Genomic DNA, 144,179 nt, shown 5'->3' with positions numbered 1-144,179 from the left:
TATAAGTGGGTGTCTTGAGGAACCTGGGTGTTCTTTCTTCTGGCAAGGCTGCCCAGTTCTCTGGTTCCCCAGGTTAGGTACAAACAGGGTGACAGAGATACACGTCTGGTGGGGAGGTGGGGACACTCTGGCTCTTGCCTGAGAAATCCTCCTGCTTGCTCTCTCTCTTGCTCTCTTTTTTTCCTGGATGACATTGCTGGGGCTTGAAGCAGGTTGATCCTGAAAAGCAACTTTTCTTGAGAAAAGTCTGAGGGTTTTCTCTTTTCCTAGGAAGCTAGGCCCTGGCCCCCTGGCCCCTTCACCTTATGGAGGGTACTCCCTCTGCCAGGTCCCTCCCAGCTGACAGAAGCGCTTACAAAGGTCAGAGAAAAGCATCCTTCCCTTTCACAAATAAACAAACCCAATCCATGTGCTGGAGGACTTAGGGTATATTAATAGCCAGATATTTTGTTTTCCTATTCTGGTGCTTATCCCCGTCCACTAGGATGAAAGATAAGAGAACACAAAATGTTCTCCATCAGCCACCCTTCTCCCCTCCCCCAGGGAGAGGCAAGCCGGGGGCGTGTGCTCTTCTGTTTAAAGCCATTCCTGATGGAGGAACCCTGAGAAAAGAGACTTAAAAGTTTATATTCAGTCTCTCTTGGCTACTGTTGCTGCTTAGCAAAGAAACTCTATATTGTTTAAACCCTCCAGGCAAACGGGTTGCAAGGCAACCTTCAAACAATAGAAAATACCCCAAACTAAAAATAAAGGCATTAAGAGATGGAAAGCATGGTGGCGCTTTGGTGAAGTGATCCCAGAATTGGGGCAAGGGAGAAGGTCGTCGATCAGGCTGCTAGTGTGTGACGTCAGCCCGTTTGCCTGCTCTCATCCTTATCAATTGAGTTTCTTATAATCCAGACATATGGGGTCCTGCTTCTTTTTATTTCTGGACTCTCAGTCCTCTCACTGGTCATCAACTGCTTTGCGGGGTTGGGTGTCAAGGGCCTGTAAGGTTGGAAACTTCCTAATCAATGCACTTATCCCACTGGCTCCCAGCTGACAAGGAACAGCACTCCCATTCCTGAGAAATCCTTAGAAACCCAAGGACAGACAGGGCTGGGGCCCAACTTAATCATAAGGTTCTTACAGGAAGAAGGCAGGAGGGTCAGAGTTGGGGAGGACACGTGAGAACAGAAACAGGCTGGAGCGAGGGCTTTGAAGATGAGGAAGAGGCCACAAGCTAAGGAATATGGGCAGCCCCTAGAAGCTGGGAAAGAAAAGGAAATGGCTTCTCCTCTAGAGCCTCCAGAAGGAACACAGCCAAGCCAGCACCTTCATTTTAGCCTTGTGAGACCCACTTTGCACTTCTGGCCTCCAGAAATGGAAGATCATGCATTCATGTTGTTTTAAGCTACTGGATTGGTGGTGATTTGTTACAACAGGAGATTAATACAATCATGAAAAGGAGAACCCGAGGAACTTTCATAAGGACAAGGAGTTGACAGTGAGTTCCTGGGCACTGCAGGCAGGTTACTGGGAAGCCTGGTGCTGCCCTGGCCCTGGCCCTCAGTGACTGCTGCTCTCTGGCTGTGTGCTCTTTGCCACAGAGGGAGGCCAGCAGGGGGCACTGAGCCAGCGGGGCTGCCTTTAAACAATCAAACACACATCAATACAAAGGCTGGGGCTTTGCCCATGGAGAGGGCAGGCTGATGGGTGTATTATCCAACAGGCAGACCTGAGCAGTGGGGACGTTTTCACTCATGACCCTTGGCCCACCCCAATCAGTGTCACTCAAAGAGAGATCAGACTGGAAAGGGAAACCGGAAGAAAGAAAAATACATCACCTCCACCCCCTACTCCAGGTTGCTGTCCAGAAATTACTGAAGATTCCCTTGGACTTCTCTGGAAGGAGACATGTAAGAGACTTCAAGGCAGGTTGTGAGCAAGTTTGCCTTCTCTCTGTCTATTCTCTGATTAAATGTCTTCTAAGGACATTTTCTTCTCTGGTATAACAGAGCCTAGGAAATCCTACCTCAAAAAAAAAAAAAAAGTTGAAGACCAATAATTTACTCTGTTCTCATGACATTTCTAGGAGACAAGAACCATCAGTCCCATTATATAATTTGGGACCCTGAGTTACAGAGAGGGCAAGCAACATGGACATGGCCACACAGCCAACCGGAGCGATTCACTCAAAGCAAAATGCAGCTTTCCCGGCGCCTGCACTGGTACTGCCCTCTGTGTGCTCATGCTTAGTCTCAGGCTCTGGCTAACCCGGTCAGTAGGACGTGGCCTCTGGGTAGGTGGTCCTAGTGGAATGCAGAGATAGAAAACCATTAAACCTGTCATCACAGGGCAAGCTACTGACGACTCAGTGGGAAGATTTTCCAGACCAGAGCTCTAAATTGCTCTGGGGTGTGTGTGTCAGTTTGGAAGGTAATCAGGGGAGGAGGGAAGGTCCTAAATAACAGCCAAGTCAAGGTATTTGCACTCTATTTTGCATAAATAAACCCACAAAGAGCTTTCATTTTTTTCTAGCATCAATACAAATCTTTTTCTAGCTTTTTTCTCATTCATCTGCCCTGTTTCTCCCTCCCTTTATCATTCTTCTGAGAGCGCCTGGAATCTACCTTTAGGAGCAAAGCTAAAAGATTCTCCAAACTCACTGCCAGGGGATTGAAGTGGCTTATGCCAAACAGCTGCTGAACCTTCAGGACCAGTTCTATGAGGGCCCACGGCTCGGCATGAACGCCAGCAGCTCCACACAGTGTGGGCGATCTCCACTGCCCTTTCACGCAGAGGGGCTTCTGCAGCGCCACCCTCATTTCTTTCTTTCTCTTTTTTTTTGAGACAGAGTTTCTCTCTGTTGACCAGGCCAGAGTGCAGAGGCATGATCGCGGCTCACTGCAACCTCTGCCTCCTGGGTTCCAGCGATGCTCATGCCTCAGCCTCCCAAGTAGCTGGGACTACAGGCATGTGCCACCATGCCTGGTTGATTTTGTATTTTTAGTAGAGATGGGGTTTCTTTTTTTTTTTTTTTGAAACGGAGTCTCACTCTGTTGCCCAGGCTGGAGTGCAGTGGTGCAATCTTGACTCACCACAACTTCTGCCTCCCGGTTTCAAGTGATTCTCCTGCCTCAGCCTCCCGAGTAGCTGGGATTACAGGTGTGCACCACCGCACCTGGCTAATTTTTGTATTTTTAGTAGAGACAGAGTTTCGCCATGTTGGCCAGGCTGGCTTCACACTCTTGATCTCAGGTGATCCACCCGCCTCGGCCTCCCAAAGTGCTGAGATTATAGGTGTGAGCCACTGCGCCTGGCCAGATGGGGTTTCACCATGTTGGCCAGGCTGGTCTTTAACTCCTGACCTCAAGTGATCCACCCTCCTCAGCCTCCCAAAGTGCTGGGATTAGAGGTGTGAGCCACCATGTCCAGCCAACCTTCATTTCTTGCCACCCAAATTTTGTGACTCTCAAAGACTATGAAAGGATGCCTCTGTTTTCCTTAAGATATAAAGAGAGAGAAATGGAGTGATTTGGTTTCAAATGATATTGTCAGGTCTTAAGTATTTTAAAAGTGTAACAAGCCTGGGTAACATAGTGGGGCCCCATCTCTACAAGAAATTTAAAAAATGAGCTGGGCATGGTGGCATGTGCCTGTAGTCCCAGCTACTCAGGAGGCTGTGGTGGAAGGATCACTTGAACACAGGAGTTTGAGGCTGCAGGGAGCCATGATAACGCCACTGAACTCCAGCCTGGGTGACAGAGCGAGACCCTGTTTCAAAAAAGGAAAGTGTGTAGCTGAGGCAACTGTGAGCTTTCAACCACTGGGGACCTTCTGCCCATCCTACATGATAACTGCTGCTCTTGCATCACCACAGCCAGTGCACCTCCTCCACCGTGGGCAATCTGAGAAAACCGCACAACACTCAACTGTCCTCTAATTAGACTAAAGAATGAGTATCAACAAATGGAGAAATGGTCTGCAAGATACTGACACAAGGAGAAACCCCCCCGCCCAAGAATTTGGCAGTACTTATGTAGCATTACACAGACAAGAACAGAGACACAGTCTCCTGGCCAGTTAGCTGGCCACACAGAACTGTACTTACACAGGTAGAAGTCAAGATACCCTTAGAGTCTGCAGCTGCTTTCCAGGCTCCCATAAGAGCTCCTGACTAGCATCTGGGTCTCCTGGATCCCTTGATAACAGAAAAACAGGTAGTTTGGGGGCCAGAGAAATATTCTAAGTCCTAGGATCCAGTTTCCAGATCTTCAAATTTTTTTTATTGTAAAAATATGCATAATAGGCCAGGCGTGGTGTCTCATGCCTGTAATCCCAGCACTTTGGGAGGCCAAGGCAGGCAGATCACATGAGGTCGGGAGTTCGAGACCAGCCTGACCAACATGGAGACACCCCGTCTCTACTAAAAATACAAAACTAGCCGGGAGTGGTGGTGCATGCCTGTAATCCCAGCTACTCGGGAGGCTGAGGCAGGAGAATCGCTTGAACCTAGGAGGTGGAGGTTGCGGTGAGCCAAGATCGCGCCACTGCATTCCAGCCTGGGCAACAAGAGCGAAACTCTGTCTCAAAAAAAAAAAAAAAAAAAAAGCATAATACAAAATTACCATTTAAAATGTAAGTTCAGTGGCATTAAGTACATTCACACTGTTGTGCTACCATAACCACCATCCTAGATAGTACAAAACTTTTTTTTTTTTTGAGATGGAGTCTCACTGTGTTGCCCAAGTTGGACTGCAGTGGCATGATCTCGGCTCACTGCAACCTCCACCTCCTGGGTTCAAGTGATTCTCCTGCCTCAGCCTCCTGAGCAGTTGGGATTATAGACACCTGCCACCACTCCTGGCTAACTTTTTGTATTTTTAGTAGAGACAGGGTTTCAGCATGTTGGCCAGGCTGGCCTCGAATTCCTGGCCTCAAGTAATCCACCCACCTTGGCCTCCCAAAGTGCTGGGATTACAGGCGAGAGCCAGTGTGCCCGGCCCTAGAGAGTATAAAACTTTTTTAGTGTGTGTGTGAGACATGGCCTCTTTCTGTCACCCAGGCTGGAGTGCAGTGGCACCATCATGGCTCACTGACCTCCCAGGCTCAAGCGATCCTCCCACCATAGCTTCCCAAGTAGCTGGGACTACAGGGGTGTGCCACCATGCTTATTTATTTCTTTAAATTGTTGTTTTCTATAGAGACAAGAACTCACCATATTGCCAGGGCTGGTCTCGAACTCCTGGGCTCAAGTGATCCTCCCGCCTCAGCCTCCCAAAGTGCTGGGATTACAGGAGTGAGCCATCACACCCAGCCAGTGCAAACCTTCTATTAACTAGACTCTGTGAAGACCACAGCAAGGTGATTTCCTTGAAAAGGCTCTGCCTGAACATCTTTCATGGTATCTCAAACTATGATATCCCTAAGAAAGGTACCAAAAAATCCTTTTGGCCTCAAAGAGCGTAGTAACAAACCCACTCGTGTGCTAACTCCCCATTCCATTTTCTTTTCAGGCTCCACCGTCCCCACCACTTAGCAGTGACTTCAGAGCCAATCCAAATCTGAAGAGGAGCTTCATCAGCTCCTCTTAGTATCCAAATCTGCCCCCACCCCTGCTCATTCCTTTTAGTTTATCTGGGTAATTGCACGTTTTCATACATAAATGAAAGGCAACAATTGCAAGGCTGAGGAGTAAAGGTGGTATGAGCAGGTTCCATAACAGAGAGGTTTCCAAGAGAATAACAAAATGGGGGAAGACTCCCTGGTCTGGAAGAAATGTGAAGCTGTAAGAAAATAGCTTGAGAGGCTGGGCGCGGTGGCTCACGCTTGTAATCCCAGCACTTTGGGAGGCCGAGGCGGGCGGATCACGAGGTCAGGAGATCGAGACCACGGTGAAACCCCGTCTCTACTAAAAATACAAAAAAATTAGCCAGGCGTGGTGGCGGGCGCCTGTAGTCCCAGCTACTCGGAGAGGCTGAGGCAGGAGAATGGCGTGAACCTGGGAGGCGGAGCTTGCAGTGAGCCGAGATTGCGCCACTGCACTCCAGCCTGGGCAACAGGGCGAGACTCCGTCTCAAAAAAAAAAAAAAAAAAAAGCTTGAGAAAGGACTGTTGGGGGAAACGCAAGAGAGCACAGAGGGAGGGAGGTGTGAGTGGAGAGGGGTGGTGAGACCTATACGTTATTGATTCCAAAATCTTTATTTATCTTTATCTCTAGCCCTGACCTCTCTCTGGAATGCCAGACTCATAAATGTAGCTCCTACCTGACAATTCCTCTTGGATGTCCAATGGGTAATTAACATGGACAAAGCAGAACTCTTCATTTGACCTGCCCTACCTAAGTCTGCTTCTCCCTTAATCTTTTCTTTTTTTTTTTTTTTTGAGACGGAGTCTCGCTCTGTTGCCCAGGCTGGAGTGCAGTGGCGCGATCTCGGCTCACTGCAAGCTCCGTCTCCCGGGTTCACGCCATTCTCCTGCCTCAGCCTCTCGGAGTAGCTGGGACTACAGGCGCCTGCCACCACGCCCGGCTAATTTTTTGTATTTTTAGTAGAGACGGGGTTTCACCGTGGTCTCGATCTCCTGACCTCGTGATCCGCCCGCCTCGGCCTCCCAAAGTGCTGGGATTACAAGCGTGAGCCACTGCGCCCGGCCCCCTTAATCTTTTCTAACTCAATTCATGAAAAAATCTGAAAGTCATTGCTGATAGCCCTTTCTGTGACTCCCCCCAACCCTGCAGAAAGTCTTACTGACTCTATTTCCACAAAAAACACCATGTAGCTGTCCACTTTTCTCTATTTCTATTTCAATTGTCCTAGTCTAAGCCATCATCATCTAACATCTCTCTACAATGACCTCCTCAACTGACCTGCCTACTTCCATTCTACGACCCCTACACCATCCATTTTCTACTTGAAGTTAGTGATCTTTTAAAATTCAGATCAGCTCATGTCACCTTCCTTGCTTAATAGCTTTCAAGGTCTTCTCAGTACTTTAAGAATAAAATACAGGCCAGGCACGGTGGCTCATGCCTGTAATTCCAGCACTTTGGGAGGCCCAGGCAGGTGGATCATGTGAGGTCAGGAGTTCAAGATCAGCCTGGCCAACATGGTGAAACTCTGTCTCTACTAAAAATACAAAAATTAGCTGTCGTGGTGGGGCATGCCTGTAATCCCATCTATGCGGGAGGCTGAGGCAGGAGAATCACTTGAACCTGGGAGGCAGAGGTTGCAATGAGCTGAGATCATGCCACTGCACTCCAGCCTGGGCGACAGAGTGAGACTTCGTCTCAAAAAAATAAAAAAATAAAAAAATAAAAATAAAATCCAATTTCCTTATCCTAGCTACAAAGCCCTCCATAAGCTGGACTCTGCACATTTTTCCTACCTCACTTTTTTTTTTTTTTTTTTGAGACAGAGTTTTGCTCTTGTTCTCCAGGCTGGAGTGCAATGGCATGATCCCAGCTCACTGCAACTTCTACCTCCTGGGTTCAAGCGATTCTCCTGCTCCAGCCTCCCAAGTAGCTGCGATTACAGGTGCCCACCAGCACGTCCAGCTAGTTTTTTGTGTTTTTAGTAGAGACAGGGTTTTACCATGTTGGCCAGACTGGTCTCAACTTCTGACATCAGGTGATCCACCTGCCTCGGCCTCCCAAAGTGCTAGGATTACAGGCGTGAGCCACTGAGCCTGGCTTCCTACCTCACTTTATATCATTTTTCCCTGACTCTGCCATGGCCACACTGGCCATCCTGCTGGTTCTCAAACACAAAGAACTTCTTCCTACCTTGTGGACTCTGTATGAGTTAATAGCATGTTATGTCTGGAATGCTTCTCTCACATATCTGTCTATGGATGGCTCCTTCTTATCATACCTCAGCTTAAAGGACACATCTTCAGAGAAACTTGCCCTGTGCATCTCATCTAAAGTGGGCAAGATGTTAATTTACTACTATGTGATATTTTCTGGCTCATTTCATTTTTTGTGTCCTACCCCATAGAATATAGACTCCATAAGAGAAGGACTTTGTCTTTTCTATAAGGGATCCCCAGTGCCTAAAATAGTGTTTGGCATAGAACAGTTGTTCCATAAAGAAAGTTGGATGAATAAGTAAAAAAAATACGATCATTCTATGCAATAAATGATCAAAAGGAACAAAACAAAGATCAAAAGTAAGGTAGGAAACCAGACAAAGACATAAGAAAACTACAGACCAATGTATCTTATACATATGGAAGTAAAACACCCTCAAGAAAATATTAGCAAACTGAGGCCTGGTGTGGTGGCTCACACCTGTAGTCTCAGCACTTTGGGAGGCCAAGGTGGATGAATCACTTGAGGTCAGGAGTTAGAGACCAGTCTGGGCAATATGGCAAAACCCCATCTTGTCCTAAAAATACAAAAATTAGCCGGGTGTGGTGGTGTGCATCTGTAATCCCAGCTACTCAGGAGGCTGAGGAAGGAGATCGCTTCAATCTGGGAGGCGGAGGTTGCAGTAAGCTGAGATTGCGCCACTGTACTCCAGCCTGGGTGACAGAGTGAGACTCTATCTCAAACAAAACAAAACAAAATAAAAATAAAACAAAAAAACAAAAAAAAAATCTAGCGAACTGAACCCAGCACATCTAAAAGTGATAATATACCATAACCAAGTGGGATTTATCCTAGGATGAAAGGTTGACTTAACACTTGAAAGCTAATTAATATATACAACATACTAATAGAATAAAAGACAAGACCCATCTATGATCTTCTCAATAGATGCAGAAAAAACACCAAACAAAACCCAACACCCTTTTATGATAAAGACACTCAACAAACTAGGAATAGAAGGGAACTTCCTCAATCTGATAAAAGGCATCCACTTAAAACCCACAGCTGGCCGGGCGTGGTGGCTCACGCTTGTAATCCCAGCACTTTGGGAGGCCGAGGCGGGCAGATCACGAGGTCAGGAGATCGAGACCATGGTGAAACCCCGTCTCTACTAAAAATACAAAAAAATTAGCCAGGCATAGTGGCGGGCACCTGTAGTCCCAGCTACTTGGAGAGGCTGAGGCAGCAGAATGGCGTGAACCTGGGAGGCGGAGCTTGCAGTGAGCCAAGATTGTGCCACTGCACTCCAGCCTGGGCGACAGAGTGAGACTCCATCTCAAAAAAAAAAACAACAACAAAAAAACCCACAGCTAAAATAATACTTAATGGTGAAAGACTGAATACTGTCTCCTGAAGATCAGGAACAAGACAAAGATGTCCACTGTCATCACTTCTATTCAACATTGTAGTCGAAGTTCTAGCTAACGCAATTAGGCAAGAAAAAGAAATGGCATCTAGATTGGAAAGGAAAAAGTAAAACTCTATTTGCAGATGGTGTAATCTTGTATATAGAAATAGTATTGTATATAGAAATAGTATTTTCTATATTAAAAAACTGTTAGAATGAATAAATGAGTTCAGCAAGATTGCAAGATACAAGATCAATATACGAAATCCATTTTTTGTTCATTAGCAATGGTAATCTGAAAATGAAATTAAGGGAATAATTATATTTACAGTAGCATCAAAGGGAATAAAATACTTAGAAATAAATATAACAAAATAAATATAAGACTTGAAAACTAAAAACTATAAAAATTGTCAAAAATAAATGAAAGGGCTGGGCGCAGTGGCTCAGGCCTGTAATCCCAGCACTTTGGGAGGCCGAGGTTGGCGGATCACAAGGTCAGGAGATTGAGACCATCCTTGCTAACACAGTGAAACCCCGTCTCTACTAAAAATACAAAAAATTAGCCGGGCGTGGTGGTTGGCACCTGTAATCCCAGCTACTTGGGAGGCTGAGGCAGGAGAATGGCATGAACCTGGGAGGCAGAGCTTGCAGTGAGCCAAGATCGTGCCGCTGCACTCCAGCCTGGGCAACAGAGCGAGACTCCGTCTCAAAAAAAAAAAAAAATAAATAAATAAATGAAAGAAGACCTAAAGTTGGGCGTGCTGGCTCACGCCTGTAATCCCAGCACTTTGGGAGGCTGAGGTGGGTGGATCACCTGAGGTCAAGAGTTCGAGACCAGCCTGACCAACATGGAGAAACCCCATCTCTACTTTAAATACAAAATTAGCCAGGCGTGGTGGTGAATGCCTGTAATCCCAGCTACTTGGGAGGCTGAGGCAGGAGAATTGCTTGAACCTGGGAGGTGGAGGTTGTGGTGAGCCGAGATTGCGCCATTGCACTCTAGCCTGGGCAACAAGAGTAGAACTCCATATCAAAAAAAAAAAGATCTAAATAAATGGAAAGACATCCTATGTTAATGGATTGGAAGACTTAGTACTGTTAAGATGACAACATTCCCCAAACTGACCTATAGATTCAATTAATCCCTAACATTTTGCAGAAACTGACCAACTGCTCTTAAAATTCATGTGGAAATTCACAGGACCCAGAATAGAAAAAGAAAAAAAAATCCTGAGAAAGAAGAACAAAGTTGGAAGACTGAAACTTTCCCAATTTCAAAACTTACTCCAAAGCAAAGGTAATCAAGACAGTGTGGTACTGCCATAAGGATAGAGATATATACATCAATGGAAAAGAATGGGAAGTTCAGAAATAAACTCTCACAATTTTTCCTTTTTTTTCAGATGAAGTCTCCTGCCTCAGCCTCCCAAGTAGCTGGGATTACAGGTGCGTGCCACTGTGCCTGGCTAATTTTTGTATTTTTAGTAGAGACAGGGTTTTGCCATGTTGGCTAGGCTGGTCTCAAACTCCTGACCTTGGGTGATCCGCCTGCCTCAGCCTCCCAAAGTGTTGGGATTACAGGCATGAGCCACTGCACCCGGCCAAAAATTTATTTTTTTAAATAAAATTAAATATATATTTGTAAAAGTAGGCAAAGGAGGCCAGGCATGGTGGCTTACACCTGTAATCCTAGCACTTTGGGAGCCTGAGGCGGGTGAATAACCTGAGGCCAGAAGTTCGAGACCAGCCTGGCCAACATGGTGAACTCCATCTCTACTAAAAATATAAAATTAGCCACATGTGGTGGTGCGCACCTGTAGTCCCAGCTGCTTGGGAGGCTGAAGCACGAGAATTGCTTGAACCCAGGAGGCAGAGTTTGCAGTGAGCTGAGACTGTGCCAGTGCACTCCAGCCTGGGCGACAGAGCAAGACTCTGTCTCCAAAAAAAAAAAAAAGTATGCAAAGGACTTGAATAGACATTTTGCCAAAGAAGATATTTAAATGACCAATAAACACATGAAAATCAGCCATTAGGGAAATGCAAATCAAAACCACAGTGAAATACTACTTCACATCTATTAGGTTGGCTGTAATAGAAAAAATGGAGGCGGGTGTGATGGCTTATGCCTGTAATCCCAGCACTTTGGGAGGCTGATGCAGAAGGACTGCTTGAGCCCAGGAGTTCAAGACCAGCCTGGGCAACATAGCAAAACTCTGTCTCTACAAAAGATTAAAAAATTAGCTGAGCAGGGTGGCACGTACCTGTGGTCTCAGCTACATGGGATGCTAAGGCAGGAGGACTGCTTGAGTCCAGGAGGTCGAGGCTGCCATAAGCCCTGTTTGTGCCATTACACTCAAGCCTGGGTGACAGAGCGAGACTTTGTCTCAAAAACAAACAGTCCAGGCACGGTGGCTCATGCCTGTAATCCCAGCACTTTGGGAGGCCAAGGCAGGCGGATCACCTGGGGTCAGGAGTTAGAGACCAGCCTGGCCAACATGGTAAAACCCTATCTCTACTAAAAATACAAAAATTAGCCAGGCGTGGTGGCGTGTGTCTGTAGTCCCAGCTACTAAGGAGGCTGAGACAGAAGAATTGCTTGAACCTGGGAGGCAGAGGTTGCAGTGACCCAAGATCATGCTACTGCACTCTAGCCTGAGGAGTAAGAGCGAAACTCCGTCTCAAAAAATAAAAAAAAAAAAAATAAAATAAAATAAAAACAAAAAACAAAACAAACAAAAAAACCCCCCCAGCTACTCAGGAGGCTGAGGCAGGAGAATCGCTTAAACCCAGGAGGCTGGCTGGGCGTGGTGGCTCATGCCTTAATCCCAGCACTTTGGGAGGCCGAGGCAGGTGGATCATCTGAGGTCAGGCGTTCAAGACCAGCCTGACCAACATGGAGAAACCCCGTCTCTACTAAAAATACAAAATTAGCCAGGCGTAGTGGTGCATGCCTGTAATCCCAGCTATTCGAGAGGCTGAGGCAGGAGAATTGCTTGAACCCGAGAGGCAGAGGTTGCGGTGAGCCGAGATCATGCCACTGCACTCCATCCTGGGCAACAAGAGTGAAACTCCATCTCAAAAAAAAAAAAAAAAAAAAAAAAAAAAAACCAGAAAGCAAACAAACAAAAACCCAGGAAGCAGAGGTTGCAGTGAGACAAGATGGCACCATTGCACTTCAGCCTGGGCGACAGAGTGAGACTCTATTTCAAAAACAAACAAACAAAAAACAAATAAACAAATAAATAGACAGATAGATGGACAATAACAAGTATTGGTGATGGATGTGGAGAAATTGGAAACTTCATACTTTGCTGTTGGGAATGTAAAATTATATAATCGCTTTGAAAAAGTTTTTACAGTTCCTTAAAAAGTTGCTATATGGAGTTACCATATGACCCATTAAGTCCACTCTGTCATGTGGAATTAATCCAAGAACTGGAAACATGTCCACACAAAAACTTGTACATGAATGCTCACAGCAGCATTATACATAAGAGCCAAAAAGTGGAAACCACCCAAATGACAACAGATGAATGAATAAACAAAATGCAGTATATCTCTACAATGGAATATTATCCAATCATAAAAAGGAATAAAGTAAGAAGGAAATTCTGACACATCCTACACATGGATGACATGGATAGCAATGTTCTTGAGGACATCATGCCAAGTGAAATAAGCCAGTCACAAAAAGACAAATACTGCATAATTCCACTTATAGGAAATACCTAGAGTAGTCAAATTCATAGAGATAGAAAGTAGAATGGCAGATGCCAGAGGGTGGAAGGAGAGAAAAATGGGGAATTGTTATTTCATGGGTATAGAGTTTCAGTTTTGCAAGATGAAAAGCGTTCTGGAGATCTGTTGTACAGCAATGTGCATAGTTTACTGTATATCACACATAAAAATGGTTAAATGGTAAATTTTATGTTCTATTTTTTTAACCACAATTTAAAATTTAAAATTTTTTTATAAGCACAGTGTTGAGTAAAAAACCTTAATAAAAATTCATTTTTATCATGCTATTAAAGTATAACTGACATGGAAATAATTTTCAAATTTGATAAAGAAACTTGCTGGCTGTGTTTGCCTTTATTTTTTACTCTTATTAGAGTAATGAAAACAGACCACTTGGTTTGACTTTGATTATTTTTACTTCCTGGTTCCTGCCTGATTATGCAATTCTTTTGGTTACAAATAGAGGGGGAAAGTTTATGTGCCAGTCTATTACATTTATGTCATTACATGAAAGAAGACTGATAAATGTTTCTATTTATATCAAGTTTTAATAAAAACTTAAATCTTCTCTAAGGTCTATGAGCCAATGCTATTTTATATTCTAAATTCATTTTTTTTTTAATTTTTTTTTTGAGATGGAGTCTCACTCTGTCACCCAGGCTGGAGTGCAGTGGCCTGATAACAGCTCACGGCAACCTCCGTCTCTCGGGTTCAAGTGATTCTCCTGCCTCAGCCTCCCGAGTAGCTGGGATTACAGGCATGTGCTACCATGTCCAGCTAATTTTTGTATTTTTAGTAGAGACAGGGTTTCACCATGTTGGCCAGGCTGGTCTCGAATGCCTGACCTCAAGTGATCCATCTGCCTCAGCCTCCCAAAGTGCTGGGATTACAGGCGTGAGCCACCGCGCCTGGCCATTCTAAATTCATTCTTATTTTAACTGATTTTATAATACACTTGCTTCCTCTTTCAACAAACTTAAAAGGTTATAGAATCTATCTTGAGTAATACAGAAAATGTTGCATAGCTTTTGAAAATTTCATCACAACTTCAAAATGTAACTACTGCTTGTCTTTGACAATTTGATGGAAGATACGCTAAAAAGGACAGATGTTCATCACAATCACATGCAAAAGGCCAGCTCCCAGAATAGCTACTATTCCATACGTGCATCATGTGATTTCCCAAGTTAGCATCTCCGCCTTTAAACAATAATCACACAGATGCATTTCTAAGTGTCTTAAAGTTACAATAGCATCCATTTGCTATGAACTTTATCCTAAGCCTTGTGGGTGCTCTATTATTAAATTTATGTACCTAGAACTACTGAGAAAGCAGCCGTGACTCAGATGTCAAAGTCCCCAGGACATACTGTATCAAGTTTTCTCATTATAATCAGGATCCCTTAAATTGTTCTGTAGTAAATTTTGTGACAATATCACTGGCTGCTTCTTTCTGTATAAGAGGACACAAGTGTGTTTCCATGTAGGGTATACTGGAGACACTGGGGATGGTTATTTGTAATTATAAAGTGATATTACATTTACTTTATTCTCTATTTGTTTAGTCAAAACAATTGAATGCTTGGGCAGTTGCTATATACTAGGACCTGCTTGACTGGGACCTGAATGGGAACAATATTGAGCTCTGTGAAAAGAATGAGGAGACAATCTCCTTGGAGAGGGTTCCCAGTCTCATCTACCATTTTCATACATTACCTGATTTGATCCTTTCAATAATTCTTGGAAGTTGTAGGGAAAGAAATCAAGGTTCAGAGCAATTAAGTGATTTGCTCCAGGCATATTCTTTCCCTTTCATTCATTCTTCATTTAACTAATATTTATTCATCAACCCTGCCTATCTGCCTAAGGAAGAGCAGGGAATACAACTGTCAACAGAAACCAATCCTGCATTCCACGCTCTTACAGTCCAAAAGGAGAAACAGACACGGAAGCATCCAGGGCGTGTGTCTTTGAATGGCTGACCCTATATGCTAATCATTTACTGTCCCCCAGGGTTCACCACACTTTCTTTATGTTCTTGTCCTGGCTCACTGACCTCGTCTCCTGTTTACATATTATGTATGTGTAATTATAACATATATACACACAATCATAAACATATATGTGTTATGTAAACGCACACACACATATATTTAAGGAAATGTGTATGCTCCTTTTTAAAGGTATAGATTTTAAAGGTAAAGATTCCTCTATCTTCCCTGCCATTAAGGGATCATAGAGCTGCATCTCTGCCACTAACAGACCTATTGGCTCCGAGGAAATCTCATTCAGTTTGAGACCTGGTAGTGACAGGACAGTGTCAAGGAAAGAATGTTAATGATTTTTCCACTAGCTGATCCCAAAAGCTTGGCAGAGGGGAGCTCAGTCCACTGAATATTTATATAGCACCTTGATTAAAAGAGCTCAAAGTAGTACTCTAAGTAGCTAAATTATAACTTCATTTGATAAATTGCATATTTTTTAAAAAGCTCCTTTACCAACCTTCATTTTTTGTTAAAAATAATCACAAGATGAATTTCATAGAAAGAAGCCTAAAGGAAAATTGTAAATGGTAATAATCTCTGGGTGATCTTAATTATCTCCTGTATCATTCAAAATTTCTACAATAATTATATGGACTTCTTTTTCAATTACAGAAAAATGTTACATAAGAAATTAAAACTGGGCCATAAAAAACTCAACCACACTCATAATTTTAAAAATATAAATCAAAATGATTCTTTATACCTATCATATTGGCAAGACTATTATAAAGCCAGTATACCTAGTATAGGCAAGGGGACAGCAAACTAGGCATGCTCATATCCAGCTGATGGGTGTGCAAATTGGCACCAGATTTTTGGAGGGCAATTTGGCAGTATTTATTAAAATTTTAAATGCACATACTTCTGAACCCAACAATTCTAATATTTTTCTTAGAGATATACTTGTATAAGGGTGCAAAGATATATGTAGAAGGACATTCAATAAGGAACTTATTAATTGTGCTATATCCATATAGAAGAATATTTGCAACTATTAAGACAACTCTATACCTATGATTAGAATTTATGGTTTAATTCAAAAATCCATTTGTAGAACAGTGAATATAACATTTGTTTTTTTTGAGACAGTCTCGCTTTGTGGCCCAGACTGGAGTGCAGTGGCGCAATCTCGGCTTACTGCAACCTCCGCCTCCTGGGTTCAAGAGAACCCTCAGCCTCCCGAGTAAAATAGCTGGGATTACAGGCACACACCACCACACCCAGGTAATTTTTGTATTTTTAGTAGAGATGGGGTTTCATCATTTTGGCCAGGCTGGTCTTGAACTCTTGACCTCAAGTGCTCTGCCTGCCTTGGCCTCCCAAAGTGCTGGGATTACAAGCATGAGCTACCACGCCCCGGCCCTGGTATAAAATTTTAAAAGGATGTAAATGCATTTATGTGCTTGTGCATATAATTACAGCATCTGGAAGGGTATTTAAAAACCGAATTGTGGAAATCTCTCTGAGGAGTGAGAAGACTGGGGCAGGTGAGGGCTTTTTATTTTTTAATCTAATATTCTTTGATATTATTTGAATTTTGTTACATTGAGCATGCATTTTAATTTTTTTTTTTTTTTTTTTTTTTGAGATGGAGTCTCGCTCTGTCGCCCAGGCTGGAGTGCAGTGGCGCGATCTTGGCTCACTGCAAGCTCCGCCTCCCGGGTTCACGCCATTCTCCTGCCTCAGCCTCTCCAAGTAGCTGGGACTACAGGCGCCCGCCACCACGCCCGGCTAATTTTTTTTTTTGTATTTTTTTAGTAGAGACGGGGTTTCACCGTGGTCTTGATCTCCTGACCTTGTGATCCGCCCGCCTCGGCCTCCCAAAGTGCTGGGATTACAAGCGTGAGCCACCGCGCCCGGCGCATTTTAATTTTTAACAGTTTTATTGGGACATAATTCATACATCATACAATTCACCAATTTAAAGAAGACTTTTGTGTATTTACACATTCAGTGGTTTTTAGTATCTTCAGAGTTATGCAATCATACCTACGGCATATATTTTTTAAAATGAAAATATATTTTTGAAAGATGCTTCAAAAGTGAACCTACTACTGACAAGAAAATTTGTGTGAGAGAGAATCAGAAAAAATTTGAATAGTATAACACTCATAAACAGGGAGGAAAAATATATACGAACAAAAAAAGATGGAGAAGATCAGAGACAGAAAACAAAGAAAGATTTTTTTTTTCTTCTTTTAGAGTCAGGGTCTCGCTCTGTTGCCCAGGCTGGAGGGCAGTGGCGCAATCATAGCTCACTGCAGCCTTGAACAACTCCCCGGCTCAAGAGATCCTCCTGCTTTCACCCTCCTGGGTAGCTGGGACAACAGGCATGCGCCACCATGCCTGGCTAAAGAAAGATTTTTAAATGAGTTTTACCTAAAAGCATGTTAGATCTGCATCCTTAAATAAATACATCTGGATTTTGTAACTAAAAGATCAAGGTAAGATATCTGGGCACGATAAGAAAAAGAAAGCTTTGATTTGATGGGACTGCGAATACAGTATTTGGATAAATCAGATTCCATATAAATGTGCAGACAGCTGGATATGAATTCCATCTATGGAAGACACATAAAAAGAGTTTAAAAAACCATGTTATTCTGTAATTTCCAGAAATCTCTCCTGTCTTAGGAAGGCTGACAGAGAGGTTCTTACTCTCAAGCAATGAATACTCACTGAACATCAATAATGCTGATTTGGTTAAGTGTATCTGAAAATATAAGGAGAGATGGATAGAGAGAAAAAGACTCCTGAAACATACTGACAAACTTAATAACCACAAACCATGCAGGAATATTCTGACCTTTTGGTTCAAACTTTTGTCTATGTTTTTAGAAGAAGGATGAGAAAACTTACTCTTGAAAACATTCAGCTAAACTCAGATTTAATCTATTACTTAAAATTACCTTTTTCTCTGAGACATTTTCCTCATTAAAATCGTCCTTGAGCACTACAGAGCTTAGGAACATTCTGTAGATCATCTTATCTTGTTTTTTCAAGCCTTTAAAAAGCACAGTTCACAAGTTGTGTAGCTGGAGGCATCTCTGACACCAGGAAAAGCAAACTTTACTTTTCCTGTGTATTCCGTAAAATCAATTAGCTTGAGTAGTACATGATCTTATTTACTTAATTAGGGCAGTGTGGTGACTTTAGCAGTTGCTCTAGTTCAACTTCACTGCAATAATGGAAATGTACATAGGATAGTCACTCCCACGCAAAACCTGTTTTTATAAAGGAGTAAATGTTAGATTAAAACTAAAAGTCACTAGTTTTTGGGTTAGGAGACTGCAAAGTAATGCTGGTGCAATAATGTATAACAAAAATTTAAGATCAGTCTGTCATCTGATGAGATGGGTCATCTTTAATAGTATCTTAAGTGGTAATAGTTTTTTTTAAAATTTATTTATTTATTTATTTATTTTTTGAGACACAGTCTTCCTCTGTCACCAGGCTGGAGTGCAGTGGCATGATCTTGGCTTACTGTAAACTCCACCTCCTAGGTTCAAGCCATTTTCCTGGCTCAGCCTTCCGAGTAGCTGGGATTACAGGCACCCACCATCACACCCAGCTAATTTTTGTATTTTTAATAGAGATGGGGTTATCACCATGTTGGTCAGGATGGTCTCGATCTCCTGACCTCGTGATCCGCCCGTCTCGGCCTCCCAAAGTGCTGGGATTACAGGCGTGAGCCACCACGCCCGACGGTAATAGTTTATTTTTTATTTTTTATTTACTTTGTGGTAATAGTTTAAAAATCTCTCAACTATGTTTTCAAAATCACTCACCTTGTGGCTAACACGATTAATACTTGATTCCAAATCAAGCAAGAAGGAATCCTTGAGAACAAGCTCTCCTTTAATAAAGTGTTATAATATGGTGTATCTATTTCCACATGTGCGTGTTTGCATGTGCCTATGTGTAATGCAGGATTTTTTTTTTTTTTTTTTGAGACGGAGTCTCGCTCTGTAGCCCAGGCTGGAGTGCAGTGGTGCGATCTCGGCTCACTGCAAGCTCCTCCTCCCAGGTTCATGCCATACTTCTGCCTCAGCCTCCCAAGTAGCTGGGACTACAGGTGCCTGCCACCACGCCTGGCTAATTTTTTGTATTTTTATTTTTAGTAGAGATGGGGTTTCACCGTGTTAGCCAGGATGGTCTTGATCTCCTGACCTCATGATCCGCCCGCCTCAGCCTCCTAAAGTGCTGGGATTACAGGCGTGAGCCACTGCGCCCGGCCTGTAATGCAGCATTTTATTGGGAATTAATGTATTGCACATGCTGGAGACTGTAGCTAACAACATATTAATCTCTATAAATGCTCTAATTGCCTATAACGTATTAGGAAACCATATGAAAATAGAAAATGTGGCTATCCCTGGTAATACGCCATGTAGGACAATGATCAGACTAAAATTCTTATTTAATTGCTTAAAAGTAAAACCACCTTATCAGAAAGGTTACCTACGTCTTATCCTGTGACCATGAGAACAAATTAAAAATGGAACTGCTAAAACCTCCAAAATATGCAAAATGGTAACTGAAAGGATGTCACTTTAATGATAGTTAAAACATCCATCTCCATGGGCTAAATGTAGACACAATTGGAAGCTAACCTTGGCATTCAGGCTTGAAGTTAGACCAGCAGGACTTCTATTGTCATCTGGACAGGTGGCCATAGCCTTAGAAGGGGATGTCAGGGCCTCCAAAGTCTTCTTTTAGATCTTACATCAAGCTACAATGAACCCTGGCTTCAAATGAAAATATGAATGCCAGAAAGCAAAGGCGAAGAGTTAACTGCGGGTTGTTTTTTTATTTCTTAGATGCTAAAATATTTTAAAAAGCAAGGATAGCTCAATTTAGATTACAAAAAGGCACTCTGATGAAAAGCAAATGTGTTCCTAAATGTATGTTGAAGTAGATGGTTAGAAAGCTAATATAGAGTTTGTGGGCTAAATATATCATTTCTTTTAGAAGCAGAACATATTGCTGGGAGAAAAAGTCCTCCATCATAGGACTTATGGCATATAGTAACTAAAATGTTTTTCCATTTGTTGAATTTTCAATGTTGGGGAATATTATTATTCAGTAGACCTAGAGAGAAGTCCTAAATTGGAAAAGCAGCTGAGTCCAAGGTCATCTCTTTGTTTCCAAATATATCTTGAAACAAATGCAAGAAGGGCACTTTGCTGAGTGTTATCTGGACATATATAGTTTCAATCAAATTCTTCAAGAAGTGTCAGAATAAAAGTTGAACATTTGTTTGACACTGCCAAGTCACTAGCAAGTGGGTCTCTTCAAGGGCTGAGGCTCTCCTTGCCGACTTGGCAATTATTCTGTAAAAAGTTCTTTTTCCTCCTCTTAAGAAAAAAAAAATCAAGCACAGTGAAAAACCAGCTTTGAATTTTTCTCACATTTTTTAAAATATGGGAAATCACATAAACTTATAAAAATGTCTCCCAATAAAAATATAACTTCTAAATATTCTGTTTCTCAGCTTAATTCCTTGGAATTACCAAATCTTTTTCACAAATCTGAAAATGTTAAATGTAACAAAGAAGTGATGGCATAGATGATATAGAGTTGTAAACTGAATCAAATAATAAAATGAGCCCGGGTGTGGCGGCTCATGCCTATAATCCCAGCACTTTGGGAGGTTGAAGTGGAAGGATCACTTGAGGCCAGGAGTTCAAGACCAACCTGGCCAACATAGTGACACCCCATCTCTCTCTCTAAAAAAAAAAAAAAAAAAAAAAAAAAAGAATAAAATGCCGAATCTTTCTTTCAATTAGTGTAAAAAATAACCCCCAAAACACAATGAAACAAATTAACTGGCTTACCACCTGTATTGCTCTTCTCTGTCACAAAAAATAAACCAAACTTAGTCCATGATGGCAGTCTTCCATGGAAGATGATAATTTGTCATTCCCTACAACACAGTGAATCTCATTTCATCAACAGTCCAAGAGGATATTAAGAAGAATTCCTATTGTTATTACCAACAGACCATGGCTGATAATCCCACCAACTAGAAACCTTCAGCTTCAATCTCTCACTCCCTTTCCAGCTTCATCTTCTCTGTTCCCTCCAGCCGGGTCTGGCTCATACCTCAGGGCATTCCCTTTTGGGGCTTCCTCTTCTCCACGGAGCTCTAGCTCCCTCTCAGAGCCAATTTCTACTCAAGCTTCCATAAGAGGTTTAACTTGAATGTTTTCTCCTCTAGCCTGACCAGATTGCTCCAGCCTGTATTTTCTCCCACTTTGAGTTCTGTGGGGATTATTAACTCTACTATCTATGTGGTTTTTATCCCATTCCAGGAAGCTGAACTAAAATTTTTAGAGACTCTAACTTCCAAAAAATTATAGTTCCCCTCCCCACTATATGCAGTGAGAAGAAACAAAGACTAAACCATAATACGAACATAAGGAAATCTAACAGAGTTCTGCTCTCTTTCTCTCTTTCCCTCTCTTCCTTCCTTCCTTCCTTCCTTCCCTCCTTCCTTTTTCTCTCTCTCTCTCTTTCTTTTTTCCTTTTTTTTTGAGACAGAGTCTCACTCCATCACCCAAGCTGGAGTGTAGTGGTGCGATCTCGGCTCACTGCAACCTCTGCCTCTGGGTTCAAGCAATTCTCGTGTCTCAGCCTCCCGGGTAGCTAGAATTACAGGTGCGTGTCACTACTCTGGGTAATTTTTGTATTTTTAGTAGAGACAGGGGTTTTGCCAGGTTGGCCGGTTTGGTCTCAAACCCCTGACCTCAAGTGATCTGCCCGGCCTTGGCCTCCCAAAGTGCTGAGATTGCAGGCGTGAGCCACCGTGCCTGGCCGAGTTTTGCTTTTTCTAATGGAAACTTCTTTGATTTTTGAAATATCAAATACTTTCAGAAAACCTGTAGTGCATGTTTGCCTACTGGCTAATCCAGCACTGATTTGTTGGTTATATCGCTTATCTTGATAACTGGACTTTAAGCTGCTTAAAAGTGACAGCCATACTTTTCTTGCTCAATATACTTGCTATAGAGCTGGATAAGGGAGTGGTGGGTGATGAATACTTGCTGGTTTCACTCCTGCTGTTCTGCCATGCTCTCCCATTCATCTGTCCACATCTTACCCATCCTTCCAGGCCCAGATCAGTTCCTACCTCTTTGATAAAGACTCCTTGACTCTACTCTTCTTTGACCTTCTGGTCTTCCCTGTAGCTCCAATTTGATTGAATTTCCATTGCTCTACAAAATTTAGTACTTGGTTATTACTTCTTGATGTGTTTACTGTTGTTTAATGTATAGTCGTGTTAACAACAGGGACCACATTTATATTTTTACTGCACCTTTTCATTCAGTCTAGCTGTGTGTCCAGCACATTACAGAGCTCAAGAGCTTGATACATAATATGAATTCTTTCCCCATCCCCCATGCACTTGTGTAACTTACTGAGCCATACTAGACTTCTTGTCCTTTCCTTCACATGCTGTATCCTTAAATGCCTTTATGTCTTCACTTTTCCCATGCCTATCAACATCTTAACTCATCCTTACAAATCAGCTCAAGTCCCATCTCCTCTGTTAATCTTTCTACAATCCCCCATCAGTACTAATTACTGCTTCCTCTGAGCTCCCTGTTCTTTGTACACACAGCACTTATTTTGCTGCATAATATTTGAGTCTTCTAAACTGTGAGGTGTTTGAGAGCAAAATCTAGGTCATGTTCAATTTCTATTTTAGCACTTAGCACAGTGTCAGGCACACAAGATAACAAATATTTGCATCAAAATAAATGAGTGGACATTTAATTTCATTCTCCTATTAATCAAGTATTATGTTGTTAATTTCTTTGGTTAAGAAAGAAATTACCTGTTGGTATTTTCACAGAAAAAGACAAGAAATATCTATAAAACTGTGCAACAGATTCTGGATTTAACCAAATTTGATAAATTTTGTGGTTTTGCTTAATTATCTTATTGTATTTCAATCTTCTTTTTAAATATTTTTTATTTTTATTTTTTGAGACACAATCTCGCTCTGTCGCCCAGACTGGAGTGCAGTGGCACAATCTTGGTTCACTGTAACCTCTGCCTCCTGGGTTCAAGCGGTTCTCCTGCCTCAGCCTCCCAAGTAGCTGGGACTACAGGCATGCACCACCACACTTGGCTAACTTTTTGTATATTTAGTACAGACAGGGTTTCACCATGTTGGCCAGGCTGGCCTCAAACTCCTGGGCTCAAGCAATCCTCTTGCCGTAGCCTCCCGAAGTGCTAGGATGAGGCGTGAGCAACGCACCCAGCTGTCTGTCTGTCTTTCTTTCTTTCTTTCTTTCTTTCTTTCTTTCTTTCTTTCTTTCTTTCTTTCTTTCTCTCTCTCTCTCTTTCTTTCTTTCTTTTCTTTCTCCTTCTTCCTTCCTTCCTTCCTTCTTTCTTCTTTCTTTTTTTCTCTCATTTTTCTCTAGATGGAGTCTAGCTCTGTCGCCCAGGCTGGAGTGCAGTGGTGCGACCTCGACTCACTGCAACCTCCACCTCCTGGGTTCAAGATTCTCCTGCCTCAGCCTCCCAAGTAGCTGGGATTATAGGCACCTGCCACCACGCCCAGATAATTTTTGTGTTTTTAATAGACACGGGGTTTCACTGGGTTGGCCAGGCTGGTCTGGAACTTCTGACCTCATGATCTGCCCACCTTGGCCTCCCAAAGTGCTGGGATTACAAGCGTGAGCCACCGTGCCCAGCCACCCAGCTGTATTTCAATCTTTAAGTTTCATTCCAGCATTGTTCATAAAGTGAAAAACTGGAGTTGATCTAAATGTCCAGCAATTGGAGACATGCATGATTTTAACACACTCACAGATAGATTTAAATGATAACCCTATAAAGTTTCAGTTTGCTCTGTATTTAAAACTACTACTCATTTCTTTCATTCATTTACTGGACATTTATTTTCAGTATAATTCCCTTATCTGGTTGGTTGAGGTTACTTTTAACCATTTAGTAAAGTTTGTTCTTTAGGTATAGTAAGCAAACACATTTTTTAAAAAAAGGTACTATAATTTTATAATAAGTACTAAAAATTATTTCATACCATAACTCATATATAGACATCAATCTGTTTGCTTATATACAATAGGTATATACATGGGTCACACTGCAATATAAGTACTTAAGAGCACAGGTTTTGGATCCTGGCTCTGCCACAATCATTAGCTGTATAATATTGTGAAAGTCTTTCTGTGCTTCAGTTTCCTTATCTATAAAATGGGGATAATTGCAGCTGCCTCATAAGGTTATTGTGAGAGTTAGTTCTACACATGTAAAGCACTTAGGACAGTGCCTGGTACAAATGGAGTGCTCAGTACCAGGTTATTTGCTTGAATCACTCATGATCATGGTCGTGATTAGAGCTTCAGAGAATAAAATTTATTAAATCTTGCTTTGCATAACTGATGTTCATAAAAAGTCCTTTGTAAGTCTGCTTCAGTTTCAGAACCAATAACTTAATTAGGCTGTGCTCTAACAATGAAACAGGCTCCCTCATGAGGAGTGAGCCGCATTGCAGGTACACTACTATGGCTGGAAAGTAATTCGCTACATGCGCTACAGAACTGATTTCCACACTGGAGAGAGGTTGGAAGAGATCCCTCAAACCTCCTGATCTAATAAATGATTATATGAATCATTCTGAGGTTCCTTTCAAGCTCCAAAATTCTATGACTGTTTACCAGGATATCGCGTGCAGCATTAAGAAGCCAAGCCAGGAACCTGCTGTTACACTCTGAACTGAGGTGGAAACACATACTTTCACTGAAAAACAAAAATCTTTAATTTCTTCCTGTGCTCGGAATAGTGAATTTCCATAGCAGTAAACCAAGTTTGGTGACTCAAGCCTCTCAGCAATTCTAGAAAGGAAATTGTGAAAATATCGACGTTTGCCAAGAAAGTACTTCCAGTTTGCCAAAAGAGGGAGCATAGGAGCAGAAAGCATATGTTTGTCCAAGTCTCTTAAAAATACTTATTTGGGATCTGTGTTTAATTTTTTGATCTCTTTTGCAAGGATGGGGTGGGGCTAAACAATATTTACAGTCAACTCTCTCTTTTTAAGATTATCTTGAGACAGTAGGGTCAAAGATAAAAAATACATAGATAACTTTTAATGATCCCTCTCCATCCCCCGAGACAAAATACTCATTCCAGGCCTGGCTGCCATACGCCAAGCAACTCTAATTTAAACTGCTCTCATTAAAAGGAAGAGGAAGAGGAGCTAAGCCAGTATGAGTGGAGGAATAATTTACATATTTAATAAAGATACAGCTTTATTTCTCTCCTGGCTGCCATGAATTGTCTAAAAAAGAAAGATCTGTTGCATATGTAATCTACTCCTCACCTGTAGGTGAGTTACGTCAGTAACAATGACGTTATTGATAAAACCAAGTTTAAAGAAAGTTAATCATCAGGATGCTATCTTACCCGTTCCCTGGGGCTAAAGACTCCTTCATGCCAGACAAGATGAATGATATAAGCACCTAGAATCCTTTGTAGAAACAAGTCATTTACTCACACTCATTAGTCACTAATATAGGATAGAATGCCTGCATAAGACAAGGCTTCTATAAGACACACACTTGCATACAAAGTCATTTTTCTTTTTCTTTTTTTTTTGAGATGGAGTTTCGCTCTTGTTGCCCAGGCTGGAGTGCAATGGAGCAATCTCGGCTCGCTGCAACCTCCACCTCCCAGGTTCAAGCGATTCTCCTGCCTCAGCCTCCCGAGTAGCTGGGATTACAGGCATACACCACCACGCCTGGCTAATTTTGTATTTTTAGTAGAGACGGGATTTCTCCTTGTTGGTCAGGCTGGTCATGAACTCTTGACCTCAGGTGATCTGCCCGCCTTGGCCTCCCAAAGTGCTGGGATTACAAGTGTGAGCCACTGTGCCCGGCTACAAAGTCATTTTTCAATGCAAACTTTGACTTTGCCTTTGTAGAGACAGCTTTGACAATTTGCCATTTTTCATATTCAATTCAGAAGAATTCTGCAAATTTGTATATTTTTAGTTTCAGCAATATATTTAGTCTTTTATTTTACTCAGATTACTAAAAAGTGCTCTTTATTGTGTTACCTTAAAAAGTTAAGAAACATACTTGGGGCCAGGCGCGGTGGCTCATGCCTGTAATCTCAGCACTTTGGGAGGCCGAGGCAGGTGAATCACCTGAGGTCTGGAGTTCAAGACCAGCTGACCAATATGGTGAAACCCCATCTCTACTAAAAATACAAAAAATTAGCTGGCAGTGGTGGCGCATGCCTGTAATCCCAGCTACTTGGGAGGCTGAGGTAGGAGAATTGCTTGAATACGGCAGGCGGAGGTTGCAGTGAGCCAAGATCCTGCCATGGCACTCCAGCCTGGGCAAAAAGAGCAAAACTCCGTCTCAAAAAAAAAAAAAAAGAAACGGACTTGGAAAGTGCATAGACCTTAAAAATTTATAAATGTTAATTAGGTAGAATGACATATTTACATTTATTTGATAGTTTAAATGAAATTCCTTCTTTTATTATTGTCTCCTGAATTAGAGAAAATAAGGGCAAGTATTAATCTAAAGAAAAAGGTAGGTGTTCTGCAATTTCTGGTTTGATTTCCATATGGATTTGGACAGTGTTCTAAGACCCTTCTGGTACATTCTCTAGACCTAGAAAATACATGGCTTTGGAATTCAGTTGTTAATAGATTTATAACAGAAAGCACATTATCCTATTATAAGATTCTTCTTAAAGGACACCATTTAAAGTTGGATTGTTTCCTGAATTAATACAGAAAGCAATAAGCAGTGGCCTTTTGAAATTTACAATCATACAGTCAGTCCCATGCAACGGTTGGCAACTAGAAAAAGGAAATCTGTGAACACAGAGGCAGATTTCACAGGCTGCATTCTTCTCCTTTATTTGGGCCATCACATGAAAGACAAATTAGTTTCTGAAATGATTAAGTACTCTGATCAATTAGCTAGCCAGAGTATCAATCCTGAAGGAAAAATGTAATAAGCTCTTTAGTAAGTGCCAGCTGTCAAAGACTGTCAAGGTTAAAGTTTTTTAATGTTCCAATCAAATCATGAAATGAGTGGAAAGTCACTGCACTAAACCCATTAAGCTGCATTACTAAATGTCCAATGTTACAATCTATAAATAACTTTGTACTTTTAGAGTTTTTTTTTTTTTCAGTTTGCTTTTCTTGAAGTAATAATGATGTTCTGCTTCAGTGAATAAAGTAATTTTGGAGCTGCCTTTGTGTTTAATCCACATATTCTTTCTGTATGGAGTAAAGATGGCAAGTAATAATCAAATCAGTAGAATTCTAAGGATTCTGTGGAGTATCTGTCATTAACCATTTTAAAAATCAAGAGGAGTACCAAAGACAGTGAAGGGCTAAAAAATAATTAATCACTAGGCTTAATAATTTTGTGAACTGACTTTCCTCTGGAGGAATAAAATGCTGTTTCTATAAAGGGCATCTAGTCTTTTTCAAATACTTGCAAAGGAATTCATATTCTGTTTAAAGGAGCATCACTTACTATTGGCTTAAAAACAACATGCCAGTAGCCAACACCACACAAGTATATCTATGTCACTATCCAAATAATGATGATTGAATTAAGGATGTGTTTCTGCACACTAAGACACAGCTTTTCCTCTTTTGGGGGATTGCTGATCTACTAGTTGATCTAAAGGCACAAATGACAATGCTGGCAGCTGATATTTGCCCAAATAAGGGGATAAAACAAGCAGAGGACCAATTCAAATCACTTATGAACACTGAAATGCTTCTGTTTTCCTTATAAAAATTTAAAAGATATTTCTCTCCATACTTTCCTGATAAGTCCAGTTCTTCCTTATTCTGATGGACCCCATCTCTTCTTGCTACAGCTCCTAGAATTACCAATTATCTCTAGCTAGTGAGGCTCTTTGATTACCAATAAAAAACCTTTCAAACAAAAATTAAGAGTAGGACACACATGGGAACAAAGAGATCCATATTTTTTACAGGGTAGAAACAATTTTCTTCTTTAAAAAATATTTTTGGCGGTGGTACATGCCTGTAATCCTAGCAACTTGGGAGGCTGAGGCAGGAGAATGGCTTGAACCTGGGAGGTGGAGGTTGCAGTGAGCCGAGATTGCGCCATTGCACTCCAGCTTGGGCAACAAGAGCGAAACTCCATCTCAAAAAAAAAAAAAAAAAAAGTTTTGGGCCAAGTATGGTAGCTTATGCCTAATTCTAGCACTTTGGGAGGCCAAGGTGGGAGGATCACTTGAAGCCACAAGTTCAAGACTAGCCTGGGCAACAAAAGGAGACCCCATCTAATATGGTTTGGATGTTTGTTCCCTCCAAATCTCATGTTGAAATGTAATCTCCAGTGTTGGAGGTGAGGCCTGGTGGGAGGTGTCTAGATCATGGAGGTGGATCCTCGTGAATAACTTAGTGTCATCTCCGTGGTGATTAGTGATTTCTAGCTCTGAGTTCACACAAGATCTGGTTCTTTAAAAGTGAGTGACACCTGCTCCTGACCTCTTGCTCTTTCCATATGATGTGCTGGTTCCCCTTTCACCATGAAGCTTTCACCATGGCTGGAAGCTTCCTGAGGCCCTGGCCAAGAGGAGATGCCATCACCATGCTTCCTGTACAGCCTGCAGAACCATGAGCCAATTAAACCTCTTTTCTTTATAAATTAGCCAGCCTCAGGTATTTGTTTACACTGACACAAAAACAGCTTACATGGCATCTCTACAAAAAAAAAAAAAAAAATTAGCCAGGCATGGTGGCATGTGCCTATAGTCCTAGCTACTCAGGAGGCTGACGCAGGAAGATCACTTGACCCCAGAAGTTTGAGGCTGCATTGAGCTATGATCATACTACTGCCTTCCAGCCTGGACAACAGAGCAAGATCCTGTCTCCAAAAAAAAAAAATTTTTTTTAAAGACAGCTGAAAAGAACTAGCCTAAGATGGACGTGCTAACAATTTGAAATTTGAGTTTTCAAATCTAAAGGCAAGATATTTTGAAAAAGTACTGAAATTGAAATGAAGTAAAGCATGGCACATGAATTTGGTATCTTTCTAAGGGAAACCAAAGAAATCTTCAAGTACCTTGTCCAAATGAAGCAGAGATTGGAAGCACTTTGAACTCTTGAATTTCACTTTGAGTCTTGTGCTACATTTAATATGTGATATCTATATTCTATGACAATTTTTTTATATTTAAAATATCAGGCCGGGTGTGGTGGCTCATGCCTGTAACTGTAATCCCAGCACTTTAGGAGGCTGAGGTGGGTGGATCACTTGACCTTAGGAGTTCGAGACCAGCCTGGCCAACATGGTGAAACCCCGTCTCTACTAAAAATATAAAAACTAGCCAGGTGTGGTGGTGCATGCCTGTAATCCCAGCTACTCGCAAGGCTGAGGCAGGAGAATTGCTTGAATCTGGGAGGCAGAGGTTGCAGTGAGCTGAGATTGCGCCACTGTACTCCAACCTGGGCAACAGAGCAAGAGACTATCTCAAAGAAAAAATAAAATAAAATAAACAGTTCCCACAACTATCAGATTATTATTATTATATTATTATTATTATTTTTTGAGACAGAGTCTTGCTCTGTTGCCCAGGCTAGAGCACAGTGGCGTGATCTTGGCTCACTGCAAACTCCATGTCCCAGGTTCAAGTGATTCTCTAGCCTCAGCCTTCCAAGTAGCTGGGACCACAGGTGTGCCACCACACCTGGCTAATTTTTGTATTTTTTGTAGAGACAGGGTTTTGTCATGTTGCCCAGGCTGGTCTCAAACCCCTGATCTCAAATGATCTGCTTGCCTCAGCCTCCCAAAGTAGTGGAATTACAGGCATGAGCCACTGTGCCCAGCCTCGTTATTATATTATTAAATCTGTAATAGGCCAGGAATGAGTGGCTCATGCTTGTAATCCCCTTTGGGAGGCTGAGGTGGGCAGATCACCTGAGGTTGGTTGGGAGTTCAAGACCAGCCTGGTCAACATGGTGAAACCCTGTTTCTACTAAAAATACAAAAATTGGCCAGGTGTGGTGGCGGGCACCTGTAATCTCAGCTATTTGGGAGGTGGAGGCAGGAGGATTGCTTGAATCCCAGAAGTGGAGGTTGCAGTGAGCTGAGATCACACCACTGCACTCCAGCCTGGGCAACAGAGTGAGACTCCACCTCAAAAAAAAGAAAAAAAAATCTGCAATAGATTTTTGGTGAAAATAAGTAATAATGTGGCCAGGCGCAGAGGCTCATGCCTGTAATCCCAGCACTTTGGGAGGCTGAGGTGGGCGGATCACGAGGTCAGGAGATCGAGACCATCCTGGTTAACATGGTGAAACCCTGTCTCTACTAAAAATACAAAAAGTTAGCCAGGCATGGTGGTAGGCACCTGTAGTCCCAGCTACTCAGGAGGCTGAGGCAGGAGTATGGCGTGAACCCGGGAGGTGGAGATTGTAGTGAGCCAAGATCGTGACACTGCACTCCAGCCTGGGCAAAAGAGCGAGACTCCGTCTCAAAAAAAAAAAAAAAGAAAAAAAAGAAAAGAAGTAATAATCCTTCAAATTAATATTAGATGTTAATACTTACTTTAAAAAGAATAAATTTTTGACACAAGACAACTATACATTTTTTAAATAGACATGAAATACGTACCAAGTTTATTTGCCTTTAAATTATACAAACAGAATAAACATGTTAGTCAAAATATTAAATTTTCTTGCATTTTACAGAAGAAAAATAAACTGAAGTGAAACTGTAGGAACTGCTAAACTTCAGATAAATGTTTCTTCAAAACAAGAGATATTCGTTCCTAAAAGATTCTTCTAAAGTTTTTTTAAAAGAGATTAAGAAAAACAGTAAGCCATTGGGTTATTACATTCTAAAAAAACTACATGTTTCTTAATGGACATACGTTTACATTTACAGATAGTAAACTTAGTTTCCTGTCTCATAAAACTCAGAAGATGCCAGTGATGTCTAAACTATGGAAAATAATAAAAGCCTCTTTTTCATGTGAAAAAACATTAAAACTAAATCTACCTCAACATTATTTTCTATGAAAACTTAATAAAGAATGGCTCATCTGAAAACAAAATGCTATACAAATCAGTTTCAAAAAAGAAATATGTTATGAGATTAGGCTTATAGCTAGTGGTATCAAGTAAAACCCCAAACGATGACACAAGAATTCACAGTATTAGCCGGTCCTCTCCTCCCTCCTGAATTACCTGACCAATGGAAGTTTGGCTTTGTTGTTTCAGAAAGCACTGTTTCTTACATTCCATTAATTGTTCCAAATCACGCCACATTTTTGCTTGTTTCATATTTGGACCATGACTTTCTCGTACAAATTTTTGTTTTTCCCGAAGTTTCTATCATTAAAAAAAAAAAACAAGAATAATTAAATCTCAGTTACAGGGGTTTATTTCTATTGCTATAGTCAGATGAATATGGTATGTTTTCTACAGTAGATAAATAATAGTTAGCTAAACCACATACTCTATAATGTATCAAAACTAAGATTATAAAAGTTAACTAAGGCCAGATGCGGTGGCTCATGTCTGTAATCCTAGCACTTTGGGAGGCTGAGGCGGGCAGATCATGAGGTCAGGAGATCAAGATCTCTACTAACCCCGACACTAAGTCAAACTGTTTGCCTTTCTAGTTCTCCAAAAAAATACAAAAAAAAATTAGCCAGGCATAGGGGCGCACGCCTGTAGTCCCAGCTACTCAGGAGGCTGAGGCAGGAGAATAGCTTGAACCCGGGAGGCGGAGTTTGCAGTGAGCCGAGATCATGCCACTACACTCCAGCTTGGCAACAGAGCAAGACTCTGTCTCAAAGAAAATACAAAAAAACAAAAACAAACTAACAAAAAAACCCACACAAAACTATAAAAGGAAATGAGAGAAAAAGATAGTTAGGAAAGTGGAACAGTATCATGGTGTGAAAAGAAGAATGTAGAGTTTGGAAGTCAGAAGACTGCAGTTTTAATCTGGTTTTGTCTTCTCTAGTGGTAAGCAAGGCACTTAATTTTTTGGGACTTCAGTTTTCTCAATTATCAATTAAGGTTAATAGACCAGGCATGGTGTCTCATGACTGTAATCCCAGCACTTCGGGAGGCTGAGGCGGATAGATCACTTGAGGTTAGGAGTTCGAGACTGGCCTGATCAACATGGTGAAACCCTATCTCTACTAAAAATACAAAAATTAGCAGGGCATGGTGGCGTGTGCCTGTAGTCCCTGCTACTCAGGAGGCTGGGACAGGAGAATGGCTTGAATCTGGGAGGTGGAGGTTGCAGTGAGCTGCAATCGTGCCACTATGAGACTCTAAGTCAAACTGCTTGCCTTTCTAGTTCTCCAGCGAAAACCAGCTAGGAGGATATACATGACATATTACTCAAGAATGTATAGTTATAGCTCAGATAGCTTTAAAATAATTCATTTATTAGCCTAAGCCTGAGAAATGTCCATATTTTGTTTTAGAATTTCCATTTACATAAAAATTTCTCAAGAAACCAACAGGCTCAGTATATTCTATATACTAAAACCTAATACTTACTTATTCAGGATATAATTATGGAGCACCTGTTATATGTCAGGTATGCTTGGAGTTTCAAGTGGAAAACAGGACTCATGCTATATAGGTGGGCAGATCACCTGAAGTCAGGAGTTCGAGACCAGCCTGGCCAACATGGTGAAATCCCATCTCTACTAAAAATACAAAAATACAAAATACAAAAATTAGCCGGACACGGTGGCATGTGCCTGTAATTCCAGCTACTCAGAAGGCTGAGGCAGGAGAATTGCTTGAATCTGGAAGGTGGAGTGAGCCAACATCGTGCCACTGCACTCCAGCCTGGGCAACAGAGTGAGATTCTTTCTCTAGAAAATAAAAAAAAATTAAGGTGAATAATAGGATGCTGGGAGCTGGGCACGGTGGCTCACGCCTGTAATCCCAGCACTTTGGGAGGCAAAGGCAGGAGGATTGCTTGAGCCGGGGAGTTCAAGGCCTGCCTGGGTAACATGATACTCTGTCTCTACAAAAATAAAAATTAAAAAATTAGCTGGGCATGGTGGTGGCACGTGCCTGTAGTCCTAGCTAGTTGGGAGGCTGAGGTGGAAGGATCACTTGAGACAGGAATTTGAGGCTGCAGTGAGCTATGCTCTCACCGCTGCACTCCAGCCTGGGCAACAGAGCGAGACCCTGTCTCTTAAAAACAAAACAAAACAAAACAAAAAACCAAATCAAGGCTAATAATAGGGGAAAATAAAAGTATTTACTTGGTAAGATTATGTTTTCAAGTGACATAATAGATATTGAAATACTTGATAAGTTATCATGTATTATATATGTTCTTGTTATTAAATGTTGTATTCTATTCTATCCTGAAACAGTGTATACTCTATTTATGTCCAAATAAATCAAATTGTATGCACATATACTTCAGGGAGCAGGCCCAGTGATTACAAAAATAGTATACTATTAAATAAGCCAAAATCCTTCTCAGAATTGTTTTTGCTACTAACATCTTAGACGGTCCACCTGCCAAAACTGTTTTACTCATTGACTCTAAAATTTTAAACAGGAATAAAAGAATCTTCAATAAATTACAAAAATATACTTTGGTTCTATATTATGGCAAATTGAGGAAGGGTGACTGAAAGCCAAGAGCAGACACAAAGTCAGAGACAATAAGTGACAGGGTAGGAAAAAAGAGAGAGAGAATCCAGCCTGGACAACAAAGTGAGACCCCCTGTCTCAAAAAAAATTTTTTTTAAATTAGTTGTGTATGGTGGCACATGCCTGTGGTCCCAGCTACTCAGGAGGCTGAGGCAAGAAGATCACTTGAGCCTGGGAACTCAAGGCTGCAGTGAGCTGTGACTGCCATTGCGCTCCAGCCCAGGTGACAGAGTGAAACTCTGTCTCAAAAAAAAAAAAAAAAAAAAAAAAAGAAGAAGAAGAAGAGAAGAAAAAGAAAAGAAAGGAATTCATTCATAATCCCATGTGCTAGAGACAACTACAGTTGACATTTTGGTAGAGAAGGTGATAGTGCACATAGAAGGAAACGCAGTGTGTCAGAAATACCTGTACTGACACCGAGTGTGAGAGAATCACCAAGAGGGACAGAAAAGCAAGCAGAGACACAGAGGCAGAGTGCAAAGGAACATCCTCATCCTTTCCTCTTTTAACATATGGTCAATATACTAGTTTATCTGAGACACAAATGAGAATGCTGGTAGTTGGTACTTGCCCAAATAAGAGGATTAACTAAGCTAAGGACCAGATTCAAACCACCCATTAAATACTGCCCACCCAGCTATGCACAATGAAAGCAAAGTTAACAGCAAACAGGAATAGAAAACAACACAAAATTTTAAAAATATAAATATAACCAGTAAATTTTTTGATGCAATACCTGGCATATTAATACATCTATTTAAGTTTATGTAACAAATAATGTATCTTACAACAAATATTTTATCCTTATAAACTAAAAAGTATTTAGAAAGGCCATTAAGGCAGACCAAGAATTTTAAGACTTCTGCACACGATTTTAAATTAAGGCACTACTTAACCTGTAACTTTTCTTATATCACTGGAATAATTTCCTTGTCAAAAAATCCTAACAACCTATAAAAGTTATTTAAAGAACCAAAGACAGGATGTAGGCACTGTCTGTGTCAGAAATATTAAATTTAATTTGCTTCATAACCATGTGTGTTTGAAACCTTTAACTTTATGAATACAACTGATGTTAGTATGTATATATTTTAAATCTTATTATCATTTACATTTGTTTACAGTTGCAATGTACAAAAATTACTAATCACGGATTTCATTGTTCTTTAAAGGAGGAGGTGGTGGTATAGAAGGGGGGAAACTCAGTTGGCCTGAGGAGGTCTATGGATGTCCAGTTTATATTGGCTTAGAGGGCTTAGACTATCATCACTTTGAAAGGCTAGGTTTGTTCTGTTTGCCTTGAAAATTTAGATCTACTCTAGAAGTTTGAGGATTAAAAGCTTTGCTTCTTAAATGATACAGTCTGACATTTGGGGAATGAGCTAGTCATTGGTTCACTTGATTAAATATACTTGATATATTTTGAGACTCTCAAAAAAAAACAAAAAAAGTCAATTTTGACAATCATATAAAATCCTACAAATCCAAAAATCTCTAGTTAAAATATTATACAAATGAATGTTTAAAATTTGATTCAAATATGTGCTTTCAAATACGAAAATTATTTCTTTTTTTCCTTTTAAGTATGGTGTGTCATCCCATAAGTGAAGTAAGGTACACAGAATTCACTATTCTCCCAGTAAATGGAGGAATCAGCTTCAAGAAGGCTTCCTTTTATTTTTTATTTATTTTCATTGATATAATGGTCATTCATTCACAAATCACAGGTGAACACTTTTTAGAGAAATAGCTAATTTCAGGTTTGAGACAGAAAATGTACAGTATGAAATTAGAACATTTTGCCACACCAGAAAACAAAGAAGCCATCAAAGTCTACTAGGATTTTTTCAAAAGGATTCAAAAACTGACTTAAAGAGGCTTCCACTGGCCAAATTTGAATACGAATGGGACTAATAATCACAATAGATTGAAACATATCAAATGTGTTCAATCTAAAAGTCATAAGATTACTTTTGAAGGATGATAAAGAACCAACTCATCATTTTGAAAACCAGTAAATAGTGAATCAAGCAGTTATTCTACCTTTCTTATACGAATATAACTCGGTAAGTAAACAGAAGATAAGGAGAAGTTGCTCTTTACAAAATTATTCCAGCCAATAAATGAAGAACAAATGACATAATCAGAATGTTACCACTGTGCAACTTCTAATGAATTAAGGATCTAGGAAATGATTATCAATGGCTGTCTACATCATAAGAAGAAAGCCTCCTGATAGAAGCACATACCACCATCTATGAAGTATTCTTGCCAAATATCAAAACATATTTAATCAAGCTTCTAGATCTAACTACCAATTCACAGGATATACTGGGGACAGAAGAACGTGCTAATTGACAACAAAGGGTTACCAACAGCAAAGTTCAAAATGTTGAAAACCCACTAGGACAAATAACCAGTTTTTTTTTTCTTTTCAACAAATAAATTGTAAGGAAAAAATGATGGGGGAGTAACCTAGAGAAAGAGAGACTTAAGAGATATATAAGCTAATAACAATGTATGGACTCTTATTAGGATCCTGATTCAAACAAATAAATCACGGTGAAGTTTGAACATTGGGTATTGGATGTTATGTAATTATTTTAAATTCTTTTTGGTAGGATAATGGTATTGTGGTTATGTTCAAAAAGAGTGCTTATGATACATACTGAAATGTGATGAGATAAAATAAGAAGTCTGAGATGTGCTTAAAAATAATTTAGAAAAAAAATTTGGGGCAGGTACTGGATGAGATTATAGACAAAACAAGGCTGGCCACGAATTTAATGATTAGAGTTGGATGATGGATATATATGAATTGATTAAAATATAGTTTTGAAAATCTCCATAATAAAGGCTATCATTTTTTTTCTTTGAGATGGAGTTTTGCTCTTGTTTCCCAGGCTGGAGTGCAATGGTGATCTCTGCTCACTGCAACCTCCACCTGCTGGGTTCAAGCAATTCTCCTGCCTCAGCCTCCTGAGTAGCTGGGATTACAGGTGCCTGCCACCATGCCAGTTAGTTTTTTGTATTTTTAGTAGAGACGGGGTTTCACTATGTTGACCAGGCTGGTCTTGAACTCCTGACCTCAGGTGACCCACCCACCTTGGCCTCCCAAAGTGCTAGGATTACAGGCATGAGCCACTGCACCTGGGCTGTTTTTCTGTTTTTGTTTTTGTTTTTAAGATACAGTTTCACTCTGTCGCACAGGCTGGAGTGCAATGGCGTGATCTTGGCTCACTACAACCTCTGAGTTCAAGTGATTCTCATGCCTCAGCCTCCCGAGTAGCTAGGATCACAGGCACATGCCACCACACCTGGCTAATTTTTGTATTATTACTAGAGATGAGGTTTCGCCATGTTGGCCAGACTGGTCTCAAACTCCTGACCTCAAGTGATCTGCCTGCCTTGGCCTCCCAAAGTGCTGGGTTATAGTCATGAGACACTGCGCTCAGCCAAGTTTTTTTTTTTTTTTTTAAGTAAGGAACATATCACCTTTATTTACCAATTACTCCATTGTGTTCTATACCATTTGTTTTCTTAAGTTTACTTATAGGTTTCTAGGAGCTAATTCATCTTTCAAGTACAAGCATAGATAGACACACATGTGTTTTTAATAATGATTCAAACCAGGAAAACGTAAATAAGAGTGAATAACTTTGCCATCACCAATTTATTGAGTCATACCAGTAGCTAAACTGTACAAATACATATTAAGATGGAAATGAAGCCATATTTTTTATTTGTATTTTAAGAATGGACAAACTTCAATAAATATATAATCATTTACAGGTTTCAGAATATTTGAACAATGAAATTAGACATCTATATATAGTTAGTATTTTAAAAGAAAAATTGCAGCTAAACAATCCCTACCTATGATGCTACAAACTTAGAAAACCTAGTAAGAAGGCTGGGCACAGTGGCTTGTGCCTGTAATCCCAGCACTTTGGGAGGCCAAGGTGGATGGACTGCTTGGGCTCAGGAGTTTGAGACCAGCCTGGGCAACATGGCGAAACCCCATCTCTACAAAAAATACAAAAAAATTAGCCAGGCGTGGTAGTGCACTCCTGCAGTCCCAGCTACTGGGGATGCTGAGGCGGGAGGATCGTTTGAGCCTGGGAGGCAGAGGATGCAGTGAGCCGAGATTGCACCACTGCACTCCAGCCTGGGTAACAGTGCGAGACCCTTCCCTAATATATTGCCAGAAAAAAAAAAGGAAACCTAATACGAAGTCCAGGTGTCGTGGCTCGTGCCTGTAATCCCAGCACTTTCGGAGGCCAAGGTGGGAGGATCACTTGAGCCCAGGAGTTTCAAGAGCCTGGGCAATATGATGAAACCCCATCTCTACAAAAAAATACAAAAATTAGCTGGGCATGGTGGCATGCTCCTGTAGTCCCAGCTATTCAGGAGGCTGAGGTGGGAGGATCGCTTGAGTATGGGGAGGCCAAGGCTGCAGTGAGCTGAGATTGTGCCACTGCACTCCAGCCAGCCTAGGTGACAGAGTGAGACTCTGTCTCGAAAAAAAAAGAAAAAGATTTTGAACACTAGGTATCGGATGTTAACATTCAATTGTTATTGCTTAACAATATAATTAGTATTAAATTATTTTTGGTATGATATTTTGGTATGATAATGGTAGGAACCATTTTTTTTTCACTCTGTCACCCAGGCTGGCTGGAGTGCAGTGGCATGATCTTGGCTCACTGCAGCATTGCCTCCCCAGGCTGAAGCAATCTTACCACCTTAGCCTCCCGAGTAGCTGCAACTACAGGTGCTGGCCACCTTGCCTGGCTAATTTTTGTATTTTTTGTAGAGATTGGGTCTTGCCATGTTGCCCAGGCTGATCTCAAACTGCTGGGTTCAAACAACCCTCCCACCTCAGCCTCCCAAAATTCTGGGATTACAAACAGGTATGGGCCACTTTGCCTGGCCAGAAAACATTTTCAATAGTGAAACTAAAGAAACAGAAAAAATGTTGTATAGTGAAACACAGTTAGTCTTCATTATGCACTATAGACTTAAAATCAATGAAGATGATCTTATAACTCATCTAAATCAATCTAGGTAATTTAATTTTTAAATTTCTCATCTACGTGTTTCAGTTTAAATATGAGGAAATGAACTCTAAAGTGATTAGAGGGCTTGTTTAGAATCACAAGCCTAAGAGTGAAGCCAAGTCACTTGATGACTGGTCATCTTTCCTCTGAATTATTAGTTAGTATACATTTTTTCTTTTTTTCTCCTAAGAATGCAAAGCTGGTGTCTTTGTTAAATTGGTGGCTTTATGAAGTCAGCTAGAATAACTAATCAGTTGATCATTTAAGTCCTGATGGTCAAGGCCATAACTTACTCTCTACCACTTCTAGGAGTGGCTCAGAGAACTAAGAACAATAATTATACAGTCCTATTTCAGTTGCCATCAGATAACTCTGGCAGGAGGGAGCTGAGTATCTCAAGCAAGGTTTTTCAGTTGTTTGTATTAAATAAATCAATGTTTGTAAAGGGCTTAGACTAGGGCCTAGAACTTTGTGTTTATTAAATAAAGTAAATGAATAAATTTACACCTATCTCATAAAGAGATATCTAAGAATAATTTTTTTTTTTTTTTTTGAGATGGAGTATCGCTCTGTCACCCAGGCTAGAGTGCAATGGCACAATCTTGGCTCACTGCAACCTTTGCCTCCCTGGTTCAAGGGATTCCCCTGCCTCAGGCTCCAGAGTAGCTGGGATTACAGGCGCCTGCCATCACGCCTGGCTAATTTTTGTATTTTTCATAGAGACAGGGTTTCACCATGTTGGCCAGGCTGGTCTTAAGCTCCTGATCTCAACTGATCCACCGGCCTTGGCCTTCCAAAGTGCTGGGATTACAGGCATGAGCCACCGTGCCCAGCCTGAGGATAATCTGAAAACTATAATGCAGAACATTATCATGAACTGTCTGTGATTTAAAAATAGATAATTTTTTCTTTCAAAAATCCATTGTGTCTTTATTTCTGTAAAACTAAATTCTTAAGGAAGTCTTCCATCTTTAAAAAGAATGAACAATTTCCCCTCAAAAACTGTACTATGACCTTTTGAAAAGAATGACAGTCATAAACCATGTACAGTAGTGAAAGCCTGAATCAGTTAGACACATTTAAAAAAATAAATAATAATTCTTACCTTTCCAAGGTTTTCTTGTTCAGCAATATTTTTGGTATACTGTTCCCTAGGGAGTCAACACAATGATTTACTTTCAGTTTACTTCAAATGATTTGATCATACAAGTGAATTATAAATTGATATATCTATCTAAAATACACTAGGCAATATAGTTTAGGGTACTGGAGTCAGAATGAAACACATTATCAAATTCTTTGTTTTTCCCCATCTTTAGTTAGTTCTTCAAGTAAATAGTAATTTAAGGAAAAAAAAGAAAGCAAAACATTCCATAGGAAATTAAGATAATTAAATTTTAAATACTATTTCTGGTTAATCTACCCTCAAAACAATGGCAACCCATTTGCTTAAATTACACATTGTTTTTGAAGAGGTTTGTAGAAAGGAGAAAGGATATACATTTTAAATAAACATTAAGTAGCACGTAATCTTGCAATTCTACTTCTAGGAAGTCATCCTACGAAAATATCCCATAACTTAAATAAACACAAAAGCAGACTATTTATTTCATCAATGCTTATAATAGTGAAAATATGCAAACAAACTAAATGTTTATAGATGGGAAAATGTTTAAGCAAATTACGGCATATCTATTCAAAGAAATAACAAGGAGTTATACAAAAGAATGAGGTAAATCTATAAATACTGAAGTGGAAAATATTCTAGATCAAGAGAAAAACAGTATATGTAGTTTAATCTTTTATTTTCCTTTGAGACAAGGTCTCACTCTGTTGCCCAGGTTGGAGTGCAGTGGCATGATCACACCTCATTGTAGCCTCCATCTCCCTGGCCCAAGCGAATCTCCCAATTCAGCCTCCCAGGTACTGGGATTACAGACATGTGTCGCCATATTGGGCTAATTTTTTTGTATTTTTTTGGTAGACACAGGGTTTTGCCATGTTGCCCAGGCTGGTCTTGAACTCTGGGGCTCAAGCAATTGGCTCATCTCAGCCTCCCAAATGCTGGGATTACAGGTGTGAGCCACCACACCCAGGTGCAGTTTAATCTTATTTTTATATACATATGTATGTATACATGTGTGTATACACACATACATATAACATTTCCCATGCATTAACTAACACACATATATACAGATGTATCAGCAAACACATGGGAAAAGAATATGGCTCAATGTACACCAAAGTATTAACAGTAGACATTTCTGAGGCATGGCAATATGGACAACATTCAACTTCCGTGCACACTACTTCATAATGGTTACTGTTGTTTTTACAAGTATTTCTTTTGCAAGCTAAAAAAATAATTTTAATGTAAAAATTAAAAACATAATAACATTGTATTTTATTTGTAAACAAAATTATATTTCAATACTATTTAAGACAAAATGTGAGATTTAAAGCAGGTGACATGTTAAGGATAAAGACTGATGGCTGGGGCTGGGTGCAGTGGCTCACGCCTGTAATCCCAGCACTCTGGGAGGCTGAGGAGGGCGGTTCACTTGAGGTCAGGAGTTTGAGACCAACCTGGCTAACATGGTGAAACCCCATTTCTACAAAAATACAAAAATATAAACTACAAAAATACAAATAACAAAAATTAGCCAAACGTGGTGGCGTGTGCCTGTAATCCCAGCTACTTGGGAGGCTGAGGCAGGAGAATATGCTTGAACCTAGGAGGCGGAGGTTGCAGTGAGCCGAGATCGTGCCACTGCACTCCAGCCTGGGTGACAGAGCAAGACTCTGTCTCAAAAAAAAAAAAGAAATCTGGCTAGAAGACAGATCAAAAAATGAATAGTTCAAGAGCAATTATTTCCTTCTTTACTATTTATATCAATAACTTTGGAAGAAATAGAACTTAATTTATAAAAATTTTTATTTTTTAAGAACAAATTTAACTTTTCTCATTTCTTATCATTGGCCATATAGATTTATATGAACGAAGTTTACATACAATGAAAGAATATGAATAAGTACATTTTTAGTTTAATATGTTAGAGTATTAGAAAAAACACTGCTCTATTTATACAGTATTTTCAGTCTGGCTTGCATTCTAGTGCTGCATTACATTGAAAAAAAATTCAGATTCTGAAAGACACTCTATTTCTTAGATTCCTTTTTTTTTTTTTTTTTTTAAAAAGACAGAGTCTCCCTCTGTCGCTCAGGCTGGAATGCAGTGGCGTGATTTCAGCTTACTGCAGCCCCTGCTCCCTGGGGTTCAAGCGATTCCCATGCCTCAGCCTCCTGAGTAGCTGGGACTACGGGTGCCCACCACCATGCCCAGCCTCTTTTTATAACATTAATGTACATGCCACTCAAAATCTCAATGCAATCTAGAATAAACGTGAGTCCTATATTTTATCTGAATTTTTACTGAATAGTAATAGCAAAACATTTAACATTCGAATTGTGATGAGGAGCAAATAAGGTTTATGTTGTTCAATGACAGCATTTTATCACAGCTAGCAATTCAACCATAAATGTGTTTTTTTTAGGCAGGATTTGATTTATTACAGTATGCCACAAGCTGGGATTGCAAAAAAAGCACCATATAAGGACTAAGTAGTATTTATATATACTTCTTGAAGACTGGTACACTGCAATCACACAGTTTCCAGCTAAAATGCAGTCATCACACTGCACAATTAGCAGGCAGATGACTAGAGTCTAGGCCATGTGGGACTTTAAAAAGAGATCAACTTTACTGCTTATGACAAAGCAATTATGAAATTACATATATTCCTAGGTGGGGGGGAATGAAGAGTTATTGCTTAATGGTTACAAGAGTTTTTGTTTGGGATAATGAAAAATTTTGTAAATATACAGTGGTGATGGCTGTACAATATTGTGAATGTAATCAATGCCAATGAACTGTACACTTAAAAATGGGTAAAGTGGCAAATTTTATGTTTTATATATTTTACCACAGTCAAAAAGTAAGCAAGCAAGAAATAAAATCATATGTATTCCTACTTAGCAGGGCTAAAATATCTAGATGTTTAGTAAGATTTAGTATTAAATAATATCTTAGTGTCTACTTACTTAAATATGCTAAATTTGTATAATTCTATCTTATTTATAAAACTTTTATTGGTGAAAATACTAAGTATCTCAATATAAAACAACAAAATTACTTGCCTAATTGCCTTTCTTTTTTCTTGTTGATCAGAAGAGATATATGCCTTCATCTCATCAGTAGCACGGCGAAGTTGAACTTCTAGGTTCTAAATAGAAAGACTCAAGTTTTAGGGAAGACTTTGATATAGAAAAAACTCAGAAATGTTTTTGATCTACTTTTTCTTACCTTAATCATACAATTTGTATAATGGTATCTACTTTCTTCTTGAACACATTCTTCACGGAGTCTTCTAACTTCCTATAATATATAATTTTAGATAGGTGACATTATTGAAAGAATGAGACAGATATGGTGATGATGACTTTAGATGTACAACAAAGGACTACCATCAGAGTCATTTCCTCTTCTGCAATTTTAACTTTGTTTATTCTAGCACGATAAGAGATAATTTTTTCTAGAGAATACTCATATCACTCTATAACCTGCAAGTTCAATTGTATTTTTTGAGACAGAGTCTCGCTCTGTCACTCAGGATGGAGTGCAGTGGTGCAGTCTTGGCTCACTGCAACCTCCTCCTCGCAGGTTCAAGCGATTCTCGTGCCTCAGCCTCCTGACGAGCTGAGACTACAGGCACGTGCCACCATGCCTGGCTAATTTTTGTATTTTTAGTAGAGACGGGGTTTCACCATGTTGGCCAGGCTGATCTCGAACTCCTGGCCTCAAGTGATCCTCCCGCCCTGGACTCCCAAAGTGCTGGGATTACAGGCATGAGCGACTGCACCTGGCCCAATCATACATTTATTAAGTACCTACTGTGTGTCCAGCACTGTTCTAAGTGCTGAGGACACAGAAGTGAACAGGCAGTTTCCCTGCTTTCACTGAAGTAGAAGAAACCAACATAAACAAGGAGACATAATGAAGGATATTTGAGATGGGGATAAGTGCTATGAAGGAAATCCATCAGTAGAATGTGATAGAGGGACTGGGTGGGCCAGGTTGGGAAGGAGAGTGGGTAACATCAGGTGATCAGAGATCTCTGAGAGGCAGTGACACTGAGCCTGAGACCTAGCGATGAAAAGGAGAAGGGAGGGCAAAGAGTTAGGAGCAGAGTATATCACGTAGAAGGGAAGAGTACATGCAAAATCCCAAAGTGAAAACAAGCTTGGCCTGTTTGAAGTTCAGGAAGAAGGTCAGAGTGGCTGAAGCTCCATGGATGAGGAGTAGAGCACATGGACACGAAGTTCGTAAGGCAGGTGGGGCCTTGTAGACCATAGTTGGTGGTTAGATTTTATTTTAAGTGCAACAGGAAGCCAATGAAGGGTGGCAAAAATTTTAAACAGGTTTCTTAGGCTGCCCTATGAAGAATAAACCTTAGGAGAGCAAGAGTAGAAGCAAGAGAATAGGTAAAAGTTGACTGTGGGAGGCCAGGCAGCAGATAATGAGCCTTGTACTTTGCTGGGAGTGGTACAGATGGGAAATTGTGTACAAATTAAAGAAATAGAGATCTCTGGAGCTTAGGAGACAGGCTTGGGAGATGATGATAAAGATTGGGAATCTTTTGACATTGATGTAGTGAAAATGTGCATACACGGGCAGTATTTAAAACATTTTTTTTAGAGAGAGAGTCTTGCTCTGTGGCCCAGGCTAGAATGCAGTGGTGTGATCATAGCTCACTGTAGCCTCAAACTCCTGGGCTCAAGCAATCCTCCTGCTTCAGCCTCCAGAGTAGCTGGGACTACAGGTGTACACACAGGTAGTTTTTGCTAAATTGTTAAAATAAAAACTCTCTTCTTACCTGTTCTAATTTGGACCGATTGCTTTCGAGGCCTGCTGCACAGCTATCATACTGCGATTTCTTTTCATCACACTCCTGGGTCAGTTCCTAGTATAAAAAGGGAAAATGATTGAATAAGTGAAAAACAAAGGTCCCAAACATGGCTCTGAAACAATGCATGCCCTTGTCAGTCTTGTAACTTAACTCTAAGCTTCTTGGCATACTTAAGAGTTATTTATGCAACAACCAGACATTTGAGAATTATGATAGATGAAGGTGCTGATAATAATAATAGCTACCATGTATTGAGCTGTGTGCCAGGTTCTTTGTTAGGAGCTGGGGAGACAATAGTGAATAAAGCAGCCAAAAATTCTTCCTCTCAAGTAACGTTCAAACAAGTAAACAGGCTGCTGAGAGCTATGATAGGAAAACACAAGGTGTTACAGAAGGCACACAGGACTCCTGGGAACCTAACCCAGGCTTGGGGATCAGTGGGGACAACTTCCTGGAGAAACTGATATCTAAGCTAATCACCAAGGATTAGTAAGAACAGTTAGGTGGAAGATGAACAAGGGGAAGACAGTATTTAAAAAAAGGAACACTAAGTATAAAGGATTGAAAGCTACAGAGAACAAGAACAATTAAGAAACTTATAAGTAGTTTACTATGCTGGTTTATTTCTTTTGTTGTTGTTGTTGTTGTTTTTTGAGACAGTCTCACTCTTTTGCCTAGGCTGAAGTGCAGTGGTGCGATCTTGGCTCACTACGACCTCCGCCTCCTGGGTTGAAGCAATTCTCCTGCCTCAGACTCCAAAGTAGCTGGGATTACAGGCATGTGCCACCATGCCTGGCTAATTTTTATATTTTTAGTAGAGATGGGGTTTCATTATGTTGGTCAGGCCGGTCTTGAACTCCTGATCTCAGGTGATCCACCCGCCTCGGCCTCCCAAAGTGCTGGGATTACAAGCGTGAGCCACCGCACCCAGCCTATGCTGGCTTATTTCTGGGAAATGGTGAGGGGAAGCTGAAGACCTAGGCAGGGGCTTAATTAGAAGAACTTCGTAAAACATTCTAGGGTGTTTGAAATTTACCACTGACAATAACTAAATCTCAAAACGGGACCTCAAAAGAGATATTGATACCACCATATAATGCTTGGAGAAAGTTCAGGGAGGCCAAGTACCTTGCCAAAGATTATACTGCTAAGAAAATGTGGAGTCTGCCCAGTGTGGTGGCTCATGCCTGTAATCCCAGCACTTCGGGAGGCCCAGGCGGGCAGATCATGAGGTCAAGAGATTGAGACCATCCTGGCCAACATGGTAAAACCCCATCTCTACTAAAAATACAAAAAAAATTAGCTGGGCATGGTGGCATGTGCCTGTAGTTCCAGCTACTCAGGAGGCTGAGGCAGGAGAATCACTTGAACCTGGGAGGCGGAGGTTGCAGTGAGCCGAGATCACACCACTGCACTCCAACCTGGTGACAGAGTGAGACTTGGTCTCAAAAAAAAAAAGGTGGAATCACAATTTGAATTCAGGTTAAGTAGTTTCTTTATTGCGAGGGGGCAGGGAGGAAATTTAAATTTTGTTTTCTTTAAGTCCTTTCAAAGTTTCTTCTAATGTAGTATTTTGAATGGGATAATTTGAAAATCTCCTGCTACAAACACCTAGAAATGCTAAAAGTACAGTCATGCATGGGATGATGTTTCAGTCACAACGGACCACGTATATGATGGCAGTCCCATATGATTATAATGGAGCTGAAAAATTCCTTTCACCTTAGTGATATCATAGGCATCATAATGCCATAGTGCAACAAATTACTCATGTGTTTGTGGTGATGCTGGTGTAAACCAATCTATGTCAGTTGTATAGAAGTATAGCAATACAATTATGTACTGTATATAATACTTGATGATAATAAACCACTATGTTACTGGTTTATGTATTTACTATGCTTTTTTTTATTGTTATTTTAGAGTGTACTGCTTTTACTTATAAAAAGTAAACTGTAAAACAGCCTCAGGCAGTCCTTCAGGAGGCATCCAGAAGAAGGCATTGTTATAGGAGATGACAGCTCCATGTGTGTTATTACTCTTGAAGACCTTTCAGTGGGACAAGATGTTTCAAGGTGGAAGACAGTGATATTGATTATCCTGACGTTGTGTAGGCCTAGGTGTGTGTGTCTTAGTTTTTAACAAAAAAGTTTAAGAAGTGAAAAAAGGCTGGGTGTGGTGGCACATTCTTGTAATTCCAGCACTGTGGGAGGCCAAGGGGGGTGGATTGCTTGAGCCCAAGAGTTTGAGACAAGCACAGGCAACATAGCAAGACCCCATCTCTGCTAAATAAATAAATAAATAAATAAATAAATAAATAAATAAAAATTAGCCAGACTTGGTGGTATGTGCCTGTGGTCCCAGCTACTCCTTAGGCTGAAGTGAGAGAGCTGCTTGAGGCCGAGAGGTTGAGGCTGCAGTGAGCCGTGATGGTGCCACTGCACTCAGCCTGGGCGACAAGAGCAAGAGCCTGTCTCAAAAAAAACCAAAAAACAAAAATTTTTTCACTTTTTTTTTTGGAGACAGAGTTTTCTCTTGTCGCCCAGGCTGAAATGCAATGGTACGATCTTGGCTCACTGCAACCTCTGCCTCCCAGGTTCAAGCGATTCTCCTGCCTCAGCTTCCCGAGTAGCTGGGACTACAGACATGTGCCACCACGCCCAGATAATTTTATATTTTTAGTAGAGACAAGGTTTCACCATGTTGGCCAGGATGGTCTTGAACTCCTGACTTCAGGTGATCTGCCCGCTTTGGCCTCCCAAAGTGCTGGGATTACAGGCATGAGCCACCGCACCTGGCCAAAAAAATTTTTTAAATAGAAAAAAGCATATAAAAGAAGGATATAAGGAAATAAAATATTTTCATACCACTATACGATGTGCTTGTGTTTTAAGCTGTTATTACAAAAAAGTAAAAAAAAATTTTTTTTTTAATTAGAAGTTTATAAAGTAAGAAAGGTTTTTTTAAAATTTTTTTCAAGACAGAGTCTTGCTCTGTCGCCCAGGCTGGAGTGCAGTGGCGCAATCTTGGCTTACCGCAACCTCCGCCTCCCAAGTTCAAGCAATTCTCCTGCCTCAACCTCCCAAGTAGCTGGGATTACAGGCATGTGCCACCACACCCAGCTAATTTTTTTGTGTTTTTAGTAGAGATGGGGTTTCACTACGTTGGCCAGGCTGGTCTGGAACTCCTGACCACGTCATCCGCCTGCCTCAGCTTCCCAAAGTGTTGGGATTACAAGCGTGAGCCACCGTGCCCGGCCAAGAAAGCTACAGTAAGCTAAGGTTACTTTATTTTTTTTTAAAAAGTATTTTACATAAATTTAGAGTAGCCTAAGTGTACATTGTTTCTGAAGTCTATCATAGTGTACGGTAATGTCCTAGACCTTCACATTCACTTATCACTCACTCACTGACTCAACCAGAGAAACTTCCAGTCCTGCAAGCTCCATTCATGGTAAGTTCCTTATAAAGGCATACCATTTTAAATATTTTATACCATAATTTTACTGTACCTTTTCTATGTTTAGATGGGTGTAGATACACAAATACTTACCATTGTGTAATAATTGACTACAGTATTCAGTATGGTCACATGCTGTACAGGATTGTAGCCTAGGAGCAATAGGCTATCTACCATATAGCCTAGATATGAGTAGGCTATACCATCTAGGTTTGTGTAAGTACACTCTATGGTGTTTGCACAATGATGAAATCACTCAATTATGCATTTCTTAGAATGTATCCTCATAATTAAGTGATGCATGGCTGCATCTACAAATGCTTGGTAAGATAGAGCAACATCCTTTCAAATCCCAAGCTGAACTGAACTCTCAAAGAAATAAAAGAAATTAACAGGACCAAAAAGAAAGGGTAACATTATGGCTACCCTTGGTGAAAGGAATTGGGAATGGCCAGTCTTGGTAACACAGTGATTTTAACGTTCAGGCAGAGCAGATGCAAAGCCTTAGGTCTGTGCAGAGTGGGAAGTTAGAACCGAGGACCCCCACTGTAAATCTTAAGCTGTTTTTAACCTGTGAACCTGTGAGTAAAGGGTTAACACCATCCTGAAAATGACCTTGCGTGGTTTCCATAGTTAGCACAGATGAGTAATGTGTATGCTACCTTTGTTGTGTGGGACTGCCTCTGGGCTGGGGTCACTAGTACAGAATAAAAGATTGCTGGAAGAAAGGGGATGTAGCTTCTATGTATCAAAGTGACCTACAGACACCCAAGGCTCTCAAAGGTGAAAGTCACATCCAAAGTGGGAAAAGGGGCTGCAGAGCCTACGTACTTAGGTAGCTGCTGGTCTCTCAATGAGATGTAGCTGCTATAGTTGATAAAATCCTTTTTTGGTCACAAGTCTTATGGTCAAATGGATCACTATGCAGCTGTGACAGTGATCACAGCTGTCCTCAGGCAGCTTTGGAGTTTGAATTTACCCTATCTACATGGTCTAGGAACTTCCAAGCTGAGAAATTAACTCAATATTAGCTCCAAGTTTGTGATATTTCTAAAACAGAAAAACTGCAAAACCACTGTAGAGGTATACACCCTCCATCCTGGCTGCCAGGATTCAAGAGACAAAGCTCTGTTAATGAAAGCTCACAGTCCCAAAGTATAAAACATGTAAGGGAAAAATCAATTCATTAGGAGTGAGAATCAGAAGATACAAATAACAGGACTATACCTAAAGGAACTTGGATACTAGAAGTAAGCCAACTAAGTAAGTATATTTAAAATAATAAAAACTATAAAGGAGGAACTGAAAACAAAAGATTACAAAAAGTGAGGCCAGGTGCGGTGGCTCATGCCTATAATCCCAGCACTTTGGGAGGCGGAGGTGGCCAGATCACTTGAGGTCAGGAGTTTGAGACCATCCTGGCCAACATGGTGAAACCCTGTCCCTACAAAAAATACAATAATTAGCCAGGCATGGTGCACATGCCTGTAGTCCCAGCTACTCAGGAAGCTGAGGCAGAAGAATGGCTTGAACCTGGGACATGGAGGTTGCAGTGAGCTGAGACTGCAACACTACACTCCAGCCTGGGCGAAGAGCGAGACTCTGTCTCAAAAAAAAAAAAAAAAGAAAGAAAGAAAAAGTGAGAAAAAATAAAAATGAAAAAGACAGTCATTGAAATTAAAAATTAAGTGGATGAAATAAACATGACACCTCTGAGGAAATAAAAGAATGAACTAAAACACAGAGCTGAAGAAATTATCTAGAATTCAACACAGAGAGACAAAAATATGAAAGCGAGATTAAGTAACAGGGAACAGAATAAATATCTCTAATATGAGTAGTTGGAAAACAGAGCGCAAAAAATGGGAGAGAAAATATCTGAAAGTATTATGTAGACTTTTTCCAGAATTCATGGAAGACACAAAACATAAATTTGGAAAAGTAAATAAAACTAAATATACACTCAAAACATGGTAGTGAAATTTGGACAACACCAAAGAAAAAGATAAAAATATGAAAACCAGTTATAGGGAAAATATTATCTAAAAATAAATGATAAACTGATAGCCGACCCTTCAACAAAATAAAAGAAAGCATGAAAATATTTTTTTTCTGACCAAGCCATTATTTAAAAGAAGAAAAAAAAAGATGGTTTACTTATTGTAATGATTCTTTACTGAGAACACTAAACACACACATATGCACACACACAAAACAAGGAAATTGTATTTCAGGAAAAAGAAAACTGAATCCAGAAATAAGGCGTAAAATACAAGCAGTGATGGTGAAAACTGCTAAATATATAGGTAAATCTAAACAGGAAATGAGTATATAAAGTTGTAATTATAATGCTAACAACCACCATAACAACTACTTTTAGAGATGTACAAATAAAGAAATAAGGGCTGGGCATGGTGGCTCATGCCTGTAATCCCAGTACTTTGGGAGGCCGAGGTGGGCGGATCACCTGAGGTCAGGAGTTCGAGACCAGCCTGACCAACATGGAGAAACCCCATCTCTACTAAAAATACAAAATTAGCCGGGTGTGGTGGTGCATGCCTGTAATCCCAGGTACTCAGGGGGCTGAAGCAGGAGAATCGCTTGAACCCGGGAGGCAGAAGTTGCGGTGAGCCAAGGTTGCGCGCCATTGCACTCCAGCCTGGGCAACAAGAGCAAAACTCCATCTCAATAAATAAATAAATAAACAAAACAAACAAATAAATAAATAAAATGCCGGAGGATAACAACACACACGTAAGGTAGAAGAGGGTGTCAAATTATTCTAAGGTTCCTGTATTGCGGAGATGTTAACAACTTTAGACTTTGTTAAGTGAGGAATATATATATATATATATATTTATATTATATATATTATAATATATATTTATTTATATTATATATATTTATAATATATATTTATTTATATTATATATTTATAATATATATATTTATTTATATTATATATATTTATGATATATATTTATTTATTTATATTATATATATATTTATAATATATATTTATTTATATTATATTATATATATACATATATAATATAATGATAAAAACCTAAGAGTAAATAATATCAGAATAGAAGATAAAAAAACAGAAAAAAGGGAAAAAAGAGAAAACAAAACAGGATTGGTACAATGGATGGTAAAAAAAAAAAAAGCAAAGAGAAAACACAGTAAATAATAGGATGTACAGAATAGAAAAAAAAATTCAAATGCTTCAAAAATTAGAGTAAACATAAATCAGATTAAACTTACCAGTTAAAAGACAGATTCTCAAACTGGATGTAAGAAACTACACCCACACAAAATACATCTACCTATCTATCTATCAATCTACCTACCTACCTACCTACCTATCTACCTACTTATCTACCCACCCACCTACCTACCTATCTACCTAGAGTGCAGGTCTTACTCTGTCATCCAGGTTGGATGCAGTGGTGCTATCACGTCTCACTGCAACCTCGAACTCCTGGGCTCAAGCTATCCTTCTGCCTCAGCCTCCCAAGTAGCTAAGACTATAGGTGTGTGCTCCCATGCTCAGCTAATTTTTTTACTTTTTGTAGAGATGGAGTCTTGCTATGTTGCCCAGGCTGGTATTGAAATCCTGGGCTCAAGAGTCTCCTAATTCAGCCTCCCAAAGTGCTAGGATTATAGTCATGAGCAACTGCTGCCTGGCCCTACATGCTATTTATGAGACATATATCAGACAAAAATAAGGACATAGGAAGCTGAAAGCAAACAGAAATAAGAAGCAATACTAATCATAAGAAAGCCGGCATATACGCTTTAATAGTAGACAAAAATAATACTTTGAGGCAAAAACCATTATGTACCATAATAAGGAATAAAGTTTAAAAATAAAGACAGAACATAAAATTCAACAGGAAGTTTTTTTTCCTTCTTTCTTTTTTTAAAGACAAGGTTTCACTGTGTTGTCCAGGCTGGTATTGAACTCCTAGGCTCAAGTCATCCTCCTGCCTTGGCCCCCTGAGTAGCTAGGACTATAAGCATGTGCCATTACCCTGGGCTGGTTTTTGTTTTTTAACCAGGAAGATTTTGTTTGTTTTCTCTTTTTTTGAGACGGAGTCTCGCTCTGTCACCCAGGATGGAGCACAGTGGCATAATCTTAGCTCACTGCAACCTCCGCCTCCCAGGTTCAAGCGATTCTGCCACCTCAGCCTCCCAAGTAGCTGGGACTACAGGTGTGCGCCACCACAGCTGGCTAATTTTTGTATTTTTTGGTAGAGACGGAGTTTCGCCATGTTGGCCAGGCTGGTCTCGAACTCCTGACCTCAAGTGATCCACCCGCCTTCACCTCCCAAAGTGCTAGGATTACAGGCATGAACCACCACACCTCGTCTGTTGTTTTTTTGGTGTAATAAAATACACATAACAAAATTTGCCATTTTAACCATTTTTTAAGTGTACAATTCAGTTGGCATTAAGCACATTCACAGTGTTGGGCAACCATTACCACCATCCATCTACACAACTCTTTTCATCTGAAAAAGTTTCAGTGAAATATTTTACCCATTCACTAGGAAGTTTAGAACACCACTTTTATAAGCCTGATCTGATGAACACATGGAGAACCCTGTACTCAACAACTGGAAAATAGACATTCTTTTCAAGATCGAGTTACCAAAAAAATTAAGTTGGCCTCAGATCTCTCCATAGCTACATTTAACCCTAGAAGATTGTGGAGCTACACTTAAAAAAAAATCCTCAAGGAAAGAAAGCATGATCTAATAGTCAAACGGCTGTTGAATTGTTTAGGCAATAAACTAGAACATGCAAGAACTCATCAGGGAATATTGTTCTTATGAGTCTTTTTGGAGGACTCTAGAGAACAAGTTCCAGGCAATCAAAAGAGAAGTGAGACAAAGGGCAGTCAGTGGATTGGTAATGAGCACTGGATCTAATAATTACAGGTCTAGAGCTGAAAACCAAAGTGAGAAGTAGGGTAATAGAGGAGAATGTAAATGTTATATGCAGTGACAAGATAGAAATGATACAACAAAGCCTTCAGAAGGAGAAAGGGAAAAGAAGGTGGAAGGTAGAATAAGTAAGCTGGTTTCCTCATTTTTTTAATTGATAGGGGTGGGTGGGGGAATGTCAAAGAATATTGTTTAAAGCTAACAAGTCATAGTATAAGCATATTCAAGGTATAACGGCAAACACTAAGACAATACAATGTACTAAAATCAGGTGCTAGAGGAGAGGGAAGGAAGGGAGTAGGAACAAGAAATATACCAATTTCATGACTTCTCACAGTGGGGATTAATAGATGCCATCTAAAGAAATAAGTAATGAATAGTAGAGTTAAAAGGCTAAAACTAAACCATAAGCCAGAACACACACACATGAGGGAGAGCAGTCGGGGGATGAGTGAGGAGGGGAAAAAGGAGGAGAAGGAGATTTTTTATAGGCTTTAAAATTGAAAGCCAAACATAAAGTAATACCACCCAAACCAAATGTATCTGCATATTAATATATACATTTACCTATTAAAATAAACCTTTCAGATGATATGACACAGCAAAACCTAATTCAAGATCTATTCAAGAAACACACCAGAAACAAAATACTTTTTTTAAAAGTGGAAAGTATAAGGTGGGCAAAAAAAGTACAGCAACCAAATGTTAAAAAAAAAGAAAGCAGATAATTTGATCTTGGTATCAGTCACGGTTGATTTCAGTCCTCCCACCTCCTGAAAAAAGCTTTTGTTTTTAGAAAGTAGAACAAAAGTGTGGAGAACAAATTTAAGATAGTTACTAAATAATTATCTGTTCATTAATTCTCAGAAAATTTCTGGAAAATACATATGGAGCTGTTAAGTCATGTGCTGGGGATGCTGAAAGAAATAATTTTTATTCTTTTCCTTAAATAACTCTGTATAGCTTTAATTATTGCTAAGAACATGATTTTACTTTTATATGAAAAAGTAATCAATAAATAATAGATATTTCATTGAAAATAAAAATTATCAGATTGCATACTCTAAAATATAAACAGGCTGGGTGTGGTGGCTCGCACCTATAATCCCAGCATTTTGGAAGCCTGAGGTGGGAGGACTGCTTGAGCCCAGGAGTTCAAGACTAGCCTGGCAACAGTAGATCCCATCTCTACTTAAAAAAATTAAATGAATAAAAAAAAATGAATATTTCAGTTTTTTCCTACATATTAGCAATTATATATAATTATTCCATTTAATTACATATAATTTGTAGAACTGCTCCTAAGAAAATAAACATAAAACTTTTCAAAATGCTATTCTAATTCTAGATGACTATAATAGATCTAGATAAATATAAGTTAGACATCTTTCATTGTTGATATGGTTTGGATCTCTGTCCCTGTCCAAATCTCACGTCAAACTGTTACCTCCAATGTTGGAGGTGGGGCCTGGTGGGAGGTGATTGGATTGTGGGGGTGAAATTCTCATGAATGGTTTAGCACCATTCTCTTGGTGCTGTTTTCATGATAGTGAGTGAGTTCTCATAAGATCTCGTTGTTTAAAAGTGTGAGGCCCCTCCCCCCACCCCCTTGCTGCTCTAGCCGTGTGATATGCCTGCCCTTTCTTTGCCTTCTGCCATGATTGTAAGCTTTCTGAGGCCTCCCTAGAGAGTGAGTAGATGCCTGCATCATGCTTCCTGTATAGCCTGTAGAACCATGAGCCAATTAAGCCTTTTATCTTTAGAAATTACTTAGTCTCAGGTATTTATTTACAGCAATGAGAGAACAGATTAATCCAGTTGTGATGCTCTAATATTCAAACAGCTGTTAACATTCAAATTTAGAAAAAAATGCAAGTATCACACAAAGGAAATATATTAACACTTCCCTATAAAATTTCCGAATAGTTGAGGGTTGTCCATTAAAGTAAGTTATGCATTTTTAAGTATTTCTGCTCTTCAAAAGTGTCATAATGTATTTTTGTAGTTTCAAGTATTAAATATAGTTAAACAAGTCAAAAAATAGTATTAAAAACAGAGAACAGTGAATGTCAAATGGTGGAGGCAGTCTGATCTGGATTTGTAGAGGGCATTTACCTTCTGACAATTTATCTTTAAAGCAGTGGTTAGAACTAGTTTCCAAGTAATGGTATTTCATCACTTCTCATAATCTATCATAGTTTGCTGTGCACCGTGCCTCCTAGCAGTGCAAGTTCATTAATCTAAAGTTAACCTGTCACCACTTGTGGGCAGACTCTGAGCTTTTACCTGGACACAGAAGAATGTGACTTCATATTTATAGCTTTAATGCCCATATGATTTAAAGAAAAAAATCTCCTCTGGCTGAATTTGTGGATTTCAGCTTAAACTACTTTTTCTCTGTCTCCTCTGCCTCCAATAATTTATGGCTAAATAAGCAGCATAAATTAAACAAAAACCTTTGGAGGTCATTTTTTGGGGCAGGGGTGGGAGACAGGGTCTCACTCTGTCACCCCAGCTGGAGTACAGTGGTATGATCATGGCTCACTGCAATCCTGACCTTCTGGGTTCAAGCAATCCCCCCACCTCAGCCTTCCAAGAATCTGAGGCTACAGGTGCATGCCACCAAGCTCAGCTAATTTTTTTATTTTTTGTAGAGACAAGGTCTTGTTGTTAGCCAGGCTGGTCTTGAATTCCTGGGCTCAAGTGATCATCCTCCTGTCTCAGCCTCCCAAAGTGCTGGGATTACAGGCATAAGCCATCACACCTGGCCTGTATGTCATGTTTTAATTCTCTTCTGAAGAATCATATCAATAAGATAATAATGATAATTTGTTTTCTATATTACCCAAGTAAAATATTCGGGGTTCTAACTAGCACATGTGAATAAGATAGAATACTAAAAGTATCATAAAATCAAATTACTTGATAATATCAAAAACTTACTTCACATTTTTGACGCAACCATCGCAGCTCTTTTATAACTGAGGCAAGAGCTGACTTCTTTTCAGATACCAATGAATTCAGCTTTTTCACCTGTTATTTAAACAAAAAATATAACACCTAAAAAAGAATTCAAAAGAAGAAAAATACTACATGCATAAAGATATTGATTTCAATGTTAAATATAAGAGCAAAAAACTGCAAATTACTTCAGTCCCAAACAACAGAGAAGTGCTTTAGAAAATCCTGATTCCTCAGCAAGGTGGAAAACTATACTATTTAATCATTCAAAATGTCAGTTCTCAAGACTGTAAACCATTATGGGAAAATCTTTATAATTTAACATTGAATAAATATATTACAAAATTGCCTTATACAACTATAATCATGATGTATTACTTATGTAGGCATATAAAATATACATAAATATTGATGGAGTGATATTCAAAATACTACAGTATAGTCCAAATAGCATAAGTAATGATCCATCAGAATGGACACCAGTCAGAGAGATGAATGGGGTCTTTTTTTTTTTTTGAGACAGAATCTTGCTTGGTTGCCCAGGCTGAAGTGCAATGGCGTGATCGCAGCTCACTGCAACCTCTGCTTCCCAGGTTAAAGTGATTCTCATGCCTCAGCCTCCTGAGAAGCTGGAACTACAGGCGTGCGACACCATGCCCAGCTAATTTTTGTATTTTTAGTAGAGATGGGGTTTCACCATGTTGGCCAGGCTGGTCTTGAACTCCTGACCTCAAGTGATCCGCCCGGCTCGGCCTCCCAAAGTGCTGGGATTACAGGTGTGAGCCACCACGCCCGGCCTGAACAGGGTCTTACATGCTAACCGTTTTAGGAGTTAGATTGTGATGAGATCCAGAGGGTTCTGGGGGAATGGCCAATGTGGACCAGGCTTCTGGAGGGGGGTACTCTGAGGGTTTGGAGCAGCTATTTACCAACAAGTAATATAAGATTTCAACATTTTAATGCCTGGTGAAAGTGTACTAGTGCAATCTGATTGAATACCAGTCCTGAAAATGGAAAGATTCTAAGAACATATACAACAATGAAATAATTCTATTAGGGTGGTATGATCTAGGAAAATTTATTTTTCTTCTTAAATATTTCTTTAATGTTATGTAACTTTTGCACATTAAAAAAACAGAAAATGAATAAACGATTAGAATTTGAACAACCTTACTAGAATGAAAAAAATTCAAAAGAGATTGATAAAGACAGATGAGACCGGGTGCAGTGGCTCACGCCTGTAATCCCAGCACTTTGGGAGGCCGAGGCAGGTGGATCACCTGAGGTCGGGAGGTGAAGACCAGCCTGCCCAACATGGTGAAACCCTGTCTCTACTAAAAATACAAAAATTAGCCGGGCATGGTGGCACACACCTGTAGTCCCAGCTACTTAGGACGCTGAGGCATGAGAATCACTTGAACCCCAGAGGCGGATGTTATGGTGAGCCAAATTCACACCACTACACTCTAGCCTGGGCAATAGAGTGAGACTCTGCCTCAAAAAAAAAAAAAAAAAAAAAAAGATGAAAGAATATAATGTGCAGAAATTAACAGGTGAATGTTTCACTGAAAATAAAACTAACACAAAACACCTGCCTTCTAGCTACACAATAAAAGAAAATTTAAATAAAAGTATCATCACCATTTCAGACATATCATCCAATGTTCGTCCTTTCATTTCATCAACTTCACTCTTCAGTGCAGATATTCTTTCCAGCTCTTCTTGGGTGTAACTATATCCAGATATACTCTTTTTCTCCTCCATAGTTTGCTATAAGTAAAAAATAAAAAGGCCACGAAACGTGTCAAAATCTTGCTGGCTCCCATAAGAAATGTACAAATTTCATACATAACAAAAAATTGTAAATAGAATTAATTAGTTTAGAATCCTAAAGGACAATCTTCATTGACTTCAATTATTATTTCATTCAATTACATGCCTTTATATATTATAAACCTATGGTATCTTCAGGTACATAGGAAGTATTTCTAATCGTAGACTTTATAATAATGTTATGTACTTGGCACAGAACCTAAAACATAGGATACATTCAATAAACATTTGATGAAAGAATGAATTCTCAAATGATATGTTCACTCATCCAATATTTATTATATATGTAAATGTGCCAATCACAGTTCTAGGCACCAGGTATACGGCAGTGAATAGAACAGGAAAAAAAATCCCTTCCCTCACAGAGCTTACTACTAGTGGGAATAAATAAGCAATATGTAAATAAGTAAATAAATAAATATAGTATAACCAGAAGGTGGTTAGAGAAGATGATCCTGAGAAGATGACATCTGAGCAAAGCCCTGTAGGAAGTGAGGGAATCAGCAAGTGCAAAAGCTGGAAGCAAACTTGACCAGTTCAAGAAACAGTAAGGAGGTGCAGTGAGAATAAGGTGGGGGTGAAGGAGGGGTTACATGGGGCTCAGCTGGTTTGCTGGGTCTCAGTGTACATCTATTGTCCCTTGCACTCTCAAAAAGTATCCTACTCTAGATAATAAGTTATATTGTTATCTTATTTTTAAGCTGATGAAAGAGCTTTTTTTTGTTTAAAATGAGATGGGCAGCTGTTGAAAGGTTCAGAGTTAGGGCAATTTTAAAATGATCACTTTAACACCTGTGTTGAGATCGGGCTAGGTAGGAGCAGGGAGGCCAATTAGAAGACTGTCTCAATAGTTAAAGAAAATGGTAGCATGAATCAGGGTGGTGGTGACAGAAGTAATGAGAAATGGTTCTGTGTATATTTTGAAGGCAGATCCAACAAGATAATGTGACAAATTTGATGTAGGGATGTGAACGCAAGTAAGGGATAAAGAATGAGTTCAAGGTTTCTGACTTGAGAGACTAACAGGATGAAGTTTCCATTTGTTGAGATGAAGAAGAATGGGGAAGACTAGTTTGAGTAGGTGGTGCAGATCAGAAGTTTATTTTTGGACATGTTAAAAATTTGAAATATATATTAGATATCCAAATGGAGAGGTCAAGATGTTATATGTGTAAGACTGGAATTAGGCCAGGCGCGGTGGCTCACGCCTGTAATCCCACCACTTTGGGAGGCTGAGGCAGGTGGATCCCCTAAGGTCAGGAGTTTGAGACCAGACTGGCCAACATGGCGAAACCTTGTCTCTACTAAAAACACAAAAATTAGCTGGATGTGGTGGTGGGCACCTGTAATCCCAGCTACTTGGGAGGCTGAGGCAGGAGAATCACTATCACTGAACCCAGGAGATGGAGGTTGCAGTGAGCCGAGATTGCACCACTGTACTCCAGCCTGGGCAACAGAGTGAGACTCTGTCTCAAAAATAAATAAATAAATAAATAAAAAGGACTAGAATTAGAGGAGAAATCTAGGCTGGAGATATAAATTGGTGAGTTGTCACAATATAAGAGGGGACCTTTGCAACCATGAGACAGGATAAGATCACCAAGGAAGTAAAGATAGAAAGGAGATCCAAGGTCTAAGCCTAGGGAACCCCAACATTTAAACTTTAAAGAAATGATAAGAAATCAGCAATAGAATAGGAATAGGAGTGTTAGTTTGGAAGAAAAACCAGGAAAGTGTAGTGTCTTAGAAGACAGAAGAAGTTTTACAGGAATATGGAGTGATCAACTATGCTAAATGCTGCTACTAGGTCAAGTAAGAAAAGGACTAATAATTAATCATTGGATTTGGTAATGTGAAGGTATTGGTGACCTGACAAAAGACTTTTTTTTTTTTTGAGACGGGGTCTTGCTCTGTCACCCAGGGTGGAGTGTAGTGGTGCAATCTTGGCTCACTGCAACCTCTGACTCCCGGGTTCAAGTGATTCTCCTGCCTCAGCCTCCCAAGTAGCTGGGATTACAGGCGCGTGCCACCATGCCTAATTTTTTTTTTTGTATTTTTAGTAGAGACGGGGTTTCACTATGTTAGCCAGGATGGTCTTGATCTCCTGACCTCATGATCCACCCACCTTGGCTTCTCAAAGTGCTGGGATTACAGGCATGAGCCAGCGTGCCCAGCCTGACAAAAGACATTTTAGTGGAATGGTAAGTGCAAAAACTGTATTGAAGAGAGTTCAAAAAAGAATGAAAGAACCAAAAGGAAAGAAAGACAAGGAAAGACAGAATGGAAGAAGAGTTAAGATTCTGGCCTGTCAATAGGACTGGGACCTAAAGGGGTAGAGGGAACTACAGAGAATTAGCCCCAAATTCTGTATGCAGTTTCCTCTTTAGGCATTACCAAATCTTAGGATATGCACAAGCAGAGTAAGACTCTCAAAAACCAAGTGGAAATAGCAGATGGGTTATTAAAGAGCTGAGCAAAGATTGTAGCAGTCTCACAGTACTAGGGAGATAAAGGTAGGAATTCAAGACTTTCCAGGGTGCACAGGCTTTGGTAAATGACTCACATTATCAGCTGAAAACCTAGAAGGTCTACTCCTTAGAAGGTCTATAACCTAGGAGTAAGACCTACATCCTTGGAGTAAGGACCACTTCCTAAAGTCTCTACCACAGGTATAAGAACTGTATCTTTGGATTAAGAGAAAACTGGAGAAATACCAGCTTAAGAAAAACAAAAAACAAAACAAAACAAAAAAACCTACCCTCAACTTGATCAAGGTAACTTTCCAGAAAAAAATTAAATCCTCCTTATAGAAAAACAAATATAGTCAGAGCTTCTAAAATTTAATGACACTTTACACCCAACATTCAATAAAAAATTACTAAGTAAGCAAAGTAATAGACCCAAATGAATGAAAATCAAAAGAAAAAAATACATGGCCAGAAACAGTGACTTATGTATGTAATCCCATCACTTTGGGAGGCCGAGAAGGGCAGATCACTTGAAGTCAGGAGTTCAAGACCAGCCTGGCCAACATGGTGAAATTCCGTCTTTACTAAAAATACAAAAAATTAGCCGGGTGTGGTGGTGGGTGCCTGTAGTCCCAGCTACTCAGGAGCCTGAGGTGGGAGAATCACTTGAACCCAGGAGGTGGAGGTTGCAGTGAGCCACGATCACCCCACTGCACTCTAGCCTGGGTGATAGAGTGAGACTCTGTCTCAAAAAACAAACAAAAACAGACAACAGGAATAGTTGCTCAAATAAATTTCAGACATAAACTTTAAAAAAGCTGAGATTAATATATTCAAGAAAATAAACAAAAAGTTGAAGAATGTTACAAATAACTGCAATCTATAAAATTGAATCATATGGAAATTCTAAAACTGAGAAATATAATAATTGATATTAAGAATTCAACAAATGAATTAAATAACAGACTAGACACACAAAAAAGAAGACGATTAATCAACTGGAAAAATAGCACCATAGAAAAAAATACAGATTGAATCACAGAGAGGAAAAAAATAATAGAAAATGAAAAAAAGAAAAAGAAAAACATAAAGCCCATAAGAAATACATGGAAAATGGTGAAAATGTCCAACATGCATGTAGTTGGAGTTAAAGTAAAAGAGGACAGAATGAGATTGTAGTAATAATTGAAGAAATACTGGGCTGGGCATGGTGGTTCATGCCTGTAACCCCAGCCTTGGGAGGCGAGGCAGGTGGATCGTTTGGACCCAGGAGTTCAAGACCAGCCTTGGCATCATGGCAAAACCCTGTCTCTAAAAAAACTACCAACAATACACACACACACACACAAAGGCTGAGCATGGTGGCTCGGGCCTGTGGTCCCAGCTGCTTAGGAGGCTGAGGTGGGAGAATCGCCTGAGCCCAGGAAGTAGAGGCTGCAATGAAACGAGATCACAGCACTGCACTCCAGCCTGGGCAACAGAGTGAGACCCTGTCTCAAAAAAAACAAAACAAAAACAGAAAAGAAAAGAAAAGAAAAAAAAAGAAAGAAAGAAAGAAAGAAAGAAAGAAAGGAAGAAAGAAAGGAAGGAAGGAAGGAAGGAAAGACATAAATAAATAAATAAACATTGGCTGAGAACTTTTCAAAAATGAACAAAGACATCAAGCCACATATTCAGGAAGCTTTACAGACCTTAAGCCAGGTGAATAAAAAAGAAAATCACACCTAGAAAAGTCATAGTAAAACCACTGAACAACCAAACACAGAGAGAAGATCTTAAAAACAACCAGAGAATAACAGAGTACCTTAAAACAAACAAATAAGATGTATAGTTGATGTTATGAAATAAATAATGCAAGTCAGAAGACAATGGAATTAAATCTTTAAAGTGCTGAAAGAAAATAGCTGCCAACCAAAAATTCTACATTCAGTAAAAATGTGCTTCAAAACGAAGGTAGAATACAGGTGTCTTAAGAAAAACAAAAACTAAGAAGATTTCAGCAGACCTGAACTAAATAAAAAACTTAAGGTGAGCTCATTAGACAGATACCAATAGAAGAACAATGATGAAGGAAGAAAAGAAGAACCATGAAAAGAGTAAACAGGTAGATAATCCAGAATAATATTGAACATAATATCATGTATGATTTAAATTCTATCTAGGCCCAGGCACAGTGGCTCACACCTGTAATCCTAACACCTTGGGAGGCTGAGGTAGGAGGATTGCCTGAGCCCATAAGTTTGAGGCCAGCCTGGACAACATAGTGAGACCCCATTTCTGGAAAAAAAATACACATAAAAATTAGCTGGGTGTGGTAGTGCACGCCTGTAGTCCCAGGTACTTGGGAGGATCACTTGAGCCCAGGAGGTTGAGGCTGCAGTGAGCTCTGACTGTACCACTACATTCCAGCCTGGTCAACAGAACAAGACCCCTTCTCAAGAAAATTATATTTAGAATTAAAAAAAATTATCAACAATAGCACTAAATATGGGAAGGAGGTAAACAAAGTTAAAGTGTTTTAGGTTCTTGCATTGCCCAGGACACGGCAAAAGTAAAAATTTAGTGAAGACTGGCTGGGTGCAGTGGCCCACACCTGTAATCCCAGCACTTTGGGAGGCCGAGGTGGGCGGATCATGAGGTCAGGAGATTGAGACCATCCTGGCTAACACGGTGAAACCCCGTCTCTACTAAAAAAAAATACAAAAAAATAGTTGTGTGTGGTGGCACACTCCTGTAGTCCCAGCTACTTGGGAGGCTGAGGCGGGAGAATCACTTGAACCTGGGGGGCGGAGGTTGCAGTGAGCCGAGATCGTGCCACTGCACTTCAGCTTGGGCAACAGAGAGAGACTCTGTCTCAAAAAAAAGAACAAAAAATTTAGTGAAGACTGTAATCAGTCAAGGGTGTATATCGTGATCTCTGGCATAAGCACTAGAGTGCAATCACTCACTGGCTAAATGGAACTAAGGACTCCATCACTGTGGCAGGTAGACTACTGACAGTCCCAGGCATGTTGCAGCAGTGCAATTAATAAGATTTTCACTTGTGGTGAATTGGAAAAGAAGAATACAGATGGATGGGGATTGTGGTGGCCAACAAAATTTATGGCTCAGATTGCTTTCAAGAGAGTTGGCTGAGAGGAACAGAGCTGACTGACATCCATAGCTGCTGCCCCTCTGGGTCCATCATCATGTTTGCACCAATGCTATGCTTCCCTGGAGCTGCTCTTAGCCAATGACTGAGCACGGCAGTAGTACTAGTGTTGGCCCAGTCCTGCCTGACAAAGGACTCCTCTAATAGGTGACTGGCTCAGGAACTCTCCATCAACCTGACCAAAACTTTCTCAGAGTTGTGTTGAAGTTTGAGGCTATTTCTACCCAATCTTCCTTTGCCCTCTCCTTTCACAGGTGTCAGACCTGTATCAGAGCCTGAAGGCTTTCCCTGCCTCCTCCTGCTCCCTTCCCTTTATCCTTCATAAGTGTGTCCTTCAATAAATCTCTTGTACATGTAATCCCATCTCAGTGTCTGCTTCTTGGAGGATCTGAACTGATACAAAGATGCACTAGATGGTGTAATATTTCTGGTATTTGAAGAAAAATAGTAACTATAAGGACTATGGAATTGGGGTGGCTATCACTAAACTCCACTGATGGTTGAAGAGATAAAATAACAGGCTCAAATCCATTAATTTGTAATTTATTTATTTATTTTTTTGAGATGGAGTCTCGCTCTGTCACCCAGGCTGGAGTCCAGTGGCGCGATCTCGGCTCACTGCAAGCTCTGCCTCCCGGGTTCACGCCATTCTCCTGCCTCAGCCTCCCGAGTGGCTGGGACTACAGGTGCCTGACAGCTCACCTGGCTAATTTTTTTGCATTTTTAGTAAAGACGGGGTTTCACCATGTAAGCCAGGATGGTCTCGATCTCCTGACCTCGTGATCCACCCACCTCGGCCTCCCAAAGTGCTGGGATTACAGGCATGAGCCACCATGCCCGGCCTAATTTGTAATTTAAAGCAAAGTGATCAAGTTAGAGAACCTCCTTAAGGGCTTTAAAGAAACCCTCATTTCCCATGGCTAAAGGGCAGAGGGAGCTGAAAACCAGGCACAGGACTTAATTTTAAGACTGGCAAAACTCCAGAGAAAGTTGAATTCTTAGTCTAGGCAAATATTCTATGCCAAAGTCAGGGCCCTGACAGAGAAGAAAAAGGGTGCTGAGTCTGCGATGGGGGTATCTGGATAGACCCACTGGAGAACCTTGAATCCCCAGATTATCCTGTATCCTCTGGGCAGTGGCAAATGGCTCAGCTTGTTGGTCAAGGCCCTGGAAGATACAAGACAGCAAGGACAAGGAGGTCTAGCAAAGAGGCATGTGTTTGAACCTATGGGAGTAGGAACTAAGTATAATGATCTTTTCATTACATGGAAACCGGAACATGTCCACTGCAGAAGAGGCACTGAACAACCAGGTGGAAAGGATGATTTGGCCAGCAGATGTCAGCCAGCCTCTGACATTGGCCCACACAGTGCTTAACCAATGGACTCACAAACAGAATGGCTTTGTTGGTAGAGATGGAAGTTATGTACGAGCCAAATAGCATGGGCTCTCTCTCATCAATGCTCATCTAGCTACTGCCAATATCAAACGTCTGACCTGCCAGCAACAGAGACCATTCCTGAGCTCTGGGTATAGAATCATCCCTTGAGGAAACCAACCTCCTATTTTGTGGCAATTTAATAACATCAGACCCTTTCTGCCCTGAAAAAGGTGACATTTCATCCTTAATGGGACTGATCCATATTCTGGGTGTAGGTTTGCCTTTCTTGCCCATTGTACTTCAGCCAGCACTACTATCCAAGGGCTAAGAGCATTCAGTTTACTGATGTGGAATCTCACATAATATCACCTCAAACCAAGGGACACATTTTACAGCAAAGGAAGTATGATAGCATTCATATGACCATATAATTCAGTAATTTTACCACATGCTACACTATCTGGAAAGCTGATGGCCTGACAGAATAGTGGAACAGCGTCTTAAACGTTAAGGCCCCAGTTGGAACTGGATGGCCTATGAAAATGAGTTCTACCTTTAGAATGGGGTGTACACCTTAAACCAATGCCCATGATATGGTGCTATGTTCCCAATAGAAAGCATAGGTCTCAGAACCATGAAATGAAAGTATAGGTGTCACCACTAACCATGATCCCCAATGATCCACTTTAGGGAATTATGCTTCCCTTCCAGACAACTGTAGGCTCTGTGGGTATAGATGTTCTGGTTGCCAGAGTGGGCATGCTTTCATCAGAAGGCACATTAAGAGGCCCTTGACACTTAATGTTCTGACTACCATCTGGTCACTTGGGCTTCTCATGTCAATAGATCAGCAGGCAAAGAAAGCAGGCCATCATAAGGCTATATAGATGCTGCTATATAACAGCGACAGAAATAAATATATTTAGGACTCAGATGATCCATTAGGGCTTATCTTGGTACTCCCTTGCCCAGTTTTAACTGTAAATGGGGAAGTATAGCAACCATGGCCTGGTAAGGGCATGATTACTAGAGTCTCACACTTCTCAAGGGTGAGGAACTGGGTCATCTCACCAAGTAAGTCATCTAAACCAGAGGAGGTGCTAGCTGAGGTGAGGGAACTCTAGAATGGATAGTAAAGGAAGGAGATGTTGAATATCAGTTATGTCTTTGGAACCAAATGTAGCAATGAGAGTTTCCATTTGTCCCACTAATCTTTCTCCTGTAAGTTTTCTTAGAAATTGTGACCAAATAGAATCCTATAGAAGCTATAGCTGGGTGGAGTAAATTTAATGTGACAAACAAGTAGATCCTACTAGTGCAAGGGGTGAACTGTAGTAGATGTTGCTGGTGCCCCAGTCAGACCTCATTTGCAAACTGTTATGAGTGTTAACTGCTAAATAGCTCATAGTTACCCCCTTCTCCAGAGAGTGCCCTCAGCCAAATGGGAGGTGTCTCACCTAAGAGGTTACACTTGACCACAGCCAAATGACTGACTGCCATAGGGTACAAAAGGCCAGCCCCCTTGCATCAAGGTGGAATCAACTCTGGTGCAATTTGTTCCAAAGTTGATCATGGGATCAGAATGAAGCCAACACCAGTTGAGACCATGTCCTTTTCTTGCTTGGCTTTTTTCTGCTGCCTCATCTGCTTCCCTCACTCCCCTCCTTCTGAAGGTACTCCCTCAATAAATCACTAGCACAAAGAATTCCCTTCTCGTGCTCTGCTTCTAGGGACCCAACTTAAGAAAAAAATATGAAGCAAAAATTGATGGAACTAAAAAAAGCAACAAAGCAATAATTATAGAGATTTTTAACACACTTCTCTCAGTAACTGATGGAACAAGCAGACAAAAAATTAACAGGGATATGGAAGATGTGAATATCATGGCTAACATACTGACTGAATTGACATACTTTGAATACTATTCCCAACAACTGCAGAATATACATTCTTTTCATTGCACATGAAACAATTACCAAAACAGACCATATGCTGGGCCATAATGCAAGACTACGAATTTCACAGGACTGAAATCAGAGTGTGCTCTCTGGTCACAATGGAAATAACATAGAAATTCATAATAGAAAGGTAACCAGAAAATCCCCCAAATATTTGATTTTAAGCCATAACCAAAAGGTCAAAGAAATCACAATAGAAATTAGAAGATATTTTGAAGTAAACAATAATGCAGTTACTACGATCAGTTTTAAAGTTAGTGCTGTTAGAATCCATGTTGATTCACAGTAAATTTTCAGTCTTAAGTTCCCTAAAAGCAAATAATATTCATCAGCATGAGACAGTTCATACTGCCAGTTAAAAGGAAACACAACTGGTTGAAATTCCACTTACTTCTACCAGATTATTGCTAGCTGGTAAACCAGCACTCAGATGAAACAGTTTCCCCATTGGTGAAAGAAAAAAAAAAGCCAAATGAAGAAAACCCTGAGGAACTGGCATCCACAATGAGAACAACTTTGCTGTTGGACTACTTTGGGTTTAACTCTTTTCAGACAACCAAGGCACAAACACATAAGGAATAAGCCTGGAGGCAGACTTCCACACAGCACTTCCCTGGATATTTCTTTCCAAAGCTTCTTGGAAGTGGCTGCTTAGAAATTTCTGCCCAGCAGGCCATGATAAAAAAATATTTTACAGTCACTCCTTTGGTATGATAATTTTACTCATATTAACCAACTAACCAAAGAAAAAACCTACTTGGAATTCAAGTTATTCTATTAATAACCCCAAAGTCAGCATACACACAAAAGCCAGTGCTTACTGCTACATTAAAAATAAATGAATCAACTTATATGACATGTCTGTAATTAATCAGAGAAAAGTAATACTTTTATGATTTTTCCAGTAAAAACAATGACCTCAGTATAAAGCTGTAACCCATAAACCTCCTGGCATTTGTATTTATAGTAGCCCAAGATAATACCGTATTACCAGTTGTTGTTGAATATTTTCATGATGTTGCTTAAGAAGTTCTTCAGTCCTCTGCAAAAGACCGAATTCAGCTTTAAGTTCAGCTATTATGTGATGCTTCTTTTTGAAAACTGTACTCTTGCTTCGAAGTTTATTGACATATTGTTTGAACTGTAAAAAAGACACAATATGTAATCTAATGAGTAGAAAAGTAGTAGCTAAATATCATACAGATACAGAAACTCAATATATTAACATTTTTTCTCCTCTACTTGCCAACGTGTCACATGTATATAATAATTTCGTTTTATTAGAAAACTTTATATAATAATTATATATTATATAACTTAATAATTTAGTTTTATTAGAAAACTTCCCAACCCCCGCCTTCCTGTCTTCATCCTTACCCAGGTTAAACTCCTGTTACTTATTTGCAGGGCCTATTCTGTTATGTGTAATGTTTGCCATCATTTTAAACTTCAGTTCAGTATTTGTTTTCCCCACTATTCCTTAAGCTTGATGAGGGCAGGACCTGCAAGTATCTTGCTTTAAGCAACTCTACGTTGTATCCTCTGTGTCTGGCACAGTGCCTAATACATAACAGATAATAAATAGTACTTACCAAATGAATTCCTTTATTTATTTTTTTGAGACCAAATCTCACTCTGTCACCCAGAATGTTTAAATATTTTGTTTTTAATTTTTTGACCCATTATATGTACATATATTATATATGTATATATTATGTGTATATGTATAATATATGTATACACATAAAATATGTATGTGTGTATATATATATATTTCGAGATAGGGTTTGCTCTGTTGCCCAGGCTGGAGTGCAGTGGTGTGATAACAGTTTATTGCAGACTTAACCTCCTGGGCTCAAGCAATTCTCCTGCCTCAGCCTCCAGAGTAAGAGGACCACAGGTGCAGAGCACTATGCCTGGCTAATTGTTGCATTTTTTGTAAAGATGGGGTTTCCCTATGTTGCCCAGGCTGGTTTTGAACTCCTCGGCTCAAGTGATTCACCCGCCTTGGCCTCCCAAAGTGCTGGGATTACAGGCATGAGTCACCGTGCCTGGCCTTAAATATTCTAAATCCTTATATAAAAGCTATTCATTTTAAACTTTACAAACAAGGATTAGGAAAACAGAAACACAACCTTATAAAAATAAAAAGGTCTAAAAAAGAAGAAAAAGTAGGAGATAATGACCGCAATTCTGGTTGTGGTTTTATCATGGTATATCTCATGTACTGTACTATTTTGGTAGCAGTCCATTGGACTACTGGGACTATTATAGCCAACCAGAACCATCAACACTTGTAGCTACTATTTATCACTTAAGAAATGTACTGTGACTATATATTGCTATCAAGCATCTGAGACACTGGGATGGTACCCATCCCAAATGTTAAAAAGCTAAGAATATCCCAAGTTAGTGAAAACTCATAGTTATCTAATTTATCTATTTACTTACCCATCATATCAAAGTTATAACTAATAATGGAAAAAAGTTACAACTGTAATGGAAAGACCCCATTATTAAGTAATACCAACTAGAGTTTGGAAGAGCAAACAAAGTAGCATAATATTTAAAGGAATTCAAGCCTGGATGTGGTGGCTCACGCCTGTAATCCTAACACTTTGGGAGGCCAAGACGGTTGGATCACTTGAGGTCAGGAGTTAGAAACCAGCCTGGCCAACATGGTGAAACCCCATCTCTACCAAAAATACAAAAATTAGCCGTGCGTGGTTCTCCTGCCTCATCCTCCTGAGTAGCTGGGATTATAGGCGAGTGCAACCATGCCAGGCTAATTTTTGTATTTTTAGTAGAGACGGGGTTTTACCATGTTGGCCAGGATACAACGTAGAGTTGCTTAGAGCAAGATACTTGCAGGTCCTGCCCTCATCAAGCTTAAGGAACAGTGGGGAAAACAAATATTGAACTGAAGTCTAAGATGATGGCAAACATTACACAGAACTGAATAGGCCCTGCAAATAAGTAACAGTTTAACCTGGGTAGGGATGAAGATAGGAAGGCGAGGGTTGGGAAGTAGGGGAGGTGGGATATGGCAAGCTTCTTGGAAGAAGGTATATATAAGCCAAGACTGAAGAAGTAGGAATGTGTTAGAGGAATGAAGAAGAGGCAAGGAGCAACATTCCAGGGGATAGCAGCACGTGTAAAGATCCTGAAGCATTGACTCAATGAAAGTATAGTCAAATGCTGTATAACAACGCTTCAGTCAATGATGGACTGCATATAGGATGGCAGTCTCATAAGATTACAATATCATATATATATTTTTTGAGATGGAGTCTCACTCTGTTGCCCAGGCTGGAGTGCAATGACATCATCTTGGCTCACTGCAACCTCCGCCTCCCAGGTTCAAGTGATTCTCCTGCCTCAGCTTCCTGAGTAGCTGGCATTATGGGCACCTGCCACCATGCCTGGCTAATTTTTGTATTTTTAGTAGAGATGGGGTTTCACTATGTTGGCCAGGCTGGTCTTGAACTCCTGGCCTCGAGTGATCTACCCACCTCGGCCTCCCAAAGTGCTGGGATTACAGGAGTGAGCCACTGTACCTGGCCTACAATACCATACTTTTACTGTACCTTTTCTAAGTTTAGATATGTTTAGATACACAAATACCTACCACTCTGTTACAGTTGCCTACAGTATTTAGTATAGTAACATGCTGTACAAGTTTGTAGCCTAGGAGCAATAGGCTATGGCATACAGCCTAGTTGGGTAGTAGGCTATATCATCAAGGTTTGTGTAAGGTCTATGATGTTCACACAACAACAAAACTGCCTAACAGTGCATTTCTCAAAATGTATCCTTGTCATTAAGCAATGTATGACTGTACAGTATTGCTCAATGTAAGAAGCAAATGCCAGAAGAAAATGCCAGAAATTTCTGATATTTCTGAAACAGAACATAATACTTAAAAAATCACTTCCTCTTATGTATTAAGAGTACTAATAATTTCCAGATTTTTGTACTATATAAAATAATTTTGGCTGGGCAAGTTGGCTCACGCCTATAATCCCAGCATTTTGGAGGCCAAGGCAGGGGATTGCTTGAGTCCAGGAATTCAAGACCAGCCTGGGCAACATGGCGAGACTCCATCTCTACAAAAAAATTAAAAAATTAGTAGGGTGTGGTGGCACGTGCCTGTGGTCCCAGTTACTTGAGGGGCTGAGGTGGGAGGAGCACTCAAACACAGGAGGTCAAGGCTGCAGTAGGCTATGATCATGCCACTGTACTCCAGCCTGGGTGACAAAGCAAGACCTTGTCTCAAAAAATAAAATTATTTTCTCTGCTCTAATAATCTTTTTATTAAATACATTATAAAGAAAATGTCTATAGTAAGAACTTGGCCTACCATATTTAAACATATCACTCCAAAACAAAGGGAAGCTTCCATATTACCTAATGTGAGATAATTCTTTAAGAATCTCAGCCTTTTTAGCCCGGGCACAGTGGCTCACACCTGTAATCCCAGCACTTTGGGAGGCCCAGGCAGGCAGATCACAAGGTCAGGAGATTGAGACCATCCTGGCTAACATGGTGAAACCCCATCGCTACTAATAATACAAAAAATTAGCCGGGCGTAGTGGCATGTGCCTGTAGTCCCAGCTACTCAGGAGGCTGAGGCAGGAGAATTGCTTGAACCCGGGAGGTGGAGGTTGCAGTGAGCCGAGATTGCGCCACTGCACTCCAGCCTGGGTGACAGAGTGAGACTCCATCTCAAAAAAAAAAAAAAAAGAATCTTAGCCTTTTTAATGTCCAGTGCTTCTTAAAGCTAATTTTGGGGTATAGTTAATAAATAATTTTATATATAATAAAAGTAATGAACATATTGTTGAAATTTTGGAAAACAGAAAAAAGGAAAAGTTCACTCAAAGCCACTATCTCAACACAAGCTCTATTACCATATTGGTATTTTTCTTTTTTTTTTTTTTTTTGAGATGGAGTCTTGCTCTTGTCTCAAAGGCTGGAGTGCAGCCGCACAATCTCCCCTCACTGCAGCCTCCACCTCCCAGGTTCAAGCAAATCTCCTGCCTCAGCCTCCCAAGTAGCTGGGATTACAGGTGCCTGCTACCATGCCAGGCTAATTTTTGTATTTTTAGTAGAGACGGGGTTTCACCATGTTGGCCAGGCTGGTCTCGAACTCCTGATGTCAGGTGATCTGCCCACCTTGGCCTCCCAAAGTGCTGGGATTACAGGCATGAGCAACTGTGCCCAGCCCATATTGATATTTTTCCTTCCATTTTTTTTTTCTTTGAGACAGAGTCTCGCTCTGTCACCTAGGCTGGAGTACAGTGGCGCGATCTTGGCTCACTGCAGCCTCTGCCTCCAGGGTTCCAGCGATTTTCCTGCCTCGGACTCCCGGGTAGCTGGGATTACAGGCACGCACCACCATGCCTGGCTAATTTTTGTATTTTCAGTAGAGATGGGGTTTCACCATGTTGGCCAGGCTGGTCTCGAACTCCTGACCTCAGGTGATCCACCCACCTTGGCCTCCCAAAGTGCTAGGATTACAGGCATGAGCCACTGTGCCCAGCTTTTCCTTCCAATTTTTAAAGCAAATTCTAAGGTTAATAATTCCAAATTATAAAATAGTGAAATAGAAAGTACAGCATCTCTAAAATTTAATTTTTTTCTAAAATACTTGATTCCAGAGTATACAAAAATTCCTTTAAAATGCTAAGATTAAGAATTCTTCACATTAAATAAACTTTCAATTCCTAGTTTAGACATCTTTTAAAATTTGACTTAAACTTTGAAAGAGCTGGTCAGGTGTGGTGGCTCATACTTGTAATCCTAGCACTTTGGGAGGCTGGGGTGGGGGGACTGCGTGAGCTCAGGAGTTTGAGACCAGCCTGGGCAACATGGCAAAACCTCGTCTCAACTAAAAATACAAAAAATTAGCCGGGCGTGGTGGTGTGTGCCTGTAATCCCAGCTACTAGGGAGGCTGAGGCATGAGAATCGCTTGAACCTGGGAAGCGGAGGTTGCAGTGAGCCGAGATTGTGCCACTGCACTCCAGCCTGGGCGACAGAGCGAGATTCTGTCTCAAACAAAACAAAACAAAACAAAACAAAACAAAACAAAACAAAACAAAAAAACAAACTTTGAAAGAACTGAGGAACACACTGTGTTTTAGAAGAAGAAAGTTTAAAATATTTTTCTATCCATGATTAGGCTAGTTTTAATATTAAGGAATCCAGCCCTCACACCATAAATTTCAATGACTGCATTACAGAAACTTCTTTAAAAATTAAAAATTTAAGTCATACTAATGTACCTGAAGTCTAATAACTTGCAAATTTTCCTTTTAAAGAATAAATGTGTAAGCCTGACATAACCACAGATTCAGAATCCCTAGAGTAACTATATATGCTATTAAAAGTGTCCTGGGCAAAGTGCCCAAAATGAAATCAACCCTGTTCATCTGCTATCCTCTGTAATATAGAGGCCAATTTTCCCATTCTCTATCTTGCTGTGCTCCAGAACTATTTTTAAAAGCTGAAAGCTATAAATGTTTTTGATGAAAGAACAAACCTACAAATTACTGAGTGTGCTCTATGCTGATTGGTTATTATTTGATATTCATTATATATAATACCTAATGGAAGAGTAGTCTGGGTCAGATCAATCACAGTTACATGTGATTAAGCAATAGGTGGCCATCAAAGCATTCTAAGGGCTCTACTATTACAGAATTAATTAGAAAAAAGAAAACACATTATCAATGTTTTTTCTTCCATTAGTGGTTTCTTTTAATTATCATTTGGATTTTAGGTTATTTTTGAATCTTCAATATCATACAAAAACCAAAACTGATGAACACATTGAAGCTAAATCTTCAGACTTATAAAACACAAGTACTCATTCCATTAGCTGCCAGAGCAATAGCCTGATCATTTGTGAAGCCTCTGGTAAACTCTGCTGTACACTCAGATGAGAATAAGAGTAAAAATTGCCCTCCTTTTCCCTTCCATTCCTGGTTTACCAGGGTCAAAATGGTGGCTGGAGAGGTGGGCAGTAGATAGAGAGCTGCATGGAGGTGCCAGTAAGGTTGGGGAGCTGCATAGAGGCATGGCGGGGTACAGGGTTTGGAGGTCGAGGATGCTGGGAAATGAGGGGGCTTGGGAAGTTGTGTTAGAAGTGTGGACTAGGAGGCTGGTGACTGGGGACACAGGGTAGTAGGGGGAGTTAATGGAGGTACAGATCAACAGGCTGAATGGCCAAGGATATGCAATGACGGGATTAGGGGCTGAGGAAACACACAGAGACACAGGCTAGCAGGCCTGGCAGCTGAGGATACAGAGGGGTGAGTGAGGAGTCATGGAAACATAGACACAGAGGGTGAAAATGTGGTTGGTAGGATGGGGACACAGGACTGGTGTGTAAAGAAGGAGGCTGGAGTAGCTGATAGATTGTTTAAATTGAGCAAACAAGCAAGTTTATTGATTGAGCAAATAAATAAATGCAATATAAAAAAAGGGAGCCAAATTTCTCAATGCCAGAGAAGATACTGGGCAACAGAGACGACTCTGTCTAAAAAACAAACAAATAAATAAATAAATAAAACAATGAGATACCATTTTCACACCTACCCAATTGGCAAAAATAAACAATCTTTCAATACCAAGTGTTGGTGATGATGTGGAGGAAGTAGAGAGGGAGATATATAATTTAGAGCAACGGTCTGGAAAACAACTTGGCTTGTCTACTGAAGTAGATGAGAGATATATAATTTAGAACAATGGTCTGGAAAACAACTTGGCTTGTCTACTGAAGTAGATACTGTACATATTCTATGGCTCACCAACTCCACTTTTACGAGTAGCAGGACTTTTCAAACTATCTGTTAAAGGACCCGTTTTTTAAAAAATTTCTAAACATTTGTGCGTCGGATACTTTTGTAAAATAATGAAAATACTGAGATCAAATGACTATAAGGGTTTCTAAATGTTTCCTTTCAATTTATATGGCTGCAGATTAGAAGAAACTAACAGTCTGTGGACTGAAACTAGTCTTCAGACCACACTTTGAGTAGCACTGCTCCAGAGCAGACCTTCCTAAATGGTGTATGCTCTGGTACACGCACGTGCCACAAATATTGTGACTGTGCCAAGATATTAATCCACTCAGCCTTTGCAGTAGCTGGGCAAGATATTATAAAGAACTCTCAGCCAGTCACCTTTAGCTATAAAGGAAAAAAATTATTTTTAAAGGCATAGGAGGTAAGCAACAAATCCTTAGAACATTAAGGAAAAAGCTTCCATAGTGTATCATAACAGGTAAACCGAACGAATTTGTCAGTAAAGTGAACTACAAAGTTTGCCACTTGGCAGGAAAGCCCATTATAGCAGCTATTACTAATCATTTGTACCCATGTACATTTGTAATCTAAATTAGTCTTCTATGAAAGAGCAGCTATCATTTTAGATGCTGCGATCAAATAAGATTAATACTTTACGGTTTATGCTAGCAGGTGCTGAGAGAGTACTCAGTTGTGTGAAACTCTAATCTTTATCTCTGCGTGCATTTGGGTTTTGTAATGGACTAATGCTTTATAGTGCTAGCTTCTGGCTTCAGGACCAATTTTAAAGACTTGGCTCCCTTGTGATCAAAATGGAAATTGACAGATGTTCTTTTTCCTTTTGTGTATTTAATATGTTTTACAACCTTTAAGAGTAATGATCAGAATCTGGGCTAGCTTTTGTAATGGATAGGCAGTTATTTCTCTAAGAATGTAACCATTTATAAATGCTTTTCACTTATCAGGAACTCAAAAGAATTTTTGGATTCCAGACATCATTCTAGATATTTATGTGAAACAAGAATTACTGCTCCTGCTGCAAATTTTCTCCCTCAATATCTGGCATGAAAATGATTTTCAAAGTAATTAGCTGTGAAGACTTGACAAGACTATCATATAATAAGCACTTTATATTGTTTAAGAACCACAAAGCCATTTTTTTTTTTTTTTTTTTTCTGAGACGGAGTCTTGCTCTTGTCTCCCAGGCTGGAATGCAATGACGCAATCTTGGGTCACTGCAACCTCCGCCTCTCAGGTTCAAGCGATTCTCTGGCCTCAGCCTCCCAAGTAGCTGGGATTACAGGTACGCCACCACACTCGGCTAATTTTATTTTTTTTTGAGACACAGTCTTGCTCTGTCGCCCAGGCTGTAGTGCAGTGGCGCGATCTTGGCTCACCGCAAGCCCTGCCTCCCGGGTTCACGCCATTCTCCTGCCTCAGCCTCCCAAGTAGCTGGGACTATAGGCATCCACCACCATGCCCGGCTAATTTTTTTATATTTTTAGTAGAGAGGGGGTTTCACCATGTTAGCCAGGATGGTCTCGATCTCCTGACCTCGTGATCTCCCTGCCTCGGCCTCCCAAAGTGCTGGGATTACAGGAGTGAGCCACCGTGCCCTGCCTAATTTTTGTATTTTTAGTGGAGACATCGTTTCGCCACGTTGGCCAGGCTGGTCTAGAATGCCTGACCTCAGGTGATCCTCCTGCCTCAGCCTCCCAAAGTGCTGGGATTACAGGCATGAGCCACCACGTCCGGCCAGAACCATTTTTTAAAATAAAAAAGCACTAGGAAACCTATAGAGAAATTACTACACTTACCAAAGTTCAGTAAGTTAGAAAAAATAACTAGAATGAACACTTTTGTCTTCAAATCCTGCTAGTCCAACATCCATGCTATTTTCCATTTCACAATTAAATCACATCTTTGTCAGTTATTTCATCAAACGATGTATAAGCATAGACAACTACAGGAATTGGCCCAAGGGAGTTAGGCATGAGATGAGATAGAACCAACTGTTTAGGAGTGGCATGAATATACACAAAGCCCACAGTCCTTCTGCTCATTTGTCAGTGTCTTGTGCTCTAGACAGAACTTCAGACTTGAAGAAAACCTGAAAAGGCCATCATGTCATGCTCCAATAAATTATTTGGATTCCCTGATGTCTGGTCTCAGAGTTGCTCTTTGTTTTAAGGCAAGAGAAAATGTTCAAAGCAGCCTTTGTTATCTGCTAAAATGACAGTCTTTTTAAATCATGCATCCTAACTAGTACCGTATAAATACACATACAAATACTATTCTAACCTTTTCTAACCTGTTAGTGGCACATTTTCAACTGTAAATTAGAAAATCTCACCAAGTCAAGCATAAGCAATGTAATTATCTACATACGGTAGTGGCTAGTTAACTGCTCAATCTTTTAAGAGAGTCTGTAATAATCAATATGTTATATGCGGGTAGAAATCTGTATTAAATGAAATTTGTGACACAGGAACATCCATCTGTGGAACACAGTTAATCACACCATCCAAGGTCTCTGTGCTTCTGTTATAAATCAAATCACCACCACACAGCTGTTACTATCTCTAACGGGTGCTTCCACTGCTGTCCAAGCAGTTAATTCTCCAGAAAAAAAAAATCCATGAAAACTTTTAAAATTTGGGGTAAACGTGTGGCATTATCTAGACTGCATGCATAATACACTACACTTCTATTACAGTGAACAGAGCCAAATTTATTTGATTCTATTTTGTTCTTTCTCTTGGGAAATTTTAGGGGCCTCAGGTCCTGCTATGAACTCTAAAGAGTACAATGTGATTTGAAAGGTTCTAAAAATATCACAGGTTTGCCTGGGCTCACTTAGAAGGGTGGATGATTCAATTACAAGTGTCAAAATTTGATTCCTAATTTTTCAGGACCTGACAGCTGCAGCACATCTTGCCAGGATTCCCTTATCTTCATTGTGCTTCTATTTGAAGTATTTAAAGAAGATTTCATAATCTTTCCAATTTAGCTCTAGGATTTCTGTCAGTAGCTATAGAATGAATTGGCTGGCCCTTTCTAAAGCTGCTTATAAATATTATTTGACCAAGCATATTTTAAAAGTAGCTATAACTGCAAAACAGCTGAGCTTCTTGTAATGGTCAGGGGAGAAAACACAAGGGACTATAATACACCCATACACCATAAACCAAGGATGACCTTTCATTGCATGAGTTCCAGTGGAACCTTAACCGGAGGTTCATTTGTTGCTATAAAAAAAATTCAGATCCCAAAGGCATGCATTCATCTGAATGACCACTCTGGGAAGGGTACTAGTACTGCATATCATTGGGACTGATTTTTTGTTTGCTCTTTCAAATTATGAAAGCAGAGAATCAGAGAGATCAAGGTGACTAAGATGGTAAAATCACTAGCTATTGGCACTACTACAAGAGGCACATGTTCTATTCTTTGTCCTTCCAGTAAATGAGAGAAAGTCTTCAAGCTGAGATTGCTGCCTATGAAACAGCAAAAATCATGCCAAAAGAGGTAGCTGAAGGCTACCAGATTAAATGGCAAATTTAAGTTTCTCACCAGGTATTTAAAAAATAATACAGGCATGAACCACCATGCCTGGCATAATCAGATTTTTTAAGATTAAAAAACCTGGCCAGGCACTGTGGCTCACGCCTATAATCCCAGCACTTTGGGAGGCTGAGGCGGGTGGATCATGAGGTCAGGAGATCGAGACCATCCTGGCTAACATGGTGAAACCCCGTCTCTACTAAAAATACAAAAAAATTAGCCGGGCATGGTGGCGGGCGCCTGTAGTCCCAGCTACTCGGGAGGCTGAGGCAGGAGAATGGCGTGAACCCGGGAGGCAGAGCTTGCAGTGAGCCAAGATCGCGCCACTGCACTCCAGCCTGGGCAACAGAGCAAGACTCCATCTCAAAAAAAAAAAAAATACATAAAGATTAAAAAAACCCAACTCAAAATACTGATCCAATGTTCTTCTACTTAGTGCACACATTACTTCAAAAATGTCCCTTATCTGGGCTGGGTGAGGTGGCTCAAGTCTGTGATCCAATCCCAGCACTTTGGGAAGCCAAGGCGGGTGGATCACTTGAGGTCAGGAGTTCAAGATCAGCCTGGCTAACATGGTGAAACTCCGTCTCTACTAAAAATACAAAAATTAGCCAGGCATGGTGGTGGGCACCTGTAATCCCAGTCACTTGGGAGGCTGAGGCATGAGAATCGCTTGAACCCGGGAGGCAGAGGTTGCAGTGAGCTGAGATCATGTCAGTGCACTCCAGCCTGAGTGACAGAGTGAGACTGTCAGGCTGCTCCATTACTGAAGAAAGCTCAAGTAGTAGACATTTTTCTCTAAAGTCAATCAAATATTTCATTCTAATCACCATTCATTGGTCCTAATTTGGCTTTCTCATAAACAAAAAAATAACACTAATCCATCTGTGTCAAGCGTCCCCAAGACCATCTCTAGATTCAGTGATTCACTGGGAGGACTCAAAGTATACAGTCATACTCTTGGCTATGATTTATTACACTGAATACCAAGCAAAATCAGCAGAGGGAAAAGGCACATGGGGTGAAATTTGGAGGAAACCAGGTGCAAACTTCTAAAAGTTGTCTCCCACTGCAGTCACAGAGGGCATAATTAATTCCTCCAGCGATGAGTTGTAACAACACGCATGAAATGATCAGGGAGGCTCATTAGAGACTTAGTTCCCAAGGTTTTTACTAGGAGCTGATCATCTAGGCACATTCTGCCTAGCCTGTACCAAAATTCCAGAAAGAAGAAAGAAAGAGAGAGAAAGAAAGAAAGAGAAAGAAAGAAAGAAAGAAAGAAAGAAAGAAAGAGAAAGAAAGAGAGAAAGAAAGAGAGAGAGAAACAGGCAAGCAAGCAGGAGCTCAACATAAAGCACACTCTTCATATACTTTAGGTAAGGTGAGCCATTCTTATCAGTGAATGGCAGGAATCCATCCAAGAACCAAGTTCCCCCAGATGCCAGCCAAGGGCCACCTTTGCAAGCAGACCTTTCTAGGGATAGCAGTCTCAGGCCTGCATGTTAATTTTTTTCTGAACACCATCTTTTCCATAATCCTTTAACTATTTATTATGTCTTTCTTCAGTCTTTTATTCCTCAGTTAATACATAATCAATTCCCACTATGTCTTTCTCTAGTCTTTTCTTTCAGTTAATACATAATCAATTATTGATATGAAAGTTTCCAGACTTTTCGTCCATTTTAGTCACCCTCATGTGGGACTCTGGCATGACTGTCTCTTAAAACATGAAGTCAAAAATATAAAATAATACTCCAGGCATAATTAGACCATAAATAGGATACTTTTTAAAAAAATTAATGTAATATAATCGTTTATGCATTTTTTAAAGTTGCGTTAGTAACAGATGATGTGTTGAATTGGCAAACAAAACTTGAATTCTACCACATTATATTTATTATAATCCCATTAATGGCATTTTGTTTAAGCACAGTGCCTCTATCTACCAAGATGATTCTGAATTATAATTCCATCATGTGTTTCAGGTTGACTATTTCTTGTAGCTTTTTGTCATGTGCAAACTATTGATGACTCTACAGCCAGACTGCTAAATCCAACTCCTGGTTCTACTACTTACTAGCAATGGGGTGTCAGGCAAGTCAGCCCTCTGTGTGTCTCAGATCCTTTATCTGTAAAAACTGGGAATAGTAATTACAGCCAGGCACAGGCTCACGCCTGTAATCCTAACACTTCAGGAGGCCAAAGTGGGAGGACTATTTGAGGCCAGGAGTTTAAGACCAGCCTGGGAAACATAGTGAGACCACATCTCTACAAAACAAAACAAAAAAAGAAAATTAGCTGGGCATAGTGGCTCGTGCCTATAGTCTGAGCTTCTTAGGAGGCTGAGGTGGGAGGATCACTTAAGCCTAGGAGTTTCAGGCTGCAGTGAGCCATGATCATACCACTGCACTCCAGCCTGGGTGACAGAGTGAGATCCTGTCTCTGAAAAAAAAAAAAAAGAAAAAGAAACCTAAATTAAAAAAAAATTGTACTTACATAGTTGTACAACGACAAAAATGAGAATAATGTATATAAGAAGCCTAGTATATCTGGCACGTTGTAATTGCCTAATTAAAAAATTATTATTTATCTAAAATATTGATAATAATAAATCAGGATAAAGGGCAAATCTCCATGGCATTTTTTGTGTGTACATTTCCTTGGAGATGACAGCAATCAAAATATTTTGAGACTATCAATTCAACCAGATTTATATTAAGATATACTTAAAATTCAATATAAAAACCTTTGAGATATAAAAACAGTAAAATATTCGTTACTACTTATTTTCAGTTATGTTAGCAGGGTGTAATCTCTAAACTAAATGTAGTCATTTAATAGAGTGTAGTTTCTATCATCTTTCAAATACTGGTATGAAGAGAAAGAAATCAAGATTGACTGGATGGTAGGAAAATGTATCTTTTATCACTGAGAAGATTAGTTCAACTGTTCAAGCAATTCCTACTTATGTCAGAACTCTGGCAGAATAAGAGATAAATACATGCCTGTGCTTATTCCTGTGTACTGCCTTACTTTATAAAATAAAATGTGCCGGGCGTGGTGGCTCAAGCCTGTAATCCCAGCACTTTGGGAGGCCGAGGCGGGCGGATCACGAGGTCAGGAGATCGAGACCATCCTGGCTAACACGGTGAAACCCCGTCTCTACTAAAAATACAAAAAAAAAAAGTAGCCGGGTGAGTTGGCGGGCGCCTGTAGTCCCAGCTACTCGGGAGGCTGAGGCAGGAGAATGGCGCGAACCCGGGAGGTGGAGGTTGCAGTGAGCCGAGATCATGCCACTGCACTCCAGCCTGGGGGACAGAGCAAGGCTCCCGTCTCAAAAAAATAATAATAAAATAAAATTAAAAAAAAAATAAAATGTTGAAATGATAAAGTACAATGGGGGGAAAGTACTTCTAGAAACTTCATCTTTTACTAATAAGGAAAACCAATGAAATACCAATAAAAAGGCCTAGTAAAGAAAAAATGTCTGTAGCATCTGCAATCAGAAGAGCTAAAACTCTTAGACAGTATGCAACATCTGGAATATTAACTTTAATGGCAGGCATCAAAATGTATACTTCACCACCAAACTAAAAACTGCTAATGGACCTCTAAAAAGAAAATGACAAAAGAATATAAATCACTGTATATGTCTAGAACTTGTTACATTTATGCTTATTAACACATTATGTTCCTAAATTTTTCCAAGATAAGATCAATCAAACAACTACATATGGACAATCAAGAAATAAAGTTTTACATCCAAACAAATGGCTGTCATATAATTTCTGGCAAATATACACTTCCAATTAATGATTGTTCACAGGGTAGTCCTCTTTAGAGTCAAATATGAATCCTAAAATTTACCCACTCAAATGGTGCCATCTCCAAGGCACTATTGGAATGGGTAAATTTTAGATTCATATTTGATGGCAATAAAATATTGCCATTAGGATGGCAATAGTCTCTTACATGCTAACTGTGTGACTTTGGGCAAATTATTTCAATTTCTCTGTTTCTTAAGTTACAAAATGGAGGTAATATTTACTTCAGAGGCTTTCTGAGAGGATGAATTAGGGTATATTGTGAGATAACATAAAATTTACCACTTTAACCATTTTTAAGTATACAGTTCTGTGGCTTTAAGTACATTCACGTTTCTGTTGTATAACCATCACTAAAGCTATGTTTTTTAAGTGCTCAAGACTGAGCATGCAGTAACTGCTCAGAGAATGGCAGCTAAAATTATTCTCATTAGTGCTATCTTATTCCATTTTAAATTTGTGTAAATTATTTATTCCTAAACAGAAACTATTTCATTTATTTCCACTAAATTGCTCCCAGTCTGGGAAATACTAGTTTCAACTTTTAAGCTGTAAACTATATTTCTAGCTTTCAAATTCTTCATCCAAGTGAATGACAAAAATATACAAATACTAAGAACTAACACACAGCATTTACTATGTGCCTAGTGCTGTTCTAAGCATGTTCAATTAATCCTCAAAATAATGCTAGGAGTTATATACTACAAACATTCACATTTTACAGCTGAGTATAAAGAGGGTAAGGAACTCATCCAAGGTCATCCAGCTGGTAAGCGGCAAAACCAGGATTTGCACTCAAACAACCAAGTTCTAGAGCCACTCTTAACCACTCCACCAGGCTGCCTCTGACACACATAGTTAACATACCACCCATGGGAATGATTACTTTCAGATGTTATATGTTGACTGAGCCTTTGAGTTTCTCCGAAGCTTTAGCATCTATTATTTCTTTTTTTTTTTTTTTTTTTTTAGCGGTAGCAAGGTTTATTGTGAAGAGCAAAAGAACAAAGTTTCCACAGTGTGGAAGGGGACCCCAGTAGGTTGCTTCACGGTATCCATTTTTAACAAGCCATCTTTGATGGTGCTTTTAAAATAGAAACAACTATTTAACTGCAATTTTGTGTGTATGTATTCACAAATGAAGGGCAAAAGAGAATCAATTGGAGATCCATAATACTTCACATATTACATCATACCGTGGTAGAATGTAGGGTAGAACACCATAATCAGATATTAATATTTGTACAGCAAATATATGAATATTCACACCATAAGAGATAAGATCTGTAAATAACCTGTCATCAGTTCGGGTCAGATTTTTGTTGCCAAATGAGTTGTAAAAAGAATCTTTGATTTTTCAGAGCTTTTTGGATTTCAGAATTGCAGAAAAGGGTCATGTACTATGTACTATGCCTTGTACTATGCTTTAACAGATGTTTCAAAATTTGTAACTTTTCTCTACTTGGCTCATCTTTGTCATAGCATCTATTATTTCATGTGCCTTTCCTAGAGATAATAAAGAGCAATCAGCCCCATTTTACAGATAGAGAAGCCTCAGGGAGTCAACTAATTTCTTCTAGGTCAACAGACCTTGGAGAGATCCTGGGTCTTAGCTTGGCCGCTTACTAGCTGTGTGAAACTGCAAGCTCCTTGAGCATCACTCAACTGTGAAAGGGAAATGATAACAACACCTTTTACAAGAAGTAAAAAAGTATCTGTTTGCAAAGTACCTGGAACACAGCTTGTATGAAAAGTGCTCAATAAATGTAAGTCCCCCCTTCCTCATTTTGCATGTGATTCCTGGCATAGTGTTCTTTCCAAACACCATGCCACTAATTATCAATACCTTCTCATGAACTGTTTAACAGATGGGGGGCAAAGGACATGATTTTTTGGAGATTACTATGTGATATCAAACCAGAAACCTCAGTGAACCATGTGATACTAAATCAGGCACCTCAGTGAATTATACCTCCAGCTGTATTATATAATTTTAAATATAAGAAACTTCTCTTTTGTCCATATGGCCTATCACTTTATCACAGTAGAAAATAAAATTGGTATACCAAGATTTGTTCTCTATAAAATTATGCTTAATGTTCCCCAATACCTTCTGTTCTTTTAGGTAACTGCCAAATACCTTACTTGATTTGTTCTTTTCCGACCAGACATTGTTCAAAAATTAAGTTATCATTTCCAAATGATATCTTTTTCCCCTTAAAAAGACTGCTTTTTTTTCCCCTGTCATTAGATCCTTCTCCTATTCACCATGATTTCTCAGAAATCAAGGCTAATAACTTGGCACTAGGTTTTTTCCCTCACATTTGCATAGAGGGAACATCTAACACTGAATAGTAAGTACTATTTATGCCAAATACAGCCATAACAATTATTATTTCCTGTCATTTAGGCAGCATTTTCTTAAGAAAAGATAAAAATGCTAGGAGGTGGCATAGTCTCTTGTAAAGCGAAACTGCTGCATAATTAATCTTTTTTTTTTTTCTCCAGACAGCAAGGATGTCATGAAGCATACACTGTTGACTTCCAGATATCATTTAAAACACTCCCATGTCTTAAAGTAATTTGGAAGTGGATGTTAAAAGCCAAGAGAATTTTTCAATCACATGTTGACTTCCTGAATCTACTACTTCCCCAACAAGCTAAAAGGCACATTTGTGGGGGTACAAGCAGAAGTACCACAGAGAAAAGTGGTACTATGGGAGCAATTCATTTGTTTGGCACAGTGAAGGTTCACTGCCAATTTGTAACAGTATGGATTCAATAACTTTTCAAAGCCAAAAATGAGGTTTGGACAAGAGTAGCTTTCCACGATAGCTTTTGCTGAGCTCTAGTAGCTAATACAAAATTTAAAAACCTGTAAAAATTGGTTAAGTCCAAGCAATGTTTAGGAATTAAAATATGACCTATCGCTTTATTTTGCTAAAAAAGCACTAAACTAAGATATTTGACTTCATTTATTCATCATTCCTGGGCTAATTTTATGAAAAGAGGATGGAAAAGTATATTTTTGATGCTTGAGTTTAGCCATCTATAAAAAATATTATTTGTCCCACTAATCTTATGAGTCTGACAGAAGGATAAATGAAACAAAAGCTGTTAAAGCATTGTTCAAAATTTAAAGTATATAGCAATGTGAGACACAATTATATTTTTTTAGAGTTGTAAGCTTCTATCATGAGGTCATTTTAATCATGTCAGTCCCACCAAACAAGTATACATTACTGACAAAATAACTTAATGATATTTTCTTAGCCCTTTATGGAAATGCATTTACCAACAAATATAGATTTTTGTATTATCTGTTTGCTACTGTTTTTCACTTTTATAATTTAATATTTATAAATAATTAAATCCAATATAAATTCACTTAATTAAGAAGTGAAAACTTGGGGCCGGGCGCGGTGGCTCACACCTGTAATCCCAGCACTCTGGGAGGCTGAGGTGGGCAGATCATGAGATCAGGAGTTTGAGACCAGCCTGACCAACATGGTGAAACCCCATCTCTACTAAAAATACAAAAATTAGCCAGGCGTGGTGGTGTCCACCTGTAATCCCAGCTACTCAGGAGGCTGAGGTAGGAGAATCACTTGAACCCAGAAGGCGGAGGTTGCAGGGAGCCAAGATCGTGCCACTGTACTCTAGCCTGGGTGACAGAGCAAGACTCCATCTCAGAAAAAAAAAGTGAAAATTTGGAACATAATATCTCGTAAAATCATTAACATATCTGCCATTTTACATCAAAAAATTCTCAGTATGGCCGGGCGTGGTGGCTCACACCCGTAATCCCAGCACTTTGGGAGGCCAAGGCAGGCAGATCACCCAAGGTCGGGAGTTCAAGACCAGCCTGGCCAACATGGTAAAACCCTGTCTCTACTAAAAATACAAAAATTAGCTGGGCATGGTGGCAGGCACCTGTAATCCCAGCTACGTGGGAGGCTGAGACAGAAGAATCACTTGAACCTGGCAGGCAGAGGTTGCAGTGAGCAGAGATCCCGCCATTGCACTCCAGCCTGGGTGACAAGAATGAAACTCCATCTCAAAAAGAAAAAGAAAAAAAAAATCTCAGTATTATTGCAAAAAGACTATTCAGTTTTAAATATGTTTTATAAAATAAGATTAACTTCCCAATATTAACATTCACACTAAGAAAGTCAAACACACTAATAGTTTCACATAAAAACAATACTCATACCCTTGTCCCATGAGAAGGCTCAGCTTACCTCATCTCCCTTTAAAACTTCAGTACCATCGAATTCACGGGTCTGATTTCTCTTTACTGATGCTTCTCTCTCTAGGCTGGCTAACTTCTCCTTGGCCTCCTGAAGTTCCTCAGCTTTGGCTTCTTTTTTACGGGAAATGATAGATGCCTGATTGAGCATTAAATATGAATGTATAATAAGATATACAATCGACTTTCTATTATCTTGTGAAATTATCTATTTTTTAGATTTTACCGATATATATATATTTTTTCAATATCAGCTTGGCCTCTCCTAACCAATACTCCTTGCCCTACTACTCATCATCACCAATTATATTGAATATGAACATACAATGTATATTAAATACCAACCTACAAACACTTTGGAAGACAAAGCTCTGAAAATGTAAGACATATCAGCAGAGAAACAAATATGTGCTAATAAGAAAAATATTAGGCCAGGCACAGTGGCTCAAACCTGTAATCTCAGCACTTTGGGAGGCCGAGGCAGGCGGATCACGAGGTCAGGAGTTCAAGACCAGCCTGACCAACATGGGGAAACGCCATCTCTACTAGAAATACAAAAATTAGCTGGGTGTGGTGGTGTGTGCCTGTAATCCCAGCTACTTAGGAGGCTAAGGCAGGAGAATCGCTTGAACCCAGGAGGTGGAGGTTGCAGTGAGCCGAGATCATGCCACTGCGTTCCAGCCTGGGTGACAGAGAAAGACTCTGTCTCGGAAAGAAAAAAAAAAAAAAAAAAATTAAAGTCTTCTCAAATAACACTCAAATGCTAATGAAAATACATCCTAGTTCAAGTCAATAGAAGGTAACACCAAGTCTACTGTATTTTTACATGGTGGGTTTCTCTTTATTGGAAGAAAAAAATGCTTTTTTCTCAAAACTACAACATGGGTCATCTTACTAAATTCAATATCCATACTTTTAAAATGAAATGTTAAAACATCTATTATATTTGGGCCATTCTAATAAAAAAATGCAGGTTCAAAATCAAACATCTGACTCACCAGAATTAGGCAAATGTTTACAAAATGCAAATGGCTACTCTTAGCAGCATTTTATATTAGCTAGTAACTCTTGGGAGATTTCCTTAAATGAACGATAGCTGTACTAGTTTAAGAAAAACATTAGCCAAACTGACTTAAGAGAAATGATACAAATAATTTTTCAAGCAAATTTGACAGGAGAGCGAAATCTCTAGCACAAATCCTTAAAAAAAGTATATTGTCCTTTTTTTAAAAAAATGAAAAGACAGGTGATCATGAAGGAATGTTTTACTCTATAGAACTATTCCAGCTCAAAAAATGAAGGAGGCTGGGTGCAGTGGCTCACGTCTGTAATCCCAGCACTTTGGGAGGCCAAGGTGGGAGGATCACTTGAGCCCAGGAGTTCAAGACCAGCCTAGGCAACATAGTGAGACCCTGACTCTACAAAAAAATAAATAATAAAAAAAAAATACCTGGGTGTTGTGATGCACACCTGTGGTCCCAGCTACTTGGCAGGCTGAGATAGGAGGATCACTTGAGCTTAAGAGGTTGAGGCTGCAGTGAGCTATGATCATGCCACTACACTCCAGCCTGGGTGACAGACAGCCTGTCTCAAAGAAAAAAAAAAAGTGGGTCAGGCGTGGTGGCTCATGCCTGTAATCCCAGCACTTTGGGAGGCTGAGGTGGGTGGATTACCTGAGGTCAGGAGTTCAAGACCAACACGGTGAAACCCTGTTTCTACTAAAAATACAAAAAAATACACCAAGCCAGGCATGGTGGCATGTACCTCCCAGATACTTGAGAGGCTGAGGCAGGAGAATTCCTTGAACCTGGGAGGCGGAGGCTGCAGTGAGCTGAGATTGTACCACTGCACTCCAGCCTGGGTGACAGAGTGAGACTCCATCTCAAAAGGAAAAAAAAAAGAAAAAAGTGGTGAAGAAGGAATGATAGAATACCAGACTCTATAAGAATTGATAGTATACTTCAATAATAAAATAAGTAACATGATAAAATAAATATAAACTTCATCCCCAAACCAGGATCTTATTTAACAGAGAAATATGAGGGTATTTCCCACTAAACTCAGGAACAAGAAAAAAATGCCCACTACCTTTACTATAGTTTAATTACTGTATTGAAAGTATTAGCTAATAGACATGAGAAAGCAATTAGAAGCATAAAAATTTGAAAGGAAAAATTGGAATTTGCATGTTTATATAATTATGCTTCCAAAAGATCAAAAGAATAGAAAAACTACAGAAACCAAATCAACAGCTTTCATAGACAAAATCAGTCGGAAGACATAAGGAAAGAAAAGCCCTCATTTATAAAAGCAAAAATGAAAGTAAATATATGTGATGGTTACTATTAGGTGTCAACTTGACTGGATTGAGGGATGCCTAGGTGGCTGGTAAAGCATTTTTTCTGGGTGTGTCTGTGAGGGTATTGCCAGAGGAGACTGACATTTGAGTCAGTGGACTGGAAGACAAAGACCCACTCTTAATGTGGTGGACACCGTCCAATCAGCTTCCAGTGCTGCTAGAACAAGGCAGGGGGAAGAAGGTGGGATAGCTTTGCTCGCTAAGTCTACTGGCTCTCTTTCTTCCTCCCATGTTGGATGCTTCCTCTCCTCCTGTCCTTGGACATCAGACTCCAGGTTTTTCAGCTTTTGGGACTTACACCAACAGCTTCCTGGGGCTCCAGGCCTTTCGGCTGCAGGCTGAAGGCTGCACTGTCGTCTTCCCTGGTTTTGAGGCTTTTGGCCTTGGACTGAGCCATTACTGGATTTTCTCTTTCTCCAGCTTGCAGATGGCCTATCATGAGACTTTGCCTTGTAATTGTGTGAGCCAATTCTCCGTAATAAATTCCTTTTTATATATACCTATATCCTATTAGTTCTGACTAACCAATAGGATATATGGTTGATTAGGATAACCCTGACTAATACAATAGGTAGGCATAAATTTTATAGAAAGAGTTTCGAAACTGTTTGAGGAGGCGAGATTCTGAGAAGGTGGAGTAGGAAGCACCCGAAATCTGTCTCCTCACCTAGTGAACAATTTCTCTGGTGTTCCAAAATAATTACATCACACAGATTCTACCAGTGTAATTGTTGGAATACTGAGTGCTTGCAACATCCAGTGGAAAGCTTGGACAGTAAAGTGAGGCTAATTTCAATCAATTTCAGCCCTTAGCACAATAGCAGGTCCCATTCCCCACCTCCAGCCCCAAACACATGTTCCTGGTGCACCATGCACACAGCTTGCTGGAGCAAGGGTGAACAGAAAAGACCTAGTCCTCCAATACTGGGGATCTGTGCCCTGAGTGCTGCTTCTGATCACAGAGGTGCACACAAAGAGAGGGAGGCCATTGTTGCATCTTCCACCATTATTGCAAGTCCCTCCCCCTCTGACTGAAGTGACTTCTAGAGGAATTATGGTCGGGATCCTTTTTTCTGTCCCTTTAATTTTTCTCATTCTCCCCTTTTGGAAGCCAGACATTTAAGACTAAGCCACTAAAAAGCAACTGCATATATGGGAAAATTTAGAAAGTGATCACACATGTCCAGGGAAATGCACTGGCTCAGAAAAGACCTGAGATTTTTTTGAGACAGGGTCTGGCTCCGTCACTCAGGCTGGAGTGCAGTGGCCCAATCTTGGCTAACTGCAACTTCCACCTACCAGCCTCAAGCAATCTGCCCACCTCAGCCTCCTGAGTAGCTGAGACCTCAGGTACACACCACCACACCCAGGTATATTTCTGTATTTTTAGTAGAGACAGTCTTACCATGTTGCCCAGGTTAGTCTCAAACTCCTGAGCTCGACCACTCATCTTGGCCTCCTAAAGTGCTGAGATTATAGGCATAAGCCACTGTGCCCAGCCTATCTTAACTTTACATTTTAGCCTATTCTTTGGCACAGTCTATGCCAATCAAAAAACCAAAAACAATAACAAAAAACAGTAAACCCCTGGGAAAGAGAGAGAACCTAATTTCCAGAGTTACTATATTATGAGATTCCAATGCCCACTTTTCAATAAAAAAAATCACAGCCAGGCACGGTGGCTCACACCTGTAATCCCAGCACTTTGGGAGGCCAAGGCAGGCAGATCACGAGGTCAGGAGATCGAGACCATCCTGGCTAACACGGTGAAACCCCATCTCTACTAAAAATACAAAAAATTGGCTGGGCGCGGTGGCTCACGCCTGTAATCCCAGCACTTTGGGAGGCTGAGGCAGGCGGATCACGAGATCAGGAGATCAAGACCATCCTGGCTAACAGGTGAAACCCTGCCTCTAATTAGAATACAAAAAATTAGCCAGGCGTGGTGGCGGGCGCCTGTAGTCCCAGCTACTCGGGAGGCTGAGGCAGGAGAATGGCATGAACTTGGGAGGCGGAGCTTGCAGTGAGCCAAGATAGTGCCACTGCAGTCTGGCCTGGGCAAAACAGCAAGACTCCATCTCAAAAAGAAAAAAAAATCACAAAGCATACAAAGAAACAATAAAATATGACACATCTAAAGGAAAAATATGAGGCCAGGCACAGTGGCTTACATCTATAATCCCAACACTTTGGGAAGCTAAGGCAGAAGGATCCCTTAAGGCCAGGAGTTTGAAACCAGTTTAAGCAGCATAATGAGATCCTGTTTCTATTTTTTAGAATAAAATTGTTTAAAAAATTTGAAAACAGGCCAGGCACGGTGGCTCATGCCTGTAATCCTACCACTTTGGGAGGCCAAAGCAGGTGGATCACTTGAGGTCAGGAGTTCCAAGACCAGTCTGGCCAACATGGTGAAACCTGTCTCTACTAAAAATACAAAAATTAGCCAGGTGTGATGGCTAATTTTTGTATTAGCCTGTAATCCCAGCTACTCAGAAGGCTGAGGCAGGAGAATTGCATGAACCCAGGAGGTGGAGGTTGCAGTGAGTTGAGATTGTGCCACTGCACTCCACCTGGACAATGGAGTGACACTGTCTCAAAAATAAAATAAAATAAAAATAAAAACAAAAGAAGTTCCTTCCTTCCTTCCTTCCTTCCTGCCTGCCACTGCACTCCACCTGGACAATGGAGTGACACTGTCTCAAAAATAAAATAAAATAAAAATAAAAACAAAAGAAGTTCCTTCCTTCCTTCCTTCCTTCCCTCCCTCCCTCCCTCCTTTCTTTCTTTCTTTTTTTCCCTCTGTGGCCCACGCTGCAATCTACTCGCCTCGCTGCTGCCCGCGCCGCGGACTGCCTGGGACTGCCGCCGCACGCCACCGCCGCCTGCTTTTTCTCCTTTGGCTGCAGGCGCGCGTTCGCCACGTTGGCCACGCTGCTCGCCAGCTCCTGATGCCGAGTGCTCTGCCCGCCTCAGCCTCCCGAGGTACTGGGACTGCAGACGGAGTCTCGCTCACCCAGTGCTCGGTGTTGCCCGGGCTGGAGTGCGGTGGCGTGGTCTGGGCTCGCGGCAGCCTCCGCCTCCCAGCCGCCTGCCTTGGCCTACCAGGGTGCTGGGATTGCAGCCCCTGCCCGGCCGCCGCCCCGTCTGGGAGGTGGGGAGCGTCTCTGCCCGGCCGCCCCTCTGCCCGGCCTCCCCATCTGGGAAGTGAGGAGCGCCTCTGCCCGGCCACCCATCGTCTGGGAGGTGAGGAGCGCCTCTGCCCGGCCACCCATCGTCTGGGAGGTGAGGAGCGCCTCTGCCCGGCCACCCATCGTCTGGGAAGTGAGGAGCGCCTCTGCCCGGCCGCCCCGTCTGGGAAGAAGTGAGGAGCGCCTCTGCCCGGCCGCCCCGTCTGGGAATTGAAGAGCGCCTCTGCCCGGCCGCCCCGTCCGGGAAGAAGTGAGGAGCGCCTCTGCCCTGCCGCCCTGTCCGGGAAGAAGGGAGGAGCGCCTCTGCCCGGCCGCCCCGTCCGGGAAGAAGTGAGGAGCCCTCTGCCCGGCTGCCCCGTCTGGGAAGTGAGGAGCGCCTCTGCCCGGCCACCCATCGTCTGGGAAGTGAGGAGAGCCTCTGCCCGGCCGCCCCGTCTGGGAAGTGAGGAGCGCCTCTGCCCAGGCACCCATCGTCTGGGAAGGGAGGAGCGCCTCTGCCCGGCCACCCATCGTCTGGGAAGGGAGGAGCGCCTCTGCCCGGCCACCCATCGTCTAGGAAGGGAGGAGCGCCTCTGCCTGGCCACCCCATCTGGGAAGTGAGGAGCGCCTCTGCCCGGCCACCCATCGTCTGGGAAGTGAGGAGCGCCTCTGCCCCGCCACCCCGTCTGGGAGGTGAGGAGCGCCTCTGCCCGGCCGCCCCGTCTGGGAGGAAGTGAGGAGCGCCTCTGCCCGGGCGCCCCGTCCGGGAAGAAGTGAGGAGCGCCTCTGCCCGGCCGCCCCGTCCGGGAAGAAGTGAGGAGCGCCTCTGCCCGGCCGCCCCGTCTGGGAAGTGAGGAGAGCCTCTGCCCGGCCACCCATCGTCTGGGAAGTGAGGAGCGCCTCTGCCCGGCCGCCCCGTCTGGGAAGTGAGGAGCGCCTCTGCCCGGCCGCCCCGTCTGGGAAGAAGTGAGGAGCGCCTCTGCCCGGCCGCCCCATCTGGGAAATGAGGAGAGCCTCTGCCCGGCCACCCATCGTCTGGGAAGTGAGGAGTGCCTCTGCCCGGCCACCCATCGTCTGGGAAGTGAGGAGCGCCTCTGCCTGGCCACCTATCGTCTGGGAAGTGAGGAGCGCCTCTGCCCGGCTGCCCCGTCTGGGAAGTGAGGAGCGCCTCTGCCCGGCCGCCCCGTCTGGGAAGTGAGGAGCGCCTCGGCCCGGCCGCCCCATCTGGGAAGTGAGGAGCGCCTCTGCCCGGCCGCCCCGTCTGGGAAGTGAGGAGCGCCTCTGCCCGGCCACCCATCGTCTGGGAAGTGAGGAGCACCTCTGCCCGGCCACCCATCGTCTGGGAAGTGAGGGGCGCCTCTGCCCGGCCACCTATCGTCTGGGAAGAAGTGAGGAGTGTCTCTGCCTGGCCGCCCCATCTGGGAAGTGAGGAGTGCCTCTGCCCGGCCGCCCTGTGTCTGGGAAGAAGTGAGGAGCGCCTCTGCCCGGCCGCTCCGTCTGGGAGGTCTACCACGGAGGCCAGAAGCAATGTGGGGGCTGGACGTGGTGGCTCACGCCTGTGGTCCCGGCACTCTGGGGGGCGAGGCGGGTTGATCACTTCGGGCTAGGAGTTGGAGACCAGTCTGGCCAACTTGGCGAAACATGAAAAATACAACAGACAAACCAACCAACCAACTCAGTGACAACAAAACAGGTCTACCCTGGAGTCATACTCTAATTTTTTCTATTTTCCTCCCTTTCTGATCCTTTATCCCACTTTCTTTTTCTTCCTCTTCCTTCTCCCTCTTCTTTGTCAAATAGAGGATTGAGTTATTATCACTGATCCATATAAAGTCCCTCTCTCATTTATTTTAACTCCCACCCCCCATTTCTATTCCCCGACTTCCCATGTGTAACTTTCCTAATATGTTTGATATGCATCTTTTTGTTTGTATGTATTTTTAGAAAATGTTTATTGTTTTTGTGTGCAAAAAAAATTAATAAAAAAAAAAAGAAAGAAAAAAATGCATGAATAGAAATTCTCTGAAAGAGACCTGATGGCAGATCAACTAGATAAAGACTTTAAAACTACTGTCTTAAAGATGCTCAAAGAACTCACGAAGATGTGGAGAACATCAAGAAAACAATGTATTAACAAAATGGAAATGACAATACAGAGAAAACCTAAAAAGAAAGCAAAAAGAAATCCTGGAGCTAAAAAGTGCAATATTGAAATTAAAAATTCACTAGAGGGATTCAAAGGCAGATTTGGGAAGGCAGACAAAAGAATCCATGAACTTGAAGACAAGACAATGGAAATTACCAAGTCTGAGAAACAGAAAGAGAAAAATATTGAAGAAAAGTGAACAGAGCCTAAGGGACAGGTAGGATACCATTAAGTAGGCCAGTATATGCACTGTGGGAGTTCCAGAAGGAAAAGACAAAGAGAAAGGGACAGATAGAATATATGAAGAAATAATGTATGAAAACTTCATCAATTTGATTAAATACAAATATAAACATCTAAGAAGCAGAATAAACTCCAAGAAAGATGAACTGAAAAAGACATACACTGAGACACATTAAAATCAAACTGTTGGCACTTGATCTTCTCTCTTTAAACTTCATGTGCCTGCTTGGGTTTCTTCCAAGTGCACTTCCTTTCTTTTCTAAGGCCTTTTATTATTATGATTATTTGTTTAGTTGTTTTTTTTTTTTTTTTTGAGACAGGGTCTCATTCTGTTGCCCAGGCTGAAGTGCAATGGCATGATCTTGGCTCATGGCAACCTCCGCCTCCCAGGTTCAAGCAATTCTCCTGCCTCAGCCTCCCGAGTAGCTAGAATTACAGGCACACGCCACCACTCCTGGCTAATTTTTGTATTTTTTGGTAGAGATGGGGTTTCACCATATTGGCCAGGCTGGTCTCAAACTCCTGATCACATGATCTGCCTGCCTTGGCCTCCCAAAGTGCTGGGATTACGGGTGTGAGCCACCGCGCCTGGCCTCTAAGGCCTTTTTAAAATAAACTTCTACTCCTGCTCTGAAAAAAAAAAAAAAAAAAATCAAACTGTCAAAAGCCAAAGGCAAAGAGAACATTCTGAAGGCATCAAGAGACTGACTAGTCACATACAAGAGATCCTCAATGAGATCATCAGCAAATTTCTAATCAGAAACTTTGGAGGCCAGAAAGCAGTGGGATAATATATCAAGATGCTAAGAGAAAGAACTGTCAACCAAGAAGCATATATCTGGCAAAATTGTCCTTCAAAAGTAAGGGAGAGGCTGGCTGTGGTGGCTCAAACCTATAATCTCAGTACTTTAGGAGGCTGGGGCAGGCAGATCACTTGAAGTCAGGAGTTCTAGACCAGCCTGGCCAACATGGCAAAACCCCATCTCTACTAAAAATACAAAAATTAGCTGGGCATGGTGGTGCACACCTGTAGTCCCAGCTACTTGGTAGGCTGAGGCAGGAGAACTGCTTGAACCCAGGAGGTAGAGATTGCAGTGAGTGGAGATTATGCCACTGCATTCCATCCTGGGCGATGAAGTGAGACTCCATCTCCAAAAAAAAAAAAAAAAAAGTAAAGAATAAATTAAGACATTCCCAGATAAACAAAAGCTACATTCCCAGATAAGCAAAAGCTAAGGGAGTTTGTTACAACTAGACCTGCCTTGGAAGAAATGCTCAAATAAGTCCTGCAAGGTGAAATGAAAAGATACTAGGAAGTAACTCAAAGCTGTATAAGAAAGAAAAATCTCAATAAAGGCAAATACATGAGCAATTATGAAAGCTAGTATTAGTGTAACAATGGTCTGTAAATTCACTTTTTGTTCTCTACATAATTTAAGAGACTATACATTTAAGACAACACAATTATTATTAATAGCTGAATGGCTAGTATTACTGTAATTTTGGTTTATATCTCCACATTTTGTTTTGTATATAACTTAAGAGATTAACACATTTAAAAGAGTTATTAGTTTATGTTTTGGGCATACAATGTGTAAAAGATATAATTTAAGAGAATAATGCATCTAAAAGAATTGGTAGTTTATGTTTTGGGGCACACAATGTGTAAAGATGTCATTTTGTGACACGAACAACTGAAAGGGGTGGGGATGGAGCTGTAATGGAGCAGAGTTTTTATATGTTATTAAAGTTAAACTTATATAAATTCAAATTACAGTGATATAACTTTAGGATGTAATCCCCATGGTAACCACAAAGAAAATAGCTATAGAATATACACAAAGGAAATGAGAAAGGAACATTTCACCATAAAAAAATCAACTAAACACAAAAGACAGTAAAGCAGGAAATGATGAGCAAAAAAGCTATAATGCATATAGAAAGCAAATAGCAAAATGACAGAAGTTGCTGTTTATCAGTAATTACTTTAAATATAAATAGATTGACTAAATTAAAAGACAGTGATTGGCAGAATGGATAAAAAACATGTGATCCAGGCTGGGCGCGGTGGCTCACGCCTGTAATCCCAGAACTTTGGGAGGCCGAAGTCGGCAGATCACCTGAGGTCAGGAGTTCAAGACCAGCCTGGTCAATATGGTGAAACCCCATCTCTACTGAAAATACAAAAAATTAGCAGGGCGTGGTGGCAAGTGCCTGCAATCCCAGCTACTCGGGAGGCTGAGGCAGGAGAATCGCTTGAACTAGGGAGGTGGAGGTTGCAGTGAACTGAGATCACGCCATTGTACTCCAGCCTGGGCAACAGGAGCGAAACTCCGTCTCAAAAAAACCCTCCAAGAAACCACATGATCTAAGTAATGCTGTCTACAGGAGACTCGTTTTAGATCCAAAGACATAACTAAACTGAAAGTGAAAGGATGGAAAAAGATGTACCATTCAAATAGTAAACAAAAGACAACAGGGTGACTATATTAATAACAGATGAAATAACTTTAAATTTTCAAAGAGTACAAGAGACAAAGAAGGACATTATTAATAAAAGGTTCAATACAGCAAGATTATAAGCAATTACAAACATTTTCACATCTAATGACAGACCATCAAAATATATGAAGCAAAAACTGACAGAATTGAACACAGAAAAAGACAATTGTATAATAATAGTTTGAGACTTCAACATTCAGTCTCAATAACAGATAGAACAAACAGAATATAAGTTAGAAAATACAGGACTTATACAACAAAATAAACCAACTAGATTTAGCAGACATGTAGAAAACTGAGACATATAGAGGCTGAGATCTTGCCACTGCACTCCAGCCTGGGTGACGGAGTGAGACTGTGTCCAAAAAAAAAAAAGCTTCAATAGATTTTAAACGATAGATATCATACAGAGTATCTTACTTGACTACAACAGGATGAAGTTAGAAATCATTAACAGAAATAAAACTGGTAAATTCACAAATTAGTGGAAAATAAAAATACATTTTTTTCTTTTTTTTTTTTTTTTTTTTTTTTTTTTTTTTTTTTTTTTTTTTTTTTTTTTTTTTTTTTGTGAGACAGAGTCTTGCTCTGTCACCCAGGCTGTAATGCAGAGGCACGATCTTGGCTCACTGCAACCTCTACCTCCCAGGTTCGATTTTTCCATCTCAGCCTCCCGAGTAGCTGGGATTACAGACATGCACCATCATGCCTGGCTAATTTTTGTGCTTTTAACAGAGACAGGTTTCACCATGTTGGCCAGGCTGGTCTTGAACTCCTGGCCTCATGTGATCTGCCTGCCTCAGCCTCCCAAAGTGTTGGGATTACAGGCATGAGTCATCACACCCGGCCAAAAATATATATATATATATTTTTTGAGATAGTGTCTCACACTGTTGCCTGGGCTGGAGTGCAATGGCATGATCTCGGCTCATTGCAAGCTCTGTAATCCTAGCACTTTGGGAGGCCAAGGCGGCTGTATCATGAGGTCAGGAGTTCAAGACCAGACTGGCCAAGATGGTGAAACACCATCTCTACTAAAAATACAGAAAAATTAGCTAAGGGTGGTGGCAGGCACCTGTAATCTCAGCTACTTGGGAGGCTGAGGCAGAGAACTGCTTGATCCCAGGAGGCAGAGGTTGCAGTGAGCTGAGATCACGCCACTGCACTCCAGCCTAGGTGACAGAGCGAGACTTTGTCTAAAAAAAAAAATCTCCCAACAAAGAAAAGCCCTGGATCTGATGGCCTCACTGGTGAATTCCACCCAACACTTAAATTAACGAATACCAGGCTGGGCGTGGTGGCTCATGCCTGTAATCCCAGCACTTTGGGAGGCCGAGGCAGATGGATCACCTGAGGTCGGGAGTTCAAGACCACCCTGACCTTTAGTAGAGACATGGAGAAACAATGTGTCTACTAAAAATAAAAAATTAGCTGGCATGGTGGTGCATGCCTGTAATCCCAGCTACTCGGGAGGCTGAGGCAGGAGAATCACTTGAACTCGGGAGGCGGAGGTTGCGGTGAGCCAAGATCACGCCATTGCACTCCAGCCTGGGCAACAAGAGCGAAACTTCGTCTCAAAAATAAAAAAGTAAAAAATAACAAACACCAAATCCTTCTCAAACTTTTACAATAAGTTGAAGAGTAGCATAACTTCCTAACTCATTCTCTGAGGCCAGTATTACTGTTAGGGAACAGCATAAGACTGTTAGAAGGAAACATAGGGCAAATGTTTCACGACACTGGATTTAGCGATGATTTATTGGATATGACACCGAAAGCACAGGCAACAAAAGAAAAAATTAGACAAATTGGACTTCATGAGAATTTAAAATTTTTGTACATCAAAAGACACTGTCAACAGAGTAAAAAGGCAACACACAGAATGGGAGAAAGTATTTGCAAATCATGTATCTGATAAGGGATTAACATCCCGAATAAGCCAGGCATGGTGGATGATGCTTGTAATCCCAGTACTTTGGGAAGTCCAGGTGGGAGGATCTCTTGAAGGGATTGCAGACCAGACTGGGCACTGTAGGAAGATCCCATCTCTACAAAAAATTAGCCAGGTGCAGTGGCAGGTGCCAGTAGTCTCAGCTACTTGGGAGGCTGAGGAGGGAGAATCACTTGGGCCCAGGAGTTCAAGGCTGCAGTGAGCTATGATGACACACTCCAGCCTGGGCAACAGAGTGAGACCCTATCTCTAAGAAAAAAAAATCCAGAATATACAGAGAACTCCTAAAACCCAACAACAAAAATCCAAACAACCTAATTCAAAAATGGGGTTAATATCCAAAATATATAAGGAACTCAACTCAATATCAAAAAAAACAGATAACCTGATTAAACAATGGGCAAAGAACCTAAAGAGACATTTGTTAAAGACATACAAATGGCCAATGGGTATGCGAAAAAATGCTCAGCATCCCTAATCATCAAGGAAATGTAAATTTAAAAATGAGCTATCACCTCACAACTGTTAGAATGGCTATTATCAAAATGACACAAGATAACAAGTGGTGGTGAAGATGTGAAGAAAAGGGAACTCTGGTACCTTGTGGATGGGAATGTAAATTAGTATAGCCATTATAGAAAACAGTATGGAGGTTCCTCAAAAATTAAAAATAGAACTAGCATATAATCCAGCAATCCCATTAGTGTGTATGTGTCCAAGGGAAATAAAAATCAGTATATTGAAGAGATATCTGCATTTATGTGGTCATTGCAGCATTAATTTCAACAGTCAACATACGGAATCAACCCACATATCCATCAGTGAATGAATAGATAAAGAAAATGTGTATATGCATAATGGAATACTATTCAGCCTTAAAAAAGAAGGAAATCCTGTCATTTACAACAACATGGATGAGCCCAAAGGACACTATGTTAAATGAAATAAGCCAGGCACAGAAAGACAAATAGTGCACGATCTCACTCGTATGTGGAATCTTAAAAATCTGAACTCATGGAAGCAGAAGAGTAGAATGGTGGTTATCAGGGGATTAGGGAGGTATACAGATTGAAAAGATACTGGTCAAAGGATATAAAATTTCAGTTGGAGGAATAAATTCAAGAGATCTTTGTATAATATCATAATTATAGTTAATCTCTCTTAACACTTGAAAATTGTTAAGAGGATAGATGTTAAGTGTTCTTACCACAAAAAAATAAGTATGTGAGGTAATGCATATGTTTATTAGTTTGATTTAGCCATTCCATGATGTATACATATTTCAAAACATCATGTTGTATACCATAAATATAAACAATTTGTATTTGCCAATTTAGAAAATAATTTTAAAATCCCACATATCCACACAAAAACTTGTATAAGAATGTTCATAGTAGCATTACTCATAATAGCCAAAAAGTGAAAACAACCTAAATGTCCATCAACCAATGAATGGATAAACAAAACATGATGTAGCTATACAATGGAGTATTAGTCAGCAATTAAAAAGGAATGATGTACTGATATATATACTACAACATGGATGGACTTTAAAAATGTTACGCTAAGTGAAAGAAGCCAATGACAAGGAATAACATATTAAAATATTCCATTTATATGAAATGTGCATGACAGGCAAATCTATAGAGACTGATTTTGTCTCAAATCAGTTGAAATTGGGGGTTTAGGGGAGAAACGGAAAGTGGGTGCTAATGGGTTTGGGATTTCTTTTAGGGGTGATAAAATTGTTCTAAAATTGATTGTGGTGATGGTTGCACAAACTCTATAAATACACTAAAATACCACTGAAGTGTACACTTTAAATGGGTGAATTATATGGTATGTGAATTATATCTCAATCAAGGTATTTTTAAAAAGGAACAAAATTTTTTCTACTATGGAATGATCGCCAGCATATATTGTTAAGAAGAAAAAATGCAAGAAGAGTGTGTTTAATATGTTCTTCTTTCCCTAAGAAGTGAGATATGAGTATATACGTCTCTATAATATTTCTAATGGAATAATAAAGTGTGAAATTTAAAAAATACCTATGTGGGAAGGAAAGAATAGGGTGGAAGAACAGGGATAGATGCTAGAAACTTATTTGACTATATGCCCCAAAGACAAAATGAACTAAAAACCAATTTTCAGTAGTAATCATATTCTTGATAGTATTACTGGTACCTTTATTCTGAGACTGTTCTGTGTAAAATGTGGATTATTATACAAAAGATAAATTTATGTTGGTTCCGCTGGACAAAAGCAAATTATGAATTAAATTATGTTGATGCTACTAAGAACCAAGATTTTCAACGTGGGATAAGGAAAAAGATGTGAGATTGATGAGACTAAGTAAAACCAAGTAGTCCTGAATCTGAACTGGAAGGATTAGTATGCACTGATGGTGCACTTTATGAAAAAGAAAGAGAAAGAAATACCTCCTAGCCTGGTCCACTGAAAAGACCTAAAAACAATGGCTACCTAAAAACATGGCCGGGTGCAGTGGCTCACACCTGTAATTCCAGCACTTTGGGAGGCCGAGGCAGGTGTATCACTTGAGGTCAGGAGTTCAAGACCAGCCTGACCAACATGGTGAAACCCTGTCTCTACTAAAAATACAAAATGAGCCGGACGTGGTGGCATGTGCCTGTAATCCCAGCTACTTGGGAAGCTGAGGCAGGAGAATCGCTTGAACCCAGGAGGCAGAGGTTGTAGTGAGCCAAGATCGCGCCATTGCACTCCAGGCTGGGTGACAAAGCGAGACTCTGTCTCAAAGTAAAAAGAAAAGTGAAGAAAACAAACAAACAAAAAATCAACAAGAACTCCTAACACCCAGACTGTGGTTTTGATACAAAAGTGAGGCAGGGAAGTGCTGGGGTAGAGGAGGGCATGGTCCCCGGTGAGGGCTCCACCCCCAGGTCTGTCCCCATGGACCTAGGTGAGGACAGGCACTCCTGCCTTCATGCCCAAATGTTGCATTTCCCGAGACCACCCTGGTCTGCCATGCCCCCATCCTGTGCCTATAAAAAGCCCCGAGACCCTAGGAGGCAGACACACAAGTGGCTGGACATCAAGAGGAGCAGATCGGCTGAAGAAGACACAAGTGGCTTGACACCTAGAGACACCGACAGGCACCAGCAGGCCACTGACTGACCTAGGCCATTGACTGGCAGAATGACGTGGAGTCAGGATGGGGCAGTGGGAGAAGAGTCAGGGTGGTCGAAGAAGAGTCAGGCCACTCAGCGGCCTGACTCCAAGGGAAAACCATCTCCCTTCAGGCTCCCCTATCTGCTGAAAGCTACTTCCACTCGATAAAACCTTACACACCCATTCTCCAAGCCCACATGTGATCTGATTCTTCTGGTACACCAAGACAAGAACCCCAGGATACAGAAAGCCCTCTGTCCTTGTGATAAGGTAGGGGTCTAATTGAGCTGACTAACACAAGCCACCTATGGATGGCTAAACTAAAAGAGCACACTGTAACACATGCCCACTGGGGCTTCAGCTGTAAACATTCACCCCTAGACACTGCTGTGGGGACAGAGCCCCACAACCTGCCTGTCTATACGCTCCTCTAGAGGTTTGAGCAGTGGGGCACTGAAGAAGCGAGCCACTCCCCCGTCGCATGCCCTGTGATGGGGACAAGCGAACTTTCCCCGTTTCAGTTTCTAAATACCATTTCCTGCTAAAACAAATCAGGTTCATAGAAGAAAGTCTAATTCCAGGTCTAGAGTAGGAAATGTAAATGATGAGCCTAGAAATGTCTTAAATAATGCAGAAAGCAAGGAAATTATCAAAGACCACTAGAATCTGAAAAGAAGTCAAAAGTTAACTTGAAAAGCCTCCCATTAGCCAAAACTGGGACAATTTGAGCATCATTAAGGATACTGTTTAAAACTTATATGATAATATCTAGGATTCATAATGAGATTAAATAAAAAACAACAAAAAATAGCCCTAATTGATCACTTCACTGTTGGAGGATGCAAATGAGTTAGAGGAAACAAATTCATTATGAAAACTGGTAAATAATGATAAAAACCAAGCATATACTCTGCCTATCCTATATGAACTATAACTCAGGATAACCAAATAGTTGATGAGAGGTTTTCTCTTTATAAAAGTAGTCCAGGGCCGGGCACGGTGGCTCACACCTGTAATCCCAGCACTTTGGGAGGCCAAGGCGGGTGGATCATGAGGTCAGGAGTTCAAGACCAGCCTGGCCAAGATGGTGAAACCCTGTCTCTACTAAATATACAAAAATTAGCCAGTCATGGTGGTGGGCACCTGTAATCCCAGCTACTCAGGAGGATGAGGCAGGGAATTGCTTGAACCTGGGAGGCGGAGGTTGCAGTGAGCCGAGACCACTGCACTCCAGCCTGGGTGACAGCGAGACTCCATCTCAAAAAAAAAAAGTAGTCCAGCTAATAAATGAAGAAGGAATCAAAATATGAACATTTTATAATTTATAATAAAATTAATGGATAGGCAATGAGCAATGATAGTAAGTGGCTGCTCATGTCACAATAAGAGACAGCCAAGCATTATCACTTCCAAACGAAAGTATGTAATACCACCTAGAAAGTTTTCTTGCCAAAAAAAATCAAACCAGAATCTGTTCAAGCTCCTAGTTCTAATTTATAGGAAATACAGGCAACAAATGAACATGGTAAAACAATACCATAGGGTTGCAATCAGTAAAATACAAACTGTTGGAAATATCATGGGAAAAATGAACCAGTTTTGTCAACACATATATTGCCAAAAATCACTAAATAGATAAATCGATGAGAACATATGGATTAAAAGAGACAAACTTTCTAGGACAGATAGGTGACAGCAAAAAAAAAAAAAAAAAAAAAACAGAAAAAAAACTTATCAGCCAAATGCTGATATGAATCCCATATGGATCTTAATTGAAAAAGAGAGAGACGAGGAAATGTCACTGATTTCCTGGCTGACTGAATATTTTCTGATATTAAGGAATTATTAAAATTTTCAGATGTAGTACGTTGTGGTTAAGTTAAAAAGCCTTTATCTTTTAGATATATGTTCTGAAACATTTATAGATGAAATGATATGATGAAGTCTAAGATATGCTTCAAAATAATACAGTTGGGGTTGGTAGTATAAAGGAAACAAGAATGGCCATGAGCCCTGTAGCTCAGGGACACATGTGGGTTTATTGAACAATTTGCCTCTACCTTTGTAATTGATTGAAATTTTCCGTTATAAAGGTTTTAAAAAATTCTAATGTCCTTAAATAATGCTTTGTTATGTAGCTTCGTATTTTCTGAGGTTTTAGAATGCTCTTCACGCTAAAATTCTCCTGCCTGGGTTCTTTTCAGATAAGCCATGGCCTTTATTTGAATCTTTTATAGAAATATAAACAAGATAAGTACCCTCAAAAACTAAGTGACAATTTAGTTGTGGATAAAATAATAAATGCTTTAGCACTAAAATTTAATTTATTCTACACTTGCAAACTAACTTTAAACTTGAAAAAGCATACTGTTATTAACTCACTAAAAATTATAAATATTTTTATTTATACCACCTAAGGTAAGTTTTCATTTTAAAAATAAATTCCACAGTCACAGATACAAACACAAATAGCTCTATTACCACAGTTTGTACATGCTAAGGAAACTAAGCATTATTAGGGGTATCATAATTTCAAACTTGAATAAGCATCTTTTGTGGCTTTTCCACTAATTCTTTGATATACTCTGGAGATTAGCAGTGACAGAACAACATTTATTCTCTACTTCCTTCTCACTTTAAGATTATCGATAACACAGCCAGTGGTTTACAAATATGCTTACAGATCTAAATATGTGAGCCAAAAGAATGTTCTTACCTGTTGCCTATACAGTAAGAGTTTGCCTTCAATGGGCTCATTTCTCATCATTTTCTTTTCAACCAACTGGTTAATTTCTGTGTTTATTTCATTTATCTAAAATAGCATGAAAGCAAAAAAAAAAAGTTAAAACTTTTCCTATAAGTACACAAACTAAGTGACGTCTGGCCAAACCAGCTTTGAATTTATGGTTCTTTTTTTTTTTTTTTTTTTTTTAGAGACAAGGTCTCAGTTTCACCTAATTTTTTTTTTTAAGAGATGGGGTCTTGATATGTTGCCCAGACTGATTTTGAATTCCTGGGCTCAAGTGATCCTCCCACCTCGGCCTCCCAAAGTGCTGGGATTACAGAGGTGAGCCACGGCACCCATCCAGAATTTACAGTTCTTAAGTCTCTGATGGGCAAAACAGTTCCATTAATGTTATGGGGAGCTTGTTATGATTACTTTTAGAAACAATTTACATTTCATGATATATAGTTACACAGTTTGATTACTTACATAGATTTAATCATCTATGTCTAAATTATCCTAAAGTATTTTACATGAAATATTTATACATTACCACCAAGATGCTTTCTAAAAATCTGAAGTTATCCCCTCACCTAGGTTGTGACTTCAAGTCACTGCAAGTGATAAAGCAAATGTGAACAAACATGCACCAGGGATTTATTATAAGGATTCATGAACCCAGCTGAGAGTTGACAGAGATAACACCCTTCCTGTGCTAGTAATCTGTGATTCTTTGATAGCTGTCATTTATCCTAATCATTAATCTAAATCTTTCCAAAATGTAATAAAACTGAATAAATCTGACAGAAGCATATAGTTCCTCAACAAATCAAAACAAAAACCATGGTTTTCAGTGTATCCATCCTTTGAAAGATTAGAGTTCTCTCTAACCCTAACCCTAATTCTGTGACATTAAATTTTAGTCAGATTAGGCCGGGCACGGTGGCTCATGCCTGTAATTGAAGCACTTTGGGAGGCTGAGGCAGGTGGATCATCTGAGGTCAGGAGGTCAAGACCAGCCTGGCCAACATGGTGAAACCCCGTCTCTACTAAAAATACAAAAAATTAGCTGGGCTTGGTGGCATGCACCTGTAGTCCTGGCTACTCCGGGGGCTGAGGCAGGAGAATCACTTGAACCCAGCAGGTGGAGGTTGCAGTGAGCCGAGATCGCACCACTGGACTCCAGCCTGGGTGACAGAGTGAGACTCCATCTCAAAAACAAAACAAAACAAAACAAAATTTTAGCCAGATCTGACTTGGACATTTAATTTTTCTAAGTAAATTAAAAGAATAAAACAGTCAGGCCTGGGCACGGTGGCTCACGCCTGTAATCCCAGCACTTTGGGAGGCTGAGGTGGGTGGATCACAAGGTCAGGAGTTAGAGACTAGCCTGGCCAACACAGTGAAACCCCGTCTCTACTAAAAATACAAAAATTAGCTGGGCGTGGTCGTGGGTGCCTATAATTCCAGCTACTCGGGAGGCTGAGGCAGAATCCACTCGAATCCAGGAGGTGGAGGTTGCAGTGAGCCCGGATCGCACCACTGTACTCCAGCCTGGGCAACAGAGCTACACTCCATCTCAAAAAAAAAAACAAAAAAACAAAAAAAACAGTCAGAATTATGTATTTAATTGTAGTGGCTATTAACCACATAGTAAGCACACTAAAGAATTAGCAAGTCAAAACATTTCAATTAGGCTGAGTGCAATGGCCCACACCTGTAATCCCTGCACTTTGGGAGACTCAGACGGACGGAGGCAGGCAGATCTCTTGAATCTGGGAGGTCAAGACCATGCTGGGCAACATGGCCAGACCCTGTCTGTACAAAAAATTCAAAAATTGGCCAGAACTGGTGGCACGCACCTTGTAGTCCCAGCTGCTTGGGAAGCTGAGGTGGGAGGATCACTTGAGCCTGGGAGATGGAGGCTGCAGTGAGCTGTGATCATGTCACTGAACTCCAGCCTAGGCGACAGTGTGAGACTCCATGTCAAAAAAAAAAAAAAAAAAAAATTAGACAGGCATAGTGGCATGTGCCTGTAATCCCAGCTAGTCAAGAGACTGAGGCAGAAGAATCACTTGAACCCAGGAGGTGAAGGTTGCAGTGAGCCGAGATTGTGCCACTGCACTCCAGCCTGGGCCACAGAGCAAGTTCCGTCAAAAAAAAAAAAAAAAAAAAAGGCACTGCACCTGACCTAGCGTTTTAATTCTAGGGAACAAAAATGGTATAATCAGGCCAAGCACAGTGGCTCACACCTGTAATCCCAGCACTTTGGGAGGCTGAGGTGGGCAGATCACCTGAGGTCAGGAGTTCGAGACCAGCCTGGACAAATGGCAAAACTCCCATCTCTACTAAAAATAAAAAAATTGGCCAGGCATGGTGGCACATATCTGTAGTCCCAGCTACTTGGGAGGCTACTTGGGAGGCTGAGGCAGGAGAATGGCTTGAACCTGGGAGGCAGAGGTTGCAGGGAACTGAGATCTCACCACTGCACTCCAGCCTAGGCAACAGAGCAAGACTCCATCTCAAAAAACAAAACAAGGCCTGGTGTGGTGGCTCACGCCTGTAATCCCAGCACTTCGGGAGGCAGAGATGGGTGGATCACAAGGTCAGGAGGTCGAGACCAGCATGACCAACATGGTGAAACCCTGTCTCTACTACAAATACAAAAATTAGCCAGGCGTGGTGGCGCTTGCCTGTAATCCCAGCTACTCAGGAGGCTGAGGCAGGAGAATCGCTTGAACTCGGGAAACGGAGGTTGCAGTGATCCAAGATCACGCCACTGCACTCCAGCCTGGGCAACAGAACAAGACTCCGTCTCAAAAAAAACAAAAAACAAACAAACAAAAAACAAACAAACAAAAAACAAAAAATTAGCCAGGCATGGTGGCTTGTGCCTGTAATCCCAGCTAGTTGGGAGGCTGAGGCTGGAGAATCACTTGAACCCAGGAGGCAGAGGTTACAGTTAGCTGAGATTGTGCCACTGTACTCTAGCCTGGGCAACAGAGCAAGTACTATCTCAAAAAAAAAACCTGGTATAACCTGATACCAGCTTTCAATAAGCATCACAACATTTAGTAATTCCAAGGCAGGTGTACAAGGTTAATAAAAATATTAGCTTTAAATATAAAATTTGCTATAATATTTTGCTTGGAAATAAAAATTAATGACAATTAAAATATTTTTAAATTTCCCATCTAAATGCTTATATTAAGAAGACATAAAGCCACTGGTTAATTCATATGCATTAATTTACATATTTAAGTTACTTCATTTGCCAATCAATTGGCTATGTTTTCATAACATCATGTGCATTAAGTAATAGCATAACATTCTATAATTCCTCATAAAGGACAATTCCTCATAAGAGTTGTCAACTCTTAGCACAGGTTAATTTAAGAGTCAATAGTGGGATACTACAGAAAGCAGTTCACATAATTTTATAGGGCTGGGGATCAGATAAAATTGAGAGCTATAAAAAGATGATTCTCACTTACTTTAGATTCAAGTTCAAGAAGATCAGAATGGCCCATAGCTGGCTCTGAAACTACTTTTTGTAAAAAATGTAATTCCTTTTTCTTATTTTCTAATTCTTTAGGAAATTTTTCAGTTACCATATATAAATTAAATTTTATCTCCTCCTCTAGCCTCTTCATTAAACCTTTAAAAATAAAATAAATAAATATTCAGCCCAAAAGAGTAGGTAACAGTGATATTCTGTATACTATTTTAAATATAAGACCTGGATAGGGCATATCTGTTGAAAACAATCTGTATAATATCTAGCATAGTACAATAAAAGATTGGCCATTGAAATATTTTATTGTTAATTACAATGAAAATGAAGAAACATAATTTACATGGAAGAATATTTAAATAATTATAGAAAAAGTGTTATTATGACCTTTTCAAATTATAACCGAATTCTTTTATATCCCACAATATGCAAAAATAACATGTGCAGAGCCAGATATATTGTTGGGTCATATTTTTACCTTCTAAGTATTTAAGAGACCCATGAACCAAATGATAACACAAATAAAATCTAACCCAGGTGCTCTTTTATACAGATGATCATGTATTTTTTTTCTTTTGGAATACTTTTGATGCTATATATATATATATATTTTTTTTTTTTTTTTTTTTTTGAGACAGGGTCTTGCTCTGTCACCCAGGCTAGAGTGCAGTGGCACTATCTCAGCTCACTGCAACCTAAACCTTCACAGCTCAAGTGATCCTCCCACCTTAACCTCCTGAGTAGCTGGAAGTAGCTGGCACCACAGGTGTACATCACCACGCCTAGGTAATTTTTGTATTTTTTTTGTAGAGACGAGGTTTTGCAATGTTGCCCAGGCTGGTCTCTAACTCCTGGGCTTGAGCAGTCACCCGCCTCAGCCTCTCAAAGTGCTGGGATTACAGGTGTGAGCCACTGTACCCAGAACAATTTATATTTCTATTATAACAGTTCATAAATGGTAATTCATTATCATTTGCCAGCTTCAAGCCAATGAAGACATTACTAAAAGCACGACAAGTTAAAATCTAAAAAAGAGTAACAGGCCAGGTGCAGTGGCTCACGCCTGTAATTCCAGCACTTTGGGAGGCCAAGGTGGGTGGATTACCTAGGTCAAGAGTTCGAGAACAGCCTGGGCAACATGGCAAAACCCTGTCTCTACAAAAAATATAAAAATTAGCCGGGCATAGTGGCGCATGCCTGTAGTCCCAGCTACTTGGGAGGCTGAGGAACAAGGATCGCTTGAACCTGGGAGGAAGAGGATGCAGTGAGCCAAGATCGTGTCACCGTCACTGCACTCCAGCCTGGGGGACAGAGGGAGACTCTGTCTCAAAAAAAGAAAAGAAAAAAGAAACAAAGTATCTACCTACACATAAATGTTTTAAGTTTTCCATGTTTTGGTATTTTTTATTTTGTAGAGTATTATTAGTTTACAGTTAAGTGGCAATTTATATTTTTAATATTTTAGTTTTCTTATTTTTGCAGATGGACAACTATACACACAGATTTTCAGTGAGTAACGGTCTTGTTTTAAATTCCCAGCCTAGAGAGATTTACAAGGTTTATTTCAGATCTTTCCATTCACACATTTACAAATTCTGACTTGAATGTTTTTTGTTTTAGATGAAATCTTGCTCTGTCACTCAGGCTGGAGTGCAGTGGTACATTCTGGGTTCACTGCATCCTCTGTCTGCCCCCTGGGTTCAAGCGATTCTCCTGCCTCAGCCTCCTGAGTAGCTGGAATTAGTCGCACACTACCAGCTCAGCTAATTTTTTGTATTTTTGGTAGAGACAGGGTTTCATCATGTATTTTTGGTAGAGACAGGGTTTCATCATGTTAAGGCCAGGCTGGTCTGCAACTGCTGACCTCAAGTTATCCGCCTGCCTGGGCCTCCCAAAGTGCTGGGATTACATGTGTGAGCCACTGCGTCTGGAGTGGCTCGAGTTTTTAACACATGGCGTTTCTGGTTTAAGTAATCTGTGTACATAGATTGCATAATACATCTGGCCCAAAGCCTTAAAACTATTTTTAGTTCCATTGTGCTAACCATATATTAAATGTAAAATTTTATTAACTGCAAATTCTAAGTTTTCCATTCATTACTTCACTATTCCTTCTTTTTTCAGGATTAGAAAAAGGAAGAGAAGAGAAAGTGTTTAATAAATCACACTGTAAGCTGGGCGTGGTGCCTCACGCCTGTAATCCCAGCACTTTGAGAGGCCAAGGCAGGCGAATCACCTGAGGTTGGGAGTTTGAGACCAGCCTGACCAACATGGAGAAACCCCATCTCTACCAAATATACAAAAAATTAGCCGGCAATGGTGACTTATGCCTGTAATCCCAGCTACCCCGGAGGCTGTAGAGACGCTTGAGGCAGGAGAATCGCTTGAACCCGGGAGGTAGAGGTTGCGGTGAGCCGAGATCATGCCATTGCACTCTAGCCTGGGCAACAAGAGTGAAACTTCATCTCAAAAAATAAAAAATAGGCCAGGCATGGTGGCTCACGCCTGTAATCCCAGCACTTTGGGAGGCTGAGGCAGGCAGATCACCTGAGGTCGGGAGTTTGAGACCAGCTTGACCAACATGGAGAAACGCCATCTCTACTAAAAAAAAATACAAAATTAGCCGGGTGTGGTGGCATATGCCTGTAATCCCAGCTACTTGGGAGGCTGAGGCAGGAGAATTGCTTGAACCTGGGAGGTGGAGATTGCAGTGTGCCAAGATCACGCCATTGCACATCAGCCTGGGCAACAGGAGCGAAACTCCATCTCAAAAAATAAATAAATAAGTAAATAAATAATAAAAATAAATAAATCACACTGTAATTAGTCAGTCATTTCTATGTGGTTTTCAATTAAATCTACATCCTGGCTTCTTTGTCTGTCAGATGACCAGCTTTTCCAACCTCAGGTTCTTAAGCGTACCCCATGTAATTAGAGATGCATGGAATCAAAGACTAAAATGTTTTTAAAGATTTAAAATTCTCAAATAATATTTTCTCTATTTAAAAAAAAGTTTCTAATTCTAGAAAATACAAACTGATTTATAGTGACAGAAAGCAAATCCATGGTTGCCTGGGGACGGACAGAAAGGCAGAAGGGGGCAAGAGTGAGACATTAAAAAGAGTCAATGGAAATGTTTGGGGGTGATGGATAGGTTTGTGATCTTGATTAAAAGCTGATGGTTTCACCAGTGTATGCGTATGTCAAAAGTAATCAAGAATACACTTTAGGGCATGGGAGGAAAGGGGAAGAAGAGCATTCAGACAAATACTTAAAGCGTGCGGAGCTTAAAACCTAGATGACAGGTTGATAGGTGCAGCAAACCACCACGGCACATGTATACTTATGTAGCAAACCTGCACATTCAGCACATGTAACCCAAAACTTAAAGTAAAATTAAAAAAAAATTTTTTAAAATACATTTTAAATATATGCTATTTATTTATTGAGACAAAGTCTTACTCTGTCACCTAGGCTGGAGTGCAGTGGCACAATCATAGCTCACTTTAACCTCAAACTCTTGGGCTCAAGTGATCCTCCTGCCTCGGGCTCCTGGATAGCTAGGACTATAGGCATGTACCACCATGCCCAGCTAATTTTTTATTTTTTATTTTATTTTATTTTATTTTATTTTATTTTATTTTATTTTATGTATGTATGTATGTATTTATTTATTTATTTATTTTGAGATGGAGTCTCGCTCTGTCGCCCAGGCTGGAGTGCAGTGGCGCAATCGCAGCTCACTGCAAGCTCTGCCTCCCGAGTTCATGCCATTCTCCTGAGTGGAACTCCATCTCAAAAAAAAAAAAAAGATTAACTTCAGTGAATGTTTTATAATATAGCTGTTACTCTGCAAAAAGACAAATTACACTGTCATACTAAAAGTACTTTTTTGTTATTCAAGTAAACATTAGCTTTTGTAAGCCTTTTTTGTTACTGAAAAGTTAGAGCTTATTAAACTAAATACCTGGATCAATTAAATATGCTTAATCTACCCTTTTCCTAGGCTGTGAACAGATCACTTTCCACTTCCAAGAAAGATGTCAACAAAGTAGGAACTCCTTAACCTTCTGCTCCCTGCTCTTGTAGAATTTCATAGTTTACTACAGAAAGATGAATTAACCCTCTATCAGCTTTTTACATTGGGATAGTTCTCCAGTACAAATGAGAGCTTTCCGCTGCCCTTTCGGTTTGCGTGGTCTTTCTTCTGACAAGCAAAAATGCTTTGTAAAATGCCTAGGATGGATCTGGTGGTGTAATCTGGGCTGTTAGGACAGTTTATCCTCTGTGTTAAGCTAATGTAAGAACAGAGCCAGAGATACCTACGTCATTAGCACTGTTATTCTACAAACCAAAATGTGAAAAACAGTCGGTTTTAAGGATCCAGCATTCTATTATTTTTCTTTATAGCCCTGGCTTTAAACCATCATTTTCACAACATCCATGCTAATTCCTTTCTTTCTTTCTCTTTCTTTCCTTTCTTTCTTTCTTTCTTTCTTTCTCTCTCTCCCTCTCTCTCTCTTTCTTTCTTTTTCTTGAGACAGAGTCTCGGTCTGTTGCCCAGGCTGGAGTGCAATGGTGCGATATCGGCTCACTGCAACCTCTGCCTTCCAGGTTCAAGCAGTTCTCCTGCCACAGCATCCCGAGTAGCTGAGATTACAGGCACATGCCATCATGCCCAGCTAATTTTTTTGTACTTTTAGTAGAAACAGGGTTTCACAATGTTGGCCAGGTTGGTCTCGAACTCCTGACCTCAAGTGATCCACCTGCCTCAGCCTCCTAAAGTGCTGGGATTATAAGTGTGAGCTACCATGCCCAGCCATGCTAAGTCCTTTATACAAGCACAAACCAGACAGCCTCCCTCCACAATTGTTTTCATTATCTTCACTCTCTGACATGAAAAACTGGTTAGGAATTGTTTGTCGTTGTTGTTAAGATGGACTCTCGCTCTGTCGCCCAGGCTGGGCTGCAGTGGGGCGGTCTCAGCTCACTGCAACCTCTACCTCCCGAATTCAAGCGATTCTCCTGCCTCAGCCTCCCAAGTAGCTGGGATTACAGGCGCCCACCACCATGCTCTGCTAATTTTTGTATGTTTAGTAGAGATGGTGTTTTGCCATGTTGGCTAGGCTGTTCTTGAACTCCTGACCTCTCGCCACCTTGGGCTCCCAAAGTGCTGGGATTATAGGCATGAGCCACTGCACCTGGCCATCTGGTTAGGAATTTTTAAAACCATCTGGTGAAAACCCAGGGATGTCTTCATCAGGGCTCTCCTTCTCCAGCTAGGAAATGATGTTCCAAAATGCTGAGACATCACTTGATGATAACTAATTCTCACAAATTGATTTTTTAGGAAGATCTTGATTTAAATTAATATTTTCTAATCACCTATACCATATAATAATTTCCACTTACTTTCAGGCTTTGCATCTGCTGCAGCTTGGCACATGCTTTTCAGCTGGTTTTGTACTCTTTGCAATCTTTGCACTGCATGAAATAGCTTTAAAATACAATTAAATAGATTACTTGCTTAGTCTACTGAAGCTTACCTCTCACTTAGGCAAGCAATGGAAAATACAAGTTCCATATAATTCTTATGATATAAAAGGAACAAATAATAAGAACTCAGAAAATTCCCATATTAAACCCAAAATGTAACTGGTTCTCTCAATTCCTTTTCACAAACATTTTTTAAGGAAGTTTTCAGAAATTTTTTAGTTATTTACCGGATTTGCAGTTTAAGGAAAAATACTTACCAAAGAAACACACACACCAGATTTTTCTTGTTATACATGGTTTTCTTAAGGCTAAGTGATGTTAACACTGACATAGTGATGTTTCAGAATCACAAACCAATGCCAAGTAACCATTCAGGGCTTAGGCGATGCAGCTTACTGCTGCAGTGAAACTGCTTCAATGCCAAGTCAAGTGCCAGCAGAATCAAACATTTAAACTGCTGATTTAGTAGTAAATGAAGCTTATGTGAAGTATATTTTAATGTATAAGTCTACTCAGATTTTAAAATAGATTTTTAATAAGTAAAAGTAATAATTTCTGAGCAAGTTATTTTTTCTTTAAGGCAAAGTTTAAAAACATGCAGTGTAGGTGATTTTGAGCCTTTTCATGACTTATTTGCCATTGTAGTAAACTGCAGAGGGTACTGTGATCAGTGGAATAAAAAGAATGGTCTCATAGCCCTGGAATCTAAAGGCATCCTTTAGAGATTCTAGAAGTTTTATTAGCAGTTAATCTTACTGTTAACATTACAATGACTCTTCTGTAATGTTGGAACAACATGAGGTAAGCATAGGCCAAAAGACAGTGTATAGATACAATTCAGAGTATAAAACCCAAAAAGTGGTATTGTTGTTGCCACAAAATATTTATCTTTTTTTTTTTTTTTTTTTTTTTCCAGACAAAGTCTCGCTCTGTTGCCTAAGCTGGAGTGCAGTGGTGTGATCTTGGCTCACCTCAACCTCCGCCTCCTGGGTTCAAGTGATTCTCCTGCCTCAGCCTCCCGAGTAGGTGGGACTACAGGCATGTGCCACCATGCCCAGCTAATTTTTGTATTTTTAGTATAGACAGGGTTTCACTGTGCTGGCCAAGCTGGTCTTGAACCCCTGACCTCATGATCCGCCCGCCTCAGCCTCCCAAAGTGCTGGGATTACAGGTGTTAGCCACTGCACCCGGCCTGAAATATTTATCTTAATTAAAAGAGAGTATTCCATTATGTTAGCAAAAGGAACGTGAGCGTCTACAATTTTATTTTATTTTATTTTATTTTATTTTATTTTATTTTATTTTATTTTTTATTTTTTTGAGACGGAGTGTAGCTCTGTCGCCCAGGCTGGAGTGCAGTGGCGCGATCTCCGCTCATTGCAAGCTCCACCCCCCGGGTTCATGCCATTCTCCTGCCTCAGCCTCCCGAGTAGCTGGGACTACAGGCGCCCGCCACCACGCCTGGCTAATTTTTTTGTATTTTTAGTAGAGACGGGGTTTCACCGTGTTCACCAGGATGGTCTCGATCTCCTGACCTCGTGATCCACCCAACTTGGCCTCCCAAAGTGCTGGGATTACAGGCGTGAGCCACCGTGCCCGGCCGCGTCTACAATTTTAAAACTCTTTTCTTAACATTTGGATTATGAGAAGGAACTATTTCCTTCATACTGAGAATATAAACTTTTATGTGGATACCTGATTCTTTTGTTCCTGTTTCTGTTGTGCAAGATATTCTTCTGTCTCTTTTTCAACTCGAAGTTGCCTTGCTATTTTAAGCATCCATTGATGATTCTGAGCTGTCTCCACCTACAGTAAGGGAATAAGTAGTACATGTTACTGTCAGGTTTGAAGAAAAAAATTAGCATGTCATGTGACTCAGACATCCACTTATCATTTCCTTTGGGTAAACAGTACTCCCTAGAGATGACAGTAAAGCTCTAGGCTCCAGGTCCTTGAAAGTGCTGGGCTACTGCCTAGAGAGATTCCCTTTTCATCAATGTTATTTGAGTCCATCCTCAGATATACACTCATGCTTGGCTGAATCTTTATTTGCATTCCTAAATCTTTGCAAGTCCTTGGGACTTGGGGCCAAAGTCTTACAGTACTAATTCTGCCTTACCCTTTTCTTCAAATGTTCAACTCTCTTAATGAGCTGATCGTTTTCTTCTTCCATTGCACTGATATCCTAAAAAGTGGCAAAGAAGACCTTATAAGAAAAAGTATTCTCAGTCTGTAAGATACAGATAAGGTTTTATTTTGATTATGCATCTAACATTTTCATCATTTATAACCAGAGCATTAACAACCAAGATCTTCTTTTGGATGAAGGTCATTTCTATTTTTCCCCCAGGGCTTTTTATGCAAGGTAATTTTTTTGGCAGCTTGGTGTTCATCCAGAAATGCAACAAAAACCGGTTATAATGCAGCAAGGTAAAGCTGCCAACCAGCACATTTGTGTTCTGATTCCAAATATGGGCACATGATTTTTGAAAAATTTTCTATAATGGAAAGTGTGCAGGTCTAAATACATGAACAACAGCTGCTGACATCCCATCTGTTCTGTTAAATACCAAACCATATGTTTTGCCAATTTTCTATCAAAATTATTTTTAAGGCTATGGTATTTTCATGACATAAGTTTGTGCCTGGTTTTTCCAATGAACCAATTCCCTCTCTGAAAATAAAGACTTCAAAAATAAACTTCCTTCCTGTTAACCAGCTTCATAGTATTTTGTTATAAAAACAAACAAATAAAAAAACTCCTTCCTAAATCTAAAAAACTGATAGCTTAACTATCACAGTAACAGTAAAGGTAAAATATACATGGTAGTCAGTATTGATAGAATTTGGAAAAATGGGCATTCTTACTCATTACTGATAGCACTGTACTGAAGAACAATATCAAAAGTCTTAAAATACAGCCTGGCCAACATGTTGAAATTTTGTCTCTACCAAAAATACAAAACTAGCCAGGTGTGGTGGCAAGTGTAATCCCAGCTACTTGGGAGGCTGAGGCAGGAGAATCACTTGAACCCAGGAGGTGGAGGTTGCAGTGAGCCAAGATTGCACCATTGCACTCCACCCTGGGTGACAGAGTAAGACTCCCTCTCAAAAAAAAAGTCTTAAAATAAATGTTCATCCCTTCTAGCCCAGTAATTTTATATCTGATGATTTATCCAAATAAAACATTCATGAAAAGACATCCTTTATAAAGATTCTCATTAATGCAAGTTACATCTACAATTTGGAAATGACCAAAATGTATGAGGATTGTTAAATAAATCACCACATAATACAATGAAAGTCATTAAAAATTATGCAGAAGAATGTTTAATGACATGAGAAAAAGTCATGATATGACATTACTTGAAAGAGGCAGATTACAAGAAAAAGATTTAAATATATTTATCAAAATGTCAACCATAGTTGTCTCTAGAGAACGAGATTATGAGTTAATTATTTTTTCTTTTTTTTTTTTTTGAGACAAGTTCTCACTATGTCACCCAGCTAGAGTGCAGTGGTATGATCACAGCTCACTGCAGACTTGAACTCCCAGGCTCAAGTGATCCTCCTGCCTCAGCTTCCTGAGTAGCTGGGACTACAGGCGTGCACCACCATGCCTGGCTAATTTGTTTTTTTTTTTTTCTGGCGACAGAATCTTGCCATCTTGCCCAGGCTGCTCTCAAACTCTTGGGCTCAAATGATCCTCCAGTCTCAGCCACCAAAGTGTTTGGATTACAGGCGTGACCTACTATGCCTGGCCTACTAAAGTATTCTTGAACATAAGCTTTGTAGAAAATTTAGAAAATATGATTAAACAAGAAATAGAGGCTAGGTGCAGCAGTGGCTCATGCCTATAATCCTAGAACTTTGAGAGCCCAGGAGGTCAAGACCAACCCAGGCAACATAGCAAAATCCCGTCTCTACAAAAAAATACAAAAATTAGCTGGGCATGGTGGTGCATGCCTGTAGTCCCAGCTACTCAGGAGGCTCAGGCATGTGGATCATTTGAACCTGGGATGTCGAGGCTGCAGTGAGCTGTGATCACACCACTGTACTCCAGTCTGGATGACAGAGTGAGACCCTGTCTGAAAAAAAAAAAAAAAAGAGAGAAAGTTTTAGTAATAATGGATGAAACTAAAATATAGACACTAGGTTCTTGTCATTATTCTGGTTTACTTACAGGACATAATGGAGGAATAGTAGATGGACATATATCACTCTTCTTCTGTACTATAAGTAACTACTCATTGTGAATTTACCCCAGTCTCATCAATTTCATCAGTAAGGAACTACCAAAGGTCCCACAAAGTAAAATGTGCCATTTGCTATCACTAGTCTCCATATAGTCTTAAGACTCATACTGAATTAATTAAAAACAAAAATGCTAAATCCAATATTATTTGAATCCCAAAAAAATTGTTACTATGTTTTCTTTCCTTTACCTTTCTTATTTCTGCTGTAGAAAATCCAGATGTCTTGAGCTGCTCATATTCTTTATGCAAAGTTTTAAAGGCTTCCATTAACTCTTCATACTAGAAGAATAAGTTAATAAATTATAACTTAATAACTAGATCCAGTAGAGTTTTCTTTCTTTTTTTTCTTTTTCTTTCTTTTTTTTCTTTTTTTTTTTTTGAGACAGACTCTTGCTCTGTCGCCCAGCCTGGAGTGCAGTGGCATGATCTTGGCTCACTACAACTTCCGCCTCCCGGGTTCAAGCGATTCTCCTGCCTCAGCCTCCTGAGTACCTGGGATTACATGCGTGCGCCACCATGCCCGGCTAATTTTTGTATTTTTAGTAGAGGCTGGTCTCGAACTCCTGACCTCATGATCCATCTGCTTTGGCCTCCCAAAGTGCTGGGACTACAGGCGTGAGCCACCGCGCCTAGCCATAGAGTTTTCTTAATCAGGGTATCTATTAACTTACAGCGATTACTTAAGTCATTGCAAGAACAGCATTAAAAACACAAAAACACATCCTTATATATTTATATAGGGTACAAAAAAGTACATCTCTACCATCTTAACACTAAATACTTCTCTATCTTCATTTCTGGTTACTTTCCTACTTCACACTCTACACTCTAGCTATGTTGATGTCTGAGTTCCTGAACATTCCATGCTCTTGCATCCAGCTTATACATCTATGACTCCCTCACCTATAACTTAAGCAACTCCTATTCATCCTTCAAGTCTTCACATAGACTCTACTATTCTCAGAGAAGTCTTCTCTGGCCCTTTATCTATCCTATCAGAGTAGATATCATGTACAATTATAACTGACTATTATAATTTCCTGTCTGTATCCCTCCATCATATAGTGAGAGCCAAGAGGAAAATAATCATATTCATTGTGTACACCCTTGTATCCTTAGGGCCTAGCACAGTGCATAACCCATGGAGGTGTTTAATATAAAGTAGATGAATGGGCCAGGTACGGTGGCTCACGCCTGTAATCCTAGCACTTTGGGATGCTGAGGCAGATGGATCACTTGAGTTTTGAGACCAGCCTGGCCAACATGGTGAAACCCCATCTCTACTAAAAATACAAAAAATTAGCTAGGCATAGTGACGCACACCTGTAATCCCAGCTACTCAGGAGGCTGAGGCAGGAGAATTGCTTGAACCTGGGAAGTGGAGGTTGCAGTGAGCCGAGATCGCACCACTGCACTCCAGCCTGGGTGACAAAGCAAGACTCTGTCTCAAACAAAAAAAAAGTAATTGAATGAATGAAAAAAATCCTGCTACATAAAAATTTTTTAAAATAGTTTTTTGTTGTTGTTTTTGAGACAGGGTCTCACTCTGTCACCCTGGCTGGAGTGCAGTGGTGCGATCACAACTCATTGCAGCCTCGACCTCCCTGGGCTTAGGTGATCCTCCCACCTCAGCTTCCCAAGAAATTGGGACTACAAGCTTACGTCACCATGTCGGGCTAATTTTTTTATTTTTTGTAGAGATGGGTTTCACCATGTTGCCCAGGCTGGTGAACTCCTCTCGAACTCCTGAGCTCAAGCAATCTGCCCGTCTTGGCCTCCCAAAGTGCTAGGATTAAAGGCATGAGACACTGTGCCTGGCCAAAAAGTTATTTTGATGGGGAATGACAGAATAATATTTTTCTTGATTGATCATATCTTAAATCTATAAATTATTAATTATAAGACTCTTCATTCCGAAAGATAACATGTATTTTTATTAGGATTCCTGAAATGACTGGCTAAATGTGTAAATCATTATATATTGTAAATCATTGTGTGTGTGTGTATATCTCTTTCTCATTTTATATATATATATGTATATGTATATATATATATACAGAGATATGTGTGTATATATATATACGCAGAGATATGTATATGTATATATGTATGTGTATATATATATATATATATATATATATACACACACACACACACACAGAGAGAGAGAGAGAGGGATACCTGTCAGATATGCTTCAAGAACAAGTATGTCTTTATTACCATTAATTCTTTCATTAACTAGCTGAGCATATTTAGCAAAGACTTAATCAGGTCGGGCACTGTGGCTCACGCCTGTAATCCCAGTACTTTGGGACCCGAGGTGGGCAGATCACGAGGTCAGGAGTTTGAGACCAGCCTGGCCAACATCATGAAACCCCATCTCTGCTAAAAATATAAAAATTAGCTGGGTGTGGTGGCGGGCACCTGTAATCCCAGCTACTCGGGAGGCTGAGGCAGGAGAATCACTTGAACCCAGGAGGCGGAGGTTGCAGTGAGCCGAGATTGCACCACTGCACTCCATCCAGCCTGGGCAACAGAGCAAGACTCTGTCTCGGAAAAAAAAAAAAGACTTAATCAACTTCCTCTAGATAAATTAATTTTTATCAGATTTATTGATGGTGGGAGCCTAGGAAGGAGAAAGTACACATTTACACTTCTCTATTTCCCACATTGTGTAAAATATTCAAAGGTAAGGACAGGTGGTCTCATTCTGCTGTGCTTCTCCCATGGCATCTACTGTGACATCTGACATAATTATTTGCATAAATATACTGTCTTAAGAGTTCAGGCCAGGCGCAGTGGCTCAGCCTGTAATCCCAGCACTTTGGGAGGCCGAGGCGGACGGATCACAAGGTCAGGAGATCGAGACCATCCTGGCTAACACGGTGAAACCCCGTCTCTACTAAAAAAATACAAAAAAATTAGCCGGGAGAGGTGGCAGTCGCCTGTAGTCCCAGCTACGCGGGAGGCTGAGGCAGGAGAATGGTGTGAACCCCGGGGGGTGGAGCCTGCAGTGAGCAGAGATCGCGCCACTACACTCCGGCCTGGGTGAAAGAGCGAGACTCCTTCTCAAAAAAAAAAAAAAAAGAGATCAATATTGACTCTATTTTGAGTTACTGCCACGTCTACCCCAAATAGCAAAATATATGGATAAAAATAAAAATATTCAGTTCGTTACTGCGATTCAATCCAAATATTGAGCTAACATTAGAAGTGACTATACAAAATCTGGAAGAAAAAAAAGATGGATAAGACATGACACCTGTCTCTATGGGCCTCAGAATTTATTGGAAAAGACAGATTGACAAACTATTCACAACAATTTGGCACAAATCAGTCTATGTAAGTGCTATGGAATAAAAGTGTGAAACACTAAACAGAAGCACTTAAAAAAAAAAAAAATCAAAGTCCTTTTAAATCTGAGCCTAGTTTCTTTCTCTCCACATCTCTTTGGCCAGCAATGTGCTTAGGGATCTCAGGATCAGAGGCCAGACCAGCCAGAATCCTTAGTACTCAAGAGCTTTAAGACCTTATGCCAGAGCCCAATGTTACTCCAAAACCCTGGCGAGAAAGGTGCACTGAGATTTCAAACTCCGGAATCTATCTCTACCCTTTGTCTGATTGTGAAGTCCTTTGAGACTGCAAGCCTAGGTTCTTTGCCTGCTTCTTTCCAGGACCTCACATGTCCCAATTTGCCTGGGATAGTGTCAATTTAAACCATTTGTCTTGGTGTTTAAATGTTATGATAGTCAATTTCTCTCAAATTTGGATAAAAAACTATGTAGTCACCTTACTGATGAACAAAGTGCCGTGCAGACTTAACCCAGGATTCTATTTACCCACAATTGCTAAGTAATAAATTATTCTAAAATCTTAGTATCAGGTTCTTTTTTTTTTTTCTGTTCACATACTCCTATCACTAAAACAGTATTTGTGTGCAAAAGCCATTATCTTGAGATGTGGCCATAGTTGAACATTAGCTGATACAGTTTTATCTTCTTGTGCCACTTGGAACTACAAAGACAGCAAATAAAAAAAGAGTAACATGTATTTGAATATATACAGCTTGAAATCCATTACCGTTTCAATGTACCATTTATGTATTGTTTACCTGTTTATTGGTGTCAGCCACAGTTTCATCCTGAAGAAACTCACTTGGTACCTCAAGTTTTATTAAAAAACGAGCTAAATATGCCCTTTTCTTCAGTTCATTAGTCCTCTGAAGAAGCCAGTGGAGCACTGGGTAAATTACAGGTTTACTTCCAATCACCAAACCCTGACGAAAAGTACTCCTAAGAGAGAAACACACACACAAACACACACACGCTTAATGGTAAACTTTGAAGAGAGACAGCATTTTCTCAAAACCTGATTTACAATGTCCAAATTGCTTTCTATAACTTTTTTAAAAAGATAAACCCAAGGAATCTTTTTTTTTTTTTTTTTTTTTGAGACAGGGTCTCACTTTATTGCCCAGGTTTCAGCACAACACAGCTCACTAAAGCCTTAACCTCCTGGCTCAGATGATCCTCCCACCTTAGCCTCCCAAGTAGCTGGGACTAGAGGCACCGACCACCATGCCCAGCTGATTTTTTGTTGTTGTATTTTTTGTAGAGGCAGCGTTTCGCCATGTTGCCCTGGCTGGTCTCGAACTCCTGAGCTCAAGCAATCCTCTCACCTTGGACTCTCAAAGTGCTAGGATTACAGGCGTGAGCTACCATGCCTGGCCCCAAGGCTATTCTAAAGTCAGTCTGTACATCAGTTAGAAAATTAGAAAAATTAGGCCCTCAATATATCTTTGGCATATCCAAGGAAGTTGTGTTTAAGCTGTTTTTATGTAGGATGTCAGATAAAGGATAAAATGGTATAGTGGATTTACCAGACTGTTTGATTAAGGCAAAGAACTGACCCACTTAAGACTTCTGAGTTTGTTTATAGAAGGTTTAAGATTATTTTGAAACTCAGTGATGTTCTCAGGCCATCAAATGAGGGAAACCAGGTATTACCTAAAAAGATTGATTGCAGTATATAAAGGTTTGGATATTAAAGCATAATTTTAAAAACTCAATACGTGATCAGATTCTTACATATCTGTGGCATTTCCTGAAGGTTTGTACTTAAGAATACCAAGAAGGCTCAACATTCGTTTGGCTGTCTGCTCTGGCATCTCCTCTCTGATATCCACAAGTTGCTAACAAAGAAATTGAAAAAAACATGTTATTGTTGTATATGTAACAAAGGACAATATTTAAACTCACTGACAAAATTGTTCTGCTAGAGCTTAACAGCACAATGGTCTCTTCATAAAATAGATTAAGGATGGAGGCCCCCAGATTCCAAGTGAGGGTACACCCAAGTCAGATCAAGATTCATATTAAGAATGTTAAGCTTCAAAAAAAGCATCCAGTGGAATGGACCAGTGTATGAGAGACATGAACTAACTTGCAATACAATAAAACCTTTGTAAAAGAATTTTCATTCCCTAACCAAACCTATTTATGTCTGGAAGTGGAGAAATAATTTCTAAATAAGGTACTAATAGATTATTTATTTTTGAGCTAGCAGAGAAATGTTATGCATCATTTACTATTACTTCACAGACATGGAAAATAAGGCTCAGAGAGGTTAAATAATTTGCCCAAGACTCACAGCTATTTAGAGGCAGAAACTGGCTTTCTGCTACCCATCAAAAAGAAAGAGAAAACTCTTACCTTTGGGTCAATCTCAGCCAGAACATCACTGAGAACTTGTAATAGTTGCACTGGCTCCAAGGAATCAAACGTGATTAAATTATAGTTCTTCTTAAAGGGCTCCTTATTGAGACTGTCCACAATGAATTTAATTTGATCACTCATAATTAGGTCTTATAATTTTAACTAAAGAGTAAAAATAGAAAAAAAAATCCTCAATACTGGTAACAAAAGTCCTGGGTAAAAACCAGAATTAAGTTCATACAACGTAGGCATGAAAAGTATAATTCTACATGGCTTACAAAATGCTGTGAAAAGGGTTATTTTGTTGAAAGAAATCCAAGTATAATGGCTTTATTATGAAAACTGCAGTATATACTGTTAATTTTAACATCAAATGCTTTGTATATGCATCTGATGTAACAGTAATCATCTGAGTTAATGTGGACAAATGAATAATAAATCCTCCCTACATTAACATCTCTCCCATGCTGGTGCATAATTTCTAGCCAGGAATTAAATATGCTCCTAATTTTTAGGAGCCTGTTTGCAAGCCTAACAGATGTTTCTCCCAAAAAACATTGAGAGATTTTTACTTTAAAATCTATATTTCCAGTTTCTCTTGAAAATCAGATCTGGCAACCGCAGGCCCACATTTGTTCATGCCCACAACCAACTGCAGCTGAGTAGAGGCTGCACACTTCAAGTACCCTTCTTCCATTTCTGTTATTGGTGTGGCCGGTAGGCATCCACTCTGCCGCCCTACAGTAATTCAGGCCTTCATTTCCTTTGGCCTTCAATGAGGCCACAGCCTCCTGTTCTCTGGTCTCCACCTCTCCCCATTCCAAATCATCCGTAGGCTCCTTATTGCGCACAAAATACAGCTCAAACTTCTTGGATTTCCAGACTCTTTATGATCTGGTGCAACTTATCCCTTTCCAACTTTATTTCCAAATTGTCACCTTTCTACCCCTTCAAACTTCAGCCTATTGAAACAGTCACTGCGCCTTAGTTTTTCTATCACTCTGCCTTTAGTTAATGTTGCTTTCTCTGCCTAAAATAACTGCTCATCCCTCCTTCATCTCAAGAGGTGCAAACCCCCCAACCATCTCTCAAGCCATGCCCACCAAATGCCAGTTCCCCCAGGAAACCTTTCTCAAGCTATCCTCCAGGTTCTGCAGCAGTGCCAACACCTGTCCTTCATAGCTGACCACACTTTATCTGTGCTTCTCTCCTAGGACTACTTTTGATCTTGTGCTTTATTTTTTTTATTTTTATTTTTTGAGACGGAGTCTTGCTCTGTCGCCCAGGCTGGAGTGCAGTGGCGCCATCTTGGCTCACTGCAAGCTCCTCCTCCCGGTTTCACACCATTCTCCTGCCTCAGCTTCCCAAGTAGCTGGGACTACAGGCGCCCGCCACCACGCCCGGCTAATTTTTTGTATTTTTAGTAGAGACGGGGTTTCACCCTGTTAGCCAGGATGGTCTCGATCTCCTGACCTCGTGATCCACCTGCCTTGGCCTCCCAAAGTGCTGGGATTACAGGCGTGAGCCACCGCACCCGGCCGATCTTGTGCTAGTTCTTTAGGTACGCATCTTCTCTTCCCTGCTAAACTGTAAATTCCGTATCTGTGTCCAATTCCATTTCTGAACATCGATTGTGTCTAAAGCAGTGATTTCTTCCACTAGATTGAATGAACTTGTTCACAGGCCCAAGTACAACATAAGCCTAAATCTAAAGGAAATCAGGCTGGCAGTGAGAAAGATGATAACTTTTTAAAAAATTGAATATCTGATTTCTTAACTGCTGAAACAGCTTTACCTAGGTAAATGCTTTAACGATTAAAAATGAATTAAAAAATGAATTGCTGCCGGGAGCTGTCGTTCACTCCTGTAATCCCAGTACTTTGGGAGGCCGAGGCAGGCAGATCACTTGAGGTCAGGAGTTCGAGGCCAGCCTGGCCAACATGGTGAAACCCACTCTCTACCAAAAATACAAAAATTAGCCAGGTGTGGTGGCGGGCGCCGGTAGTCCCAGCTACTCGGGAGGCTGAGGCAGGAGAATTGCTTGAACCCGGGAGGCGGAGGTTGCAATGAGCCGAGATTGCGCCACTGCACTCCAGCCTGGGGGACAGAGAGAGACTCCGTCTCAACAGAAAAAAAAAAAAAAAAAAAAGATCATTTCTCCACAATGATGAAAAAGTATGCACAAATAATTATTATTGCTAAGAAATAAGTCAAAAGAGGATAGGAAGGATAACCTCCATGGCTTATAATAAATCTGAGGTTTCCTTTAAGCTATAAAAGGAAAACTTTTACATAAGTTTTTTTTAAATCCATATTGGAAGTGCAAGTTTTCCATTGTTTAAAGTATTTTAAGTAAAAGTCCACGTCATAACCTTTGCGTGCAGAAATATATATTTCATTTTAAATGATTTAGAAATTATCTATAGGCCTATTCTTTTTTCCCTTAAAAAAAAAATCTGGATAAACTAGTACAACGTTTCCAGGAAGGCAAAATAAACTAGTTGGGTTCCCCCCAAGTCGCCCACCCAGCCTGCAAAAATGGTCACTCGATAAGGACAAAGATGTACTGAACAGGCAGGCTGTCTGTGCCCAGCGGGCTCTGCACTCTAAAATTAGCAAAAGCAATTACTGTCCCTCTTCTAGCGCGAAGTCGCCGCGCTAATTCCCAAGCACTCACCCACAAACGAGTCGCAGGGGGCGGGGTACAATGAAAACCAGGTCGTGCGTGTTCTCTGGCACAATTTGGGACAGAAATCGTGCTGCCTGGGTCCCAGGGTGGCACGAGCGTCGACCCGCAGTCTCCTGGGAGTACCAGAAATAGTGTCCCCCTCCCCGGGCTCGGGACGGGGGACAGGGGACCCCACACCCAACCAGGCCTCTAAAGGGGGCTGCCCTGGGCCCCTAGACAGTTCATCCCGCCAGGGAGCGGCCTGGAACCGCGCGAATCCCAGCAGGGGCCCGATCCCCTATCCGGGGGCTTAACCGCGACGGCCCCTTCCACTTGCGAGGTGCTGCATCAGGACAGAGAGGACGGGAGCTCTCTCCTATTTCGGGGATCAGAGGCGCTTCCGACGGCGAGTTGGCGAGGTTACTCAAATTTCCTCACGAAACCGTTTCCCCACCCCCCAGGAGGCGCCCGGGCTCTAGACCGCTCCTAGAGTCGAGCTCCTTGGCAACGGTTGCTAGGCCGTGGAGTTACGTCACTTCCGGGGAGTTGGGGGCGGGGCTGGGGCGGGGCCTGGGGCGGGGCCTGGGGGCGGGCGGGGCCTGGGGGACGGGGCGGGGCTGGGGGACGGGGGGGGGCGGGGCCTGGGGGACGGGGCGGGGCCTGGGGACGGGGCGGGGCGGGACGGGCGGGGCGGACGGGACGGGGCGGGGCGGACGGACACCAGGCTCACTTGCAAAGCGGGCCCACGTGCTGAGCCACTGCAGAGAGCCGAGGGCGTTTGGGACTGTTACTCCGACCTAGACGCGCTATAATAACCTTCCCGAAAGTCCTGCACTTCGCAGTCTATAAAATACTGTCTGCATGATTAACCTATGTTAAATCCGTGTGATGTTTCATTCATTCATTCATTCATTCATGCATGCATTCATGCGCCAAACGTGGGTGATGATTTTTGTTTTTGAGGCAGGGCTGGGTGGTAGGGGGGTTGGGATGAGCAAGCATTTGGCCTGTGCTTCAAATTTAGGTTTTTGACTTAAGTATCTCCAAATTAGGTTATGCATAGGAACAATTGTAGTGAGGCTCTGGCAGGATTAAAAGAAGACACATTCATCATAGAGATTTCAGCTTCTGTGTCATATTACTGGGCCACATTGCCTGTACTGGGAATTAAATTTTTTTAAACCCAATACGTTTTGAGTATGCTTAGAGCCTGAAAGGGAGTGTGGGAGAACTAACTGTCCTAACGTTCCTTTGGCTTCTGAGTGGGCTCTCTTTAGGTGCCTGCAGAAATAAATTAAATCCTCCTTGTGGTCTTCATGGAGTTCACTTCCCATGCAGGAAGCAGGGAGATCTTTGTGCCCAGTCACTGATGAGGTTTAAAAGTCTACTGGAATTTGCACTAGCTGGTTTGTGGGAGACCTTAGTTGGCAAATGGTATTTTGAACCAACACTTATTAGACTAGAGACCACGATACTTAGTGATATCAGCTGGCAATGAAAGAAAGAGAAGGAAAAAAATCAAATTATTGATACCTTGAAAACTTAGTTGCCTGCTCAAACAGCATAGGAGAAACCAACTATAGCTTTAGCATCAGACTTACCACAACAAAAAATAACAGATACGTATTAGGCATTTCCTATATGCCCTGTACTATACGGGCTGCTGGGAATGCAGAAGGGCAGGACTTACCTGGCCCCTGCCCTCATGGAGCTGACAGTCTAGTGCCAGCAGAGATTATTAAAGGGGCAACACCAATACAATTGAGATAAATGCTGTAACAAGAGAAGCCAATGATTAGGAGCCCAGATTAAGGGCCTCAAGTTTATTTGGGGAGGGTGGTGCCAAAGGGGCCATACCATTAGGAAAGTTTCTGTCAAATGGAGTGATGTTTAAGGATCAGTAAAAATTAGGCTTGGCACCGTGGCTCATGCCTGTAATCTCAGCACTTTGAGAGGCCAAGGCAACAAGATTACTTTGAGCCCAGGAGTTCAGGATCAGCCTGGGTAACAGAGCAAGACCCTTTCTCCATAAAAAATTAAAAGCAAAAATTGGCCAGGGGTGGCACCACTGCACTCCAGGCTGGGCAACAGAATGAGACCCCCATCTCTTAAAAAGGATCAGTAAAAATTAGCCAAACAGGAAAAGGGAGAGTGTTTTGGGCAGAGGCAACACAAACAACATTCCAAGACCTTTGTTGGCTGCCCTCTGACTGTTGAAATATCAAGCGTAGGTACCCTGCAGGGCTCTTGGAGAGAAACTAAAACTGGCCCCACTCCACAACCAATTAGGGGAGGCAACACTCAAAACCTCAAAAAATTAAATAACTTACGTAATACTGAGAGAAACAATACAAGATTTGTAGAAGAGATTATATAATTCATTGATCCTGTTGGGTGTGTTAGGAGACATCCTGGGCTACCTGGGTTTGAATTCTGCATCTGCCATTGTGTACCCTCTCTTTATCTTGCTAAACTTTCCTCATCTGTAAAACGTGGCTATAATAAAACCTTCCTCAATAGGGTTGACAAGAGGATTAAGGGAGTTGATACAGGTAAAGTGATTACAACAGTGCCCAACATTGGGAAGCACTGAAGACATTTATGTTTTTTCTTTTTAAAAAAATGAGGCAGGCCGGGCGCGGTGGCTCACGCTTGTAATCCCAGCACTTTGGGAGGCCGAGGCGGGCGGATCACGAGGTCAGGAGATCGAGACCACGGTGAAACCCCGTCTCTACTAAAAAAAATACAAAAAATTAGCCGGGCGTGGTGGCGGGCGCCTGTAGTCCCAGCTACTCGGAGAGGCTGAGGCAGGAGAATGGCGTGAACCCGGGAGGCGGAGCTTGCAGTGAGCCGAGATCGCGCCACTGCACTCCAGCCTGGGCGACAGAGAGAGACTCCGTCTCAAAAAAAAAAAAAAAAAAAAAAAAAAAAAAAAATGAGGCATGTACATGGTGGCTCATGCCTGTAATCTCAGCACTTTGGGAGGCTGAGGTGGGAGGATAGCCTGAGCCCAGGAGTTCAAGTCCAGCCTGAGCAACATAGTGAGACCCCATCTTTAAAAAAAGAAAAGAAAAAAGAAAAAAAAAGAAGTAAAAAAATTTTTTAAATAAAACTTTTAAAATAAGATGGCTTGCCAGACACGATGGCTCACGCCTGTAATCCCAGCACTTTGGGAGGCTGAGATGGGCTGATCACTTGAGGTCAGGAGTTCAAGACCAGCCTGGCCAACAAGGTGAAACCTCATCTCTATTAAAAATACAAAAATTAGCTGGGTGTGGTGGTGCATGCCTGTAATCCCAGCTACTTGGGAGGCTGAGGCAGGAGAATCACTTGAACTTGGGAGGCAGAGGTTGCAGTGAGCCAAGATCATGCCATTGCACTCCAGCCTGGGCAACAGAGTGAGACTCTGTCTCAAAAAACAAACAAACAAAAAAAAAAAAAAAAAAAAAAGAAAAAGGAAAAAGTAAAGAGAAGAAAAAAGAAAAAAAAAAGGTGGTTAGATTTGTACTTTCTATAGGGTTTATGGGTATAGGCTATAGAAATCCTAGATAGGAGTGGTTTATCTAATAGCTTTTAGTTCCTCCTCTCTGCTGCCACTGGTCTACAAACACTATACCTTTCAGTTATGAGACTGCAATCCTGTATAAATTCAAATAAGCAAGAGGATCCACTCTTTGGACTCAAACTTGAATAGATTTTATGCTTAATATGGTTGCTCTGGAACACAGGGAAGAACTTGAAGCCAGTCAGCATGCTTCCTGGAATCTGTATATTGAAAAATTTATGTTCTGACTTACAGCATCTGTTGGGTCCCCTAGGCCAAAGGAAGATTAGCTACCGCCCTCTGATTCTGTGTGTGTGTGTGTGTGTTTGTGTGTGCGCGTGTGTGCACGTGTGTGTGTGTGTTTGTGTTTGGAAATGGAGTCTCACTCTGTCACCCAGGCTGGAATGCAATGGCACGATCTCGGCTCACTGCAGCCTCCGCCTCCTGGGCTCAAGTAATTCTCCTGTCTCAGCCTCCCAAAGTGCTGGGATTACAGGTGTGAGCCACCGCGCCCAGCCGCCCGATTCATTTAACATAAAACCTTGGGTGGTTTCATTGAAGGGTCTAAGAGGGAATTCTCAGCAACAATTACACAACAACAGAGGCATTGCTGATCTCCTCCCAGCTGAGCTACCCGTGAAGCCTTTTTTTTTTCCTCCTTAGATGCTATGTTGAGCCTTCTCTGTAAGCTCCCAATAATGCCTTTTGGCTGAACTATATTTGACATTTTTAATAGAGGGAGGGAAGTTCTAGCCATATGTGACAGCCTTTCTGAAAGCTTCCCACTCCTTCCTTACTCTCTTTTTGAAACAGCTCTATTAAGATATAATTCACATACATACAATTCACCCATTTAAAGTGTACAATTCAGGCCGGGCATGGTGGCTCACGCCTGTAATCCCAGCACTTTGGGAGGCTGAGGCGGGCGGATTACATGAGGCCAGGAGTTTGAGACCACCCAGGCCAATATGGAGAAATCCCGTCTCTACTAAAAATACAAAAAAAAAAAAAAAAAGCCAGACATGGTGGTGGGCACCTGTAATCCCAGATACTCAAGAAGCTGAGACATGAGAATCACTTGAGCCCAGGAGGCAGAGGTTGCAGTGAGCCGAGATCACATCACTGCACTCAAGCCTGGGAAACAGAGCGAGACTCCGTCTCAAAAAAAAAAAAAATGTACAATTCAATGGCTTTTAGCATATTCACAAAGTTTTGCAATCATCACCACTATCTAATCCCAGGACATTTTTATTACACCAAAAAGAAACCCTGTACCCTTCAGCCATCACCCTCTCAATGAAAAGCTCCCCACTTCACAGCCCTAGGCAACCACTAATTTACTTTCCATCTCTATGGATTGGCCTTTTCTGGACATTTCATATAAATGAAATCATACAAAATGTGATCTTTTGTGTCTGGCTTCTTTTGCTTAGTATATCCCCTGTTAAGGTTCATCCATGTAGTGACATGGATCAATACATCATTCCCGCTTTTTTTGTTGTTGTTGTTGTTGTTGCTGTTGTTGTTGTTGCTTTTTAAGGTGGAGTCTCCCTCTGTCTCCCAGGCTGGAGTGCAGTGGCACAATCTTGGCTTACTGCAACCACTGCCTCCTGGGTTCAAACCTCCCGAGTTCAAGCGATTCTCCTGCCTCAGCCTCCTGAGCAGCTGGGACTACAGGTGTGTGCCACCATGCCTGGATAATTTTTTGTATTTTTAGTAGATACAGGGTTTTGCCATGTTGACCAGGCTGGTCTTGAACCCCTAGCTTCAAGTGATCCACCCACCTCCGCCTCCCAAAGTGCTGGGATTACATGTGTGAGCCACCACGCCCAGCCCATCATTCCCTTTTATTGCCAAATAATTCCATTCTATGGATAGACCGCATTTTCTTTACGCATTTTCTATTCCTGGACATTTGAGTTGGTTCCACTTTTTTGCTACTATGAATAATGCTGCTATGAACATTTGTATACACACTTTCGCCCCCTTATGAATAAGGATTCCATTGCCTAGGTCAGGTGACAGGGTATATACATCAGCAGGACGGGAGAGAGGATTCATTCTTACAGTATCTCTTCCTTTCAATTTTTGTTAATTTTTGGCCTGTTGGGTACCCATGGTTGTAGATTACAGGACCCCAAGATGTGGAGCCTTTCGTAGTTTTTGGTTATAGTATAACTGACCTGTTACTGAAACCTACTCATCCCTTGCTACCAAAGCACTAGAGTTCCCAATCTGTTTCTCACCAGAAGCCATCTGATAAGAAGATGCTGCTTACATGGATGGGCTTCAAATGTTCGCCATCTTCCAGTTGAGGAGAGGGTGAGGCGAGATGAGGAGGAGGTGAGAAAGACTTGAAGCTGCCCCTTCTTATCTCCTTATTTAACTGTGTAGATAATAAGGGGTATCCACAGTTTCGAACCTGTGGTCCGATTATTCAGAGGGGGGAAAGTTACTCCTGGTAAAGTGTATTTTTCAAGCCTCAGTTTAGTTATAAGATAAAAAATAAAGAGAAGAGGTTTTATCTCATGTAATTGTGAAGTTGTTCTGAGGTGAGCAGGCCTATGCAAACCTACCCCCAAGGTCTGAGGAAGCTGAGAAGTGAAAAAAAGAGGCTGACAAATCCAGCTTCTTAGAAAGAGACATTTAGGCTGGGCACAATGGCTCATGCCTGTAATCCCAGCACTTTAAGAGGCCAAGGCAGGAGGATCACTTGAGGTCAGGAGTTCAAGACCAGCCTGGCCAACATGGTAAAACCCTGTCTGTACAAAAAAATACAAAAATTAGCTGGGCATGGTGGCAGGTGCCTGTAATCCCAGCTACTTGGGAGGCTGAGGCAGGAGAATCGCCTGAACCCAGGAGGCAGAGGTTGCAGTGAGCCGAGATTGTACTGCTGCATTCCAGCCTGGGTGACAGAGTGAGATCCTGTCTCAAATAAAAAAAAAAAAAGAAGGCCGGGCGCCGTGGCTCACACTTGTAATCCCAGCACTTTGGGAGGCCGAGGCGGGCGGATCACGACGTCAGGAGATTGAAACCCCGTCTCTACTAAAAATACAAAAAAATTAGCCGGGCGTGGTGGCGGGTGCCTGTAGTCCCAGCTACTCAGAGAGGCTGAGGCAGGAGAATGGCGTGAACCGGGGAGGCGGAGCTTGCAGTGAGCCGAGATCGCGCCACTGCACTCCAGCCTGGGCGACAGAGCAAGACTCCGTCTCGAAAAAAAAAAAAGAAAAAAGAAAAAGAAAAGAAGTAGAACTTTTAATCCAATAATTCCAGCAAATTTCCAGGGCCCACTCTCATTGGTCTGAAGTGTGTTAGACCCAAAGGAAGTGCTGGATCCTCTTACCAGAGATAGAGATGCTATGCAAACAAGACCAGTAGACCAGGGCAGGGAAGGCTGGTAAATCTGGAAAGCTGCATAAGAAAAACCAGAAGAGGAAGGAATGAGACTGCACTCATGGCAGAGAGCATCTGTATCAATGAGAACCTTCTCCCTGATTTCCTTCCACGAATTATCTTTCTTCAATGTGGTCTTCTACTGTGGGCCAAACGAGGTCTTGGGATAACAGCAGTCCCCTCCAGATCCCCCACAAACATCTGAGGATGGCCATGAATATGTCTCCAATCCCTTCTCATTTCAGAACTTCCAAACAAGAACTTTCCTGTGCAGAGTACAGGGAAGCCAAGCCAATTTTCTGTTTTTGGTATTAAATTTAGACCTTTCATCCTGACCATGAGATATTTCTGGATTCTGCACGAGTATTCAGCGAGTGCCAGGATTCAAGATGCTATCCCATCTGGGGCTATTCTGCAGGCTGCCCACTTTATCTCATTCTTTTAAAACTGGGAAAAATGACCCAGACGCAGGAACGAATTCAGAAGTGGGTTATTCTGTTATCCATTAATTGTCATTTAATGCCTTTGCCATCCAGGTTACTTGGAGAGGAAAGAAATTAAATTTGAACAGAAACCTGAATTGCATTTTGCAGATATCTTAAATTGTCTCTGTTCTGACAATTTAATCTTGTGGGTATGTTTAGTAGCAGAATGTGCTTTCTTAAAAGGTAAAAAGATAAATAATATGTGAAACACTCAGCTTAAATGGATGAGATTCCAGAGGTCTTCTTAAGTGTGTGCCTGGTATTATATTTTTTTTCAGATGGCTTTTATAAAATGGGTTTTGTATTTATAAATGTGCTATGGTTCACAAAACCTGGAAATTGCTGATGCGATTAATGGGCAATGTAGAATAGCCAAAATAATATGCCATTCATATTAACTCCTTAGTTATCAGTATGGATTGAAATACAGGATGCATCTAACTTTTTTTTTCCAGTGACAGGGTGTCACTCTGTCACCCAGGCTGGAGTGCAGTGGCGTGATCATAACTCACTGCAGCCTGTACCTCCCGGCCTCAGCCTCCCGAAAAGTTGGGACTACAGGTGGCGCCACCATATCCAGCTAATTTTTTTTTTTTTTTTTAGAGATGAGGTCTCACTATGTTGCTCAGGCTGGTCTCAAACTCCTGACCTCAAGTGAGCCACCCACCTTGGCCTCCTAAAGTGCTGAGATTACAGGTGTGAGCCACCGTGCCTAGCTGGGATGCACCTAACGTTCTTAGTGGGCTGAAATTATCATTATATCATCACTTATTGAGTGCTTACTGTATGTCAGGAACTTTGCTAAATACTTCAAATATGTGTCAGAATTTATTCAAATTTTAATTTATGTATGTACTCCTTCTGTTTCCTGTCCTCCTGAAACAATTTTTATTGTCTTGACTTCTGCAGGTTGAAAATCCAGCTGTACTTCGCCCAGTACATCTATACTTCCTACAGACCCTGTAGGCGTGTGAAGAACTGAAGTCTTTAGGGGAAATTGTACTGGTTGTCCTCAGGCGGGGAGTGGAGAGGGGGTTCCTTCAAGTGTAAGATGGGGCCAGGTGTGGAGGTTGAGGTCTGTAATTCCAGCACTTTGGGGGACCAAGGTGGGAGGATCACTTGAGTCCAAGGGTTCGAGACCAGCCTGGGCAACATAGTGAGACCCTTATCTCTATAAAAAATAAAAAGTTAGCCAGGCATGGTGGTGTGCACCTATAGTCTCAGCTACTGGGGGGGCTGAGGCTGGAGGATGTCTTGAGCCTAGGAAGTTGCGGCTGCAGTGAGCCAGGATTGTGCCACTGCACTTCAGCCTGGGCAACAGAGGGAGACCCTGTCTCAAAACAACACAAAACAGAACAAAACAAAATGAGACAAAACAAGAGTAAGAAGAGAAAAGACAGATGTTATGGAGAGTGGGAAGGGTCACAAGTTGATAAGTCCAGAGCAGCTTCTGGGAAGGGAGAAATACCCTAAGGAGGCCACACCATAAGTCCAGTGCCTTCCAGTCTGACCAAAGCTTTCTTTGTCCCAGGCCTGACATGGAAGGATCAATGCTATTGGACCTGAAAGGACCTGCAGCCTGGGAGGATGGGTGACCAAGCAGTCACTAGGGTGGGCCACTGACAGAAGACTGCAGGTGTTGCCCAAAGCTACATCACTGCAAAAGAGCCCAGGGACTTGGTATCCCAAGTTGGGGGAGGGGGGATGCTCAAAACGAGATTACATTTCTCTCCAACCTAGCAGAATGGGGGCTCAGAATTGGATTTCAGTTGGTTGTAAAACAATGTCCTTTCTCCTGCAAATCTGAGTCGTGGACTAAAACTGATAACTTCTGTATTAGTTAGCATCCCGGCAGGATAAAGATGGCACACTCTGGGCAATTGAGGATAGCTTAATAAAGTGCTATTTATAAAGGTGTGGACAGCATTTAGGGCAACCAAGAGACCAGCACCAAAGGCAGCCATTGCTGCCCCTAAGTCTGAAGCAGGAAGAGAAGAGGACAAACACAAAAAGCCTGACAGATCAGCCCTACAGAGACAGTTGCCTAACAAGAGCCTCTGGCGCAGCCAGTCCCAATCCCATTCTCCTATCCTCTGATCTCTTCTTGCCTGGCTCCTCACTAGCTAAACCCAACAGAGAGCCAAAGGGAAAGGGAGCTCCCCTGAGGTCGTCCATGCAGATGCGCCTCCCTGGACAAAGACGGGGAGGAAGATGGCAACAGTGGGGCCAGGCACGGTGGCTCACATCTGTAATCCCAGAACTTTGGGATGCTGAGGTGGAGATCACTTGAGGTAAGGAGTTCAAGACCAGCCTGGCCAATGTGGTGAAACGCTGTTTCTACTAAAAATACAAAAATTAGCCGGGTGTGGTGGCACGTGCCTGTAATTCCAGCTACTTGGGAGGCTGAGGCATGAAAATCGCTTGAGCCCAGGAGATGGAGGTTGCAATGAGCCAAGATTGCACCACTATACTCCAGCCTGGGTGACAGAGTGAGACTCTGTCTCAAAAAAAAATTTTCATTTAATTTTTAAAAAAGTGACAGCAGTGTGGATCTGGAGGGGCAGACTGACTTTACAGATAAAATTACACAAATGATGGGCAGTCAGGCCTTGTGGGGTCAGCAAATCCAGCCCCATGTCTTCCAAGCTGCCCTTCTCTCTTGTAGCTGGAGTTCCAGGCATTATGTGAGTTAGGCCTAATTTCATTTCGGCACACTGCCTGCACCTACATAATCTCATTTAATCTTCACAGCAAGTCTGCAAGGACAGTTTTTTGTTTTTCTTTTTTTAGACAGTCTCACTTTGTCACCCAGGCTGGAGTGCAGTGGTGTGATCGTGGCTCACTGCAGCCTCAACCTCCTGGGCTCAAGAGATCCTCCTGCCTCAGCCTCCTGAGTAGCTGGGACTACAAGCGAGCACCACCATGCCTGGCTAATTTTTGCATTTTTCTTTAGAGACAGGGGCTCACTATGTTGCCCAAGCTGGTCTTGAACTCCTGGGCTCAAGCAATTCTCCCGCCTTGGCCTCCCAAGAGGCTGGGATTACAGGCGCGAGCCACCGCACCCAGCCACAGTATTATTTTTTTCCATTTTATGATTAAGGAAATTGAGACCTAGAGAGTTAACAGAGGCCCAAGGTCGCAGAGCTGGTAGCTGGCTGAGCCAAGATTCAAACATAGGTCTGCCTGATTCCAAAGCCATTTTCATCAACCTCCTAAACTGGCTCCAAACTGGCCCAGCAGAGACCGAAAGAACCATAAATCAGGCTGCTGAGGTGGGAGGCACAGGGATTTTCTGTGTGGGAGGGACCACATCAGCACAGTGCCTGGACTTCTCTGCCTACAAGGGCTTTGCCAAGGAAGCTCTTCTCACACCCAGGTATAGCTAATGGTTTGAAATCCAAGTGCTTATCCCAAAATCAAAGAGGGGAAAGATGGAGAGAAAACACTTGGCCAATGCTGGGAAAAAAAGTGTATTTTCATTACAGATGCCTTTCAAGTTCCTTTTTTTCCCAGCTGAATGTTTGGTGTATTTATAGAATTCAGGGGGAGTATTTAAGGGTAACCGGCAGTGGAGCTGCATTTTGGGCTATCAGGAAGCTGAGAATCATGCAGGAGAAGGTTGGTGGGAGGGGACAAGAGCAGCAGGGCACAAACTGGCTTTGTCTTTCATGTTGCCAAGACCTTCTCATCCTCCTGGGGCTGATGACATCAAATCGAGGTCTATGAGAGCGCTACAGATGAAATGATCGACTCAAAATTATGGGCAAATGGGTGAATGAATAAACAAATTGTGGTATATACATACAGTAGAATATTATTCAGTCACAAAAAGAAATGAAGTACTGGTCTGTGCTACAGCATATATGAACCTCAGAAACATGGTGCTGAGCAAAACAAGCCAAATGCAAAAGGCCACCCATTGTATAACTCCTGTTATATGAAATACTCAGAATAGGCAAATCCCTAGAGAATGTGGACTGGTGATTGCCAGGGGCCAGGCAGAGGGGAGAATGCAAAGCAGGTGCTTAATCGGTACAGAATTTCCTTTTGAGGCCGGGCACAGTGGCTAAAACCTGTAATCCCAGCACTTTGGGAGGCCAAGGTGGGCAGATCACTTGAGGTCAGGAGTTCAAGACCAACCTGGCCAACATGGCAAAACCCTGTCTCTACTAAAAATACAAAAATTAGCCAAGTGCGGTGGTGCAGGCCCATAATCCCAGCTACTTGGGAGGCTGAGGCAGAAGAATCGCTTGAACCCAGGAGGTGGAGGTTACAGTGAGCCCGGATTGCACTACTGCACTGCAACCTGGGTGACAGAGCAACACTCTGTCTCCAAAAAAAAAAAGGCATTTCCTTTTGAGGTGATGAAAATGTTCTGGAAATAGATAGAGGTGGTTGTACGATATATGTTAATGTACTAATTACCGTGGAATTGTTCCTTTTAAAATGGTTGGTTTTATGTTATGTGACTCTCATCTCAATTACATATTTTTTTGAAGAAAAAAATTCCCTTCCTTCCTGTCCTTCCCTTCCTTCCTTCCTTCCTCTCTCTCTTTCCTCCCTTTTCTTTCCTTCTTTTTTTTTTTTTTTTTTTTTGAGACAGGGTCTTGTCCAAGCTGGAGTGCAGTGGCATGATCACGGCTCACTGCAGCCTCAACCTCCTGGACTCAAGTGATCCTCCTCAACCTCCTGAGTAGCTAAGACTACACCCACCACCATGCCCAGCTAATTTTTAATTTTCTGTAGAAACATGGTCCCGCTATGTTGCCCAGGCTAGTCTCAAACTCTTGGGCTCAAATGATCCTCCTGCCTTGGCCTCCCAAAGCTCTGGGATTATAGGCATGGGACACCATGCCAAGCCAGCAAGGTCTTTTCTGTTCCTCTTACTTAAAGTAACCAACCCACCAGTCACCCTCCATCACTGTGCTCTTCAGACTGTTGGTCATGGCCTATTAGAGGGAATGGAAATCAATTTAGTGGATCTCAATTAACATTTTTAAAAATGAAATGAAATAAAACAGAAAATATCACACAAGGATAAGGGTAAATATTACCGTGTCAGAAATTTTTTTACTTTTTTTTTTTTTTTTTTTTTTGAGATGGAGTTTCCCTCTGTGGCCCAAGCTGGAGTGCAGTGGTGCGATCTCAGGTCACTGCAGCCTCCACCTCCCTGGTTCAGCAAGTCTCCTGCCTCAACCTCCCGAGTAGCTGGGATTACAGGCACGAGCCACCACGCCCAGCTAACTTTTTTGTATTTTTAGTAGAGATGGGGGTTTCGCCATGTTGTCCAGGCTGGTCTCGAACTCCTGACCTCAAGTGATCTGCCTGCCTCGGCCTCCTAAAGTGCTGGGATTACAGGCATGAGCCACCATGCCCAGCCTATTTTTTGCTTCTTGATAAACCACTCCAAATTTATTGATATGCAACCATTTTTTCCCACAAGTCTATGGGTTAGCTGGGCTCAGCTGGGCAGTTCTGCTCCATGCGGTATCTGCTGGGATCACTCATATGGCTGAATCCAGCTGGAGGTCCATGTGGGGCTAGAACATCCAAGGTGGCATCCCTCTTGGATCTGGATGTTAGTGTTGGTGGCCACTTCTTCACATGGAAGATCTCCTTCTCCTGTGGCCTCTCATCATTCAGTTGTCTGACCTGAACTTCCTTTCATGGTTCTGGGTGCCAAGAGCACAAAAGTGGAAGCTGCCAGTCTCCTTAAGGCTGAAGTCCAGAACAGGCACAGAGTTGTTTCCACTGCATCGTATTGCCCAAAGCAAATAACAAGAGCCACCTAGATTTAAGGGAAGGGAGAGGCTGGGTGTGGTGGCTCATGCCTATAGTCCCAGTACCTTGGGAAGCTGAGGCAGGAGGACAGCTTGAGCCCAGGAGTTCGAGACCAGTCTGGGCAACATAGTGAGACCCAAACTCTACAAAATATGAAAAAATCAGCTGGTGTGGTGCTGCATGCCGGTAGTCCTACCTACTCAGGAGGCTGAGGCAGGAGTGTTACCGAAACACCAGGGGTTCAGACTAGGTCCTGCTGCTTGCCACACAGAAAGCCAATCACTGACAGGACAAGTATTGCCAAGGAAGAAGGCTTTAATTGGGTGCTGCAGCTGAAGTGATGGGAGCTCAGTCTCAAATCCAACTCTCTGGCCTACTAAAATTAGGAGTTTATATAGCAGGGAAGAAATGTAACAACATGTGGGAAAACAAGAACTAGGGAAGGGCAAGAAGGCATCTGATGCCCTGATCTGGTGAGTTTCAGTGCTTCAGTACTTGTTTTTGAGAGGCCTGAAGGTCCTCAGATAAAACAAATACAGCTTTAATAGCAGAAGGGTCAATGTCTATGTTTATCCAAAAGAACAGTCTATGGGAGTGTTGGGCCAGTTTCAGGAGGATCACTTGAGCCTAGGAGTTCAAGGCTTCAACGAGTTTGATCATACCACTGCACTCCAGCCTGAGTGACTAAGTGAGACTCTGTCTCTGAAACAAACAAATAAACAAAAACAGGGAAGGGGAAGCTGGCTCCACCTCTTTTTTTTTTTTTTTTTGCAGAGATAGAGGTTCACTGTGTTACCCAGGTGGGTATCAAACTCCTGGCCTCAAGCAATCCTCCAGCCTCGGCCTCCCGCTCAGTTTATAGGCATGAGCCTCTGCACTGGGTCTTGACTCCACTTCTTTTTCTTTTTCTTTTTGAGATGGAGTCTTGCTCTGTCAGCCAGGCTGGAGTACAGTAGTGCGATGTCAGCTCACTGCAACTTCTACCTCCCAGGTTCAAGAGATTCTCCTGCCTCGGCCTCCCAGGTAGCTGGGATTACAAGCATGTGCCACCACACCTGGCTAATTTTTATATTTTTAGTAGAGACAGGGCTTTCACCATGTTGGCCAGGCTGGTCTCAAACTCCTAACCTCAAGTAATCCACCCTCCTCAGCCTCCCAAAGTGCTGGGATTACAGGCATGAGCCACCACGTCCAGCCTCGACTCCACCTCTTGATGGGGGAGCAACATGTGCATTCTATGAATGGGAGAAGCTGTTGGCAGATGTTGGTGCAGACAGTCCACCACAGTTGTTTTATCCCTTTTAATAAACATGCATGTGTGTGCATTGGTTCACATGATAAACATATTTCTTGCTGTGAGTCATAGTCAAAAGGCTGGAAAAACACACTTCTATATCCTTTAAAAAATTTATTTCAGCCAGGCGCAGTGGCTCACGCCTGTAATCCCAGCACTTTGGGAGGCCAAGGCGGGCGGATCACCTGAGGTTGGGAGTTCGAGACCACCCTGACCAACATGGAGAAACCCTGTCTCTACTAAAAATACAAAATTAGACAGGTGTGGTGACACATGCCTGTAATCCCAGCTGCTTGGGAGGCTGAGGCAGGAGAATTGCGTGAACCCAGGAGGCAGAGGTTGAGGTGAGCCAGAGATCACGCTATTACACTCCAGCCTGGGCAACAAGAGTGAAACTCCGTCTCAAAAAAAAAAAAAATTTCTTTCATAGCCCTTAGTGCTCTCTGACCTCAGCTTATTTTATTATAGATCTCTGCCATTCAAATGTAAGCTCCCTGAGGGCAGGAGCCTTGTCTGTCCTATTTGCTGCTATGTCCTCAGCACCTAATAGGGTCTGGCTGTTAAGAGGTGCTTAATAAATATCTGTGGTCATTGAGTAGGGTGTTGTTGAATCAGCTCTCATTTCTTGGGTGCTGAGCACTTAAAAGCATTATCTCATTTAATTTACTCAACATGTATTTGAGCATCTACTGTGTGCCAGGCACTATTTGAAGTGATGGTGAAACAACAGGAAACAAAATAGACAATAATACCTGCCCTCAGGGAGTGTATTTTCACCATATAGTAGAGAACAGATTCACTGATACTATTTTGACAAAGAAGGAAACTGAGAGTCAGAGAGGTCAGGCAACTTGCCCAAGGTCACACAGCTTTTAATTTCACCCGGACACCTGGCTATTCTCCACTCTCCTGTAGATGTTGGATTTTGCCCAGAGATGGGCTTAGGTGGTTATGGATCTCAATTTCTGCAATTGTTTCCCTGAAGGACCAAACTTGTCTTTCTAGGAGTCAGACACAGGGCAGTGGGAACAGGTGAGTCCCATGACCTCAGAGTCCCTGCCCCTCCCACCCTTAGTTCCCCGACTCTGTGACGATGGCTCACACCTGGGGTGTGGCAGAATTGAGCCACAGATCCCAGTCACCCCCACTGTCTTATCAGCATGTGACATTCCCAAGTGGCTGGGGCCTGCAGGCTGGGCAAAGAATGCAGCCTGAACAAAAATAAACCTGTTACATTCCTTGGCAGCCCCCTGCCCCTTCCTGCTCTCCAGCCATCCATCCTCGCAGCAGAGTCTGCCAGGGAAGGCAGAGAGAGGGCGAACAGGGTGGAGGAAGTCAGTGTTGCTACCCGGAGAGAGGGAGAGGAAAAGAGAGGGAGAGAGAGAGAGGGGGCGAGAGAGAGGAGAGGAGAGGGAAGAGAAAGAGAGAGAGAGAGATCACCTTATATGGGAACGTGCGCAGACAATATGTGGCAATGGCTTAAAGGGCAGCAGAGGTCAGATACCAGACAGATGGAAGAAATTAAACATGGGACAGAGCGTGTTCCTGGGCCCTGAAAACAGCTCTTGTTTCACAGCAAGTTCGCACAAAGCCTGGCCCATTTTCCTTTTCTGCCTAAGCCCTGCAATATGTGTGTCCTAACCTCTCCATGACTCTGAGTCAGGCCTCTCGACTCCGACTCTGTGGCTTGGCAGCGGTCTCAATCCTTTAAAGTCGTTTATTTGATGAACAAAATTCCTTGTTGCAAATAAAAAGGAAAAGGCCAGGCCTATTTCTCAAGAGTTTCCAATATCTCTCCAAAGCACACAGATTAGTAGTTAATGAGTAAATAATCCTTCATTTCTCATGCATTCATTCAACAAAGATTGAGGACCTGCTACACCTCAGGCACTGAGCCAGGGGCTGGAAAGATGGCAATGGTGACGATGATGATGACAATTAGCATTTGTTGATTTGCACTCATTTGATAAATATTTCAACAATTAATAATTTACTTTGCGCCTTCTATGATCCAGTCGTTGATGATACAGAACATTGATCTACACATCTGCTTCCTGCCCTTGTGGAATTTACAAGGAAGGCGAGGGATATTGAACACATGATCCCATTGAGTCCTCACAATAGTTCTTTGAGTTAGCTTACTATTATCATCCCCATTTAACACAGAATTTTCCAACCTCTTCACTATGGACATTTTGGGCTGGATAATCTTTGTCATGGAGGGGCTGCTCTGTGCATTGTAGGATATTTAGCAGTGTCCCTGGCCTTCTACCCAACTATGTGCCAGCTGCAACCATTCCCCTCCCCCTAGTTGTGACAACCAAAAAAATGTCTCCAGACATTGCAAACTGTCCCAGAGGAAACAAAATTGTTCCCAGTTAAGAATAACTGATTCCACGGATGCAGAAATAGAGGGTCAGGGCGGGCTAAGACATTTCCTAAAGGTCGTACTACTGGTGGGTAGGACTCACACCCTGGTCTACCCAAAGCCCATGGTCCTTACCATTGCAATGTGAAACTATATTTCCTTGACAACAGATGATTGTGAGTTTGGATGGTTATAGGCTTCATTATCTCATCCTACAAAATGGAAGTTATCTGTGTTAATTTGGATCCTCTGGGAAGCAGATGCCAGGACAGACTCAGACTTGCAGGGGATTTATCAAGGGAATGCCTGTGAAAGATAAAGGGTGGACGTCTTCAGACTGGGATGCTGGGCTAACACCTGGGGAGAGAGACGGGGAAGGAAGGAGTGACTAGGAGGAGCTGCAATGCGGGTCTCAGAACATTTTGGCTGGACTGATGAGGGATTCCTGGACAAAGTCACTGGTAGGATGAATCTCAGGTCTGCAGCAGTGGGGCTGTGCTACCACCCCCGCTGTGCTGTCATTGGCTAGGAGCCACCTGAGGAAATATAGCCTTGGCATGAACTTGGTGGATCCAGAGGAGTGGGAATGAGGACTGTGAGTCAACCGTGCTCTCCGTGCAGACTCTCTCTCTCTCTTTTTTTTTTTTAAGACAAGGTCTCACTCTGTCACTCAGGCTGGAATGCAGTGACATGATCACAATTCACTGCAGCCTCAACCTCCTGTGTTCAAGTGACTCTCATGCCTCAGCCTTCTGAGTAGCTGGGACCACAGACGCATGCCACCACGCCTGGCTAATTTTTGTATTTTTTAGTAGAGCCAGGGTTTCATCATGTTGGCCAGTCTGGTCTCGAACTCGTGACCATAAGTGATCCTCAAGTGATTTCAGCCTCCCAAAGTGCTGGGATTATAGGCATGAGCCACTGTGCCCGGCCATGCAGACTCTCTAGAGGGAGATGTGAGCAGTGCACTACATGGCTGCTACATCATCAAAGTGGTGCCCATTGGTTACATTCACCTTAAGGCAAGGAGACTAAAAAGTGGTGCAGTGGGGAACAAAGCCAGATTGGCCTTCTTTAAGTAAAGGCGTTCATTTTCCTTGCATCGTCTTGAGATTCTTAG

At 41.2% G+C, this 144,179-nt stretch overlaps 1 protein-coding gene across 4 annotated transcripts; it reads right to left on the bottom strand.

Annotated features, from left to right (window-relative positions):
- Positions 1–30,608: 30,608 nt before the first annotated feature.
- On the bottom strand, positions 30,609–126,719 carry IFT81 (intraflagellar transport 81). Of its 4 annotated transcripts, XM_030821363.1 has the most exons (19): positions 126,204–126,719; positions 123,524–123,688; positions 122,900–123,003; positions 121,924–122,104; positions 118,002–118,091; positions 115,676–115,741; positions 115,252–115,362; positions 113,473–113,557; positions 108,041–108,204; positions 104,538–104,633; positions 86,299–86,445; positions 67,852–68,001; positions 57,711–57,839; positions 56,052–56,141; positions 44,665–44,751; positions 43,095–43,166; positions 42,929–43,014; positions 39,834–39,879; positions 30,609–31,358 (listed from the first exon to the last, which is right to left on the bottom strand). In XM_030821363.1, the coding sequence occupies exons 2-19, from the start codon at positions 123,665–123,667 to the stop codon at positions 31,176–31,178; spliced, it is 2,031 nt and encodes a 676-aa protein (XP_030677223.1). In that variant the 5' UTR covers positions 123,668–123,688; positions 126,204–126,719; the 3' UTR covers positions 30,609–31,175. The 4 variants fall into 4 exon arrangements, with proteins under 4 accessions (XP_030677223.1, XP_030677224.1, XP_030677226.1 ...); XM_030821364.1 differs by lacking the exon at positions 56,052–56,141 and having other exon boundaries at positions 30,611–31,358; XM_030821366.1 differs by lacking the exon at positions 108,041–108,204 and having other exon boundaries at positions 30,611–31,358.
- Positions 126,720–144,179: the final 17,460 nt, after the last annotated feature.

The sequence above is a fragment of the Nomascus leucogenys genome, chromosome 10, assembly GCF_006542625.1.
Source record: "Nomascus leucogenys isolate Asia chromosome 10, Asia_NLE_v1, whole genome shotgun sequence".
Classification (NCBI taxonomy): Eukaryota; Metazoa; Chordata; class Mammalia; order Primates; family Hylobatidae; genus Nomascus; species Nomascus leucogenys.
Note: the sequence above shows the minus strand (reverse complement) of the source record. Positions and strands in the feature narration are given on the sequence as shown.

Excerpts from the sequence above, each read along its gene's own strand:
- IFT81 (XM_030821363.1), bottom strand. The coding sequence starts at position 123,667 with ATGAGTGATCAAATTAAATTCATTGTGGACAGTCTCAATAAGGAGCCC. Across the intron at positions 123,004-123,523 it reads TGGCTGAGATTGACCCAAAG|CAACTTGTGGATATCAGAGA; the intron begins GTAAGAGTTTTC and ends TTTCTTTGTTAG. Across the intron at positions 108,205-113,472 it reads AGCAGATGCAAAGCCTGAAA|GTTTAATGAAGAGGCTAGAG; the intron begins GTAAGTGGAAAT and ends TTATTTTTAAAG.